General features: G+C 45.9%; 6 protein-coding genes across 6 annotated transcripts; 1 reads left to right on the top strand and 5 right to left on the bottom strand.

Annotated features, from left to right (window-relative positions):
• Positions 1-70,005: 70,005 nt before the first annotated feature.
• LOC134944042 (cyclin-dependent kinase 5 activator 1-like) lies at positions 70,006-71,120 on the bottom strand. The gene has a single exon (XM_063932581.1). It carries the CDS (start codon positions 71,118-71,120, stop codon positions 70,323-70,325), a length of 798 nt encoding a protein of 265 aa, XP_063788651.1. The 3' UTR covers positions 70,006-70,322.
• Positions 71,121-100,053: 28,933 nt separating this feature from the next.
• Positions 100,054-100,864, bottom strand: LOC134944041 (cyclin-dependent kinase 5 activator 1-like). The gene has a single exon (XM_063932580.1). The coding sequence runs from the start codon at positions 100,862-100,864 to the stop codon at positions 100,208-100,210; it is 657 nt and encodes a 218-aa protein (XP_063788650.1). The 3' UTR covers positions 100,054-100,207.
• Positions 100,865-100,883: 19 nt separating this feature from the next.
• LOC134944040 (zinc finger MYM-type protein 1-like) lies at positions 100,884-111,558 on the top strand. The gene is made up of 3 exons (XM_063932579.1): positions 100,884-101,049; positions 104,269-104,280; positions 108,875-111,558. Exons 1-3 carry the CDS (start codon positions 100,884-100,886, stop codon positions 111,556-111,558), a joined length of 2,862 nt encoding a protein of 953 aa, XP_063788649.1.
• Positions 111,559-116,622: 5,064 nt separating this feature from the next.
• Positions 116,623-117,420, bottom strand: LOC134944039 (cyclin-dependent kinase 5 activator 1-like). The gene has a single exon (XM_063932578.1). The coding sequence runs from the start codon at positions 117,418-117,420 to the stop codon at positions 116,623-116,625; it is 798 nt and encodes a 265-aa protein (XP_063788648.1).
• A 5,802-nt stretch (positions 117,421-123,222) lies between these two features.
• LOC134944038 (cyclin-dependent kinase 5 activator 1-like) lies at positions 123,223-124,020 on the bottom strand. Its single transcript, XM_063932577.1, has one exon. It carries the CDS (start codon positions 124,018-124,020, stop codon positions 123,223-123,225), a length of 798 nt encoding a protein of 265 aa, XP_063788647.1.
• Positions 124,021-129,995: 5,975 nt separating this feature from the next.
• LOC134944037 (cyclin-dependent kinase 5 activator 1-like) lies at positions 129,996-131,110 on the bottom strand. Its single transcript, XM_063932576.1, has one exon. It carries the CDS (start codon positions 131,108-131,110, stop codon positions 130,313-130,315), a length of 798 nt encoding a protein of 265 aa, XP_063788646.1. The 3' UTR covers positions 129,996-130,312.
• Positions 131,111-144,179: the final 13,069 nt, after the last annotated feature.

Below are 144,179 nucleotides of genomic sequence, written 5' to 3'. Positions count from 1 at the left end.
CGCAGGATGGCCCTTCCAAAAAACTCTCCCCAAACAGCACATGACGCAAAGAAGAAAAAAAAGAGGCGCAATGAGGTAGCCGTGTGAGTAAGCTAAGCGACCCTAGTGGCCGACACAAACACCTGGCCCATCTAGGAGTGGCACTGCAGTGTCACGCAGGATGGCCCTTCCAAAAAACACTCCCCAAACAGCACATGACGCAAGGAAGAAAAACAAGAGGCGCAATAAGGTAGCTGTGTGAGTAAGCTAAGCGACCCTAGTGGCCGACACAAACACCTGGCCCATCTAGGAGTGGCACTGCAGTGTCACGCAGGATGGCCCTTCCAAAAAACACTCCGCAAACAGCACATGACGCAAAGAAGAAAAAAAAGAGGCGCAATGAGGTAGCCGTGTGAGTAAGCTAAGCGACCCTAGTGGCCAACACAAACACCTGGCCCATCTAGGAGTGGCACTGCAGTGTCACGCAGGATGGCCCTTCCAAAAAACACTCCCCAAACAGCACATGACGCAAAGAAGAAAAAAAAGAGGCGCAATGAGGTAGCTGTGTGAGTAAGCTAAGCGACCCTAGTGGCCGACACAAACACCTGGCCCATCTAGGAGTGGCACTGCAGTGTCACGCAGGCTGGCCCTTTAAAAAACTACTCCCCAAACAGCACATGACGCAAAGAAGAAAAAAAAGAGGCACAATTAGGTAGCTGTGTGAGTAAGCTAAGCGACCCTAGTGGCCGACACAAACACCTGGCCCATCTAGGAGTGGCACTGCAGTGTCACGCAGGATGGCCCTTCCAAAAAACTCTCCCCAAACAGCACATGACGCAAAGAAGAAAAAAAGAGGCGCAATGAGGTAGCCGTGTGAGTAAGCTAAGCGACCCTAGTGGCCGACACAAACACCTGGCCCATCTAGGAGTGGCACTGCAGTGTCACGCAGGATGGCCCTTTCAAAAAACACTCCCCAAACAGCACATGACGCAAAGAAGAAAAAAAAGAGGCGCAATGAGGTAGCTGTGTGAGTAAGCTAAGCGACCCTAGTGGCCGACACAAACACCTGGCCCATCTAGGAGTGGCACTGCAGTGTCACGCAGGCTGGCCCTTCAAAAAACTACTCCCCAAACAGCACATGACGCAAAGAAAAAAAGAGGCGCAATGAGGTAGCTGTGTGAGTAAGCTAAGCGACCCTAGTGGCCGACACAAACACCTGGCCCATCTAGGAGTGGCACTGCAGTGTCACGCAGGATGGCCCTTCCAAAAAACACTCCCCAAACAGCACATGACGCAAAGAAGAAATAAAAGAGGCGCAATGAGGTAGCTGTGTGAACAAGCTAAGCGACCCTAGTGGCCGACACAAACACCTGGCCCATCTAGGAGTGGCACTGCAGTGTCACGCAGGATGGCCCTTCCAAAAAACACTCCCCAAACAGCACATGACGCAAAGAAGAAATAAAAGAGGCGCAATGAGGTAGCTGTGTGAGTAAGCTAAGCGACCCTAGTGGCCGACACAAACACCTGGCCCATCTAGGAGTGGCACTGCAGTGTCACGCAGGCTGGCCCTTTAAAAAACTACTCCCCAAACAGCACATGACGCAAAGAAAAAAAGAGGCGCAATGAGGTAGCTGTGTGAGTAAGCTAAGCGACCCTAGTGGCCGACACAAACACCTGGCCCATCTAGGAGTGGCACTGCAATGTCACGCAGGATGGCCCTTCCAAAAAACACTCCCCAAACAGCACATGACGCAAAGAAGAAAAAAAAGAGGCGCAATGAGGTAGCCGTGTGAGTAAGCTAAGCGACCCTAGTGGCCGACACAAACACCTGGCCCATCTAGGAGTGGCACTGCAGTGTCACGCAGGATGGCCCTTCCAAAAAACTCTCCCCAAACAGCACATGACGCAAAGAAGAAAAAAAGAGGCGCAATGAGGTAGCTGTGTGAGTAAGCTAAGCGACCCTAGTGGCCGACACAAACACCTGGCCCATCTAGGAGTGGCACTGCGGTGTTACGCAGGCTGGCCCTTCAAAAAACTACTCCCCAAACAGCACATGACGCAAAGAAAAAAAGAGGCGCAATGAGGTAGCTGTGTGAGTAAGCTAAGCGACCCTAGTGGCCGACACAAACACCTGGCCCATCTAGGAGTGGCACTGCAGTGTCACGCAGGATGGCCCTTCCAAAAAACACTCCCCAAACAGCACATGACGCAAAGAAGAAAAAAAAGAGGCGCAATGAGGTAGCCGTGTGAGTAAGCTAAGCGACCCTAGTGGCCGACACAAACACCTGGCCCATCTAGGAGTGGCACTGCAGTGTCACGCAGGATGGCCCTTCCAAAAAACTCTCCCCAAACAGCACATGACGCAAAGAAGAAAAAAAAGAGGCGCAATGAGGTAGCCGTGTGAGTAAGCTAAGCGACCCTAGTGGCCGACACAAACACCTGGCCCATCTAGGAGTGGCACTGCAGTGTCACGCAGGATGGCCCTTCCAAAAAACACTCCCCAAACAGCACATGACGCAAAGAAGAAAAACAAGAGGCGCAATAAGGTAGCTGTGTGAGTAAGCTAAGCGACCCTAGTGGCCGACACAAACACCTGGCCCATCTAGGAGTGGCACTGCAGTGTCACGCAGGATGGCCCTTCCAAAAAACACTCCCCAAACAGCACATGACGCAAAGAAGAAAAAAAAGAGGCTCAATGAGGTAGCCGTGTGAGTAAGCTAAGCGACCCTAGTGGCCGACACAAACACCTGGCCCATCTAGGAGTGGCACTGCAGTGTCACGCAGGATGGCCCTTCCAAAAAACTCCCCAAACAGCACATGACGCAAAGAAGAAAAAAAAGAGGCGCAATGAGGTAGCCGTGTGAGTAAGCTAAGCGACCCTAGTGGCCGACACAAACACCTGGCCCATCTAGGAGTGGCACTGCAGTGTCACGCAGGATGGCCCTTCCAAAAAACACTCCCCAAACAGCACATGACGCAAAGAAGAAAAACAAGAGGCGCAATAAGGTAGCTGTGTGAGTAAGCTAAGCGACCCTAGTGGCCGACACAAACACCTGGCCCATCTAGGAGTGGCACTGCAGTGTCACGCAGGATGGCCCTTCCAAAAAACACTCCCCAAACAGCACATGACGCAAAGAAGAAAAAAAAGAGGCGCAATGAGGTAGCCGTGTGAGTAAGCTAAGCGACCCTAGTGGCCAACACAAACACCTGGCCCATCTAGGAGTGGCACTGCAGTGTCACGCAGGATGGCCCTTCCAAAAAACACTCCCCAAACAGCACATGACGCAAAGAAGAAAAAAAAGAGGCGCAATGAGGTAGCTGTGTGAGTAAGCTAAGCGACCCTAGTGGCCGACACAAACACCTGGCCCATCTAGGAGTGTCACGCAGGCTGGCCCTTTAAAAAACGACTCCCCAAACAGCACATGACGCAAAGAAGAAAAAAAAGAGGCACAATTAGGTAGCCGTGTGAGTAAGCTAAGCGACCCTAGTGGCCGACACAAACACCTGGCCCATCTAGGAGTGGCACTGCAGTGTCACGCAGGATGGCCCTTCCAAAAAACTCTCCCCAAACAGCACATGACGCAAAGAAGAAAAAAAGAGGCGCAATGAGGTAGCCGTGTGAGTAAGCTAAGCGACCCTAGTGGCCGACACAAACACCTGGCCCATCTAGGAGTGGCACTGCAGTGTCACGCAGGATGGCCCTTTCAAAAAACACTCCCCAAACAGCACATGACGCAAAGAAGAAAAAAAAGAGGCGCAATGAGGTAGCTGTGTGAGTAAGCTAAGCGACCCTAGTGGCCGACACAAACACCTGGCCCATCTAGGAGTGGCACTGCAGTGTCACGCAGGCTGGCCCTTCAAAAAACTACTCCCCAAACAGCACATGACGCAAAGAAAAAAAGAGGCGCAATGAGGTAGCTGTGTGAGTAAGCTAAGCGACCCTAGTGGCCGACACAAACACCTGGCCCATCTAGGAGTGGCACTGCAGTGTCACGCAGGATGGCCCTTCCAAAAAACACTCCCCAAACAGCACATGACGCAAAGAAGAAATAAAAGAGGCGCAATGAGGTAGCTGTGTGAACAAGCTAAGCGACCCTAGTGGCCGACACAAACACCTGGCCCATCTAGGAGTGGCACTGCAGTGTCACACAGGATGGCCCTTCCAAAAAACACTCCCCAAACAGCACATGACGCAAAGAAGAAATAAAAGAGGCGCAATGAGGTAGCTGTGTGAGTAAGCTAAGCGACCCTAGTGGCCGACACAAACACCTGGCCCATCTAGGAGTGGCACTGCAGTGTCACGCAGGATGGCCCTTCCAAAAAACACTCCCCAAACAGCACATGATGCAAAGAAGAAAAAAAAGAGGCGCAATGAGGTAGCTGTGTGAGTAAGCTAAGCGACCCTAGTGGCCGACACAAACACCTGGCCCATCTAGGAGTGGCACTGCAGTGTCACGCAGGCTGGCCCTTTAAAAAACTACTCCCCAAACAGCACATGACGCAAAGAAAAAAAGAGGCGCAATGAGGTAGCTGTGTGAGTAAGCTAAGCGACCCTAGTGGCCGACACAAACACCTGGCCCATCTAGGAGTGGCACTGCAGTGTCACGCAGGATGGCCCTTCCAAAAAACACTCCCCAAACAGCACATGACGCAAAGAAGAAAAAAAAGAGGCGCAATGAGGTAGCCGTGTGAGTAAGCTAAGCGACCCTAGTGGCCGACACAAACACCTGGCCCATCTAGGAGTGTCACTGCAGTGTCACGCAGGATGGCCCTTCCAAAAAACTCTCCCCAAACAGCACATGACGCAAAGAAGAAAAAAAGAGGCGCAATGAGGTAGCCGTGTGAGTAAGCTAAGCGACCCTAGTGGCCGACACAAACACCTGGCCCATCTAGGAGTGGCACTGCAGTGTCACGCAGGATGGCCCTTCCAAAAAACACTCCCCAAACAGCACATGACGCAAAGAAGAAAAAAAAGAGGCGCAATGAGGTAGCTGTGTGAGTAAGCTAAGCGACCCTAGTGGCCGACACAAACACCTGGCCCATCTAGGAGTGGCACTGCAGTGTCACGCAGGATGGCCCTTCCAAAAAACACTCCCCAAACAGCACATGACGCAAAGAAGAAAAACAGGAGGCGCAATAAGGTAGCTGTGTGAGTAAGCTAAGCGACCCTAGTGGCCGACACAAACACCTGGCCCATCTAGGAGTGGCACTGCAGTGTCACGCAGGATGGCCCTTCCAAAAAACACTCCCCAAACAGCACATGACGCAAAGAAGAAAAAAAAGAGGCGCAATGAGGTAGCCGTGTGAGTAAGCTAAGCGACCCTAGTGGCCGACACAAACACCTGGCCCATCTAGGAGTGGCACTGCAGTGTTACGCAGGATGGCCCTTCCAAAAAACACTCCCCAAACAGCACATGACGCAAAGAAGAAAAAAAAGAGGCGCAATGAGGTAGCTGTGTGAGTAAGCTAAGTGACCCTAGTGGCCGACACAAACACCTGGCCCATCTAGGAGTGGCACTGCAGTGTCACGCAGGCTGGCCCTTTAAAAAACTACTCCCCAAACAGCACATGACGCAAAGAAAAAAAGAGGCGCAATGAGGTAGCTGTGTGAGTAAGCTAAGCGACCCTAGTGGCCGACACAAACACCTGGCCCATCTAGGAGTGGCACTGCAGTGTCACGCAGGATGGCCCTTCCAAAAAACACTCCCCAAACAGCACATGACGCAAAGAAGAAAAAAAAGAGGCACAATGAGGTAGCCGTGTGAGTAAGCTAAGCGACCCTAGTGGCCGACACAAACACCTGGCCCATCTAGGAGTGGCACTGCAGTGTCACGCAGGATGGCCCTTCCAAAAAACTCTCCCCAAACAGCACATGACGCAAAGAAGAAAAAAAGAGGCGCAATGAGGTAGCCGTGTGAGTAAGCTAAGCGACCCTAGTGGCCGACACAAACACCTGGCCCATCTAGGAGTGGCACTGCAGTGTCACGCAGGATGGCCCTTTCAAAAAACACTCCCCAAACAGCACATGACGCAAAGAAGAAAAAAAAGAGGCGCAATGAGGTAGCTGTGTGAGTAAGCTAAGCGACCCTAGTGGCCGACACAAACACCTGGCCCATCTAGGAGTGGCACTGCAGTGTCACGCAGGCTGGCCCTTCAAAAAACTACTCCCCAAACAGCACATGACGCAAAGAAAAAAAGAGGCGCAATGAGGTAGCTGTGTGAGTAAGCTAAGCGACCCTAGTGGCCGACACAAACACCTGGCCCATCTAGGAGTGGCACTGCAGTGTCACGCAGGATGGCCCTTCCAAAAAAACACTCCCCAAACAGCACATGACGCAAAGAAGAAATAAAAGAGGCGCAATGAGGTAGCTGTGTGAGTAAGCTAAGCGACCCTAGTGGCCGACACAAACACCTGGCCCATCTAGGAGTGGCACTGCAGTGTCACGCAGGATGGCCCTTCCAAAAAACACTCCCCAAACAGCACATGACGCAAAGAAGAAATAAAAGAGGCGCAATGAGGTAGCTGTGTGAGTAAGCTAAGCGACCCTAGTGGCCGACACAAACACCTGGCCCATCTAGGAGTGGCACTGCAGTGTCACGCAGGATGGCCCTTCCAAAAAACACTCCCCAAACAGCACATGACACAAAGAAGAAATAAAAGAGGCGCAATGAGGTAGCTGTGTGAGTAAGCTAAGCGACCCTAGTGGCCGACACAAACACCTGGCCCATCTAGGAGTGGCACTGCAGTGTCACGCAGGATGGCCCTTCCAAAAAACTCTCCCCAAACAGCACATGACGCAAAGAAGAAAAAAAGAGGCGCAATGAGGTAGCCGTGTGAGTAAGCTAAGCGACCCTAGTGGCCGACACAAACACCTGGCCCATCTAGGAGTGTCACTGCAGTGTCACGCAGGATGACCCTTCCAAAAAACACTCCCCAAACAGCACATGACGCAAAGAAGAAAAAAAAGGCGCAATGAGGTAGCTGTGTGAGTAAGCTAAGCGACCCTAGTGGCCGACACAAACACCTGGCCCATCTAGGAGTGGCACTGCAGTGTTACGCAGGCTGGCCCTTTAAAAAACTACTCCCCAAACAGCACATGACGCAAAGAAAAAAAGAGGCGCAATGAGGTAGCTGTGTGAGTAAGCTAAGCGACCCTAGTGGCCGACACAAACACCTGGCCCATCTAGGAGTGGCACTGCAGTGTCACGCAGGATGGCCCTTCCAAAAAACACTCCCCAAACAGCACATGACGCAAAGAAGAAAAAAAAGAGGCGCAATGAGGTAGCCGTGTGAGTAAGCTAAGCGACCCTAGTGGCCGACACAAACACCTGGCCCATCTAGGAGTGTCACTGCAGTGTCACGCAGGATGGCCCTTCCAAAAAACACTCCCCAAACAGCACATGACGCAAAGAAGAAAAAAAAGAGGCGCAATGAGGTAGGCTCTGTGGGGCTGGTCTCTTCCAAGTGCTGCTGGGATTTCTAAGTGAGAGTTGGAAACAGTAAAAAGGTGAACTCTTATTAATCTCTGTCTATCCATATAAAGATAGTAATTTTGTGAGAGAAAGTAATCTGATTCTGATTGATTGTTTGTATCTATACTGTTTCTTTTTGTTTTAATATATCTGTACTGGGTTTTTTTTTTGTTGTTGTTTTTTTTCCTTTTGGAGGGAAAAAAATAAAAAAAGCAAATAAAGTGTGAGGTGATAGCCAGAGGGGTTAACTCAGGTGTGAGTAATCAGGACTAATCAGGAGGGGGAGGGGCTGATTGAAGCAGCTGGGTGAGCCTATATAAGCAGTGACTAGACTCTTTGAGCCTGCTCTGTGGGGCTGGTCTCTTCCAAGTGCTGCTGGGATTTCTAAGTGAGAGTTGGAAACAGTAAAAAGGTGAACTCTTATTAATCTCTGTCTATCCATATAAAGATAGTAATTTTGTGAGAGAAAGTAATCTGATTCTGATTGATTGTTTGTATCTATACTGTTTCTTTTTGTTTTAATATATCTGTACTGGGTTTTTTTTTTTGTTGTTGTTTTTTTTCCTTTTGGAGGGAAAAAAATAAAAAAAGCAAATAAAGTGTGAGGTGATAGCCAGAGGGGTTAACTCAGGTGTGAGTAATCAGGACTAATCAGGAGGGGGAGGGGCTGATTGAAGCAGCTGGGTGAGCCTATATAAGCAGTGACTAGACTCTTTGAGCCTGCTCTGTGGGGCTGGTCTCTTCCAAGTGCTGCTGGGATTTCTAAGTGAGAGTTGGAAACAGTAAAAAGGTGAACTCTTATTAATCTCTGTCTATCCATATAAAGATAGTAATTTTGTGAGAGAAAGTAATCTGATTCTGATTGATTGTTTGTATCTATACTGTTTCTTTTTGTTTTAATATATCTGTACTGGGTTTTTTTTTTTGTTGTTGTTTTTTTTCCTTTTGGAGGGAAAAAAATAAAAAAAGCAAATAAAGTGTGAGGTGATAGCCAGAGGGGTTAACTCAGGTGTGAGTAATCAGGACTAATCAGGAGGGGGAGGGGCTGATTGAAGCAGCTGGGTGAGCCTATATAAGCAGTGACTAGACTCTTCGAGCCTGCTCTGTGGGGCTGGTCTCTTCCAAGTGCTGCTGGGATTTCTAAGTGAGAGTTGGAAACAGTAAAAAGGTGAGTTAGAATACAGAAAAAGGTGAGTTTTATAATACACAATCAGGAACACACATTTGCAGTGCCAGTAAACTTCTGGTGAGGCTGCAAGGGGCTGACCTTGTGAGTGAGTGAGAGGGTCTCTTACTTGGAGTAGCAGAGGGGCTGTGATTGTGCGGGTGTGAGGGGCTTTTTTTTTTCTTCCTTAGCAGGAGCTTGAAGCTGAGTGAAAAGGAGGAGCAGTGAGCTGGAACAACTGCAACTGCTAAGTGGAGTATAGGTGCCACAGGAGAGAGTACTACGGCTGCATAAAAGTGAAGGACCAAGAACCGCACAAAGATAGATAAGTATAAGCCAGCTTAATTATTGTATAAGTGATATTGCTTGTCTTCTATTTTTTATTTTTGCTGCTTTTTCTTTGAGTGTAACAGGGAGTTAGACCTTGCAAACAATATGGGAGGGGTTGTGATTGAGGACCTCACTCAGTGCATGTCGTGCAAGATGTATGCACACCTGGAGCTACCGGCCCAGTGTGAATACATCTGCACGAGGTGTGTGCGAACGGTTGCCCTGGAAGCCCAGGTAACTGATCTAGAGCAAACCGTTACGCGACTGAGGGAGATTCACAATCTCGAGCGTAGTTTAGACAGAACGGTGGAGGAGTTGCGGGAGGGGTCACTGGTAGAAGAGGATGATGATCAGGTAGCCAGTTGGGTCACAGTTAGAAGGAAGAAAAAGAGGGGGAGGCACGACATCTCCGAACTATCAAACCCGAACAAATTTGCCCGATTGGACGAGGAATCGGAGGATGATAGTGAAGAAATGACGGTGCCGGAGGAGACTGCTCCCTCTAGCATCCAGAGGTGCGGTCCCTCTGGCGCGGTTGGGATAAAAGATAGAGAGGTACCTAGTCAAATGGTGGTGGTAGGGGATTCTATCATCAGGAAGGCAGATAGGGCAATCTGCTACCGGGACCGTGATCGCCGTACAGTCTGTTGTCTCCCGGGTGCTCGGGTACGGCACATCGCGGACCGGGTAGATAGATTGTTGGGAGGGGCTGGCAAAGACCCGGCGGTCTTGGTGCACGTTGGCACCAATGACAAAGTTAGCGGAAGGTGGGATGTCCTTAAGAAAGACTATAGGGACTTAGGAAAGAAACTGAAGGCAAGGACATCTAAGGTAATATTCTCGGAATTATTACCAGTGCCACGCGCTAGTCCAGGGAGGCAGAGGGAGATTAGGGAGGTAAATGTGTGGCTTAGGGATTGGTGCAGGAAAGAGGGGTTTGTGTTCCTGGAACACTGGGCGGACTTCTCAGTCAGGCGCCATCTCTTTTGTCGTGACGGATTGCACCTGACTGAGGAGGGGGCAGCGGTGCTGGGGGGAAGGATGGTTAGAAGGTTGGAGGAGATTTTAAACTAGGAGCCTGGGGGGAGGGTTTAGCTAGAAACTACGGGTCATGCAGTGAGAATAGTGGGGACGGCAGTAGTAAACGAAATGGGGGAGAAGTTGGGGGGAGGGTAAGAGCAGGCGGTAAGGTTACTAACATGGGTACTAAAAGGGATTTTACCAAAGCACTAACCAATGACGATTACAGGTCATCCTTGCCACATAAGGTGAAAGATGTCCCTAACGCAAGGGAAAATACTTATCTTAGTTGTATGTATGTAAACGCTAGAAGCATTACTGGTAAAAAGGGTGAACTAGAAATACTTGCAGCAAGCAAACAGTATGATATTATAGGCATTACTGAAACTTGGTGGGATGAATCTCATGATTGGACAGTCAATCTAGAGGGCTATACACTGTTTAGGAGAGACAGACTAAATAAAAAGGGTGGAGGGGTGTGTCTGTACGTAAAGCCGTTTTTAAAACCTAATATATGGGAAGATCGTCAGGAGGGGACTGTAGACACTGTTGAGACATTATGGGTAGAAATTGCATGCGGGCAAAAAGGAACAAAAAAGTTAGTATTGGGTGTATGCTATAGGCCGCCTGGTATCAACGCATCTGATGATGAATTGTTACTAAAGCAAATTGAAAAAGCAGCAGGAGTAGGAGACATAGTAGTGATGGGAGATTTTAACTATCCAGAGATAAACTGGAAAAACGATTCATGTGATACTGCTAGGGGCAGTATGTTTTTAAACACACTAAATGATAACTACCTAGTCCAACTAATTGAGGAACCAACTAGGTACAATGCAATCTTAGACCTGGTATTAACAAACAATCAGGATTTGGTATCGGGTATTATAGTAGGGGAACCCATAGGAAACAGCGACCACAATATGGTCACATTCAATATCAGTTTCTACAAACAGCCCTATACTGGCTCAACTAGGACTTTAAACTTTAGCAAAGCCAACTTTGAAATGATGAGGGTATTTTTCAGGGATATTGAATGGGAAGGTTTGTTTTTAGGAAAAAATACTACGGAGAAATGGGAGGTACTAAAATTCCTGCTAGCTAAAAATAAACTCAAATATATTCCTATGAGTAGCAAAAAAGGGAATAAAAATCATAAACCGATGTGGCTTAACAAAAAGATTAAGGAACTTATGGGCAAGAAAAGGCGAGCATTTAAAAAATACAAATCTGACGGGGATGCAGAGTCATTTCAGCAATATAAGGAATGTAACAAAAATTGCAAAAAGGAAATAAGAGCGGCTAAAGTAGAAACTGAAAAACTAGTAGCAAAGGAAAGCAAAGCGAATCCCAAAAAATTCTTTAAATACATTAATAGCAAGAGATTAAAAAAGGAGAGTATAGGCCCTTTGAAAGACAAGTTGGGAGTCTTAAGCAAAAATGATAATGACATAGCGGACACACTAAATGAGTTTTTTTCAACAGTATTCACTAGAGAGGACCCAATTCAGGGACTGACACACAATCTCAATAATGACAATATCACACTGATAGGTACTTATTTAAGCGAGGAAGTAGTCTGTGACCGATTAAAACATTGAAAGATTAATAAATCACCAGGGCCCGATGGTATTCATCCAAGGGTTCTAATGGAGCTTCACTCTGAACTGGCAAAACCACTATCTTTGATCTTTGAGGATTCAGTTATATCAGGTATGGTTCCCAAAGACTGGCGTATAGCGGAAGTAGTGCCTATATTCAAAAAGGGAAGTAAAGCTGAACCAGGTAATTATAGACCAGTTAGTCTTACATCTATAGTGGGGAAAGTATTGGAAGGTATTCTAAGAGATAGTATTCAGAAGTTCCTTGAAACCAATAAGGTCATTAAAAGGAATCAACATGGGTTTATGAAGGACAGATCCTGTCAAACCAACTTACTTGGCTTTTATGAAACAGTAAGCGCAAACCTAGATCAGGGTAAAGACGTGGATGTAATCTTTTTAGACTTTGCCAAAGCGTTCGATACTGTAACACACATGAGACTTATATACAAGCTACATGAATCAGGGCTAGGAAGCACAATATGCACTTGGGTCAAAAACTGGTTAGATAATAGGAAGCAGCGCGTTGTGGTTAATGGATCTTTTTCAACTTGGACTGAAGTGCTAAGTGGTGTGCCGCAAGGCTCAGTATTAGGACCGCTATTGTTCAATATTTTCATTAACGACCTAACAGAAGGTCTAGAGAGCATAGTGTCAATTTTTGCAGATGATACCAAATTGTGTAAGGCTATAAATACAGAGGAGGATGCCGAGTCTCTTCAGAACGACTTAGTTAAATTAGAAGCATGGGCAGCCAAATGGAGAATGCGCTTCAACACAGACAAGTGTAAGGTAATGCACTGTGGTAACAAGAACAAAAATTACACCTACCTACTAAATGGGGTAAAATTAGGGGATTCTGTACTGGAAAAGGACTTAGGTGTCCTCATAGATAGCAAGCTAAGAAGTAGTATCCAAAGTAGGACTGCAGCAAAGAAGGCTAATAAGATATTAGCATGCATAAAACGGGGTATTGATGCTAGGGACGAGAGTATTATACTCCCGTTATATAAATCACTAGTGAGGCCACACCTTGAATACTGTGTACAGTTCTGGGCACCGTACTACAAAAAGGATATCCTGGAGCTTGAAAAGGTACAGAGGAGGGCGACCAAACTAATTAAGGGCATGGAGACGATGGAATACAAGGAAAGGCTTGAAAGACTAAGCATGTTTACATTGGAAAAGCGGAGACTAAGAGGGGATATGATCAACATCTACAAATATATAAGGGGACAATACACAGAGCTTGCGCGGGACCTGTTTTTGGTTAGATCAACACAGAGGACTCGTGGACACTCGCTCAGGTTAGAGGAGAGGAGATTCCGCACAATACGGCGTAAAGGCTTTTTCACGGTAAGGACAATACGTGTTTGGAATTCCCTGCCTGAGGGAGTTGTAATGGCGGAATCTGTCAACACCTTTAAGAATGGGTTAGATAAATTCCTATTGGAAAAGGATATCCAGGGGTATGGTGCATAGTCATGCATTATAGTTACTATAAATAGGGATAAAATGCAATGGCTGACAGCAGCATCAGTCAGAAATTTTAGTCAAATCATCATGCATAGGACACCACAAATAGGTTGAACTCGATGGACAATTGTCTTTTTTCAACCTCAGATACTATGTTACTATGTTACTGTGTGAGTAAGCTAAGCGACCCTAGTGGCCGACACAAACACCTGGCCCATCTAGGAGTGGCACTGCAGTGTCACGCTGGATGGCCCTTCCAAAAAACACTCCCCAAACAGCACATGACGCAAAGAAGAAAAAAAAGAGGCGCAATGAGGTAGCTGTGTGAGTAAGCTAAGCGACCCTAGTGGCCGACACAAACACCTGGCCCATCTAGGAGTGGCACTGCAGTGTCACGCAGGCTGGCCCTTTAAAAAACTACTCCCCAAACAGCACATGATGCAAAGAAAAAAAGAGGCGCAATGAGGTAGCTGTGTGAGTAAGCTAAGCGACCCTAGTGGCCGACACAAACACCTGGCCCATCTAGGAGTGGCACTGCAGTGTCACGCAGGATGGCCCTTCCAAAAAACACTCCCCAAACAGCACATGACGCAAAGAAGAAAAAAAAGAGGCACAATGAGGTAGCCGTGTGAGTAAGCTAAGCGACCCTAGTGGCCGACACAAACACCTGGCCCATCTAGGAGTGGCACTGCAGTGTCACGCAGGATGGCCCTTCCAAAAAACTCTCCCCAAACAGCACATGACGCAAAGAAGAAAAAAAGAGGCGCAATGAGGTAGCCGTGTGAGTAAGCTAAGCGACCCTAGTGGCCGACACAAACACCTGGCCCATCTAGGAGTGGCACTGCAGTGTCACGCAGGATGGCCCTTTCAAAAAACACTCCCCAAACAGCACATGACGCAAAGAAGAAGAAAAAAGAGGCGCAATGAGGTAGCTGTGTGAGTAAGCTAAGCGACCCTAGTGGCCGACACAAACACCTGGCCCATCTAGGAGTGGCACTGCAGTGTCACGCAGGCTGGCCCTTCAAAAAACTACTCCCCAAACAGCACATGACGCAAAGAAAAAAAGAGGCGCAATGAGGTAGCTGTGTGAGTAAGCTAAGCGACCCTAGTGGCCGACACAAACACCTGGCCCATCTAGGAGTGGCATTGCAGTGTCACGCAGGATGGCCCTTCCAAAAAACACTCCCCAAACAGCACATGACGCAAAGAAGAAATAAAAGAGGCGCAATGAGGTAGCTGTGTGAGTAAGCTAAGCGACCCTAGTGGCCGACACAAACACCTGGCCCATCTAGGAGTGGCACTACAGTGTCACGCAGGATGGCCCTTCCAAAAAACACTCCCCAAACAGCACATGACGCAAAGAAGAAATAAAAGAGGCGCAATGAGGTAGCTGTGTGAGTAAGCTAAGCGACCCTAGTGGCCGACACAAACACCTGGCCCATCTAGGAGTGGCACTGCAGTGTCACGCAGGATGGCCCTTCCAAAAAACACTCCCCAAACAGCACATGACGCAAAGAAATAAAAGAGGCGCAATGAGGTAGCTGTGTGAGTAAGCTAAGCGACCCTAGTGGCCGACACAAACACCTGGCCCATCTAGGAGTGGCACTGCAGTGTCACGCAGGATGGCCCTTCCAAAAAACACTCCCCAAACAGCACATGACGCAAAGAAGAAATAAAAGAGGCGCAATGAGGTAGCTGTGTGAGTAAGCTAAGCGACCCTAGTGGCCGACACAAACACCTGGCCCATCTAGGAGTGGCACTGCAGTGTCACGCAGGATGGCCCTTCCAAAAAACACTCCCCAAACAGCACATGACGCAAAGAAGAAAAAAAAGAGGCGCAATGAGGTAGCTGTGTGAGTAAGCTAAGCGACCCTAGTGGCCGACACAAACACCTGGCCCATCTAGGAGTGGCACTGCAGTGTCACGCAGGCTGGCCCTTTAAAAAACTACTCCCCAAATAGCACATGACGCAAAGAAAAAAAGAGGCGCAATGAGGTAGCTGTGTGAGTAAGCTAAGCGACCCTAGTGGCCGACACAAACACCTGGCCCATCTAGGAGTGGCACTGCAGTGTCACGCAGGATGGCCCTTCCAAAAAACACTCCCCAAACAGCACATGACGCAAAGAAGAAAAAAAGGCGCAATGAGGTAGCCGCGTGAGTAAGCTAAGCGACCCTAGTGGCCGACACAAACACCTGGCCCATCTAGGAGTGGCACTGCAGTGTCACGCAGGATGGCCCTTCCAAAAAACACTCCCCAAACAGCACATGACGCAAAGAAGAAAAAAAAGAGGCGCAATGAGGTAGCTGTGTGAGTAAGCTAAGCGACCCTAGTGGCCGACACAAACACCTGGCCCATCTAGGAGTGGCACTGCAGTGTTACTCAGGCTGGCCCTTCAAAAAACTACTCCCCAAACAGCACATGACGCAAAGAAAAAAAGAGGCGCAATGAGGTAGCTGTGTGAGTAAGCTAAGCGACCCTAGTGGCCGACACAAACACCTGGCCCATCTAGGAGTGTCACTGCAGTGTCACGCAGGATGGCCCTTCCAAAAAACACTCCCCAAACAGCACATGACGCAAAGAAGAAAAAAAAGAGGCGCAATGAGGTAGCCGTGTGAGTAAGCTAAGCGACCCTAGTGGCCGACACAAACACCTGGCCCATCTAGGAGTGGCACTGCAGTGTCACGCAGGATGGCCCTTCCAAAAAACTCTCCCCAAACAGCACATGACGCAAAGAAGAAAAAAAAGAGGCGCAATGAGGTAGCCGTGTGAGTAAGCTAAGCGACCCTAGTGGCCGACACAAACACCTGGCCCTTCTAGGAGTGGCACTGCAGTGTCACGCAGGATGGCCCTTCCAAAAAACACTCCCCAAACAGCACATGACGCAAAGAAGAAAAACAAGAGGCGCAAAAAGGTAGCTGTGTGAGTAAGCTAAGCGACCCTAGTGGCCGACACAAACACCTGGCCCATCTAGGAGTGGCACTGCAGTGTCACGCAGGATGGCCCTTCCAAAAAACACTCCCCAAACAGCACATGACGCAAAGAAGAAAAAAAAGAGGCGCAATGAGGTAGCCGTGTGAGTAAGCTAAGCGACCCTAGTGGCCGACACAAACACCTGGCCCATCTAGGAGTGGCACTGCAGTGTCACGCAGGATGGCCCTTTAAAAAACTACTCCCCAAACAGCAAATGGCGCAAAGAAAAAAAGAGGCGCAATGAGGTAGCTGTGTGAGTAAGCTAAGCGACCCTAGTGGCCGACACAAACACCTGGCCCATCTAGGAGTGGCACTGCAGTGTCACGCAGGATGGCCCTTCCAAAAAACACTCCCCAAACAGCACATGACGCAAAGAAGAAAAAAAAGAGGCGCAATGAGGTAGCCGTGTGAGTAAGCTAAGCGACCCTAGTGGCCGACACAAACACCTGGCCCATCTAGGAGTGGCACTGCAGTGTCACGCAGGCTGGCCCTTTAAAAAACTACTCCCCAAACAGCACATGGCGCAAAGAAAAAAAGAGGCGCAATGAGGTAGCTGTGTGAGTAAGCTAAGCGACCCTAGTGGCCGACACAAACACCTGGCCCATCTAGGAGTGGCACTGCAGTGTCACACAGGATGGCCCTTCCAAAAACACTCCCCAAACAGCACATGACGCAAAGAAGAAAAAAAAGAGGCACAATGAGGTAGCCGTGTGAGTAAGCTAAGCGACCCTAGTGGCCGACACAAACACCTGGCCCTTCTAGGAGTGGCACTGCAGTGTCACGCAGGATGGCCCTTCCAAAAAACACTCCCCAAACAGCACATGACGCAAAGAAGAAAAACAAGAGGCGCAATAAGGTAGCTGTGTGAGTAAGCTAAGCGACCCTAGTGGCCGACACAAACACCTGGCCCATCTAGGAGTGGCACTGCAGTGTCACGCAGGATGGCCCTTCCAAAAAACACTCCCCAAACAGCACATGACGCAAAGAAGAAAAAAAAGAGGCGCAATGAGGTAGCCGTGTGAGTAAGCTAAGCGACCCTAGTGGCCGACACAAACACCTGGCCCATCTAGGAGTGGCACTGCAGTGTCACGCAGGATGGCCCTTTAAAAAACTACTCCCCAAACAGCAAATGGCGCAAAGAAAAAAAGAGGCGCAATGAGGTAGCTGTGTGAGTAAGCTAAGCGACCCTAGTGGCCGACACAAACACCTGGCCCATCTAGGAGTGGCACTGCAGTGTCACGTAGGATGGCCCTTCCAAAAAACACTCCCCAAACAGCACATGACGCAAAGAAGAAAAAAAAGAGGCGCAATGAGGTAGCCGTGTGAGTAAGCTAAGCGACCCTAGTGGCCGACACAAACACCTGGCCCATCTAGGAGTGGCACTGCAGTGTCACGCAGGCTGGCCCTTTAAAAAACTACTCCCCAAACAGCACATGGCGCAAAGAAAAAAAGAGGCGCAATGAGGTAGCTGTGTGAGTAAGCTAAGCGACCCTAGTGGCCGACACAAACACCTGGCCCATCTAGGAGTGGCACTGCAGTGTCACACAGGATGGCCCTTCCAAAAACACTCCCCAAACAGCACATGACGCAAAGAAGAAAAAAAAGAGGCACAATGAGGTAGCCGTGTGAGTAAGCTAAGCGACCCTAGTGGCCGACACAAACACCTGGCCCTTCTAGGAGTGGCACTGCAGTGTCACGCAGGATGGCCCTTCCAAAAAACACTCCCCAAACAGCACATGACGCAAAGAAGAAAAACAAGAGGCGCAATAAGGTAGCTGTGTGAGTAAGCTAAGCGACCCTAGTGGCCGACACAAACACCTGGCCCATCTAGGAGTGGCACTGCAGTGTCACGCAGGATGGCCCTTCCAAAAAACACTCCCCAAACAGCACATGACGCAAAGAAGAAAAAAAAGAGGCGCAATGAGGTAGCCGTGTGAGTAAGCTAAGCGACCCTAGTGGCCGACACAAACACCTGGCCCATCTAGGAGTGGCACTGCAGTGTCACGCAGGATGGCCCTTCCAAAAAACACTCCCCAAACAGCACATGACGCAAAGAAGAAAAAAAAGAGGCGCAATGAGGTAGCTGTGTGAGTAAGCTAAGCGACCCTAGTGGCCGACACAAACACCTGGCCCATCTAGGAGTGGCACTGCAGTGTCACGCAAGCTGGCCCTTTAAAAAACTACTCCCCAAACAGCACATGGCGCAAAGAAAAAAAGAGGCGCAATGAGGTAGCTGTGTGAGTAAGCTAAGCGACCCTAGTGGCCGACACAAACACCTGGCCCATCTAGGAGTGGCACTGCAGTGTCACGCAGGCTGGCCCTTTAAAAAACTACTCCCCAAACAGCACATGATGCAAAGAAAAAAAGAGGCGCAATCCGGTAGCTGTGTGAGTAAGCTAAGCGACCCTAGTGGCCGACAGAAACACCTGGCCCATCTAGGAGTGGCACTGCAGTGTCACGCAGGATGGCCCTTCCAAAAAACACTCCCCAAACAGCACATGACGCAAAGAAGAAAAAAAAGAGGCACAATGAGGTAGCCGTGTGAGTAAGCTAAGCGACCCTAGTGGCCGACACAAACACCTGGCCCATCTAGGAGTGGCACTGCAGTGTCACGCAGGATGGCCCTTCCAAAAAACTCTCCCCAAACAGCACATGACGCAAAGAAGAAAAAAAGAGGCGCAATGAGGTAGCCGTGTGAGTAAGCTAAGCGACCCTAGTGGCCGACACAAACACCTGGCCCATCTAGGAGTGGCACTGCAGTGTCACGCAGGATGGCCCTTTCAAAAAACACTCCCCAAACAGCACATGACGCAAAGAAGAAAAAAAAGAGGCGCAATGAGGTAGCTGTGTGAGTAAGCTAAGCGACCCTAGTGGCCGACACAAACACCTGGCCCATCTAGGAGTGGCACTGCAGTGTCACGCAGGCTGGCCCTTCAAAAAACTACTCCCCAAACAGCACATGACGCAAAGAAAAAAAGAGGCGCAATGAGGTAGCTGTGTGAGTAAGCTAAGCGACCCTAGTGGCCGACACAAACACCTGGCCCATCTAGGAGTGGCATTGCAGTGTCACGCAGGATGGCCCTTCCAAAAAACACTCCCCAAACAGCACATGACGCAAAGAAGAAATAAAAGAGGCGCAATGAGGTAGCTGTGTGAGTAAGCTAAGCGACCCTAGTGGCCGACACAAACACCTGGCCCATCTAGGAGTGGCACTGCAGTGTCACGCAGGATGGCCCTTCCAAAAAACACTCCCCAAACAGCACATGACGCAAAGAAGAAATAAAAGAGGCGCAATGAGGTAGCTGTGTGAGTAAGCTAAGCGACCCTAGTGGCCGACACAAACACCTGGCCCATCTAGGAGTGGCACTGCAGTGTCACGCAGGATGGCCCTTCCAAAAAACGCTCCCCAAACAGCACATGACGCAAAGAAGAAATAAAAGAGGCGCAATGAGGTAGCTGTGTGAGTAAGCTAAGCGACCCTAGTGGCCGACACAAACACCTGGCCCATCTAGGAGTGGCACTGCAGTGTCACGCAGGATGGCCCTTCCAAAAAACACTCCCCAAACAGCACATGGCGCAAAGAAAAAAAGAGGCGCAATGAGGTAGCTGTGTGAGTAAGCTAAGCGACCCTAGTGGCCGACACAAACACCTGGCCCATCTAGGAGTGGCACTGCAGTGTCACGCAGGCTGGCCCTTTAAAAAAACTACTCCCCAAACAGCACATGATGCAAAGAAAAAAAGAGGCGCAATGCGGTAGCTGTGTGAGTAAGCTAAGCGACCCTAGTGGCCGACAGAAACACCTGGCCCATCTAGGAGTGGCACTGCAGTGTCACGCAGGATGGCCCTTCCAAAAAACACTCCCCAAACAGCACATGACGCAAAGAAGAAAAAAAAGAAGCACAATGAGGTAGCCGTGTGAGTAAGCTAAGCGACCCTAGTGGCCGACACAAACACCTGGCCCATCTAGGAGTGGCACTGCAGTGTCACGCAGGATGGCCCTTCCAAAAAACTCTCCCCAAACAGCACATGACGCAAAGAAGAAAAAAAGAGGCGCAATGAGGTAGCCGTGTGAGTAAGCTAAGCGACCCTAGTGGCCGACACAAACACCTGGCCCATCTAGGAGTGGCACTGCAGTGTCACGCAGGATGGCCCTTTCAAAAAACACTCCCCAAACAGCACATGACGCAAAGAAGAAAAAAAAGAGGCGCAATGAGGTAGCTGTGTGAGTAAGCTAAGCGACCCTAGTGGCCGACACAAACACCTGGCCCATCTAGGAGTGGCACTGCAGTGTCACGCAGGCTGGCCCTTCAAAAAACTACTCCCCAAACAGCACATGACGCAAAGAAAAAAAGAGGCGCAATGAGGTAGCTGTGTGAGTAAGCTAAGCGACCCTAGTGGCCGACACAAACACCTGGCCCATCTAGGAGTGGCATTGCAGTGTCACGCAGGATGGCCCTTCCAAAAAACACTCCCCAAACAGCACATGACGCAAAGAAGAAATAAAAGAGGCGCAATGAGGTAGCTGTGTGAGTAAGCTAAGCGACCCTAGTGGCCGACACAAACACCTGGCCCATCTAGGAGTGGCACTGCAGTGTCACGCAGGATGGCCCTTCCCAAAAACACTCCCCAAACAGCACATGACGCAAAGAAGAAATAAAAGAGGCGCAATGAGGTAGCTGTGTGAGTAAGCTAAGCGACCCTAGTGGCCGACACAAACACCTGGCCCATCTAGGAGTGGCACTGCAGTGTCACGCAGGATGGCCCTTCCAAAAAACGCTCCCCAAACAGCACATGACGCAAAGAAGAAATAAAAGAGGCGCAATGAGGTAGCTGTGTGAGTAAGCTAAGCGACCCTAGTGGCCGACACAAACACCTGGCCCATCTAGGAGTGGCACTGCAGTGTCACGCAGGATGGCCCTTCCAAAAAACACTCCCCAAACAGCACATGACGCAAAGAAGAAATAAAAGAGGCGCAATGAGGTAGCTGTGTGAGTAAGCTAAGCGACCCTAGTGGCCGACACAAACACCTGGCCCATCTAGGAGTGGCACTGCAGTGTCACGCAGGATGGCCCTTCCAAAAAACTCCCCAAACAGCACATGACGCAAAGAAGCAAAAAAAGAGGCGCAATGAGGTAGCTGTGTGAGTAAGCTAAGCGACCCTAGTGGCCGACACAAACACCTGGCCCATCTAGGAGTGGCGCTGCAGTGTCACGCAGGCTGGCCCTTTAAAAAACTACTCCCCAAACAGCACATGACGCAAAGAAAAAAAGAGGCGCAATGAGGTAGCTGTGTGAGTAAGCTAAGCGACCCTAGTGGCCGACACAAACACCTGGCCCATCTAGGAGTGGCACTGCAGTGTCACGCAGGATGGCCCTTCCAAAAAACACTCCCCAAACAGCACATGACGCAAAGAAGAAAAAAAAGAGGCGCAATGAGGTAGCCGCGTGAGTAAGCTAAGCGACCCTAGTGGCCGACACAAACACCTGGCCCATCTAGGAGTGGCACTGCAGTGTCACGCAGGATGGCCCTTCCAAAAAACTCTCCCCAAACAGCACATGACGCAAAGAAGAAAAAAAGAGGCGCAATGAGGTAGCCGTGTGAGTAAGCTAAGCGACCCCAGTGGCCGACACAAACACATGGCCCATCTAGGAGTGGCACTGCAGTGTCACGCAGGATGGCCCTTCCAAAAAACACTCCCCAAACAGCACATGACGCAAAGAAGAAAAAAAGGCGCAATGAGGTAGCTGTGTGAGTAAGCTAAGCGACCCTAGTGGCCGACACAAACACCTGGCCCATCTAGGAGTGGCACTGCAGTGTTACGCAGGCTGGCCCTTCAAAAAACTACTCCCCAAACAGCACATGACGCAAAGAAAAAAAGAGGCGCAATGAGGTAGCTGTGTGAGTAAGCTAAGCGACCCTAGTGGCCGACACAAACACCTGGCCCATCTAGGAGTGTCACTGCAGTGTCACGCAGGATGGCCCTTCCAAAAAACACTCCCCAAACAGCACATGACGCAAAGAAGAAAAAAAAGAGGCGCAATGAGGTAGCCGTGTGAGTAAGCTAAGCGACCCTAGTGGCCGACACAAACACCTGGCCCATCTAGGAGTGGCACTGCAGTGTCACGCAGGATGGCCCTTCCAAAAAACTCTCCCCAAACAGCACATGACGCAAAGAAGAAAAAAAAGAGGCGCAATGAGGTAGCCGTGTGAGTAAGCTAAGCGACCCTAGTGGCCGACACAAACACCTGGCCCTTCTAGGAGTGGCACTGCAGTGTCACGCAGGATGGCCCTTCCAAAAAACACTCCCCAAACAGCACATGACGCAAAGAAGAAAAACAAGAGGCGCAATAAGGTAGCTGTGTGAGTAAGCTAAGCGACCCCAGTGGCCGACACAAACACCTGGCCCATCTAGGAGTGGCACTGCAGTGTCACACAGGATGGCCCTTCCAAAAACACTCCCCAAACAGCACATGACGCAAAGAAGAAAAAAAAGAGGCACAATGAGGTAGCCGTGTGAGTAAGCTAAGCGACCCTAGTGGCCGACACAAACACCTGGCCCAACTAGGAGTGGCACTGCAGTGTCACGCAGGATGGCCCTTCCAAAAAACTCTCCCCAAACAGCACATGACGCAAAGAAGAAAAAAAGAGGCGCAATGAGGTAGCCGTGTGAGTAAGCTAAGCGACCCTAGTGGCCGACACAAACACCTGGCCCATCTAGGAGTGGCACTGCAGTGTCACGCAGGCTGGCCCTTTAAAAAACTACTCCCCAAACAGCACATGGCGCAAAGAAAAAAAGAGGCGCAATGAGGTAGCTGTGTGAGTAAGCTAAGCGACCCTAGTGGCCGACACAAACACCTGGCCCATCTAGGAGTGGCACTGCAGTGTCACGCAGGCTGGCCCTTTAAAAAACTACTCCCCAAGCAGCACATGGCGCAAAGAAAAAAAGAGGCGCAATGAGGTAGCTGTGTGAGTAAGCTAAGCGACCCTAGTGGCCGACACAAACACCTGGCCCATCTAGGAGTGGCACTGCAGTGTCACGCAGGATGGCCCTTCCAAAAAACACTCCCCAAACAGCACATGACGCAAAGAAGAAAAAAAAGAGGCACAATGAGGTAGCCGTGTGAGTAAGCTAAGCGACCCTAGTGGCCGACACAAACACCTGGCCCATCTAGGAGTGGCACTGCAGTGTCACGCAGGATGGCCCTTCCAAAAAACACTCCCCAAACAGCACATGACGCAAAGAAGAAAAAAAAGAGGCGCAATGAGGTAGCTGTGTGAGTAAGCTAAGCGACCCTAGTGGCCGACACAAACACCTGGCCCATCTAAGAGTGGCACTGCAGTGTCACGCAAGCTGGCCCTTTAAAAAACTACTCCCCAAACAGCACATGGCGCAAAGAAAAAAAGAGGCGCAATGAGGTAGCTGTGTGAGTAAGCTAAGCGACCCTAGTGGCCGACACAAACACCTGGCCCATCTAGGAGTGTCACTGCAGTGTCACGCAGGATGGCCCTTCCAAAAAACACTCCCCAAACAGCACATGAAGCAAAGAAGAAAAAAAGAGGCACAATGAGATAGCCGTGTGAGTAAGCTAAGCGACCCTAGTGGCCGACACAAACACCTGGCCCATCTAGGAGTGGCACTGCAGTGTCACGCAGGATGGCCCTTCCAAAAAACTCTCCCCAAACAGCACATGACGCAAAGAAGAAAAAAAGAGGCGCAATGAGGTAGCCGTGTGAGTAAGCTAAGCGACCCTAGTGGCCGACACAAACACCTGGCCCATCTAGGAGTGGCACTGCAGTGTCACGCAGGATGGCCCTTCCAAAAAACACTCCCCAAACAGCACATGACGCAAAGAAGAAAAAAAAGAGGCGCAATGAGGTAGCTGTGTGAGTAAGCTAAGCGACCCTAGTGGCCGACACAAACACCTGGCCCATCTAGAAGTGGCACTGCAGTATCACGCAGGCTGGCCCTTCAAAAAACTACTCCCCAAACAGCACATGACGCAAAGAAAAAAAGAGGCGCAATGAGGTAGCTGTGTGAGTAAGCTAAGCGACCCTAGTGGCCGACACAAACACCTGGCCCATCTAGGAGTGGCACTGCAGTGTCACGCAGGATGGCCCTTCCAAAAAACACTCCCCAAACAGCACATGACGCAAAGAAGAAATAAAAGAGGCGCAATGAGGTAGCTGTGTGAGTAAGCTAAGCGACCCTAGTGGCCGACACAAACATCTGGCCCATCTAGGAGTGGCACTGCAGTGTCACGCAGGATGGCCCTTCCAAAAAACACTCCCCAAACAGCACATGACGCAAAAAAGAAATAAAAGAGGCGCAATGAGGTAGCTGTGTGAGTAAGCTAAGCGACCCTAGTGGCCGACACAAACACCTTGCCCATCTAGGAGTGGCACTGCAGTGTCACGCAGGATGGCCCTTTCAAAAAACACTCCCCAAACAGCACATGGCGCAAAGAAAAAAAGAGGCTCAATGAGGTAGCTGTGTGAGTAAGCTAAGCGACCCTAGTGGCCGACACAAACACCTGGCCCATCTAGGAGTGGCACTGCAGTGTCACGCAGGATGGCCCTTCCAAAAAACACTCCCCAAACAGCACATGACGCAAAGAAGAAAAAAAAGAGGCACAATGAGGTAGCCGTGTGAGTAAGCTAAGCGACCCTAGTGGCCGACACAAACACCTGGCCCATCTAGGAGTGGCACTGCAGTGTCACGCAGGATGGCCCTTCCAAAAAACACTCCCCAAACAGCACATGACGCAAAGAAGAAAAAAAAGAGGCGCAATGAGGTAGCTGTGTGAGTAAGCTAAGCGACCCTAGTGGCCGACACAAACACCTGGCCCATCTAGGAGTGGCACTGCAGTGTCACGCAAGCTGGCCCTTTAAAAAAACTACTCCCCAAACAGCACATGGCGCAAAGAAAAAAAGAGGCGCAATGAGGTAGATGTGTGAGTAAGCTAAGCGACCCTAGTGGCCGACACAAACACCTGGCCCATCTAGGAGTGGCACTGCAGTGTCACGCAGGATGGCCCTTCCAAAAAACACTCCCCAAACAGCACATGGCGCAAAGAAGAAAAAAAAGAGGCACAATGAGATAGCCGTGTGAGTAAGCTAAGCTACCCTAGTGGCCGACACAAACACCTGGCCCATCTAGGAGTGGCACTGCAGTGTCACGCAGGATGGCCCTTCCAAAAAACTCTCCCCAAACAGCACATGACGCAAAGAAGAAAGAAAGAGGCGAAATGAGGTAGCCGTGTGAGTAAGCTAAGCGACCCTAGTGGCCGACACAAACACCTGGCCCATCTAGGAGTGGCACTACAGTGTCACGCAGGATGGCCCTTTCAAAAAACACTCCCCAAACAGCACATGACGCAAAGAAGAAAAAAAAGAGGCGCAATGAGGTAGCTGTGTGAGTAAGCTAAGCGACCCTAGTGGCCGACACAAACACCTGGCCCATCTAGGAGTGGCACTGCAGTATCACGCAGGCTGACCCTTCAAAAAACTACTCCCCAAACAGCACATGACGCAAAGAAAAAAAGAGGCGCAATGAGGTAGCTGTGTGAGTAAGCTAAGCGACCCTAGTGGCCGACACAAACACCTGGCCCATCTAGGAGTGGCACTGCAGTGTCACGCAGGATGGCCCTTCCAAAAAACACTCCCCAAACAGCACATGACGCAAAGAAGAAATAAAAGAGGCGCAATGAGGTAGCTGTGTGAGTAAGCTAAGCGACCCTAGTGGCCGACACAAACATCTGGCCCATCTAGGAGTGGCACTGCAGTGTCACGCAGGATGGCCCTTCCAAAAAACACTCCCCAAACAGCACATGATGCAAAAAAGTAATAAAAGAGGCGCAATGAGGTAGCTGTGTGAGTAAGCTAAGCGACCCTAGTGGCCGACACAAACACCTGGCCCATCTAGGAGTGGCACTGCAGTGTCACGCAGGATGGCCCTTCCAAAAAACACTCCCCAAACAGCACACGACGCAAAGAAGAAATAAAAGAGGCGCAATGAGGTAGCTGTGTGAGTAAGCTAAGCGACCCTAGTGGCCGACACAAACACCTGGCCCATCTAGGAGTGGCACTGCAGTGTCATGCAGGATGGCCCTTCCAAAAAACACTCCCCAAACAGCACATGACGCAAAGAAGAAATAAAAGAGGCGCAATGAGGTAGCTGTGTGAGTAAGCTAAGCGACCCTAGTGGCCGACACAAACACCTGGCCCATCTAGGAGTGGCACTGCAGTGTCACGCAGGCTGGCCCTTTAAAAAACTTCTCCCCAAACAGCACATGACGCAAAGAAAAAAAGAGGCGCAATGAGGTAGCTGTGTGAGTAAGCTAAGCGACCCTAGTGGCCGACACAAACACCTGGCCCATCTAGGAGTGGCACTGCAGTGTCACGCAGGATGGCCCTTCCAAAAAACACTCCCCAAACAGCACATGACGCAAAGAAGAAAAAAAAGAGGCGCAATGAGGTAGCCGTGTGAGTAAGCTAAGCGACCCTAGTGGCCGACACAAACACCTGGCCCATCTAGGAGTGGCACTGCAGTGTCACGCAGGATGGCCCTTCCAAAAACTCTCCCCAAACAGCACATGACGCAAAGAAGAAAAAAAGAGGCGCAATGAGGTAGCCGTGTGAGTAAGCTAAGCGACCCTAGTGGCCGACACAAACACCTGGCCCATCTAGAAGTGGCACTGCAGTGTCACGCAGGATGGCCCTTCCAAAAAACACTCCCCAAACAGCACATGACGCAAAGAAGAAAAAAAAGAGGCGCAATGAGGTAGCTGTGTGAGTAAGCTAAGCGACCCTAGTGGCCGACACAAACACCTGGCCCATCTAGGAGTGGCACTGCAGTGTTACGCAGGCTGGCCCTTCAAAAAACTACTCCCCAAACAGCACATGATGCAAAGAAAAAAAGAGGCGCAATGAGGTAGCTGTGTGAGTAAGCTAAGCGACCCTAGTGGCCGACACAAACACCTGGCCCATCTAGGAGTGGCACTGCAGTGTCACGCAGGATGGCCCTTCCAAAAAACACTCCCCAAACAGCACATGACGCAAAGAAGAAAAAAAAGAGGCGCAATGAGGTAGCCGTGTGAGTAAGCTAAGCGACCCTAGTGGCCGACACAAACACCTGGCCCATCTAGGAGTGGCATTGCAGTGTCACGCAGGATGGCCCTTCCAAAAAACACTCCCCAAACAGCACATGACGCAAAGAAGAAATAAAAGAGGCGCAATGAGGTAGCTGTGTGAGTAAGCTAAGCGACCCTAGTGGCCGACACAAACACCTGGCCCATCTAGGAGTGGCACTGCAGTGTCACGCAGGATGGCCCTTCCAAAATACTCTCCCCAAACAGCACATGACGCAAAGAAGAAAAAAAGAGGCGCAATGAGGTAGCCGTGTGAGTAAGCTAAGCGACCCTAGTGGCCGACACAAACACCTGGCCCATCTAGGAGTGGCACTGCAGTGTCACGCAGGATGGCCCTTCCAAAAAACACTCCCCAAACAGCACATGACGCAAAGAAGAAATAAAAGAGGCGCAATGAGGTAGCTGTGTGAGTAAGCTAAGCGACCCTAGTGGCCGACACAAACACCAGGTCCATCTAGGAGTGGCACTGCAGTGTCACGCAGGATGGCCCTTCCAAAAAACACTCCCCAAACAGCACATGACGCAAAGAAGAAATAAAAGAGGCGCAATGAGGTAGCTGTGTGAGTAAGCTAAGCGACCCTAGTGGCCGACACAAACACCTGGCCCATCTAGGAGTGGCACTGCAGTGTCACGCAGGATGGCCCTTCCAAAAAACACTCCCCAAACAGCACATGACGCAAAGAAGAAATAAAAGAGGCGCAATGAGGTAGCTGTGTGAGTAAGCTAAGCAACCCTAGTGGCCGACACAAACACCTGGCCCATCTAGGAGTAGCACTGCAGTGTCACGCAGGATGGCCCTTCCAAAAAACACTCCCCAAACAGCACATGACGCAAAGAAGAAAAAAAAGAGGCGCAATGAGGTAGCTGTGTGAGTAAGCTAAGCGACCCTAGTGGCCGACACAAACACCTGGCCCATCTAGGAGTGGCACTGCAGTGTCACGCAGGCTGGCCCTTTAAAAAACTACTCCCCAAACAGCACATGACGCAAAGAAAAAAAGAGGCGCAATGAGGTAGCTGTGTGAGTAAGCTAAGCGACCCTAGTGGCCGACACAAACACCTGGCCCATCTAGGAGTGGCACTGCAGTGTCACGCAGGATGGCCCTTCCAAAAAACACTCCCCAAACAGCACATGACGCAAAGAAGAAAAAAAAGAGGCGCAATGAGGTAGCTGTGTGAGTAAGCTAAGCGACCCTAGTGGCCGACACAAACACCTGGCCCATCTAGGAGTGGCACTGCAGTGTTACGCAGGCTGGCCCTTCAAAAAACTACTCCCCAAACAGCACATGATGCAAAGAAAAAAAGAGGCGCAATGAGGTAGCTGTGTGAGTAAGCTAAGCGACCCTAGTGGCCGACACAAACACCTGGCCCATCTAAGAGTGGCACTGCAGTGTCACGCAGGATGGCCCTTCCAAAAAACACTCCCCAAACAGCACATGACGCAAAGAAGAAAAAAAAGAGGCGCAATGAGGTAGCCGTGTGAGTAAGCTAAGCGACCCTAGTGGCCGACACAAACACCTGGCCCATCTAGGAGTGGCATTGCAGTGTCACGCAGGATGGCCCTTCCAAAAAACACTCCCCAAACAGCACATGACGCAAAGAAGAAATAAAAGAGGCGCAATGAGGTAGCTGTGTGAGTAAGCTAAGCGACCCTAGTGGCCGACACAAACACCTGGCCCATCTAGGAGTGGCACTGCAGTGTCACGCAGGATGGCCCTTCCAAAATACTCTCCCCAAACAGCACATGACGCAAAGAAGAAAAAAAGAGGCGCAATGAGGTAGCCGTGTGAGTAAGCTAAGCGACCCTAGTGGCCGACACAAACACCTGGCCCATCTAGGAGTGGCACTGCAGTGTCACGCAGGATGGCCCTTCCAAAAAACACTCCCCAAACAGCACATGACGCAAAGAAGAAATAAAAGAGGCGCAATGAGGTAGCTGTGTGAGTAAGCTAAGCGACCCTAGTGGCCGACACAAACACCAGGCCCATCTAGGAGTGGCACTGCAGTGTCACGCAGGATGGCCCTTCCAAAAAACACTCCCCAAACAGCACATGACGCAAAGAAGAAATAAAAGAGGCGCAATGAGGTAGCTGTGTGAGTAAGCTAAGCGACCCTAGTGGCCGACACAAACACCTGGCCCATCTAGGAGTGGCACTGCAGTGTCACGCAGGATGGCCCTTCCAAAAAACACTCCCCAAACAGCACATGACGCAAAGAAGAAATAAAAGAGGCGCAATGAGGTAGCTGTGTGAGTAAGCTAAGCAACCCTAGTGGCCGACACAAACACCTGGCCCATCTAGGAGTGGCACTGCAGTGTCACGCAGGATGGCCCTTCCAAAAAACACTCCCCAAACAGCACATGACGCAAAGAAGAAAAAAAAGAGGCGCAATGAGGTAGCTGTGTGAGTAAGCTAAGCGACCCTAGTGGCCGACACAAACACCTGGCCCATCTAGGAGTGGCACTGCAGTGTCACGCAGGCTGGCCCTTTAAAAAACTACTCCCCAAACAGCACATGACGCAAAGAAAAAAAGAGGCGCAATGAGGTAGCTGTGTGAGTAAGCTAAGCGACCCTAGTGGCCGACACAAACACCTGGCCCATCTTGGAGTGGCACTGCAGTGTCACGCAGGATGGCCCTTCCAAAAAACACTCCCCAAACAGCACATGATGCAAAGAAAAAAAGAGGCGCAATGAGGTAGCTGTGTGAGTAAGCTAAGCGACCCTAGTGGCCGACACAAACACCTGGCCCATCTAGGAGTGGCACTGCAGTGTCACGCAGGATGGCCCTTCCAAAAAACACTCCCCAAACAGCACATGACGCAAAGAAGAAATAAAAGAGGCGCAATGAGGTAGCTGTGTGAGTAAGCTAAGCAACCCTAGTGGCCGACACAAACACCTGGCCCATCTAGGAGTGGCACTGCAGTGTCACGCAGGATGGCCCTTCCAAAAAACACTCCCCAAACAGCACATGACGCAAAGAAGAAAAAAAAGAGGCGCAATGAGGTAGCTGTGTGAGTAAGCTAAGCGACCCTAGTGGCCGACACAAACACCTGGCCCATCTAGGAGTGGCACTGCAGTGTCACGCAGGCTGGCCCTTTAAAAAACTACTCCCCAAACAGCACATGACGCAAAGAAAAAAAGAGGCGCAATGAGGTAGCTGTGTGAGTAAGCTAAGCGACCCTAGTGGCCGACACAAACACCTGGCCCATCTTGGAGTGGCACTGCAGTGTCACGCAGGATGGCCCTTCCAAAAAACACTCCCCAAACAGCACATGATGCAAAGAAAAAAAGAGGCGCAATGAGGTAGCTGTGTGAGTAAGCTAAGCGACCCTAGTGGCCGACACAAACACCTGGCCCATCTAGGAGTGGCACTGCAGTGTCACGCAGGATGGCCCTTCCAAAAAACACTCCCCAAACAGCACATGACGCAAAGAAGAAAAAAAAGAGGCGCAATGAGGTAGCCGTGTGAGTAAGCTAAGCGACCCTAGTGGCCGACACAAACACCTGGCCCATCTAGGAGTGGCATTGCAGTGTCACGCAGGATGGCCCTTCCAAAAAACACTCCCCAAACAGCACATGACGCAAAGAAGAAATAAAAGAGGCGCAATGAGGTAGCTGTGTGAGTAAGCTAAGCGACCCTAGTGGCCGACACAAACACCTGGCCCATCTAGGAGTGGCACTGCAGTGTCACGCAGGATGGCCCTTCCAAAATACTCTCCCCAAACAGCACATGACGCAAAGAAGAAAAAAAGAGGCGCAATGAGGTAGCCGTGTGAGTAAGCTTAGCGACCCTAGTGGCCGACACAAACACCTGGCCCATCTAGGAGTGGCACTGCAGTGTCACGCAGGATGGCCCTTCCAAAAAACTCTCCCCAAACAGCACATGACGCAAAGAAGAAAAAAAGAGGCGCAATGAGGTAGCCGTGTGAGTAAGCTAAGCGACCCTAGTGGCCGACACAAACACCTGGCCCATCTAGAAGTGGCACTGCAGTGTCACGCAGGATGGCCCTTCCAAAAAACACTCCCCAAACAGCACATGACGCAAAGAAGAAAAAAAAGAGGCGCAATGAGGTAGCTGTGTGAGTAAGCTAAGCGACCCTAGTAGCCGACACAAACACCTGGCCCATCTAGGAGTGGCACTGCAGTGTTACGCAGGCTGGCCCTTCAAAAAACTACTCCCCAAACAGCACATGATGCAAAGAAAAAAAGAGGCGCAATGAGGTAGCTGTGTGAGTAAGCTAAGCGACCCTAGTGGCCGACACAAACACCTGGCCCATCTAGGAGTGGCACTGCAGTGTCACGCAGGATGGCCCTTCCAAAAAACACTCCCCAAACAGCACATGACGCAAAGAAGAAAAAAAAGAGGCGCAATGAGGTAGCCGTGTGAGTAAGCTAAGCGACCCTAGTGGCCGACACAAACACCTGGCCCATCTAGGAGTGGCATTGCAGTGTCACGCAGGATGGCCCTTCCAAAAAACACTCCCCAAACAGCACATGACGCAAAGAAGAAATAAAAGAGGCGCAATGAGGTAGCTGTGTGAGTAAGCTAAGCGACCCTAGTGGCCGACACAAACACCTGGCCCATCTAGGAGTGGCACTGCAGTGTCACGCAGGATGGCCCTTCCAAAATACTCTCCCCAAACAGCACATGACGCAATGAAGAAAAAAAGAGGCGCAATGAGGTAGCCGTGTGAGTAAGCTAAGCGACCCTAGTGGCCGACACAAACACCTGGCCCATCTAGGAGTGGCACTGCAGTGTCACGCAGGATGGCCCTTCCAAAAAACACTCCCCAAACAGCACATGACGCAAAGAAGAAATAAAAGAGGCGCAATGAGGTAGCTGTGTGAGTAAGCTAAGCGACCCTAGTGGCCGACACAAACACCAGGCCCATCTAGGAGTGGCACTGCAGTGTCACGCAGGATGGCCCTTCCAAAAAACACTCCCCAAACAGCACATGACGCAAAGAAGAAATAAAAGAGGCGCAATGAGGTAGCTGTGTGAGTAAGCTAAGCAACCCTAGTGGCCGACACAAACACCTGGCCCATCTAGGAGTGGCACTGCAGTGTCACGCAGGATGGCCCTTCCAAAAAACACTCCCCAAACAGCACATGACGCAAAGAAGAAAAAAAAGAGGCGCAATGAGGTAGCTGTGTGAGTAAGCTAAGCGACCCTAGTGGCCGACACAAACACCTGGCCCATCTAGGAGTGGCACTGCAGTGTCACGCAGGATGGCCCTTCCAAAAAACACTCCCCAAACAGCACATGACGCAAAGAAGAAATAAAAGAGGCGCAATGAGGTAGCTGTGTGAGTAAGCTAAGCGACCCTAGTGGCCGACACAAACACCTGGCCCATCTAGGAGTGGCACTGCAGTGTCACGCAGGATGGCCCTTCCAAAAAACACTCCCCAAACAGCACATGACGCAAAGAAGAAATAAAAGAGGCGCAATGAGGTAGCTGTGTGAGTAAGCTAAGCGACCCTAGTGGCCGACACAAACACCTGGCCCATCTAGGAGTGGCACTGCAGTGTCACGCAGGATGGCCCTTCCAAAAAACACTCCCCAAACAGCACATGACGCAAAGAAGAAATAAAAGAGGCGCAATGAGGTAGCTGTGTGAGTAAGCTAAGCAACCCTAGTGGCCGACACAAACACCTGGCCCATCTAGGAGTGGCACTGCAGTGTCACGCAGGATGGCCCTTCCAAAAAACACTCCCCAAACAGCACATGACGCAAAGAAGAAAAAAAAGAGGCGCAATGAGGTAGCTGTGTGAGTAAGCTAAGCGACCCTAGTGGCCGACACAAACACCTGGCCCATCTAGGAGTGGCACTGCAGTGTCACGCAGGCTGGCCCTTTAAAAAACTACTCCCCAAACAGCACATGACGCAAAGAAAAAAAGAGGCGCAATGAGGTAGCTGTGTGAGTAAGCTAAGCGACCCTAGTGGCCGACACAAACACCTGGCCCATCTAGGAGTGGCACTGCAGTGTCACGCAGGATGGCCCTTCCAAAAAACACTCCCCAAACAGCACATGACGCAAAGAAGAAAAAAAAGAGGCGCAATGAGGTAGCCGTGTGAGTAAGCTAAGCGACCCTAGTGGCCGACACAAACACCAGGCCCATCTAGGAGTGGCACTGCAGTGTCACGCAGGATGGCCCTTCCAAAAAACACTCCCCAAACAGCACATGACGCAAAGAAGAAATAAAAGAGGCGCAATGAGGTAGCTGTGTGAGTAAGCTAAGCGACCCTAGTGGCCGACACAAACACCTGGCCCATCTAGGAGTGGCACTGCAGTGTCACGCAGGATAGCCCTTCCAAAAAACACTCCCCAAACAGCACATGACGCAAAGAAGAAATAAAAGAGGCGCAATGAGGTAGCTGTGTGAGTAAGCTAAGCAACCCTAGTGGCCGACACAAACACCTGGCCCATCTAGGAGTGGCACTGCAGTGTCACGCAGGATGGCCCTTCCAAAAAACACTCCCCAAACAGCACATGACGCAAAGAAGAAAAAAAAGAGGCGCAATGAGGTAGCTGTGTGAGTAAGCTAAGCGACCCTAGTGGCCGACACAAACACCTGGCCCATCTAGGAGTGGCACTGCAGTGTCACGCAGGCTGGCCCTTTAAAAAACTACTCCCCAAACAGCACATGACGCAAAGAAAAAAAGAGGCGCAATGAGGTAGCTGTGTGAGTAAGCTAAGCGACCCTAGTGGCCGACACAAACACCTGGCCCATCTAGGAGTGGCACTGCAGTGTCACGCAGGATGGCCCTTCCAAAAAACACTCCCCAAACAGCACATGACGCAAAGAAGAAATAAAAGAGGCGCAATGAGGTAGCTGTGTGAGTAAGCTAAGCAACCCTAGTGGCCGACACAAACACCTGGCCCAACTAGGAGTGGCACTGCAGTGTCACGCAGGATGGCCCTTCCAAAAAACACTCCCCAAACAGCACATGACGCAAAGAAGAAAAAAAAGAGGCGCAATGAGGTAGCTGTGTGAGTAAGCTAAGCGACCCTAGTGGCCGACACAAACACCTGGCCCATCTAGGAGTGGCACTGCAGTGTCACGCAGGCTGGCCCTTTAAAAAACTACTCCCCAAACAGCACATGACGCAAAGAAAAAAAGAGGCGCAATGAGGTAGCTGTGTGAGTAAGCTAAGCGACCCTAGTGGCCGACACAAACACCTGGCCCATCTAGGAGTGGCACTGCAGTGTCACGCAGGATGGCCCTTCCAAAAAACACTCCCCAAACAGCACACGACGCAAAGAAGAAATAAAAGAGGCGCAATGAGGTAGCTGTGTGAGTAAGCTAAGCGACCCTAGTGGCCGACACAAACACCTGGCCCATCTAGGAGTGGCACTGCAGTGTCATGCAGGATGGCCCTTCCAAAAAACACTCCCCAAACAGCACATGACGCAAAGAAGAAATAAAAGAGGCGCAATGAGGTAGCTGTGTGAGTAAGCTAAGCGACCCTAGTGGCCGACACAAACACCTGGCCCATCTAGGAGTGGCACTGCAGTGTCACGCAGGATGGCCCTTCCAAAAAACACTCCCCAAACAGCACATGACGCAAAGAAGAAATAAAAGAGGCGCAATGAGGTAGCTGTGTGAGTAAGCTAAGCAACCCTAGTGGCCGACACAAACACCTGGCCCATCTAGGAGTGGCACTGCAGTGTCACGCAGGATGGCCCTTCCAAAAAACACTCCCCAAACAGCACATGACGCAAAGAAGAAAAAAAAGAGGCGCAATGAGGTAGCTGTGTGAGTAAGCTAAGCGACCCTAGTGGCCGACACAAACACCTGGCCCATCTAGGAGTGGCACTGCAGTGTCACGCAGGCTGGCCCTTTAAAAAACTACTCCCCAAACAGCACATGACGCAAAGAAAAAAAGAGGCGCAATGAGGTAGCTGTGTGAGTAAGCTAAGCGACCCTAGTGGCCGACACAAACACCTGGCCCATCTAGGAGTGGCACTGCAGTGTCACGCAGGATGGCCCTTCCAAAAAACACTCCCCAAACAGCACATGACGCAAAGAAGAAATAAAAGAGGCGCAATGAGGTAGCTGTGTGAGTAAGCTAAGCGACCCTAGTGGCCGACACAAACACCTGGCCCATCTAGGAGTGGCACTGCAGTGTTACGCAGGCTGGCCCTTCCAAAAAACTCTCCCCAAACAGCACATGACGCAAAGAAGAAAGAAAGGCGCAATGAGGTAGCCGTGTGAGTAAGCTAAGCGACCCCAGTGGCCGACACAAACACCTGGCCCATCTAGGAGTGGCACTGCAGTGTCACGCAGGATGGCCCTTCCAAAAAACACTCCCCAAACAGCACATGACGCAAAGAAGAAAAAAAAGAGGCGCAATGAGGTAGCTGTGTGAGTAAGCTAAGCGACCCTAGTGGCCGACACAAACACCTGGCCCATCTAGGAGTGGCACTGCAGTGTTACGCAGGCTGGCCCTTCAAAAAACTACTCTCCAAACAGCACATGACGCAAAGAAAAAAAGAGGCGCAATGAGGTAGCTGTGTGAGTAAGCTAAGCGACCCTAGTGGCCGACACAAACACCTGGCCCATCTAGAAGTGGCACTGCAGTGTCACGCAGGATGGCCCTTCCAAAAAACACTCCCCAAACAGCACATGACGCAAAGAAGAAAAAAAAGAGGCGCAATGAGGTAGCCGTGTGAGTAAGCTAAGCGACCCTAGTGGCCGACACAAACACCTGGCCCATCTAGGAGTGGCACTGCAGTGTCACGCAGGATGGCCCTTCCAAAAAACTCTCCCCAAACAGCACATGACGCAAAGAAGAAAAAAAAGAGGCGCAATGAGGTAGCCGTGTGAGTAAGCTAAGCGACCCTAGTGGCCGACACAAACACCTGGCCCATCTAGGAGTGGCACTGCAGTGTCACGCAGGATGGCCCTTCCAAAAAACACTCCCCAAACAGCACATGACGCAAAGAAGAAAAACAAGAGGCGCAATAAGGTAGCTGTGTGAGTAAGCTAAGCGACCCTAGTGGCCGACACAAACACCTGGCCCATCTAGGAGTGGCACTGCAGTGTCACGCAGGATGGCCCTTCCAAAAAACACTCCCCAAACAGCACATGACGCAAAGAAGAAAAAAAAGAGGCGCAATGAGGTAGCTGTGTGAGTAAGCTAAGCGACCCTAGTGGCCGACACAAACACCTGGCCCATCTAGGAGTGGCACTGCAGTGTCACGCAGGATGGCCCTTCCAAAAAACTCTCCCCAAACAGCACATGACGCAAAGAAGAAAAAAAGAGGCGCAATGAGGTAGCCGTGTGAGTAAGCTAAGCGACCCCAGTGGCCGACACAAACACCTGGCCCATCTAGGAGTGGCACTGCAGTGTCACGCAGGATGGCCCTTCCAAAAAACACTCCCCAAACAGCACATGACGCAAAGAAGAAAAAAAAGAGGCGCAATGAGGTAGCTGTGTGAGTAAGCTAAGTGTTATGATTCCCGTACTCCAGACCAGAGGAGATCTTATGGCAGAGGTCTGAGTACTGGAAAGATATACTGGTTGTGGGAGCAGGAGAGCCTAGTAAACCCTGGCGCCCTAACTCCGTTGTCTCGCCCGTGTTATCAGAAATCCCCTGCGAGACTATGGTTGCTTGAGCCCATGGCAGCCGCGTTCGAAGGGCGGATTATGTCTGCCCAACCCCGATGCCCCCTCAGGTCTTAATGGGAGACAAAGGGAAATCCGAGACAGGGTGATAACAAGGGGCCCTCTGACTAAGCAACCAGGCCAGGGGTTACAAGCTAACTAACTAAACCAAAAAGTATGTGCGGACTAGCCGCCAGGGAAAAGGACAACCAAAGATCCACTGATCCGTAACTCCTATCCAGCACCGCTGGATACCAGAGTGGATCAGGGGGAGCGGAATCCTCCGCAAAAGCTCCAGAACACAAAGATACAAAATAATAAACAGTAAGCGGTCAAGCCGCAACACACGGCTACGCCGCGACTCACGAACACCACAGGATGTTAAAGGTGCTCGGTCAGACTCCAGGAACAGATGACAACTTCCGAGTACAGGATCACTGAGGACAGGAACAACCGGATTGAGCAGGACTGGAACTCTCTGTAACCGACACAGGCAAACAGGAAGCTATCACCGGCGTCTGTGAGAAGTCCAAAGGGTGCTTATAACTGTGAGCTCCCCAATCAGGAGCCAGACTGGGTAATCACAAGTAATGCCGTGCAGCTTGCATGCTGCACGGCCAGCACACCATTATACAATTAGAAAAGACCCAGCAACGGGGAACGCGGCCCGAACGTGGCGTCCCCGTTGCTAGGGTCTGAGCGGCTCCGTGCGCCCGGCGTCTAGCGTTGCCAGGGAGCCGGCGGCTGTACGCGCACGGCGTCCCTGGTTGCTAGGCGCCGGGCCGCACCGACGAGCGGACCCCGGTGCCTAACAGTACCCCCCCCCTTGAGGAGGGGTCAAGGAACCCCTAAAGCCAGGTTTCCGAGGAAATTCTCGAAAAAATGCCCTCTTGAGCCTCGGGGCATGGAGATCCTTATCCAGGACCCAAGACCTTTCTTCTGGACCATAACCTCTCCAATGCACCAAAAAATAAAGCCGACCCCGGGACAACTTGGAATCGAGAACCTTCTCCACCAAGAACTCCTGCTGACCCTGTACAACTATTGGTGATCTCTCCTGAGATATCTTACGAGGAAATCTACTGGACGAAACATATGGTTTCAGCAATGAGCAATGGAAGGTATTTCCGATCCGTAAAGTTTTTGGTAAACGTAACCGGAAGGCAACTGGATTGACTTTTTTGATAATGTGAAATGGTCCAATAAATTTATGACCCAATCTGGCTGAGGTTTGTCGAAGTTTAATGTTGCGAGTCGACAACCACACCCTATCTCCTACTTTAAAAGTGCACGGCCGCCGGAGCCTGTCAGAAAATCTCTTTTCCTGAAATGCCGCTTTTCTGAGAGCCAGGTGCACTTTTCTCCAAATGAGCCTAAGATGAGAGGTCAAGGTCAGTGAGGAGACAGAGGAATGTTGAAGAAAGGAATTAGCTCTGGGGTGAAAACCAAAAACTGCAAAAAATGGAGACACATTGGTGGAGGAATGACAGGCATTATTGTAAGCGAACTCCGCCAATGGAAGAAACTCAGACCAGTCATTTTGGAGTTTGGCCGAGTACAACCGCAAATATTGTTTTAGTGATTGGTTAACTCGCTCAGTCTGCCCGTTGGATTGGGGATGGTAGCCTGACGTTAAAGATAATTTCATCTTCAATGAGACACAAAAAGATTTCCAAAACTGTGCAATGAATTGTGGACCCCGATCGGAAACAATATCAGTGGGTAACCCATGGAGTCTGAAAACATGGCGGAGGAACAAGACTGCCAATCCCTGGGCAGATGGCAATCGGGGAAGAGCAATGAAATGGGCCATTTTACTAAAACGGTCCACTACCACCCATATGACTCGGCATCCGGCTGACAGAGGGAGGTCCACCACAAAATCCATGGAGATATGAGACCATGGCCTAAGAGGAACATTCAAGGGCATAAGCTGACCGATAGGCAAAGAACGGGGAACTTTATGCTGTGCACAGACCTGACATGAAAAAACAAACTCCTTAATGTCTTTGGAAAGACCAGGCCACCATACTGAGCGGGAGACTAATTCCAAAGTCTTAGCGATTCCCGGATGCCCGGCAACTTTGCTATCATGAAACTCCGTCAAAACAGTTGCTCTCAAAAACTCAGGGACAAAAAGACGACCAGCAGGAGTATTTCCAGGAGCCTGATGTTGAAGCAGCTTTAACTGGGTAAATAAATCCTGTGTGAGGCCTGCCCGAATGACTGAAGACGGAAGTATGGGAGTAACAGGACTGTTGTCTTGAACTGGAAGAAAACTGCGTGACAGGGCATCTGCCTTGGTATTCTTGGAACCTGGCCTGAAGGTGATAATGAATTTGAAACGAGTAAAAAATATAGCCCAACGAGCCTGCCGGGCATTCAGTCGTTTAGCTGATTCAATGTATTGAAGATTTTTGTGATCAGTCAAAACTGAAATGATATGAGTCGCTCCCTCAAGCCAATGCCTCCACTCCTCGAAAGCCCATTTAATAGCCAGCAATTCCCGGTTACCAACATCGTAGTTGGATTCAGCAGAAGAGAATTTCCTGGACATAAAGGCACAAGGGTGTAATTCAAGGGAATCCGGATCCTTCTGAGATAGGATAGGAAAAACTGTTTTCTATCCCCAGAAAAACGGTCAGGCAGATGCATTTTTGGTTCAGGAATGACCCTCGGGGAAGTCCGTAACAGATCTTCCTGTGACCTCACCCGAAGGGACAGATCCTGAACCATCTGAGTAAGTTCTTGAATCTGGCTAACTAGAAGCTGGCCAGGATTTGGCCCGACACCGGTGGGATTCATGAGGCCGACAAATCTCCCAACTGAACAAGGGAAAAATAAACTCCTGTTTAATTTTAAATTTTAGTCTGGCCGGTGATAATGTTATGATTCCCGTACTCCAGACCAGAGGAGATCTTATGGCAGAGGTCTGAGTACTGGAAAGATATACTGGTTGTGGGAGCAGGAGAGCCTAGTAACCCCTGGCGCCCTAACTCCGTTGTCTCGCCCGTGTTATCAGAAATCCCCTGCGAGACTATGGTTGCTTGAGCCCATGGCAGCCGCGTTCGAAGGGCGGATTATGTCTGCCCAACCCCGATGCCCCCTCAGGTCTTAATGGGAGACAAAGGGAAATCCGAGACAGGGTGATAACAAGGGGCCCTCTGACTAAGCAACCAGGCCAGGGGTTACAAGCTAACTAACTAAACCAAAAAGTATGTGCGGACTAGCCGCCAGGGAAAAGGACAACCAAAGATCCACTGATCCGTAACTCCTATCCAGCACCGCTGGATACCAGAGTGGATCAGGGGGAGCGGAATCCTCCGCAAAAGCTCCAGAACACAAAGATACAAAATAATAAACAGTAAGCGGTCAAGCCGCAACACACGGCTACGCCGCGACTCACGAACACCACAGGATGTTAAAGGTGCTCGGTCAGACTCCAGGAACAGATGACAACTTCCGAGTACAGGATCACTGAGGACAGGAACAACCGGATTGAGCAGGACTGGAACTCTCTGTAACCGACACAGGCAAACAGGAAGCTATCACCGGCGTCTGTGAGAAGTCCAAAGGGTGCTTATAACTGTGAGCTCCCCAATCAGGAGCCAGACTGGGTAATCACAAGTAATGCCGTGCAGCTTGCATGCTGCACGGCCAGCACACCATTATACAATTAGAAAAGACCCAGCAACGGGGAACGCGGCCCGAACGTGGCGTCCCCGTTGCTAGGGTCTGAGCGGCTCCGTGCGCCCGGCGTCTAGCGTTGCCAGGGAGCCGGCGGCTGTACGCGCACGGCGTCCCTGGTTGCTAGGCGCCGGGCCGCACCGACGAGCGGACCCCGGCGCCTAACACTAAGCGACCCTAGTGGCCGACACAAACACCTGGCCCATCTAGGAGTGGCACTGCAGTGTTACGCAGGCTGGCCCTTCAAAAAACTACTCCCCAAACAGCACATGACGCAAAGAAAAAAAGAGGCGCAATGAGGTAGCTGTGTGAGTAAGCTAAGCGACCCTAGTGGCCGACACAAACACCTGGCCCATCTAGGAGTGGCACTGCAGTGTCACGCAGGATGGCCCTTCCAAAAAACACTCCCCAAACAGCACATGACGCAAAGAAGAAAAAAAAGAGGCGCAATGAGGTAGCCGTGTGAGTAAGCTAAGCGACCCTAGTGGCCGACACAAACACCTGGCCCATCTAGGAGTGGCACTGCAGTGTCACGCAGGATGGCCCTTCCAAAAAACACTCCCCAAACAGCACATGACGCAAAGAAGAAAAACAAGAGGCGCAATAAGGTAGCTGTGTGAGTAAGCTAAGCGACCCTAGTGGCTGACACAAACACCTGGCCCATCTAGGAGTGGCACTGCAGTGTCACGCAGGATGGCCCTTCCAAAAAACACTCCCCAAACAGCACATGACGCAAAGAAGAAAAAAAAGAGGCGCAATGAGGTAGCCGTGTGAGTAAGCTAAGCGACCCTAGTGGCCGACACAAACACCTGGCCCATCTAGGAGTGGCACTGCAGTGTCACGCAGGATGGCCCTTCCAAAAAACACCCCCCAAACAGCACATGACACAAAGAAGAAAAAAAAGAGGCGCAATGAGGTAGCTGTGTGAGTAAGCTAAGCGACCCTAGTGGCCGACACAAACACCTGGCCCATCTAGGAGTGGCACTGCAGTGTCACGCAGGCTGGCCCTTTAAAAAACTACTCCCCAAACAGCACATGACGCAAAGAAAAAAAGAGGCGCAATGAGGTAGCTGTGTGAGTAAGCTAAGCGACCCTAGTGGCCGACACAAACACCTGGCCCATCTAGGAGTGGCACTGCAGTGTCACGCAGGATGGCCCTTCCAAAATACTCTCCCCAAACAGCACATGACGCAAAGAAGAAAAAAAGAGGCGCAATGAGGTAGCCGTGTGAGTAAGCTAAGCGACCCTAGTGGCCGACACAAACACCTGGCCCATCTAGGAGTGGCACTGCAGTGTCACGCAGGATGGCCCTTTCAAAAAACACTCCCCAAACAGCACATGACGCAAAGAAGAAAAAAAAGAGGCGCAATGAGGTAGCTGTGTGAGTAAGCTAAGCGACCCTAGTGGCCGACACAAACACCTGGCCCATCTAGGAGTGGCACTGCAGTGTCACGCAGGCTGGCCCTTCAAAAAACTACTCCCCAAACAGCACATGACGCAAAGAAAAAAAGAGGCGCAATGAGGTAGCTGTGTGAGTAAGCTAAGCGACCCTAGTGGCCGACACAAACACCTGGCCCATCTAGGAGTGGCACTGCAGTGTCACGCAGGCTGGCCCTTTAAAAAACTACTCCCCAAACAGCACATGACGCAAAGAAAAAAAGAGGCGCAATGAGGTAGCTGTGTAAGTAAGCTAAGCGACCCTAGTGGCCGACACAAACACCTGGCCCATCTAGGAGTGGCACTGCAGTGTCACGCAGGATGGCCCTTCCAAAATACTCTCCCCAAACAGCACATGACGCAAAGAAGAAAAAAAGAGGCGCAATGAGGTAGCCGTGTGAGTAAGCTAAGCGACCCTAGTGGCCGACACAAACACCTGGCCCATCTAGGAGTGGCACTGCAGTGTCACGCAGGATGGCCCTTTCAAAAAACACTCCCCAAACAGCACATGACGCAAAGAAGAAAAAAAAGAGGCGCAATGAGGTAGCTGTGTGAGTAAGCTAAGCGACCCTAGTGGCCGACACAAACACCTGGCCCATCTAGGAGTGGCACTGCAGTGTCACGCAGGCTGGCCCTTCAAAAAACTACTCCCCAAACAGCACATGACGCAAAGAAAAAAAGAGGCGCAATGAGGTAGCTGTGTGAGTAAGCTAAGCGACCCTAGTGGCCGACACAAACACCTGGCCCATCTAGGAGTGGCACTGCAGTGTCACGCAGGATGGCCCTTCCAAAAAACTCTCCCCAAACAGCACATGACGCAAAGAAGAAAAAAAAGAGGCGCAATGAGGTAGCCGTGTGAGTAAGCTAAGCGACCCTAGTGGCCGACACAAACACCTGGCCCATCTAGGAGTGGCACTGCAGTGTCACGCAGGATGGCCCTTCCAAAAAACACTCCCCAAACAGCACATGACGCAAAGAAGAAAAACAAGAGGCGCAATAATGTAGCTGTGTGAGTAAGCTAAGCGACCCTAGTGGCCGACACAAACACCTGGCCCATCTAGGAGTGGCACTGCAGTGTCACGCAGGATGGCCCTTCCAAAAAACACTCCCCAAACAGCACATGACGCAAAGAAGAAAAAAAAGAGGCGCAATGAGGTAGCCGTGTGAGTAAGCTAAGCGACCCTAGTGGCCGACACAAACACCTGGCCCATCTAGGAGTGGCACTGCAGTGTCACGCAGGATGGCCCTTCCAAAAAACTCTCCCCAAACAGCACATGACGCAAAGAAGAAAAAAAGAGGCGCAATGAGGTAGCCGTGTGAGTAAGCTAAGCGACCCCAGTGGCCGACACAAACACCTGGCCCATCTAGGAGTGGCACTGCAGTGTCACGCAGGATGGCCCTTCCAAAAAACACTCCCCAAACAGCACATGACGCAAAGAAGAAAAAAAAGAGGCGCAATGAGGTAGCTGTGTGAGTAAGCTAAGTGTTATGATTCCCGTACTCCAGACCAGAGGAGATCTTATGGCAGAGGTCTGAGTACTGGAAAGATATACTGGTTGTGGGAGCAGGAGAGCCTAGTAAACCCTGGCGCCCTAACTCCGTTGTCTCGCCCGTGTTATCAGAAATCCCCTGCGAGACTATGGTTGCTTGAGCCCATGGCAGCCGCGTTCGAAGGGCGGATTATGTCTGCCCAACCCCGATGCCCCCTCAGGTCTTAATGGGAGACAAAGGGAAATCCGAGACAGGGTGATAACAAGGGGCCCTCTGACTAAGCAACCAGGCCAGGGGTTACAAGCTAACTAACTAAACCAAAAAGTATGTGCGGACTAGCCGCCAGGGAAAAGGACAACCAAAGATCCACTGATCCGTAACTCCTATCCAGCACCGCTGGATACCAGAGTGGATCAGGGGGAGCGGAATCCTCCGCAAAAGCTCCAGAACACAAAGATACAAAATAATAAACAGTAAGCGGTCAAGCCGCAACACACGGCTACGCCGCGACTCACGAACACCACAGGATGTTAAAGGTGCTCGGTCAGACTCCAGGAACAGATGACAACTTCCGAGTACAGGATCACTGAGGACAGGAACAACCGGATTGAGCAGGACTGGAACTCTCTGTAACCGACACAGGCAAACAGGAAGCTATCACCGGCGTCTGTGAGAAGTCCAAAGGGTGCTTATAACTGTGAGCTCCCCAATCAGGAGCCAGACTGGGTAATCACAAGTAATGCCGTGCAGCTTGCATGCTGCACGGCCAGCACACCATTATACAATTAGAAAAGACCCAGCAACGGGGAACGCGGCCCGAACGTGGCGTCCCCGTTGCTAGGGTCTGAGCGGCTCCGTGCGCCCGGCGTCTAGCGTTGCCAGGGAGCCGGCGGCTGTACGCGCACGGCGTCCCTGGTTGCTAGGCGCCGGGCCGCACCGACGAGCGGACCCCGGTGCCTAACAGTACCCCCCCCCCTTGAGGAGGGGTCAAGGAACCCCTAAAGCCAGGTTTCCGAGGAAATTCTCGAAAAAATGCCCTCTTGAGCCTCGGGGCATGGAGATCCTTATCCAGGACCCAAGACCTTTCTTCTGGACCATAACCTCTCCAATGCACCAAAAAATAAAGCCGACCCCGGGACAACTTGGAATCGAGAACCTTCTCCACCAAGAACTCCTGCTGACCCTGTACAACTATTGGTGATCTCTCCTGAGATATCTTACGAGGAAATCTACTGGACGAAACATATGGTTTCAGCAATGAGCAATGGAAGGTATTTCCGATCCGTAAAGTTTTTGGTAAACGTAACCGGAAGGCAACTGGATTGACTTTTTTGATAATGTGAAATGGTCCAATAAATTTATGACCCAATCTGGCTGAGGTTTGTCGAAGTTTAATGTTGCGAGTCGACAACCACACCCTATCTCCTACTTTAAAAGTGCACGGCCGCCGGAGCCTGTCAGAAAATCTCTTTTCCTGAAATGCCGCTTTTCTGAGAGCCAGGTGCACTTTTCTCCAAATGAGCCTAAGATGAGAGGTCAAGGTCAGTGAGGAGACAGAGGAATGTTGAAGAAAGGAATTAGCTCTGGGGTGAAAACCAAAAACTGCAAAAAATGGAGACACATTGGTGGAGGAATGACAGGCATTATTGTAAGCGAACTCCGCCAATGGAAGAAACTCAGACCAGTCATTTTGGAGTTTGGCCGAGTACAACCGCAAATATTGTTTTAGTGATTGGTTAACTCGCTCAGTCTGCCCGTTGGATTGGGGATGGTAGCCTGACGTTAAAGATAATTTCATCTTCAATGAGACACAAAAAGATTTCCAAAACTGTGCAATGAATTGTGGACCCCGATCGGAAACAATATCAGTGGGTAACCCATGGAGTCTGAAAACATGGCGGAGGAACAAGACTGCCAATCCCTGGGCAGATGGCAATCGGGGAAGAGCAATGAAATGGGCCATTTTACTAAAACGGTCCACTACCACCCATATGACTCGGCATCCGGCTGACAGAGGGAGGTCCACCACAAAATCCATGGAGATATGAGACCATGGCCTAAGAGGAACATTCAAGGGCATAAGCTGACCGATAGGCAAAGAACGGGGAACTTTATGCTGTGCACAGACCTGACATGAAAAAACAAACTCCTTAATGTCTTTGGAAAGACCAGGCCACCATACTGAGCGGGAGACTAATTCCAAAGTCTTAGCGATTCCCGGATGCCCGGCAACTTTGCTATCATGAAACTCCGTCAAAACAGTTGCTCTCAAAAACTCAGGGACAAAAAGACGACCAGCAGGAGTATTTCCAGGAGCCTGATGTTGAAGCAGCTTTAACTGGGTAAATAAATCCTGTGTGAGGCCTGCCCGAATGACTGAAGACGGAAGTATGGGAGTAACAGGACTGTTGTCTTGAACTGGAAGAAAACTGCGTGACAGGGCATCTGCCTTGGTATTCTTGGAACCTGGCCTGAAGGTGATAATGAATTTGAAACGAGTAAAAAATATAGCCCAACGAGCCTGCCGGGCATTCAGTCGTTTAGCTGATTCAATGTATTGAAGATTTTTGTGATCAGTCAAAACTGAAATGATATGAGTCGCTCCCTCAAGCCAATGCCTCCACTCCTCGAAAGCCCATTTAATAGCCAGCAATTCCCGGTTACCAACATCGTAGTTGGATTCAGCAGAAGAGAATTTCCTGGACATAAAGGCACAAGGGTGTAATTCAAGGGAATCCGGATCCTTCTGAGATAGGATAGGAAAAACTGTTTTCTATCCCCAGAAAAACGGTCAGGCAGATGCATTTTTGGTTCAGGAATGACCCTCGGGGAAGTCCGTAACAGATCTTCCTGTGACCTCACCCGAAGGGACAGATCCTGAACCATCTGAGTAAGTTCTTGAATCTGGCTAACTAGAAGCTGGCCAGGATTTGGCCCGACACCGGTGGGATTCATGAGGCCGACAAATCTCCCAACTGAACAAGGGAAAAATAAACTCCTGTTTAATTTTAAATTTTAGTCTGGCCGGTGATAATGTTATGATTCCCGTACTCCAGACCAGAGGAGATCTTATGGCAGAGGTCTGAGTACTGGAAAGATATACTGGTTGTGGGAGCAGGAGAGCCTAGTAACCCCTGGCGCCCTAACTCCGTTGTCTCGCCCGTGTTATCAGAAATCCCCTGCGAGACTATGGTTGCTTGAGCCCATGGCAGCCGCGTTCGAAGGGCGGATTATGTCTGCCCAACCCCGATGCCCCCTCAGGTCTTAATGGGAGACAAAGGGAAATCCGAGACAGGGTGATAACAAGGGGCCCTCTGACTAAGCAACCAGGCCAGGGGTTACAAGCTAACTAACTAAACCAAAAAGTATGTGCGGACTAGCCGCCAGGGAAAAGGACAACCAAAGATCCACTGATCCGTAACTCCTATCCAGCACCGCTGGATACCAGAGTGGATCAGGGGGAGCGGAATCCTCCGCAAAAGCTCCAGAACACAAAGATACAAAATAATAAACAGTAAGCGGTCAAGCCGCAACACACGGCTACGCCGCGACTCACGAACACCACAGGATGTTAAAGGTGCTCGGTCAGACTCCAGGAACAGATGACAACTTCCGAGTACAGGATCACTGAGGACAGGAACAACCGGATTGAGCAGGACTGGAACTCTCTGTAACCGACACAGGCAAACAGGAAGCTATCACCGGCGTCTGTGAGAAGTCCAAAGGGTGCTTATAACTGTGAGCTCCCCAATCAGGAGCCAGACTGGGTAATCACAAGTAATGCCGTGCAGCTTGCATGCTGCACGGCCAGCACACCATTATACAATTAGAAAAGACCCAGCAACGGGGAACGCGGCCCGAACGTGGCGTCCCCGTTGCTAGGGTCTGAGCGGCTCCGTGCGCCCGGCGTCTAGCGTTGCCAGGGAGCCGGCGGCTGTACGCGCACGGCGTCCCTGGTTGCTAGGCGCCGGGCCGCACCGACGAGCGGACCCCGGCGCCTAACACTAAGCGACCCTAGTGGCCGACACAAACACCTGGCCCATCTAGGAGTGGCACTGCAGTGTTACGCAGGCTGGCCCTTCAAAAAACTACTCCCCAAACAGCACATGACGCAAAGAAAAAAAGAGGCGCAATGAGGTAGCTGTGTGAGTAAGCTAAGCGACCCTAGTGGCCGACACAAACACCTGGCCCATCTAGGAGTGGCACTGCAGTGTCACGCAGGATGGCCCTTCCAAAAAACACTCCCCAAACAGCACATGACGCAAAGAAGAAAAAAAAGAGGCGCAATGAGGTAGCCGTGTGAGTAAGCTAAGCGACCCTAGTGGCCGACACAAACACCTGGCCCATCTAGGAGTGGCACTGCAGTGTCACGCAGGATGGCCCTTCCAAAAAACACTCCCCAAACAGCACATGACGCAAAGAAGAAAAACAAGAGGCGCAATAAGGTAGCTGTGTGAGTAAGCTAAGCGACCCTAGTGGCTGACACAAACACCTGGCCCATCTAGGAGTGGCACTGCAGTGTCACGCAGGATGGCCCTTCCAAAAAACACTCCCCAAACAGCACATGACGCAAAGAAGAAAAAAAAGAGGCGCAATGAGGTAGCCGTGTGAGTAAGCTAAGCGACCCTAGTGGCCGACACAAACACCTGGCCCATCTAGGAGTGGCACTGCAGTGTCACGCAGGATGGCCCTTCCAAAAAACACCCCCCAAACAGCACATGACACAAAGAAGAAAAAAAAGAGGCGCAATGAGGTAGCTGTGTGAGTAAGCTAAGCGACCCTAGTGGCCGACACAAACACCTGGCCCATCTAGGAGTGGCACTGCAGTGTCACGCAGGCTGGCCCTTTAAAAAACTACTCCCCAAACAGCACATGACGCAAAGAAAAAAAGAGGCGCAATGAGGTAGCTGTGTGAGTAAGCTAAGCGACCCTAGTGGCCGACACAAACACCTGGCCCATCTAGGAGTGGCACTGCAGTGTCACGCAGGATGGCCCTTCCAAAATACTCTCCCCAAACAGCACATGACGCAAAGAAGAAAAAAAGAGGCGCAATGAGGTAGCCGTGTGAGTAAGCTAAGCGACCCTAGTGGCCGACACAAACACCTGGCCCATCTAGGAGTGGCACTGCAGTGTCACGCAGGCTGGCCCTTCAAAAAACTACTCCCCAAACAGCACATGACGCAAAGAAAAAAAGAGGCGCAATGAGGTAGCTGTGTGAGTAAGCTAAGCGACCCTAGTGGCCGACACAAACACCTGGCCCATCTAGGAGTGGCACTGCAGTGTCACGCAGGCTGGCCCTTTAAAAAACTACTCCCCAAACAGCACATGACGCAAAGAAAAAAAGAGGCGCAATGAGGTAGCTGTGTAAGTAAGCTAAGCGACCCTAGTGGCCGACACAAACACCTGGCCCATCTAGGAGTGGCACTGCAGTGTCACGCAGGATGGCCCTTCCAAAATACTCTCCCCAAACAGCACATGACGCAAAGAAGAAAAAAAGAGGCGCAATGAGGTAGCCGTGTGAGTAAGCTAAGCGACCCTAGTGGCCGACACAAACACCTGGCCCATCTAGGAGTGGCACTGCAGTGTCACGCAGGATGGCCCTTTCAAAAAACACTCCCCAAACAGCACATGACGCAAAGAAGAAAAAAAAGAGGCGCAATGAGGTAGCTGTGTGAGTAAGCTAAGCGACCCTAGTGGCCGACACAAACACCTGGCCCATCTAGGAGTGGCACTGCAGTGTCACGCAGGCTGGCCCTTCAAAAAACTACTCCCCAAACAGCACATGACGCAAAGAAAAAAAGAGGCGCAATGAGGTAGCTGTGTGAGTAAGCTAAGCGACCCTAGTGGCCGACACAAACACCTGGCCCATCTAGGAGTGGCACTGCAGTGTCACGCAGGATGGCCCTTCCAAAAAACACTCCCCAAACAGCACATGACGCAAAGAAGAAATAAAAGAGGCGCAATGAGGTAGCTGTGTGAGTAAGCTAAGCGACCCTAGTGGCCGACACAAACATCTGGCCCATCTAGGAGTGTCACTGCAGTGTCACGCAGGATGGCCCTTCCAAAAAACACTCCCCAAACAGCACATGACGCAAAAAAGAAATAAAAGAGGCGCAATGAGGTAGCTGTGTGAGTAAGCTAAGCGACCCTAGTGGCCGACACAAACACCTGGCCCATCTAGGAGTGGCACTGCAGTGTCACGCAGGATGGCCCTTCCAAAAAACACTCCCCAAACAGCACACGACGCAAAGAAGAAATAAAAGAGGCGCAATGAGGTAGCTGTGTGAGTAAGCTAAGCGACCCTAGTGGCCGACACAAACACCTGGCTCATCTAGGAGTGGCATTGCAGTGTCATGCAGGATGGCCCTTCCAAAAAACTCTCCCCAAACAGCACATGACGCAAAGAAGAAAAAAAAGAGGCGCAATGAGGTAGCTGTGTGAGTAAGCTAAGCGACCCTAGTGGCCGACACAAACACCTGGCCCATCTAGGAGTGGCACTGCAGTGTCACGCAGGCTGGCCCTTTAAAAAACTACTCCCCAAACAGCACATGACGCAAAGAAAAAAAGAGGCGCAATGAGGTAGCTGTGTGAGTAAGCTAAGCGACCCTAGTGGCCGACACAAACACCTGGCCCATCTAGGAGTGGCACTGCAGTGTCACGCAGGATGGCCCTTCCAAAAAACACTCCCCAAACAGCACATGACGCAAAGAAGAAAAAAAAGAGGCGCAATGAGGTTGCTTTGTGAGTAAGCTAAGCGACCCTAGTGGCCGACACAAACACCTGGCCCATCTAGGAGTGGCACTGCAGTGTCACGCAGGATGGCCCTTCCAAAAAACTCTCCCCAAACAGCACATGACGCAAAGAAGAAAAAAAGAGGCGCAATGAGGTAGCCGTGTGAGTAAGCTAAGCGACCCTAGTGGCCGACACAAACACCTGGCCCATCTAGAAGTGGCACTGCAGTGTCACGCAGGATGGCCCTTCCAAAAAACACTCCCCAAACAGCACATGACGCAAAGAAGAAAAAAAAGAGGCGCAATGAGGTAGCTGTGTGAGTAAGCTAAGCGACCCTAGTGGCCGACACAAACACCTGGCCCATCTAGGAGTGGCACTGCAGTGTTACGCAGGCTGGCCCTTCAAAAAACTACTCCCCAAACAGCACATGACGCAAAGAAAAAAAGAGGCGCAATGAGGTAGCTGTGTGAGTAAGCTAAGCGACCCTAGTGGCCGACACAAACACCTGGCCCATCTAGGAGTGGCACTGCAGTGTCACGCAGGATGGCCCTTCCAAAAAACTCTCCCCAAACAGCACATGACGCAAAGAAGAAAAAAAAGAGGCGCAATGAGGTAGCCGTGTGAGTAAGCTAAGCGACCCTAGTGGCCGACACAAACACCTGGCCCATCTAGGAGTGTCACTGCAGTGTCACGCAGGATGGCCCTTCCAAAAAACACTCCCCAAACAGCACATGACGCAAAGAAGAAAAAAAAGAGGCGCAATGAGGTAGCTGTGTGAGTAAGCTAAGCGACCCTAGTGGCCGACACAAACACCTGGCCCATCTAGGAGTGGCACTGCAGTGTCACGCAGGATGGCCCTTCCAAAAAACTCTCCCCAAACAGCACATGACGCAAAGAAGAAAAAAAGAGGCGCAATGAGGTAGCCGTGTGAGTAAGCTAAGCGACCCTAGTGGCCGACACAAACACCTGGCCCATCTAGAAGTGGCACTGCAGTGTCACGCAGGATGGCCCTTCCAAAAAACACTCCCCAAACAGCACATGACGCAAAGAAGAAAAAAAAGAGGCGCAATGAGGTAGCTGTGTGAGTAAGCTAAGCGACCCTAGTGGCCGACACAAACACCTGGCCCATCTAGGAGTGGCACTGCAGTGTTACGCAGGCTGGCCCTTCAAAAAACTACTCCCCAAACAGCACATGACGCAAAGAAAAAAAGAGGCGCAATGAGGTAGCTGTGTGAGTAAGCTAAGCGACCCTAGTGGCCGACACAAACACCTGGCCCATCTAGGAGTGGCACTGCAGTGTCACGCAGGATGGCCCTTCCAAAAAACTCTCCCCAAACAGCACATGACGCAAAGAAGAAAAAAAAGAGGCGCAATGAGGTAGCTGTGTGAGTAAGCTAAGCGACCCTAGTGGCCGACACAAACACCTGGCCCATCTAGGAGTGTCACTGCAGTGTCACGCAGGATGGCCCTTCCAAAAAACACTCCCCAAACAGCACATGACGCAAAGAAGAAAAAAAAGAGGCGCAATGAGGTAGCTGTGTGAGTAAGCTAAGCGACCCTAGTGGCCGACACAAACACCTGGCCCATCTAGGAGTGGCACTGCAGTGTCACGCAGGATGGCCCTTCCAAAAAACACTCCCCAAACAGCACATGACGCAAAGAAAAATTAAAGAAAAAAGAGGTGTGAGATGGAATTGTCCTTGGGCCCTTCCAGCCACCCTTATGTTGTATAAACAGGACATGCACACTTTAACCAACCCATCATTTCAGTGACAGGGTCTGCCACACGACTGTGACTGAAATGACGGGTTGGTTTGGACCCCCACCAAAAAAGAAGCAATTAATCTCTCCTTGCACAAGCTGGCTCTACAGAGGCAAGATGTCCACCTCATCATCATCCTCCGATTCATCACCATGTACATCCCCCTCATCACAGATTATCAATTCGTCCCCACTGGAATCCACCATCTCAGCTCCCTGTGTACTTTGTGGAGGCAATTGCTGCTGGTGAATGTCTCCACGGAGGAATTGATTATAATTCATTTTAATGAACATCATCTTCTCCACATTTTCTGGAAGTAACCTCGTACGCCGATTGCTGACAAGGTGAGCGGCGGCACTAAACACTCTTTCGCTTTCAGAGTACACACTTGTGGGAGGGCAACTTAGGTAGAATAAAGCCAGTTTGTGCAAGGGCCTCCAAATTGCCTCTTTTTCCTGCCAGTATACGTACGGACTGTCTGACGTGCCTACTTGGATGCGGTCACTTATATAATCCTCCACCATTCTTTCAATGGTGAGAGAATCATATGCAGTGACAGTAGACGACATGTCCGTAATCGTTGGCAGGTCCTTCAGTCCGGACCAGATGTCAGCATCAGCAGTCGCTCCAGACTGCCCTGCATCACCGCCAGCGGGTGGGCTCGGAATTCTGAGCCTTTTCCTCGCACCGCCAATTGCGGGAGAATGTGAAGGAGGAGCTGTTGACCGATCAAGTTCCACTTGACTTGATAATTTTCTCACCAGCAGGTCTTTCAACCCCTGCAGATTTGTGTCTACCGGAAAGAGAGATACAACGTAGGTTTTAAATCTAGGATCGAGCACGGTGGCCAAAATGTAGTGCTCTGATTTCAACAGATTGACCACCCGTGAATCCTGGTTAAGCGAATGAAGGGCTCCATCCACAAGTCCCACATGCCTAGCGGAATCGCTCTGTCTTAGCTCCTTCTTCAATGTCTCCAGCTTCTTCTGCAAAAGCCTGATGAGGGGAATGACCTGACTCAGGCTGGCACTGACTTCACGTGTGGCAAGTTCAAAAGGTTGCAGAACCTTGCACAACGTTGAAATCATTCTCCACTGCGCTTGAGACAGGTGCATTCCACCTCCTATATCGTGGTCAGATGTATAGGCTTGAATGGCCTTTTGCTGCTCCTCCAACCTCTGAAGCATATAGAGGGTTGAATTCCACCTCGTTACCACTTCTTGCTTCAGATGATGGCAGGGCAGGTTCAGGCGTTTTTGGTGTTACTCCAGTTTTCTGTACGTGGTGCCTGTACGCCGAAAGTGTCCCGCAATTCTTCTGGCCACCGACAGCATCTCTTGCACGCCCCTGTCGTTTTTTAAATAATTCTGCACCACCAAATTCAAGGTATGTGCAAAACATGGGACGTGCTGGAATTTGCCCAGATATAATGCACGCACAATATTGCTGGCGTTGTCCGATGCCACAAATCCACAGAGAGTCCAATTGGGGTAAGCCATTCTGCGATGATCTTCCTCAGTTGCCGTAAGAGGTTTTCAGCTGTGTGCGTATTCTGGAAAGCGGTGATACAAAGCGTAGCCTGCCTAGGAAAGAGTTGGCGTTTGCGAGATGCTGCTAATGGTGCCGCCGCTGCTGTTCTTGCGGCGGGAGTCAATACATCTACCCAGTGGGCTGTCACAGTCATATAGTCCTGAGTCTGCCCTGCTCCACTTGTCCACATGTCCGTGGTTAAGTGGACATTGGGTACAACTGCATTTTTTAGGACACTGGTGAGTCTTTTTCTGAGGTCTGTGTACATTTTCGGTATCGCCTGCCTAGAGAAATGGAACCTAGATGGTATTTGGTACCGGGGACACAGTACCTCAAACAAGTCTATAGTTGGCTCTGCAGTAATGATGGATACCGGAACCACGTTTCTCACCGCCCAGGATGCCAAGGCCTCAGTTATCCGCTTTGCAGCAGGATGACTGCTGTGATATTTCATCTTCCTCGCAAAGGACTGTTGGACAGTCAATTGCTTGGCGGAAGTAGTAAAAGTGGTCTTACGACTTCCCCTCTGGGATGACCATCGACTCCCAGCAGCAACAACAGCAGCGCCAGCAGCAGTAGGCGTTACACTCAAGGATGCATCGGAGGAATCCCAGGCAGGAGAGGACTCGTCAGAATTGCCAGTGACATGGCCTGCAGGACTATTGGCATTCCTGGGGAAGGAGGAAATTGACACTGAGGGAGTTGGTGGGATGGTTTGCGTGAGCTTGGTTACAAGAGGAAGGGATTTACTGGTCAGTGGACTGCTTCCGCTGTCGCCCAAATTTTTTGAACTTGTCACTGACTTATGATGAATGCGCTGCAGGTGACGTATAAGGGAGGATGTTCCGAGGTGGTTACCGTCCTTACCCCTACTTATTACAGCTTGACAAAGGCAACACACGGCTTGACACCTGTTGTCCGCATTTCTGTTGAAATACTTCCACACTGAAGAGCTGATTTTTTTGGTATTTTCACCAGGCATGTCAATGGCCATATTCCTCCCACGGACAACAGGTGTCTCCCCGGGTGCCTGACTTAAACAAACCACCTCACCATCAGAATCCTCCTGGTCAGTTTCCTCCCCAGCGCCAGCAACACCCATATCCTCCTCATCCTGGTGTACTTCAACACTGACATCTTCAATCTGACTATCAGGAACTGGACTGCGGGTGCTCCTTCCAGCACTTGCAGGGGGCGTGCAAATGGTGGAAGGCGCATGCTCTTCACGTCCAGTGTTGGGAAGGTCAGGCATCGCAACCGACACAATTGGACTCTCCTTGTGGATTTGTGATTTCGAAGAACGCACAGTTCTTTGCTGTGCTTTTGCCAGCTTAAGTCTTTTCATTTTTCTAGCGAGAGGCTGAGTGCTTCCATCCTCATGTGAAGCTGAACCACTAGCCATGAACATAGGCCAGGGCCTCAGCCGTTCCTTGCCACTCCGTGTGGTAAATGGCATATTGGCAAGTTTACGCTTCTCCTCCGACGATTTTAATTTAGATTTTTGAGTCCTTTTTTTACTGATCTTTTGTGTTTTGGATTTTACATGCTCTGTACTATGACATTGGGCATCGGCCTTGGCAGACGACGTTGATGGAATTTCATCGTCTCGGCCATGACTAGTGGCAGCAGCTTTAGCACGAGGTGGAAGTGGATCTTGATCTTTCCCTATTTTTGGAACCTCAACATTTTTGTTCTCCATATTTTAATAGGCACAACTAAAAGGCACCTCAGGTAAACAATGGAGATGGATGGATACTAGTATACTTATGGATGACGAGTGACTGACGACACAGAGGTAGCTACAGCCGTGGACTACCGTACTGTGTCTGCTAGTATAGAGATGATAATGATATAAAAAATATATATATATCACTACTGCAGGTATATATAATATATAATGACGGACCTGGTGGACACTGTCAGCAGACTGCTGAACTACTAGTATGAAGAAGATAGAAAAAAAAACCCCACCACAGGTAGGTATACAATTATGGACGAGCACTGACGACACAGAGGTAGCTACAGCCGTGGACTACCGTGCTGTGTCTGCTAGTACAGAGATGATAAAGATATAAAAAATATATATATATCACTACTGCAGGTATATATAATATATAATGACGGACCTGCTGGACACTGTCAGCAGACTGCTGAACTACTAGTATGAAGAAGATAGAAAAAAAAAAAACCACCACAGGTAGGTATACAATTATGGACGAGCACTGACGACACAGAGGTAGCTACAGCCGTGGACTACCATACTGTGTCTGCTAGTATAGAGATGATAATGATATAAAAAATATATATATATCACTACTGCAGGTATATATAATATATAATGACGGACCTGCTGGACACTGTCAGCAGACTGCTGAACTACTAGTATGAAGAAGATAGAAAAAAAAAACCCCACCACAGGTAGGTATACAATTATGGACGAGCACTGACGACACAGAGGTAGCTACAGCCGTGGACTACCGTACTGTGTCTGCTAGTATAGAGATGATAATGATATAAAAAATATATATATATCACTACTGCAGGTATATATAATATATAATGACGGACCTGCTGGACACTGTCAGCAGATTGCTGAACTACTAGTATGAAGAAGATAGAAAAAAAAAACCCACCACAGGTAGGTATACAATTATGGATGAGCACTGACGACACAGAGGTAGCTACAGCCGTGGACTACCGTACTGTGTCTGCTAGTATAGAGATGATAATGATATAAAAAATATATATATATCACTACTGCAGGTATATATAATATAATGACGGACCTGCTGGACACTGTCAGCAGACTGCTGAACTACTAGTATGAAGAAGATAGAAAAAAAAACCCCACCACAGGTAGGTATACAATTATGGACGAGCACTGACGACACAGAGGTAGCTACAGCCGTGGACTACCGTACTGTGTCTGCTAGTATAGAGATGATAATGATATAAAATATATATATATATATCACTACTGCAGGTATATATAATATAATGACGGACCTGCTGGACACTGTCAGCAGACTGCTGAACTACTAGTATGCAGAAGATAGAAAAAAAAAAAACCACCACAGGTAGGTATACAATTATGGATGAGCACTGACGACACAGAGGTAGCTACAGCCGTGGACTACCGTACTGTGTCTGCTAGTATAGAGATGATAATGATATAAAATATATATATATATCACTACTGCAGGTATATATAATATAATGACGGACCTGCTGGACACTGTCAGCAGACTCCTAAACTACTAGTATGAAGAAGATAGAAAAAAAAACCCCACCACAGGTAGGTAGGTAGGTAGGTATACAATTATGGACGAGCACTGACGACACAGAGGTAGCTACAGCCGTGGACTACCGTACTGTGTCTGCTAGTATAGAGATGATAATGATATAAAAAAATATATATATATCACTACTGCAGGTATATATAATATAATGACGGACCTGCTGGACACTGTCAGCAGACTCCTAAACTACTAGTATGAAGAAGATAGAAAAAAAAAACCCACCACAGGTAGGTATACAATTATGGACGAGCACTGACGACACAGAGATAGCCACAGCCGTGGACTACCGTACTGCGTCTGCTAATATAGAGATGATAAAGATGATAGAGATGAACAAAAAAAATATAACACTACTGCAGGTAAATATTTATATAATATAATGAATGACGGACCTGCTGGACACTGTCAGCAGAATGCGTTTATAGAATAAATAAAAAAAACACCACAGGAGTGTTTGTTTAACTTTTTCAGGCAGACAATATACTGGTGGTCAGTGGTCACACTGGCAGCAAAAGTGTGCACTGTACTCCTGCTATAACTGCTCCCCAGTCTCCCCCACAATTCAGCTGTGTGAGCACTAGCAGTGAGCACTCAGCACAGTCAGACATACATACATAGATGATATATCATATTATCATGCAGCACACTGAGGCTGAGCACAGATATGGTATGTGACTGTGTATCATTTTTTTTCAGGCAGAGAACGGATTAAAATTAAACTGGTGGTCACACTATCAGCAAAACTCTGCTGCACTGTACTGAGTACTCCTCCTAATGCTCCCCAAAATTAGTAAATCAACTCAAGTGTCTCTAATCTAATCTAAACGGAGAGGACGCCAGCCACGTCCTCTCCCTATCAATCTCAATGCACGTGTGAAAATGGCGGCGACGCGCGGCTCCTTATATAGAATCCGAGTCTCGCAAGAATCCGACAGCGGGATGATGACGTTCGGGCGCGCTCGGGTTAACCGAGCAAGGCGGGAGGATCCGAGCCTGCTCGAACCCGTGGAAAAAAAGCTGAAGTTCGGGCGGGTTCGGATTCCGAGGAACCGAACCCGCTCATCTCTACATTAAACCTATCGCTATCTGTGCCTCTTTCTGCAGTATGCACAGCTTAGCCATCTGTAATTCTACCTTTACCTAGTATACGTAGCATCTTCCGCTCTGCACCTGGATCCTCTTTCTGTTCCTCTTATTGCACCTATTACATGCACAGCAATTTTTTTTTAAATCAAATTTTAACGTTACGAACACATTTAAAACTGAGAATACTCTCGGCTTCCCTTCCCCTCACACTCTCGGCTTCCCTTCCCCTCGATCCCCAGACACAACTCTCTGCACCGGTATTCCATCAGAGTGCATACTGCTGCTGATCTCACTTCCACCACAGGGGAGATCAGTGAATGAGCCCGAAGCACACAGGACCTAGGATCAGTGTCTCTATACTAGTGGTGCAGCGGGAGCCTCTCTGCCTACGCCATGCCCACTGTCTGGAGATACTGACCAGTGACTGCTCATCAGGCTCCACAGGTGCCATGCCCCCTGTGAGGCCTGTTGTACCTGGGTGCTGGCAGAGCCGGATTAAGGCTATGGGGGGCTCGGGGCACTTCAGAGTGTGGGGCCCTTACTAAAGAGGAAGTAGATTAAATATTTATATATAGATAGATAGGTAATCTATCTATCTATCTATATACTATATATATAATAAATATATAGATAGATAGATATAGATATATATAACCCAGAGCCTACATTTTTTCATTTTCAGCAGCAGGGAAAAATCCAATGAAAGATAGTAGAGATGAGCGCCTGAAATTTTTCGGGTTTTGTGTTTTGGTTTTGGGTTCGGTTCCGCGGCCGTGTTTTGGGTTCGAACGCGTTTTGGCAAAACCTCACCGAATTATTTTTGTCGGATTCGGGTGTGTTTTGGATTCGGGTGTTTTTTTCAAAAAACCCTAAAAAACAGCTTAAATCATAGAATTTGGGGGTAATTTTGATCCCAAAGTATTATTAACCTCAAAAAACATAATTTACACTCATTTTCAGCCTATTCTGAACACATCACACCTCACAATATTATTTTTAGTCCTAAAATTTGCACCGAGGTCGCTGTGTGAGTAAGATAAGCGACCCTAGTGGCCGACACAAACACCGGGCCCATCTAGGAGTGGCACTGCAGTGTCACGCAGGATGTCCCTTCCAAAAAACCCTCCCCAAACAGCACATGACGCAAAGAAAAAAAGAGGCGCAATGAGGTAGCTGTGTGAGTAAGATTAGCGACCCTAGTGGCCGACACAAACACCGGGCCCATCTAGGAGTGGCACTGCAGTGTCACGCAGGATGGCCCTTCCAAAAAACCCTCCCCAAACAGCACATGACGCAAAGAAAAAAAGAGGCGCAATGAGGTAGCTGTGTGAGTAAGATTAGCGACCCTAGTGGCCGACACAAACACCGGGCCCATCTAGGAGTGGCACTGCAGTGTCACGCAGGATGGCCCTTCCAAAAAACCCTCCCCAAACAGCACATGACGCAAAGAAAAAAAGAGGCGCAATGAGGTAGCTGACTGTGTGAGTAAGATTAGCGACCCTAGTGGCCGACACAAACACCGGGCACATCTAGGAGTGGCACTGCAGTGTCACGCAGGATGTCCCTTCCAAAAAACCCTCCCCAAACAGCACATGACGCAAAGAAAAAAAGAGGCGCAATGAGGTAGCTGTGTGAGTAAGATTAGCGACCCTAGTGGCCGACACAAACACCGGGCCCATCTAGGAGTGGCACTGCAGTGTCACGCAGGATGTCCCTTCCAAAAAACCCTCCCCAATCAGCACATGATGCAAAGAAAAAGAAAAGAAAAAAGAGGTGCAAGATGGAATTATCCTTGGGCCCTCCCACCCACCCTTATGTTGTATAAACAAAACAGGACATGCACACTTTAACCAACCCATCATTTCAGTGACAGGGTCTGCCACACGACTGTGACTGATATGACGGGTTGGTTTGGACCCCCCCCAAAAAAGAAGCAATTAATCTCTCCTTGCACAAACTGGCTCTACAGAGGCAAGATGTCCACCTCATCTTCACCCTCCGATATATCACCGTGTACATCCCCCTCCTCACAGATTATCAATTCGTCCCCACTGGAATCCACCATCTCAGCTCCCTGTGTACTTTGTGGAGGCAATTGCTGCTGGTCAATGTCTCCGCGGAGGAATTGATTATAATTCATTTTAATGAACATCATCTTCTCCACATTTTCTGGATGTAACCTCGTACGCCGATTGCTGACAAGGTGAGCGGCGGCACTAAACACTCTTTCGGAGTACACACTTGTGGGAGGGCAACTTAGGTAGAATAAAGCCAGTTTGTGCAAGGGCCTCCAAATTGCCTCTTTTTCCTGCCAGTATAAGTACGGACTGTGTGACGTGCCTACTTGGATGCGGTCACTCATATAATCCTCCACCATTCTATCAATGTTGAGAGAATCATATGCAGTGACAGTAGACGACATGTCCGTAATCGTTGTCAGGTCCTTCAGTCCGGACCAGATGTCAGCATCAGCAGTCGCTCCAGACTGCCCTGCATCACCGCCAGCGGGTGGGCTCGGAATTCTGAGCCTTTTCCTCGCACCCCCAGTTGCAGGAGAATGTGAAGGAGGAGATGTTGACAGGTCGCGTTCCGCTTGACTTGACAATTTTGTCACCAGCAGGTCTTTCAACCCCAGCAGACCTGTGTCTGCCGGAAAGAGAGATCCAAGGTAGGCTTTAAATCTAGGATCGAGCACGGTGGCCAAAATGTAGTGCTCTGATTTCAACAGATTGACCACCCGTGAATCCTTGTTAAGCGAATTAAGGGCTGCATCCACAAGTCCCACATGCCTAGCGGAATCGCTCCGTGTTAGCTCCTTCTTCAATGCCTCCAGCTTCTTCTGCAAAAGCCTGATGAGGGGAATGACCTGACTCAGGCTGGCAGTGTCTGAACTGACTTCACGTGTGGCAAGTTCAAAGGGCATCAGAACCTTGCACAACGTTGAAATCATTCTCCACTGCACTTGAGACAGGTGCATTCCATCTCCTATATCGTGCTCAATTGTATAGGCTTGAATGGCCTTTTGCTGCTCCTCCAACCTCTGAAGCATATAGAGGGTTGAATTCCACCTCGTTACCACTTCTTGCTTCAGATGATGGCAGGGCAGGTTCAGTAGTTTTTGGTGGTGCTCCAGTCTTCTGTACGTGGTGCCTGTACGCCGAAAGTGTCCCGCAATTTTTCTGGCCACCGACAGCATCTCTTGCACGCCCCTGTCGTTTTTTAAAAAATTCTGCACCACCAAATTCAAGGTATGTGCAAAACATGGGACGTGCTGGAATTTGCCCATATTTAATGCACACACAATATTGCTGGCGTTGTCCGATGCCACAAATCCACAGGAGAGTCCAATTGGGGTAAGCCATTCCGCGATGATCTTCCTCAGTTGCCGTAAGAGGTTTTCAGCTGTGTGCGTATTCTGGAAAGCGGTGATACAAAGCGTAGCCTGCCTAGGAAAGAGTTGGCGTTTGCGAGATGCTGCTACTGGTGCCGCCGCTGCTGTTCTTGCGGCGGGAGTCCATACATCTACCCAGTGGGCTGTCACAGTCATATAGTCCTGACCCTGCCCTGCTCCACTTGTCCACATGTCCGTGGTTAAGTGGACATTGGGTACAACTGCATTTTTTAGGACACTGGTGAGTCTTTTTCTGACGTCCGTGTACATTCTCGGTATCGCCTGCCTAGAGAAGTGGAACCTAGATGGTATTTGGTAACGGGGGCACACTGCCTCAATAAATTGTCTAGTTCCCTGTGAACTAACGGCGGATACCGGACGCACGTCTAACACCAACATAGTTGTCAAGGACTCAGTTATCCGCTTTGCAGTAGGATGACTGCTGTGATATTTCATCTTCCTCGCAAAGGACTGTTGAACAGTCAATTGCTTACTGGAAGTAGTACAAGTGGGCTTACGACTTCCCCTCTGGGATGACCATCGACTCCCAGCGGCAACAACAGCAGCGCCAGCAGCAGTAGGCGTTACACGCAAGGATGCATCGGAGGAATCCCAGGCAGGAAAGGACTCGTCAGACTTGCCAGTGACATGGCCTGCAGGACTATTGGCATTCCTGGGGAAGGAGGAAATTGACACTGAGGGAGTTGGTGGGGTGGTTTGCGTGAGCTTGGTTACAAGAGGAAGGGATTTACTGGTCAGTGGACTGCTTCCGCTGTCACCCAAAGTTTTTGAACTTGTCACTGACTTATTATGAATGCGCTGCAGGTGACGTATAAGGGAGGATGTTCCGAGGTGGTTAACGTCCTTACCCCTACTTATTACAGCTTGACAAAGGGAACACACGGCTTGACACCTGTTGTCCGCATTTCTGGTGAAATACCTCCACACCGAAGAGCTGATTTTTTTGGTATTTTCACCTGGCATGTCAACGGCCATATTCCTCCCACGGACAACAGGTGTCTCCCCGGGTGCCTGACTTAAACAAACCACCTCACCATCAGAATCCTCCTGGTCAATTTCCTCCCCAGCGCCAGCAACACCCATATCCTCCTCATCCTGGTGTACTTCAACACTGACATCTTCAATCTGACTATCAGGAACTGGACTGCGGGTGCTCCTTCCAGCACTTGCAGGGGGCATGCAAATAGTGGAAGGCGCATGCTCTTCACGTCCAGTGTTGGGAAGGTCAGGCATCGCAAACGACACAATTGGACTCTCCTTGTGGATTTGGGATTTCAAAGAACGCACAGTTCTTTGCGGTGCTTTTGCCAGCTTGAGTCTTTTCAGTTTTCTAGCGAGAGGCTGAGTGCTTCCATCCTCATGTGAAGCTGAACCACTAGCCATGAACATAGGCCAGGGCCTCAGCCGTTCCTTGCCACTCCGTGTGGTAAATGGCATATTGGCAAGTTTACGCTTCTCCTCCGACAATTTTATTTTAGGTTTTGGAGTCCTTTTTTTTCTGATATTTGGTGTTTTGGATTTGACATGCTCTGTACTATGACATTGGGCATCGGCCTTGGCAGACGACGTTGCTGGCATTTCATCGTCTCGGCCATGACTAGTGGCAGCAGCTTCAGCACGAGGTGGAAGTGGATCTTGATCTTTCCCTAATTTTGGAACCTCAACTTTTTTGTTCTCCATATTTTATAGGCAGAACTAAAAGGCACCTCAGGTAAACAATGGAGATGGATGGATTGGATAGTTTACTAGTATACAATTATGGACGGACTGCCACGGTTAGGTGGTATAAAAAAACCACGGTTAGGTGGTATATATTATAATAATAATACAATTATGGATGGACGGACTGCCTGCCGACTGCCGACACAGAGGTAGCCACAGCCGTGAACTACCGCACTGTACACTGGTTGATAAAGAGATAGTAGTATACTCGTAACAACTAGTATGACACTATGACGACGGTATAAAGAATGGAAAAAAAACCACGGTTAGGTGGTATATATTATAATAATAATACAATTATGGATGGACGGACTGCCTGCCGACTGCCGACACAGAGGTAGCCACAGCCGTGAACTACCGCACTGTACACTGGTTGATAAAGAGATAGTAGTATACTCGTAACAACTAGTATGACACTATGACGACGGTATAAAGAATGCAAAAAAAACCACGGTTAGGTGGTATATATTATAATAATAATACAATTATGGATGGACGGACTGCCTGCCGACTGCCGACACAGAGGTAGCCACAGCCGTGAACTACCGCACTGTACACTGGTTGATAAAGAGATAGTAGTATACTCGTAACAACTAGTATGACACTATGACGACGGTATAAAGAATGGAAAAAAAACCACGGTTAGGTGGTATATATTATAATAATAATACAATTATGGATGGACGGACTGCCTGCCGACTGCCGACACAGAGGTAGCCACAGCCGTGAACTACCGCACTGTACACTGGTTGATAAAGAGATAGTAGTATACTCGTAACAACTAGTATGACACTATGACGACGGTATAAAGAATGCAAAAAAAACCACGGTTAGGTGGTATATATTATAATAATAATACAATTATGGATGGACGGACTGCCTGCCGACTGCCGACACAGAGGTAGCCACAGCCGTGAACTACCGCACTGTACACTGGTTGATAAAGAGATAGTAGTATACTCGTAACAACTAGTATGACACTATGACGACGGTATAAAGAATGAAAAAAAAACCACGGTTAGGTGGTATATATTATAATAATAATACAATTATGGATGGACGGACTGCCTGCCGACTGCCGACACAGAGGTAGCCACAGCCGTGAACTACCGCACTGTACACTGGTTGATAAAGAGATAGTAGTATACTCGTAACAATTAGGATGACACTATGACGGTATAAAGAATGAAAAAAAAACCACGGTTAGGTGGTAGGTATATAATAATAAATAATACAATTCTGGTCGGACGGACTGCCTGCCGTGTGCCGACACAGAGGTAGCCACAGCCGTGAACTACCGCACTGTACACTGGTTGATAAAGAGATAGTAGTATACTCGTAACAATTAGGATGACACTATGACGGTATAAAGAATGAAAAAAAAACCACGGTTAGGTGGTAGGTATATAATAATAAATAATACAATTCTGGTCGGACGGACTGCCTGCCGTGTGCCGACACAGAGGTAGCCACAGCCGTGAACTACCGCACTGTACACTGGTTGATAAAGAGATAGTAGTATACTCGTAACAATTAGGATGACACTATGACGGTATAAAGAATGAAAAAAAAACCACGGTTAGGTGGTAGGTATATAATAATAAATAATACAATTCTGGTCGGACGGACTGCCTGCCGTGTGCCGACACAGAGGTAGCCACAGCCGTGAACTACCGCACTGTACACTGGTTGATAAAGAGATAGTAGTATACTCGTAACAATTAGGATGACACTATGACGGTATAAAGAATGAAAAAAAAACCACGGTTAGGTGGTAGGTATATAATAATAAATAATACAATTCTGGTCGGACGGACTGCCTGCCGTGTGCCGACACAGAGGTAGCCACAGCCGTGAACTACCGCACTGTACACTGGTTGATAAAGAGATAGTAGTATACTCGTAACAATTAGGATGACACTATGACGGTATAAAGAATGAAAAAAAAACCACGGTTAGGTGGTAGGTATATAATAATAAATAATACAATTCTGGTCGGACGGACTGCCTGCCGTGTGCCGACACAGAGGTAGCCACAGCCGTGAACTACCGCACTGTACACTGGTTGATAAAGAGATAGTAGTATACTCGTAACAATTAGGATGACACTATGACGGTATAAAGAATGAAAAAAAAACCACGGTTAGGTGGTAGGTATATAATAATAAATAATACAATTCTGGTCGGACGGACTGCCTGCCGTGTGCCGACACAGAGGTAGCCACAGCCGTGAACTACCGCACTGTACACTGGTTGATAAAGAGATAGTAGTATACTCGTAACAATTAGGATGACACTATGACGGTATAAAGAATGAAAAAAAAACCACGGTTAGGTGGTAGGTATATAATAATAAATAATACAATTCTGGTCGGACGGACTGCCTGCCGTGTGCCGACACAGAGGTAGCCACAGCCGTGAACTACCGCACTGTACTGTGTCTGCTGCTAATATAGACTGGTTGATATTTAAAGAGATATTAGTAGTATACAACAATACTATACTGGTGGTCAGGCACTGGTCACCACTCCTGCAGCAAAAGTGTGCACTGTTAATTAATATAATTGTACTCCTGGCTCCTGCTAACAACCTGCAGTGCTCCCCAGTCTCCCCCACAATTAATTATAAGCTTTTAATTTATACATTGATGACTGTGCAGCACACTGGGCTGAGCTGAGTGCACACAGACTGAGTCACACTGTGTGACTGACTGTGCTGTGTATCGTTTTTTTTTTCAGGCAGAGAACGGATATAGCAGAGAGAACTGAACGGATATATTATATTAAATAAAAGTTAACTAGCAACTGCACTGGTCACTGACTGTGGTAAACTAACTCTGTCTGCGACTCTGCACAATCTCTCTCTATCTAATCTATCTATCTCTATTCTAATGGAGAGGACGCCAGACACGTCCTCTCCCTATCAATCTCAATGCACGAGTGAAAATGGCGGCGACGCGCGGCTCCTTATATAGAATCCGAGTCTCGCGATAGAATCCGAGCCTCGCGAGAATCCGACAGCGTCATGATGACGTTCGGGCGCGCTCGGGTTAACCGAGCAAGGCGGGAAGATCCGAGTCGCTCGGACCCGTGGAAAAAAAAGTGAAGTTCGTGCGGGTTCGGATTCAAAGAAACCGAACCCGCTCATCTCTAAAAGATAGTCAGCCTTACTTGCTCAGGGTGCTGTCAGTGTCTGCTGAGACAGAGGAGTCCGTGAGCTAGATTCTCTCTGCCTCTAGTCTCCATTAAGGACTCCAGGCTTCCTGTGCTGGGCTGGCTCCACATGTTGCCAGGGTTCGGGTTCGTCTTCCTTTCTCCCCTCTGCAGCCTGCGCGCCCAGCCAATGACTGAGTCGCAGGCTGTTGCTTAGACCGCTATTGGACAGCTGAGCCGTCGCTCAGCTGTCCTCTACTCTGTTCTATGCAGCGCCGCTGCGGGGAGCCGGGAGCGCAGCAGCACCACAGAGCGGATCGGTAAAAGCGATCCGTTCTGTGGAAGGGGGCCCCTTTTAGAAAGGGGGGTCCGGGGTACGTATCCCCGGGACCCCCTCCTTAATCCGGCTCTTTGTGCTGGACTCCATGGTAGGTGGAGGCAGACCTCTAACACAGTGGTCCTCTGCATAAACCATTTCCCAACAGGACATGTCTTGTAGATTTCTGTCTATGGAGGAATAATTACTGACCCACCAATATAGATGAATTCATCTGTGCAGGGGCAAAAATAGACAAGCCCTACCTGTTGGAGGGGCTGGAGTTTGGAATTCCTGCTCTATGGGAAAGTAGATAATTGGTGGCCCCAGAACTTAACACCCATGTAAAATGGTTGAATGAGGGAAATCATCTCAAGATGTTATATTATATTTATAGATAATGGGTTCATGGTGATTCTTTTCACCAAGTCTGCCCAGGGTATGGGATTGCAAACATAATATGCAGGGGCGGATTGGGAACAAAAAGCGACCCATGAAAAAGTTGTACTAGTGGCCACACATGGGCAGCACCAGAGGTGTAAGGTCTAGCCATGGCAGCAACAACCCCCCCCCCCCACCCCCAAGACTTTCCAGATTGTGGGCATGTCCAGCATCAAGGGGGAAGTTAAAGTTAAAAGGCAATAAAATTAAATATAATGAGCACATTATATGATACACCTTTAGAATTTAGGAAACTATATAATTATTTAGAAAGATATATTTTCTTGCTTATTACAGCAACCGTATCCCAATCACTATTCACTCAATCTTATATGTCAGCCAAGCAGGCAGACAGAGCATACACTAGATCATCTGCAATCACAGGCTAAGTGGCAAAGTCATTTTCATATATGCAAATTATTTTGCATCTTATTCATTATGTCTATAAATAGGACCACATGTCCTCAAACTAAACAGGCCCCACGGGTGCGTCGGCCCACCGGGAATCTTCCCTGTAAGGCCTATGGACAATCCGCCTCTGGTCCCTGCAGACACCTGGGAAGTGCACAGGGATAAGGGACACAGGATAACAGGGTCCCCCTCCCCAATGTGCACAAGCAGTATCGGTGATGTCAGGTTTCTGTGAAGCAGTCTTCCAAAATACACATGTGTTATCATAAGAAGCCATCCAGTAATAATAACCTTATATAGTCAGTGAAAATGTCACAGGTCCAGGAATTGCATTTACTGGGCTTCTGCTGTCTGTCTGAGGTCTCACAAGTCAGGGGCATTCAAGCATGTCGGAGGAAGTTTAAGGCACAGTGTGCATATTTTTTTACAAATGTAAACAGCAGTGTATACAAGTACTGATTGAATAAATTTGGAAAGTAACAGTTAGTTTGCGGACTGTCCCTCCCAGCATGAGATACTGCAGGGACATGCTTGGATGCCCCTAGACATGCGTGGATGCCCTAGGCAAATGCCTAGCCTGCCTATAGCTAAGGCCGGCTCTGGTCATATCTATCTCATATCTATCTCCCTACTTTATATCTATATGGGTCATATCTATCTCATAGCTATCTCCCTACCTTATATCTATATAGGTCATATCTATCTCATATCTATCTCCCTACCTTATATTTGTATAGGTCATATCTATCTCCCTACCTTATAGCTGTATAGGTCATATCTATCTCATATCTATCTCCCTACCTTATATCTATATAGGTCATATCTATCTCATATCTATCTCCCTACCGTGTATCTATATATGCCATGTCTATCTACGGGTTGTGTATGAAATACCGGCTGTCAGCATGCCAACAGTTACAACACCGACTGCGGCATCCCGACACTGTACACGGGTAAGTATTTTACCCCTCTCCTGCCCCCTACCATAACCCTTGGGAGGTGCCATCTAGGGCTAACCTGTGGGGAGGTGGCGGCTACGGCTAACAACCCCCCCTAGTGCATATACCCTGATACTCACCTTCGACATTCCGGCAGTCTGTGTTCCGGTGTCTGTCACACAACTGCCAGAATACAGGCCGCCGGAACGCCGACCACATCCCCTATCTCCTATTTATTATTCTTTTAGTAACAGTTTCTTCGATAGCGCAGCAAATTCTGTTGCGCTTTATATTTGGAAACAACAGAGATAAAACAAAACTGGGTAATAACAGTCATAGAGGCAGGAAGGCCCTGCTCGCAAGCAGGGGTGTAGCAAGGGTGGCTCCAGTGGAGCGCGAGCTCTGGGCACGGAATAGTTAGACGGCACGCTGCCACCCACCCACACACCATTCCCACAGGCCACTGTACTGGCAGCCACAGAACAGGAGAAGCAGGGGGCACACACTGACTCGGAGACTAGGTAGGGAACAGGGCAGGCCAGAGGCGACAGCAGGAGACACTGACAGCCGGCACATGCCGGAGCTCTGCCCACCCTCTTTATATGTCTCACTGTCTGCTTGTAGCTGTGCAGCAGGGTTACTTCTGTCCTGCCCAGGCTGCTGTGCCATCTCTCTGCCCCGGCTGCTGCAGCACTTCTCTCTACATTGATGTTGCAGCACCTCTCTCTGCCTCTCAGGAAATTCTGGGACATTATTTTCATTGAAGCATAGTGGGATTATCAGGTTTGGATATCAGTTCTAGGGTTAAGGCATTGGGGACTATGGAATAGTGTATGGGGGGGTGGGGGTGGGGCAATATTGATGCAGTATTTTCATTGAGAGTTTAGGGAGGGTTTGGGTATGTGGGGGGTCACATTTGGGGCATTATTTTAATTGAGATATTTGGAGATTATCAGATTACCATGAGCTCCACAAGGTCTACAACCACCCTTGTCACCAATTTAGGATTTTTAAATAGTGTTTCTTTTCAAATGTAACATTCCACCACGTGTTGGCTAGGCCTCCAATTCAGTATAGGGGAGGGTGGCACCAAAACATGCCCTTGCTCCGGGCACCTTGGTGCCTAGCTACACCTCTGCTATCTCACATACAGTATTTCTGATATTTATGTATTTATCTCTTTATTTCATATCTATCTAAAGGCAGATTAGATGGGCCAAGATCTTCTTATCTGCCAATAATTTATATGTATCTAAGATGGTGCTACTCCCTAAACTTTTGTACACTTTCCATAAGTCACCCGTACTTCTCCCCTCTGCTATTTACAGACAGAAAAACTATCTAATTTCTTCCCTTGCTGTGGGACAACGTGTTCCCTCCCTCACACGCAGGTTCTTGACTGTCATTTCCCTGATGGTTTGTTGTAACAGTTTCACTGGGTTACTGCTAATCCTTACCGTACTCTTTTAAAAGAAGTGCTAGTATTGTGGGGTTGAAGGGGGAGGAGCTTAGAATTAAAATGACAGTAGTTTGAGTGCCAAACTCCAGCCCATCTTGCAATCCCATGGTCCAGCGTCCCACAGCCTGCTTTAGAGAAAAGGATTCAAAGGTAAGTGACCAAAAATCCTCTTTTTGCAATTTAAGCTGAAAGATGTCAAAAAAGTCTGTCATGGCAAGTTTGACTGCGCATTTAACTTAACTTAACAAAAAATTTATATTGCGTTGGTCCATGGTGGCTGTGCCACTACCAATTCTTAAAGAACTGGTAACCCCATCGCCAAGGGGCCACGCCCGATAGCCATGCAATAACAGCCACGGGTGGGTTTCTTTGCCTTAGGTTCCCAAGCCTGAAATTGGGTTTCTTTGCCTTAGGTTCCCAAGCCTGAAATTGGGTTTCTTTTGCCTTAGGTTCCCAAGCCTGAAATGGGGTTTCTTTTGCCTTAGGTTCCCAAGCCTGAATTTGAGCTACTTTATGATTCTCAAGCCAGAGCTGTTGCTTTAATTCATGGCAACAGAATTTTCATCAACGCTCACCACAGTTACTGTTTACTGTTAGCCTCTACCACCTCTGATGGGAGGCTGATCCACTTTTGAGGCCGCACCGCCGGTTTTGGTAACGGGGCCTGTCCAGTATGATTTTAAGCTGATGTAATATCCTGCTGTCCACCCTCAGCTTTAAGATCCTCAAAGACCTGGGCAAAATACTGGGGGTCAGCATGGAAGCGGAGCATCTTTGCACTCATTAGGTTGATAACATAGAGGCAACGATTCCAAAAGGCTTCCTTCGAGCATTCAACAGGGAACGGCATCAGTGGGTAGGAGAGCTCACTGCCCACGTATGCATAGGATACATACAGACATGTTGATAGACTTGCTATTAGCTCCCACTCGCTGAGCAGCTCGGATGACATGACCTCTCGGCAGAGCATGTAGAGAAACGCTAGATTGGTCGGAGTGATGAAACTGACATTCCGCCAGTATTGATAGAGGAAGCTGTCTACAGCGGTTATCCATAGAGCAATATATGTTGGTGATAACTCCACGAATTCTTTACACCTGCGGCAGAGGAACTCCATTAGACAGCTGAACAGGTCGCTGGTCGATGCCTGCACCGTATTGGATTTTTCAGGTGAGCGCACTTCCTGGTCTCTACCAGGTTCCTTGTCAGGAGAATCATGTGAGGCCTGTATTAAGGCTGGCAGATCCACACAGGATAGCATGGAATCCTTCCTGCTCTCAGTGATGAGGTGGGTAATGTTGGTTCCACCCATTTTGCCTTGCCTCCTCTTAGACATGAATCTCCTGAAGCGCGCGATGAGCGAACGTCTCTCGGCAGGTCTTGCAGTCTCGCTGTTCTCAGTGCGATGGTTCCCACTTGAGTCCTCATCAGGCCGCCTCGCCTTGCGGCTGCACGGAAATGGCATACAGTTCCACATTCTTATTCAAGGAATGCCAGCAAATCCGGTGTCTGTAATCTGTGGTGAGTCTTATTGTAGAAAGTTATCCAATAGCTACGGTCTGTTTCCAGCACGTGACTGATGCTGCCCGGTTCAACACTAGGCAGCAATTGAGTCCAGCAGGTCGTAATCAGAGGTTTTCCCTGCTTACTGTGGCATTGTGACATCACTGTGATGCAACTGAGCTGGTGATTGTGATGCGTTGTTTATGCAAATGAGCTGGTGACTTTTGTGCCTTTATATGAAAATGAGCTACATGTAGGCAATTCAAGAAGTGCTGAAAATTGGTGAAAATGTAGAAGGTATTATCCCCTCATTACAGCCCTGTAAGGGAGGGAATATATGTAAAATAAATAAATAATAAGATATTTTGAATAATCTGAGAGATAATTAGTTGAAAATAAAACAAATACAAAATTATTTCCCTTCAGCAATGGATCCATAACGCTTCTCCTACTCTTTCTGTGTTTTAAGAAAAATGATTCTATCTTTTGTCAAAGTCAGAAAAATATCTCTATGCACACTACCATATTTGCACCTCACACAGGTCCGTGCTGCGCATGCGTACGCTCTCTCGTGCGTGCGCATACTCACAGTCGCGGGCACCCGCAGGCGCACGGTATGCATATTTACGGTAGAGTTTATGTGATCGTAGCGTGCGACTCAATCGTTACATATTTTCAGTAATAATGTATTTTGTAGATCATGGTCCCTTTGATAGATTCTGAAAGTTTAGTTAACATAGCATGTTCCTGAACAGAGAGATCCCTCTTTGTATTGTACGAAGGGTCTAACAGGGGTCATACAGTGGTGTTTGGTACCCATCGGAAGAGTATTTAAATAGCAATATTCCGGTGTTGGTTTGGAGCGGATTAATCGCTCGTGCGAATAGTTATGGACATAAGAAGTTTATGTCCATTTACTATTATTTGTTCTTATTTAGTCATGCGGCGGGAAACTCAGTATCCCACCCACCTGAACAGTTGGAAACAGTCACAACCCACCTGTATGAATCAACCTATGACCTTTTGTTATAATGCGAAGCCGAATTCCTGTGTCCAATGAACAATGAGATTGTAGGGACCATTGAATTGTATTGTGTGTGGGGCATAAATAGGCAGGCCGACCATATCCAGTTCACTCTCTTCAACGGTTCTCATTGCTGATAATCGGGAGCTGGATATCGAGGCGCATGCGATCGTTTCCCCTTGTGCGTAAGTGTTTCTCCGCAACTATATTGATCTTCTTGTTATTGTGGGCCAATCTCTCTCAATTTCTCTCTCTCTCTCCTTCTCTTTCTCACTCATTTTCCCTTAAATTGTATTGTATTTCCTGTGTAGTTATCTGGTTAGGTAGTCTATGTTATATTGTAGTGTATGACTTGTATTGTGTTTAACTCTTTTGCAAGTATAGCATTCATAATATATATATAAGGCGTTGGACCCTGAGCACGGTATCTGTGTGTTTCTTATAGTATTAAGTATTCTCAGAGCGTCGGTGACGCTCAAACAGCTTTTAAGGTAATAAGGTTATACTGTGTTGCATTTACACTCTAACATTACACTAAGGTTTTACTGCACAATACACTGTTTATGGTTTAGATACGAAGGTTTAATATAGTGAGCGTCAGCGCCGCTGGTGATCTCCTCGTGGTCCCGAGCGTCCGCTACGCTATAGCGAATCATTACGTTAGTTAACAGCCAATAACGTGCCTGCCTGTGATCTCTTGGCCGTGAGTGAACGTGACGCTTGAGCGTCTCGATCACGGCAAAGCGATTGTTACGCAACTAGCGTACCCTTACGGTACTTCATACGTAGATAGCGTACAGTGTTCTTAGACCTCATAAAGGGTATTATATACGATAAATATTTAGCTTTATCAATTGGCAGCTCGCCCGTCCTTCACATATCTACACTAGGTAATTTCAGCAGACATTATCCAGCAGCAAAGGGCGGGAGATCATATTCCTCGTAGTGCTGTTTGGATAAGTGTCTGCTTCTCTTAGTAAAGGGTGCTGAAGGAATCCGGGAACCGGAGGTAAGAACAAAACAATAGTGTCTTTTTAAAACTGTTTATTTTTCTGTCTTGCGTACACACGCACGCACACATATATATCTGCATTTCCTTTTCATTGGTGTATTTTCGTATGTCACTCTCCTGTTTGCCAGTTCTATAGTTGATAAACGTATAAATTGTGTTACGGTGGATCTTTGCTTTGCGTACACGTGTCTCTAACAAAAGACTGAGACTTGCGTACGCAATCCAAGGGCCGACGCACGCAGCGTATATTACGCAACGGAGCGTACGGGTACGCCCACGTAACTCAAATCACAAGTTTTTTTTTTTCTCTCCTCTCAACGCGATAAGTAGCGCCACGCGGTAAATAACGCCAGGCGATAAATCGCACAATTTTTTTTTAATTCCAAATTTAAATTAATAGATCCTTCTCCTAATTTGTAAACACATCTGGTCTAAAGAGAAATTTCTGCGCAGAAATAGAAATAGAAACAAAAGTGTACAGGTGGTGAGTGAGTGTGTTGTATACAATTTTACAGGTTGAACCACAAGAAAAGTCGAGTTCTCGTGAGGTACATGCGTGTAAGTGACGTACATGGTGGCTAGGGAGGCATCCCTGGTTAAATATACAATTTGAGCATTAGAGTGTAGCAGACCAGGAGGTCATACTGTAACAGACCAGGAGGTCATAGCAGACCAACAGGTTCAGGTACAGCAGACAAGGAAGTCCGCTATACAGTCCACAGGCACAACACCAAGAAAGGGTTGGTGCAACACCCATATAGGCCATATAAGCTCTGGCTGAAGGAATTCGCAGCCGAAATTTTCGATTCCACTGGTCGCTCAGTACATAAGATTAGTTGCTTGTGTACTAAACGATTGTACCGCACGTAATTGTGTGCATTAGTAAACCTGACCGGTACTATTTGTGTACGAAGGTCATAAACGCTATTTGTACATTCTAACGTGATTTGTGTAACTTTTTTTATTTTAAGGGAAGTTCGCTGCTCACTCAGGAACTATCCAGCAACCAATAGTTACTGGAAAGAGTAAGTGTTCTTCGGAGCACCCTCACAGGTTCCAGTAAATAGAGGTTCAGGTCGCAGGGGCCCTAGGTCGAGTACGCCAGCACCATATCGGTGTGATCAGGTCGTATTGGTCGGCGTGGGCGAGTGAGTGGGGTACTCGGTAAACCGCCACCGTCAGCCTATTTTGGACATTTGGTTTGCGTAAGGGTTAGTTGAATAAAGCAACACCTTCGAACTATGGGGGCCACTTGTTCAGGTAGGGGGCGATCAACCTCGGTTCGGGTTGATTCAGTGAACCGACCAATTGGGTCGGCAAGGTATGTAATGTGTGAGAAATACGGAAGTCACACAGAAGCTTTATGTGATGAATGGGAGAGAATGACAGTACATGACGGGGAGAAATTCCCAAGAGTAGGTAGCTTCAGCACAGAAGTGTTAACGAATTTAAGGAGAAGGATATGTCTCATTAAATCAACAAAGAGACGAATCAAACATTACGATTATTTGCAGTTGTGGCAACAGGAAGGTGACATACAGAGAGGATTGGCTCAGGCGGCGGGATCTGGCTCAATCAGAAAACTGATAGCCACGGCCCCACCGCCACCATACATATCAGGAGAGAAATTGGTTGCGGAGAATGACGCACTAAGGTGTAACACACAAACACTTAGCAACTGTATAAATGTTAAAGATAATGTTAACCAATTAACCAATGCAAGTATTAACCCGTGCAAGTTGTACCCTGTTTTGAACTTTCCTCAGGAGTGTGATCAAGAAGACGAATCGGCAACAATTTCAGCGCTCTCTCTAGCAGCCACCATAGCAGAGACCACAGTAGGCACAGCTCCACCCACGAGATTAGTGACAAAGGCCCCTAGCGGAGGGATAGGTGAGGTCGTATCTACAGGTAAGTACGGCACCATACACTATGCTGAAGCCATTTCACCACAGGCTGTAGAACCCACACAGAGTGATGTTGTTAGAGTTACTCCTGTTAGGGTAATAGCTGTTCCAAATGGGAAAACTGACACATCAGGGGTCACCCCTGTGAGGAACATTGCCATGTATAGCCCATTTTCCAGAATGGAATTAAGGACCATAGTGTCTGAATTCCCTGACCCTAGAAAAGATTTAGTTGCCAGTCAAAAATACATCAGAGACTTAGGTAACACTGTAGAGCCCAACAATAAAGACTGGCAGATATTGCTGAGAGCATGTTTACCCTCCAATGTTGACGCAACTCAATTTTTAGCTGATTGCGGATTAGATCAGGATGTACCTCTTACAGATGTGTACAACAAAGACAATGTAAAAAGAATAAACTTACAGTTAAAAGAGTATTTCCCAGCGGTAGTCAGATGGAACAAGATATTCTCCATTAAACAGAAGGAGTCAGAGACAGCTGCAGAGTATTTTCACAGAGCATTATTAGAAATGGCAAAATACACAGGCATAGAGGACATTAAAACAAACATAAACCATCGAGAAGTAGCAGTATCGGTACTGATGGATGGTTTAAAAGAATCATTAAAGACTAGGGTACAGACCACACAACCATGTTGGTGAGGTCTGTCTGTGGCTACTTTGAGAGAGGCTGCTATTGATCACGATAGGAACATCACCAGACACAGGGAACAACAAAGTGATAAGTTAATGGCCGTAAGTATACAGGCCCTGACCACAAGGCAGCCTTTGTATGTATCACCAAACCCTGTGGGTAAGTCAAGTGTGGTTACTTGTTATTCTTGTCATAAACAGGGACACATGGCACGAGATTGTAGAGTAAAGAATGTACGAAACTCATACCAACCCCCTAGACAACGACACGACACACGACATTGGGAGCAAGGTCCGCAGAAACGGAGTTATGAGCCACATGCAGGGGAAACAAAAAGATACCCCCCAAACAGAGATTGGCAAACCTCTGGTAGTTCCCAGCTAACTCCCTCACAAGTAGTTGCTGCCAGCGGGATTCAGGGAGGTCACCATACCCAATAGGGGTGTGGCCATACCTGTAATCTGCAGCCAGTAAAATTGATTGCAAGTCTTGGAAGTGAACCAGAAATTGCAATCAATGTAGCTGGTAAATCATTAAACTTTCTTGTAGACACAGGGGCGGCCAAATCAGTGATAAATTCGACAGTGGGCATGAGGACCACTGGTAGGACAATTCCAGCCGTGGGAGTAACAGGAGTAGTCCAGCATTACCCTGTTAGCAAACCAGCAGAGATTACAATAGGGCCTTTACATACCAAGCATTCCTTTTTGCTGGCTGCATCGGCACCGACCAATCTCCTGGGAAGAGACTTACTGTGTAAAATGGGATGCGTCATTTATTGTACTCCTGAAGGTGTATTCTTGGACATACCTGAGAATCACGCTCAGGAAGTACGAGACATGTTAGACTCCCCGTCAAAATTAATGTCGCATACCACTATGACAAATAGGACTCCCTCCCAAGTAGAAGAAATGACATCTCAGATACCAGAGTCACTTTGGACTAAAGATGGACAGGACACTGGATTAATGGCAAACGTAGCTCCGGTAGTTGTACAAGTAAAAGATGGTAGGATAGCTCCAAAAATCCCACAGTACCCTCTGAAGCCAGAGGTGGAGTTAGGAGTTTACCCAGTAATAGAGCGCTTGCTACAACAGGGCATTCTGGTAAGAACGTCCAGCACTGCTAATAGTCCCATCTTCCCTGTGAAAAAGAGTGGGGGGAGGGGTTACCGGCTAGTGCAGGATCTAAGGGGGATTAACAAAATAGTTGAGAGTCAGTTCCCCGTAGTGCCAAATCCAGCTGTCATCCTAATGCAAATCCCTCCCACTGCGAAATTTTTCACTGTTATTGACCTCTGCTCCGCTTTCTTTTCGGTACCTCTGCACCCTGACAGTCAATATTTGTTTGCATTTACATACAGAGGAGTCCAATACACATGGACTCGATTACCACAAGGATTCATAGATAGCCCAAGTATATTTTCTCAGGCTTTGCATGATTGTTTACAGTCTTTCCAACCAGTGAGTGGATCAGTATTAATACAGTACGTGGATGATCTACTACTGTGTTCTGATTCATTGGAGGCATCCCTGAAGGATACGAAACAGCTCCTGTTTCATCTTTCAGACACAGGACACAAGGTTTCCAAAGACAAGTTGCAATTATGCCAAACTAAGGTAAAATATTTGGGACACTGTTTAACACAAGGACTGAGACACCTGACCGCTGATAGAATTCAAGCAATTAGAGACATGACTCTGCCACAAACCCAGCAACAGATCAGAACATTTTTAGGAATGTGTGGGTATTGCCGTAATTGGATCCCAGGGTTTTCCATTTTAGCGTTACCTTTGCAGGAAATGGTCTCCTCAAACAAACCTGATCGGATTTCGCATACAGACGAGTCTGAGGCAGCATTTGAGAGACTTAAACAGTGCCTAACGCAGGCACCAGCATTAGGTATGCCGGACTATGGGAAACCCTTTGAACTATACGGAACAGAAAGTGCTGGTTGCGCGGCAGGCATACTAACCCAAAAGCACGGTGATGCCAGCAGGCCAGTAGCATATTACAGCGCTCAGCTAGACACGGTAGCGCGATCCCTCCCCACATGCTTGCGAAGCGTTGCTGCAATAGCATTGCTAGTAACGAAAAGCGAAGACGTCGTGCTAGGTCACAACCTCACAATTCATACACCACATGCAGTGTCAGCCTTGTTAAATTCTGCCCAAACCAGGCACGTCTCATCAGTGCGGTTTACAAGATGGGAATTGGCACTAATGGCCCCCGTAAACATCACCATAAGGAGATGCAGTACATTAAATCCTGCAACATATCTCCCAAGTGTGTCTGGACAGACCCAAAAGGTGGAGGATGAGAGTACTGGGGAAAGAGGATTTAATACAAAGGAAGACACTCATGATTGTATGGAATATTTGACCCAAAATTTTACCGCAAGGCCTGACATCAGTGACAACCCACTGGAAGATGCAGAACTTACGTTCTACACGGACGGTAGTTGTCATAGACAGTCAGACTCGGGAGACTTGTGTACTGGATACGCAGTCGTAGATGACCAAGGCACCATAGAAGCGGAACCGCTAGGCCCACCTCACTCAGCCCAGGTTGCTGAGCTGGTCGCCCTAACCAGAGCATGTGAATTGGCTAAGGGCAAATCAGCCAATATCTACACCAATTCTAGATACGCATTCGGGGTAGTCCATGATTTCGGAGCCCTATGGCGCCTCAGAAATTTCATGACGGCAGCTGGTACACCGGTAGCGCATGCAGCTCACATAAAAAGGCTTCTAACAGCGATACAGGAACCCGACAGAGTGGCTGTTATCAAATGTAAAGCACATACATATAGCCAAGACCCAGTATCGCTTGGTAACAGCCGAGCAGACGAAGCAGCTAAGTTAGCAGCTGCTACCCCCAGACAGACAGACACCACACAACTGACGGTATTTAATACCATCAACACACAGAAGTTGTGTGAGATGCAAAATTTGTGTTCCACACAGGAAAAGGCAGTCTGGAGGGCAAAGGGATATGGCCAGGAGTCCTCAGGACTCTGGACGGATGGACAAGGTAAACCGGTGGCCCCCAGAGCATACCTTCCATGTTTGGCTGAGGCAGCTCACGGGCTGACTCATCTTGGCAAGGAAGGGGTGTGCAAGTTGGTAAGAGCATATTGGTGCGCCCCAGGATTCTCCTCTCATGCGAGTAAAAGAGCCATGTCATGCCTTACCTGTTTGAGAAAGAATATTGGAAAGGCAATACCTACAGAACCATCCCATATCCCACCTGCCGGCGGCCCTTTCCAGGTAATACAGATTGACTTCATTCAATTACCCCCTTGTCGAAATTTGAAATATGTACTTGTTTGTATAGATGTTTTCTCAAATTGGGTCGAAGCATTTCCGGCGGCCACAAATACCGCTATGTTTACTGCTAAGAAAATTGTGCAGGAATTTGTATGTAGATATGGTATCCCTAGAATTATCGAAAGTGATAGGGGTACCCATTTTACAGGTGATGTCTTTCAAGGAATGTGTAAATTGATGGGAATTGATAGCAAGCTGCATACTCCATACCGTCCATAGGCGAGTGCGAAAGTGGAAAGAGTGAACAGCACTATTAAAAATAAACTGAGTAAAGTGATGGCAGAGACAGGATTGACATGGCCAGAAGCTTTACCCATTGTACTGTACAGCATCAGAACCACTCCCAGGTCCCCTCTTAATCTGTCTCCCTTTGAAATCTTGTTTGGTCGACAACCGCATGTTATGATTAACCCTCAGGATGATTTGAAGTGTAACAATGAAGTGACTGTAAAATACTTGATTAACATGAGTAAACAGTTAAGGAATCAAAATGATAATCTGAAGTTAGTGATTCCTGATTTACCAGATAGTAATTGTCATGACATTGAACCTGGGGATTATGTAATGATACGGAATTTTCTACGCTCAGGTTGCCTTATTGACAGATGGGAAGGACCATACCAGGTCTTATTGACTAGCACTACAGCATTGAAGGTTGCTGAGAGAGAGACTTGGGTTCATTCGTCCCACTGTAAGAAGGTTGCTGATCCAGAGAGGTCCCGCGATAAGGAACAGACGGTAGAGGTTGTATCACTGGAGTGTCTGTTCCAGGAAGATTGAGGCGGCACCTGAGCATCGAGAACCACAAGATCAAAAGCAGTTGTCGATCCCCTGTTCCCTTTTATTGTTTTTCTCCAACTTCCCATCCCATCTCCCTCAATTATTTTTTTTCCCCCTCTCATTCTTCTTCGTCTCCTCCTATAAGATGGACTTGCCCCAAGAGACTGTGATCCGGATTTTCCTGTTGACCATGATGTTGACCAGAGCAGTCTGTTCCGGCGAGAGTACCATGGAGGTCGAGAGAGGTTCTGGAATGGGTTCTGATGATAAAGATGGAGGCGTAGTTTTCCAAGAACAACTTAACCAACAAGTAAAGGCGAGTATCAGAAAACGATCCGATAGCATTGACCATAGAAGGAATTGTGAAGGATTGTTAGCTGAAGAAAACTGTATCTGTAGGCTCTGTAACAATGTCATTGAGGATGGGTGCATTAAGAAATGCCAATCCAGTTTTAATATCCACATGGACCGGCATCCATTGAGTGACTATCACTCCTTAGTGGGTAATGTGTTAAACAAAACAGATTGTTGGGTATGCTCTCAAGTACCTCAGGGTCATAGCAAATCAGGGCTAGTACCATTTCCTTTAACGATAGAGGAGGTACTTGAGTTAAATGGTGGGAGACCGGTGGACCGGAGGTTTAATATCTCCAGTCCTCCTAGTTTGAAGCTCCACCAATACCATGTGGATAGGTCCCTATTATGTTTCAACATCTCCAATCCCCGAAAGCCGGGAAATTGGGAAGTGTCATGGAGTAACCAAACCATGACCTTTTCGCATAGAGCAGATAGAATGCCTACAGATACAGAGCTTGTACGCCACATAGCCAGTAGAGGAAAATCTTTCCGGTATAGGTATACCTTAGGAAATAGGATTACTAAAGTTGGAGAGGTATCACCAGGATACTGTGCACATATCGTACAACCTGATACGTGTACTAAGCAGATGGAAGAATTAGGGTTAGGAGATTTCACATGGAAGGTGTGTAATATGGTTATGTCCTACTCCGTCCCATATGTTCTCCCCGATGATGCATATTTCATATGCGGGAGAAAGGCGTACAAGTGGCTTGCCCCAAACTCTGAAGGATTGTGTTATATTGGAAAAGTACTGCCTGAAGTAATGACTGTATCACATGACAAAATGAAAGACATACACCGTGGTGCCCAAGCTCCTTATACTCACACCCATTACGAGCACGTTGTTAAAAGGCACCTGATAGAGAAGACAGAGCATCCGGCCTCTGATCTGATAAGTGAATCCACCGGGATTCAATTCTTAATCGCGTTAGATTTCACCCGCACCGCTAGAGGAGTGCTGAATTATAAATACATTTCTGCGCTCGCCAATTTGTTAGATAATATCACTGAAATGTATGATGACACGTTTAGGTATACTGGAAGAGAACTTCAGGCTTACAAAACAGAACTGGTACAGCATAGAATGGTTCTCAATTACCTCACAGCAGTGACAGGCGGATATTGTGTCACACTGGCAACACAATACGGCGTGAAATGTTGCACATATATTACGAATAGCACCGAGGATCCGGTCGAGGTCATAGACCAAAAGATGGACGATATTCTCCAATTGAAGTGGGAATTTCGCAGGAGACACAATCTCACTCTTGCTGCTGTAGGTAATGAGCTGACTGGTTGGGTGTCATGGTTGAACCCGCGAAATTGGTTTTCTGGTTTAGGAGACTGGGCTCAAGGAGTCATAATGGATGTTGGGAAGTTTCTCCTATGTATCTTAGGTGTTGTCATATCGATTGGATTGATATTTAGATGCGGTCAGGCTTTAATGAAGTGCAATCATCGTACTAGGGTAATGAGTTTAAGGAGTGAGGAAACTGTAATTAACCTGGACTTGATTTATGACCCAAATGTAGAAACAATGATGTGATGAAAATGCGATTTCTACGGTCCGTTTCTTTCACCTGTTTTTCCGTTTCCTCCAAGGTAACAAGACCCACTTGGACGAGGAATTTGATGAGCCGATATACAGACAACAGAGCGATTAAAGAAGAAGTTTGACAACCTGATACACAGATTTTTGATGAACTATGCCATGGATCCCCAGTTTCCCTAGAAATTTTAAAATTACGCTAGCCCAACACTTTTGTAAATCTATGGACATTGACAGCTTTTGCTCGCACCTTATGGGCAAAAGCACAAAGAAGACTGCATTCAACAGACACCAAACAAGACCTCAATCGACGACTGTACATTTACCTGACATAGAATACCACCGCATTTACCGTAATTATGTCTTTTCTTCATTTCTACAACCCTCAGGTAATGACACACATAGTCGATAGGGAATACAGGCACAGATATCAGCAATCACATATCTCCCCCATTCATGTATCATCAACTAAAATGTGCTCCCCCATTTTGTTACAACCAAAACCGAAAAGAGCTCGGAAAAGTTTGACAGCCCATCCACAGACCCGTACCACGGGATAAGAAGGAATTCACATGTATACTTCGCAATACCTCGAAGCTTGATTTAAAACACGTACGGCACGATGATACATGACCCCCAAGCACGGATTCATACACACATGCTTCTGCTATCTCACTAGGTCATACCCTTTTCCTACCATCTCCTCTCCTCCCTTACCCAACCATGTAAATGTATTAACCCCTAACATATATTTTTCTCTTTTTGAAATGTTTTCAGGAAGTGGCAGTTATTGTTGACTGCCAAAGGGTGGACTGTCAAAGTCAGAAAAATATCTCTATGCACACTACCATATTTGCACCTCACACAGGTCCGTGCTGCGCATGCGTACGCTCTCCCGTGCGTGCGCATACTCACAGTCGCGGGCACCCGCAGGCGCACGGTACGCGTATTTACGGTAGAGTTTATGTGATCGTAGCGTGCGACTCAATCGTTACATATTTTCAGTAATAATGTATTTTGTAGATCATGGTCCCTTTGATAGATTCTGAAAGTTTAGTTAACATAGCATGTTCCTGAACAGAGAGATCCCTCTTTGTATTGTACGAAGGGTCTAACAGGGGTCATACAGTGGTGTTTGGTACCCATCGGAAGAGTATTTAAATAGCAATATTCCGGTGTTGGTTTGGAGCGGATTAATCGCTCGTGCGAATCGTTATGGACATAAGAAGTTTATGTCCATTTACTATTATTTGTTCTTATTTAGTCATGCGGTGGGAAACTCAGTATCCCACCCACCTGAACAGTTGGAAACAGTCACAACCCACCTGTATGAATCAACCTATGACCTTTTGTTATAATGCGAAGCCGAATTCCTGTGTCCAATGAACAATGAGATTGTAGGGACCATTGAATTGTATTGTGTGTGGGGCATAAATAGGCAGGCCGACCATATCCAGTTCACTCTCTTCAACGGTTCTCATTGCTGATAATCGGGAGCTGGATATCGAGGCGCATGCGATCGTTTCCCCTTGTGCGTAAGTGTTTCTCCGCAACTATATTGATCTTCTTGTTATTGTGGGCCAATCTCTCTCAATTTCTCTCTCTCTCTCCTTCTCTTTCTCACTCATTTTCCCTTAAATTGTATTGTATTTCCTGTGTAGTTATCTGGTTAGGTAGTCTATGTTATATTGTAGTGTATGACTTGTATTGTGTTTAACTCTTTTGCAAGTATAGCATTCATAATATATATATAAGGCGTTGGACCCTGAGCACGGTATCTGTGTGTTTCTTATAGTATTAAGTATTCTCAGAGCGTCGGTGACGCTCAAACAGCTTTTAAGGTAATAAGGTTATACTGTGTTGCATTTACACTCTAACATTACACTAAGGTTTTACTGCACAATACACTGTTTATGGTTTAGATACAAAGGTTTAATATAGTGAGCGTCAGCGCCGCTGGTGATCTCCTCGTGGTCCCGAGCGTCCGCTACGCTATAGCGAATCATTACGTTAGTTAACAGCCAATAACGTGCCTGCCTGTGATCTCTTGGCCGTGAGTGAACGTGACGCTTGAGCGTCTCGATCACGGCAAAGCGATTGTTACGCAACTAGCGTACCCTTACGGTACTTCATACGTAGATAGCGTACAGTGTTCTTAGACCTCATAAAGGGTATTATATACGATAAATATTTAGCTTTATCACTTTTTAATATGAGATAACGTCAGATGCTTTCATGTCTGTGAATGTAACGCTGAGATAATAGCGGGTCACTGGCTATGTCAGCTGGCACTGAAGTAATAATGTAACAGAAACTGAGGGTGTATGGCTGAATATTGGACATTTGGTGGATACATGCGATGGATGCTTAGAATCAGCACCTAATGTATTTTCTTAATAATCTTGTGCCTATCCTTGTTATGTAGTTTATTTTCTTATATAATGTAGTATTGGTAAAACTGACCCTGTAGGTAAGTGCACAGTGGATGACACGCTTGTATCCTTCTAATGAGACACCATACCTCCCAACTGTCCCGATTTTTGCGGGACAGTACCATTTTTTGGATAGATAGATATGACCTATATAGATATAAGGTAAGGAGATAGATATGACCTATATAGATATAAGGTAGAGTGATAGATATGAGATAGATATGACCTATATAGATATAAGGTAAGAAGATAGATATAACCTATACAGATATAAGGTAGAGACATAGATATGAGATAGATATATGATATATATAGATATATGAGATAGGAGGGGCACAGAGGGAGGAGCCAGTGAATACCCATACTAAAAGTTCTTTATAGTGCCCATGTCTCCTGTGGAGCCCATCTATACCCCCTGGTCCTTACGGAGTCCCCAGCATCCTCTATGGACTAGGAGAAAAAGATTTACCGGAAGGTCTAAAATCTTATTATCTATCTCATATCTATCTCCTTACCTTATATCTATATAGGTCATATCTATCTCATATCTATCTCTCTACCTTATATCTGTGTAGGTTATATCTATCTTCTTGCCTTATATCTATTCTATATAGGTTATATCTATCTCATATCTATCTCCCTACCTTATATCTATTCTATATAGGTCATATATATCTCATATCTATCTCTCTACCTTATATCTGTATAGGTCATATGTATCTCATATCTATCTCTCTAACTTATATCTGTATAGGTCATATCTATCTCATATCTATCGACCTACCTTATATCTATATAGGTCATATCTATCTCCCTACCTTATATCTATATAGGTCAAATCTATCTCTCTACCTTATATCTGTATAGGTTATATCTATCTTCTAACCTTATATCTATATAGGTCATATCTATCTCATATCTATCTCCCTAACTTATATCTATATAAGTCATATCTATCTCCTTACCTTATATCGATATAGGTCATATCTATCTCATATCTATCTCCCTACCTTATATCTGTATAGGTCATATCTATCTCCCTACATTATATCTTTATAGGTCACATCTATCTCACATCTATCTCCCTACCTTATATCCATATAGGTCATATCTATCTCATATCTATCTCCCTACCTTATATCTATATAGGTCATATCTATCTCATATCTATCTCCCTACCTTATATATGTATAGGTCATATTTATCTCATATCTATCTCGCTACCTTATATCTGTATAGGTCATATTTATCTCCCTACCTTATATCTGTATAGGACATATCTATCTCATATCTATCTCCCTACCTTATATCTGTATAGGTCATATCTATCTCATATCTATCTCCCTACCTTATATTTGTATATGTAATACCTATCTCATATCTATCTCCCTACATTATATCTGTATAGGTCATATCTATCTCATATCTATCTCCTTACCTTATATCTATATAGGTCATATCTATCTCTCTACCTTATATCTATATAGGTCATATGTATCTTCCAACCTTATATCTATGTAGGTCATATCTATCTCTCTACCTGATATCTGTATAGGTTATATCTATCTTCTTACCTTATATCTATATAGGTCATATCTATCTCATATCTATCTCCCTACCTTATGTCTATATAGGTCATATCTATCTCCTTACCTTATACCTATATAGGTCATATCTATCTCATATCTATCTCTCTACCTTATATTTGTATATGTCATATCTATCTCCCTACCTTATATCTGTATAGGTCATATCTGTCTAATGTCTGTCTCCCTACCTTATATGTGTATAGGTCATATCTATCTCATATCTATCTCCCTTCCTTATATCTATATATAGGTCATATCTATCTCATATCTATCTTTCTACCTTATATCTATATAGGTCATATCTTTCTCCCTACTTTATATCTATATAGGTCATATCTATTTCATATCTATCTCTCTACCTTATATCTATATAGGTCATACCTATCTCATATCTATCTCCCTACCTTATATCTATATAGGTCATATCCATCTCCTTACCTTATATCTATATAGGTCATATCTATCTCATATCTATCTCTCTACCTTATATCTGTATAGGTTATATCTATCTTCTTACCTTATATCTACATAGGTCATATCTATCTCATATCTATCTCTCTACCTTATATCTATATAGGTCATATCTATCTTCTTACCTTATATCTATATAGGTCATATCTATCTCATATCTATCTCCCTACCTTATATCTATATAGGTAATATCTATCTCATATCTATCTCTCTACCTTATATCTGTATAGGTTATAGCTATCTTCTTACCTTATATCTATAATAGTCATATCTATCTCATATCTATCTCCCTACCTTATATCAATATAGGTCATATCTATCTCATAATTATCTCCCTATGTTATATCTGAATAGGTCATATCTATCTCATATCTATATCCCTACCTTATATATATATATAGGTCATATCTATCTCATATCTATGTCCCTACGTTATATCTGTATAGGTCATATCTATCTCATATCTATCTCCTTACCTTATATCTATATAGGTCATATCTATCTCATATCTATCTCCCTACCTTATATCTATATAGGTCATATCTATCTCATATCTATCTCCCTACATTATCTTGATATACAGTAGGTCATATCTATCTCATATATATCTCCCTATCTTATCTCAACAGTATATAGGTCATATGTATTTCATATCTATCTCCCTACATTATATCTATATACAGTAGGTCATATCTATCTCATATATATATATCCCTACCTTATATCTATATAGGTCATATATATCTAATTTCTATCTACCTACCTTACATCTATATACAGATGTAGCCAACTTTATCTTGACTGTTTCTCCGCCGAGACGGGCGTTTAGCCACGCTAAGGCGATAGCTGAGTTTAATCACAGGCAGGCGCGTTGAGACGATCTAGATACTCATCATGCATTACACATCTCCACCACTGTGTGGCTAATGCTCCACTAATCCAGTACTTTCGATCGTACAGTATAGCGGCGGATTGATCTACAGCTCTGGCAATACTGTAGGCGTAACGGGAAGCGGTGGAAAAAGTATGGAGTACAGTACTGTATGTGTATGGAGACGCAACTACAGTAATTGTGTAAAAGGAATAATGTACAGTACAATGTATAAACACCGTGCTTTTTAAAATATAAAATATATGAGCGTCTGAGTTCGCTAATGCATAATGGGAATGGAGGACTAGCAGGAGGCGGAGGAAAACACCGTGCTTTACAAATGCGAGCGTCCGAGTCCTCTAAGGCATAAACCAACAGCAATGGGGCGAGGGCCGGGCGCTGTTTGCAGTACTTTCACACATGAAATTAGAAATCTCTCATGAGGCGTCGTGGGCTAGGGGTGAAGGCTCCCACCTCCCTCACTGGGGGTCCAGGGTTCGAGACATGATGTGCTTTCTTTCTTTTTTTTTTTTCTGTAATAATGCACTGTATTATTTTATTTACATTGTAAGACAGTCAATGGAAGGATGCACACAGGTTTCACATAAATCAAAGTACATCTGCAGGAGCGATTCTTTACGCTAAATGCACCCAAACAGCGTGAATGAAATGAGTGTATTCTGGCGCTACCAACTAAGCAAAACAGTACTGTAGATCTTCAGCGTTTGTGCATTGCACAGGACCTGAATTTCCTCCCTGTGCAGGCCCCCAGGGGGGAAGGGCGATGGGGGTAGGGGGGAGACGATGAAAAATACTGTGCCTTTGAAATGCAATTACATGAGCGTCCGAGTACACTACGGCATACTGTAAACCAACACCAATGGGAAGGAAGTGCCAACCTTATTTTTAATGTGTTCCCGTGACATTCACTTTAACATTTTTTTTTTCTCTCCAATACAGTACATCCAATGGAAGGATGCACACAGGTTTCACATAAATCAAAGTACATCTGCAGGAGCGATTCTTTACGCTAAATGCAACCTACAGTACGGTACTGTAAGTGAGCAAAATAGTACTACAGTGGGCGTTTGTGTATTGCACATGACCTGCATTCCCTCCCTGTCTACTGCATGATCTGTGCAGGCTCCCATGGGGGAAGGGCAACAGGCTAGCAGGAGGCGGAGGAAAACACCGTGCTTTACAAATGCGAGCGTCCGAGTCCTCTAAGGCATAAACCAACAGCAATGGGGCGAGGGCCGGGCGCTGTTTGCAGTACTTTCACACATGAAATTAGAAATCTCTCATGAGGCGTCGTGGGCTAGGGGTGAAGGCTCCCACCTCCCTCACTGGGGGTCAAGGGTTCGAGACATGATGTGCTTTCTTTCTTTTTTTTTTTTTTTTTTTCTGTAATAATGCACTGTATTATTTTATTTACATTGTAAGACAGTCAATGGAAGGATGCACACAGGTTTCACATAAATCAAAGTACATCTGCAGGAGCGATTCTTTACGCTAAATGCACCCAAACAGCGTGAATGAAATGAGTGTATTCTGGCGCTACCAACTAAGCAAAACAGTACTGTAGATCTTCAGCGTTTGTGCATTGCACAGGACCTGAATTTCCTCCCTGTGCAGGCCCCCAGGGGGGAAGGGCGATGGGGGTAGGGGGGAGACGATGGAAAATACTGTGCCTTTGAAATGCAATTACATGAGCGTCCGAGTACACTACGGCATACTGTAAACCAACACCAATGGGAAGGAAGTGCCAACCTTATTTTTAATGTGTTCCCGTGACATTCACTTTAACATTTTTTTTTTTCTCTCCAATACAGTACATCCAATGGAAGGATGCACACAGGTTTCACATAAATCAAAGTACATCTGCAGGAGCGATTCTTTACGCTAAATGCAACCTACAGTACGGTACTGTAAGTGAGCAAAATAGTACTACAGTGGGCGTTTGTGTATTGCACATGACCTGCATTCCCTCCCTGTCTACTGCATGATCTGTGCAGGCTCCCATGGGGGAAGGGCAACAGGCTAGCAGGAGGCGGAGGAAAACACCGTGCTTTACAAAGCTTTACTGTAATGTGCATAGACCTCGCTTACAGTATCTCTGTGTATTTTGGCTAGGGGATTGTGACGCTCCTTCAGCATCGCCCCGTAGCCTGCACAGCTTATGCCATTTCTCATTCCATACCCAACTGCTGCCTGCCACGAGGTGGGGGTTCAGGAGGTGGGGGTTCATGGGTAGTGGTCGTTTTGACAGTGTGCTATGCGATTGAGTCCGGTGTACCGTAATACTGTATGCAATCCTACAGTAGCTTATCCCTCCCCTGTGTATTTTGGCTAGGGGATTGTGACGCTCCTTCAGCATTGCCCCATAACCTGCACAAGGGTTCAGGGGCGGCGGCCATTTTGCCAGTGTGCTACAGTATGTCATCGAGTCCGGTGTACCATAATATGCATACTGTGTATTTTAGCTAGGGGATTGTGACGCTCATTCAGCATTGCCCCATAGTCTGTACAATCTGGACTATTACTTGCTCCGTAGCCTAGGGCCTCTGTGGGGCAAGGAGTCATAGGTGGTAGCCATTTCTATTCAGTCTGCCCAGCTACAGAATTGTATGTGTACTGTGTACGGAGCATAGTACCTTAACCTGTATAGAACCTGCACATTATGGTACACCGGACTCGATCGCATAGAACCGCTCATGCAGCTACTGTATGCCCTGGTTTGCAGTATGTGAATAAAAAAAATAATAAAGTGTCTGAAAAAAACTACAGTAACATGCATTCGTACAGTACTTAAGGAATCGAACCCTGGACTCTGAGTATAGGAAGCGAAACACTTCACCACTTCGCCGCAGACAAATGTATAAATCCGTTGGTTTTGATTATGCTGTAATGGCTACGGGATTAGGACGATAACACTGTAGAAAATTCCTAATCTTGAGAGGCAATAGTGAACTTGTAACACACATCCATTTGCGACAGTGTACACTACTGGTTTTACAGTACTGTGTTTTGTCTGCGGGACTTGCACGCTCACATACAGTATTCATAAAGTATTGTAGATGGATCATATACTGTATGCTGTACTACTGTATTTGCGTCGGTGTCGTACTGTATATACTGTACAGTACTGTATTAAATAATGCAGCGTAATGAGTACAGTATTTGCTGTATGCAGCGTAATGAGACGCCTTAGTAAAGTAGTCCTTATTATGTATGTCAGTATTGTATTTTACGGGAGACCACACGCATGCGCAGTGGTGATTGTAAAAAGCGACATCTGGTGGCTGATCGCAGGTATTACACGTAAAGGTAACGCCAAACGTCAAATGTCTGTCTCCGTGCGATTAGATAGCCTCTCTGTGGCTAGGCGCGCCTCGCTACGCCACAGTACGCTGCGTATGGTCGAACGGGACAACCGCCGCGGCCACTCAAGATAAAGGTGGCTACATCTGTAGGTCATATCTATCTCATATCTATCTCCCTACAGATGTAGCCACCTTTATCTTGAGTGGCCGCGGCGGTTGTCCCGTTCGACCATACGCAGCGTACTGTGGCGTAGCGAGGCGCGCCTAGCCACAGAGAGGCTATCTAATCGCACGGAGACAGACATTTGACGTTTGGCGTTACCTTTACGTGTAATACCTGCGATCAGCCACCAGATGTCGCTTTTTACAATCACCACTGCGCATGCGTGTGGTCTCCCGTAAAATACAATACTGACATACATAATAAGGACTACTTTACTAAGGCGTCTCATTACGCTGCATACAGCAAATACTGTACTCATTACGCTGCATTATTTAATACAGTACTGTACAGTATATACAGTACGACACCGACGCAAATACAGTAGTACAGCATACAGTATATGATCCATCTACAATACTTTATGAATACTGTATGTGAGCGTGCAAGTCCCGCAGACAAAACACAGTACTGTAAAACCAGTAGTGTACACTGTCGCAAATGGATGTGTGTTACAAGTTCACTATTGCCTCTCAAGATTAGGAATTTTCTACAGTGTTATCGTCCTAATCCCGTAGCCATTACAGCATAATCAAAACCAACGGATTTATACATTTGTCTGCGGCGAAGTGGTGAAGTGTTTCGCTTCCTATACTCAGAGTCCAGGGTTCGATTCCTTAAGTACTGTACGAATGCATGTTACTGTAGTTTTTTTCAGACACTTTATTATTTTTTTTATTCACATACTGCAAACCAGGGCATACAGTAGCTGCATGAGCGGTTCTATGCGATCGAGTCCGGTGTACCATAATGTGCAGGTTCTATGCAGGTTAAGGTACTATGCTCCGTACACAGTACACATACAATTCTGTAGCTGGGCAGACTGAATAGAAATGGCTACCACCTATGACTCCTTGCCCCACAGAGGCCCTAGGCTACGGAGCAAGTAATAGTCCAGATTGTACAGACTATGGGGCAATGCTGAATGAGCGTCACAATCCCCTAGCTAAAATACACAGTATGCATATTATGGTACACCGGACTCGATGACATACTGTAGCACACTGGCAAAATGGCCGCCGCCCCTGAACCCTTGTGCAGGTTATGGGGCAATGCTGAAGGAGCGTCACAATCCCCTAGCCAAAATACACAGGGGAGGGATAAGCTACTGTAGGATTGCATACAGTATTACGGTACACCGGACTCAATCGCATAGCACACTGTCAAAACGACCACTACCCATGAACCCCCACCTCCTGAACCCCCACCTCGTGGCAGGCAGCAGTTGGGTATGGAATGAGAAATGGCATAAGCTGTGCAGGCTACGGGGCGATGCTGAAGGAGCGTCACAATCCCCTAGCCAAAATACACAGAGATACTGTAAGCGAGGTCTATGCACATTACAGTAAAGCTTTGTAAAGCACGGTGTTTTCCTCCGCCTCCTGCTAGCCTGTTGCCCTTCCCCCATGGGAGCCTGCACAGATCATGCAGTAGACAGGGAGGGAATGCAGGTCATGTGCAATACACAAACGCCCACTGTAGTACTATTTTGCTCACTTACAGTACCGTACTGTAGGTTGCATTTAGCGTAAAGAATCGCTCCTGCAGATGTACTTTGATTTATGTGAAACCTGTGTGCATCCTTCCATTGGATGTACTGTATTGGAGAGAAAAAAAAAATGTTAAAGTGAATGTCACGGGAACACATTAAAAATAAGGTTGGCACTTCCTTCCCATTGGTGTTGGTTTACAGTATGCCGTAGTGTACTCGGACGCTCATGTAATTGCATTTCAAAGGCACAGTATTTTCCATCGTCTCCCCCCTACCCCCATCGCCCTTCCCCCCTGGGGGCCTGCACAGGGAGGAAATTCAGGTCCTGTGCAATGCACAAACGCTGAAGATCTACAGTACTGTTTTGCTTAGTTGGTAGCGCCAGAATACACTCATTTCATTCACGCTGTTTGGGTGCATTTAGCGTAAAGAATCGCTCCTGCAGATGTACTTTGATTTATGTGAAACCTGTGTGCATCCTTCCATTGACTGTCTTACAATGTAAATAAAATAATACAGTGCATTATTACAGAAAAAAAAAAAAAAAAAAAGAAAGAAAGCACATCATGTCTCGAACCCTGGACCCCCAGTGAGGGAGGTGGGAGCCTTCACCCCTAGCCCACGACGCCTCATGAGAGATTTCTAATTTCATGTGTGAAAGTACTGCAAACAGCGCCCGGCCCTCGCCCCATTGCTGTTGGTTTATGCCTTAGAGGACTCGGACGCTCGCATTTGTAAAGCACGGTGTTTTCCTCCGCCTCCTGCTAGCCTGTTGCCCTTCCCCCATGGGAGCCTGCACAGATCATGCAGTAGACAGGGAGGGAATGCAGGTCATGTGCAATACACAAACGCCCACTGTAGTACTATTTTGCTCACTTACAGTACCGTACTGTAGGTTGCATTTAGCGTAAAGAATCGCTCCTGCAGATGTACTTTGATTTATGTGAAACCTGTGTGCATCCTTCCATTGGATGTACTGTATTGGAGAGAAAAAAAAAAATGTTAAAGTGAATGTCACGGGAACACATTAAAAATAAGGTTGGCACTTCCTTCCCATTGGTGTTGGTTTACAGTATGCCGTAGTGTACTCGGACGCTCATGTAATTGCATTTCAAAGGCACAGTATTTTCCATCGTCTCCCCCCTACCCCCATCGCCCTTCCCCCCTGGGGGCCTGCACAGGGAGGAAATTCAGGTCCTGTGCAATGCACAAACGCTGAAGATCTACAGTACTGTTTTGCTTAGTTGGTAGCGCCAGAATACACTCATTTCATTCACGCTGTTTGGGTGCATTTAGCGTAAAGAATCGCTCCTGCAGATGTACTTTGATTTATGTGAAACCTGTGTGCATCCTTCCATTGACTGTCTTACAATGTAAATAAAATAATACAGTGCATTATTACAGAAAAAAAAAAAAAAAAAAAGAAAGAAAGCACATCATGTCTCGAACCCTGGACCCCCAGTGAGGGAGGTGGGAGCCTTCACCCCTAGCCCACGACGCCTCATGAGAGATTTCTAATTTCATGTGTGAAAGTACTGCAAACAGCGCCCGGCCCTCGCCCCATTGCTGTTGGTTTATGCCTTAGAGGACTCGGACGCTCGCATTTGTAAAGCACGGTGTTTTCCTCCGCCTCCTGCTAGCCTGTTGCCCTTCCCCCATGGGAGCCTGCACAGATCATGCAGTAGACAGGGAGGGAATGCAGGTCATGTGCAATACACAAACGCCCACTGTAGTACTATTTTGCTCACTTACAGTACCGTACTGTAGGTTGCATTTAGCGTAAAGAATCGCTCCTGCAGATGTACTTTGATTTATGTGAAACCTGTGTGCATCCTTCCATTGGATGTACTGTATTGGAGAGAAAAAAAAAAATGTTAAAGTGAATGTCACGGGAACACATTAAAAATAAGGTTGGCACTTCCTTCCCATTGGTGTTGGTTTACAGTATGCCGTAGTGTACTCGGACGCTCATGTAATTGCATTTCAAAGGCACAGTATTTTCCATCGTCTCCCCCCTACCCCCATCGCCCTTCCCCCCTGGGGGCCTGCACAGGGAGGAAATTCAGGTCCTGTGCAATGCACAAACGCTGAAGATCTACAGTACTGTTTTGCTTAGTTGGTAGCGCCAGAATACACTCATTTCATTCACGCTGTTTGGGTGCATTTAGCGTAAAGAATCGCTCCTGCAGATGTACTTTGATTTATGTGAAACCTGTGTGCATCCTTCCATTGACTGTCTTACAATGTAAATAAAATAATACAGTGCATTATTACAGAAAAAAAAAAAAAAAAAAGAAAGAAAGCACATCATGTCTCGAACCCTGGACCCCCAGTGAGGGAGGTGGGAGCCTTCACCCCTAGCCCACGACGCCTCATGAGAGATTTCTAATTTCATGTGTGAAAGTACTGCAAACAGCGCCCGGCCCTCGCCCCATTGCTGTTGGTTTATGCCTTAGAGGACTCGGACGCTCGCATTTGTAAAGCACGGTGTTTTCCTCCGCCTCCTGCTAGCCTGTTGCCCTTCCCCCATGGGAGCCTGCACAGATCATGCAGTAGACAGGGAGGGAATGCAGGTCATGTGCAATACACAAACGCCCACTGTAGTACTATTTTGCTCACTTACAGTACCGTACTGTAGGTTGCATTTAGCGTAAAGAATCGCTCCTGCAGATGTACTTTGATTTATGTGAAACCTGTGTGCATCCTTCCATTGGATGTACTGTATTGGAGAGAAAAAAAAAATGTTAAAGTGAATGTCACGGGAACACATTAAAAATAAGGTTGGCACTTCCTTCCCATTGGTGTTGGTTTACAGTATGCCGTAGTGTACTCGGACGCTCATGTAATTGCATTTCAAAGGCACAGTATTTTCCATCGTCTCCCCCCTACCCCCATCGCCCTTCCCCCCTGGGGGCCTGCACAGGGAGGAAATTCAGGTCCTGTGCAATGCACAAACGCTGAAGATCTACAGTACTGTTTTGCTTAGTTGGTAGCGCCAGAATACACTCATTTCATTCACGCTGTTTGGGTGCATTTAGCGTAAAGAATCGCTCCTGCAGATGTACTTTGATTTATGTGAAACCTGTGTGCATCCTTCCATTGACTGTCTTACAATGTAAATAAAATAATACAGTGCATTATTACAGAAAAAAAAAAAAAAAAAAAGAAAGAAAGCACATCATGTCTCGAACCCTGGACCCCTAGTGAGGGAGGTGGGAGCCTTCACCCCTAGCCCACGACGCCTCATGAGAGATTTCTAATTTCATGTGTGAAAGTACTGCAAACAGCGCCCGGCCCTCGCCCCATTGCTGTTGGTTTATGCCTTAGAGGACTCGGACGCTCGCATTTGTAAAGCACGGTGTTTTCCTCCGCCTCCTGCTAGCCTGTTGCCCTTCCCCCATGGGAGCCTGCACAGATCATGCAGTAGACAGGGAGGGAATGCAGGTCATGTGCAATACACAAACGCCCACTGTAGTACTATTTTGCTCACTTACAGTACCGTACTGTAGGTTGCATTTAGCGTAAAGAATCGCTCCTGCAGATGTACTTTGATTTATGTGAAACCTGTGTGCATCCTTCCATTGGATGTACTGTATTGGAGAGAAAAAAAAAATGTTAAAGTGAATGTCACGGGAACACATTAAAAATAAGGTTGGCACTTCCTTCCCATTGGTGTTGGTTTACAGTATGCCGTAGTGTACTCGGACGCTCATGTAATTGCATTTCAAAGGCACAGTATTTTCCATCGTCTCCCCCCTACCCCCATCGCCCTTCCCCCCTGGGGGCCTGCACAGGGAGGAAATTCAGGTCCTGTGCAATGCACAAACGCTGAAGATCTACAGTACTGTTTTGCTTAGTTGGTAGCGCCAGAATACACTCATTTCATTCACGCTGTTTGGGTGCATTTAGCGTAAAGAATCGCTCCTGCAGATGTACTTTGATTTATGTGAAACCTGTGTGCATCCTTCCATTGACTGTCTTACAATGTAAATAAAATAATACAGTGCATTATTACAGAAAAAAAAAAAAAAAAAAAGAAAGAAAGCACATCATGTCTCGAACCCTGGACCCCCAGTGAGGGAGGTGGGAGCCTTCACCCCTAGCCCACGACGCCTCATGAGAGATTTCTAATTTCATGTGTGAAAGTACTGCAAACAGCGCCCGGCCCTCGCCCCATTGCTGTTGGTTTATGCCTTAGAGGACTCGGACGCTCGCATTTGTAAAGCACGGTGTTTTCCTCCGCCTCCTGCTAGCCTGTTGCCCTTCCCCCATGGGAGCCTGCACAGATCATGCAGTAGACAGGGAGGGAATGCAGGTCATGTGCAATACACAAACGCCCACTGTAGTACTATTTTGCTCACTTACAGTACCGTACTGTAGGTTGCATTTAGCGTAAAGAATCGCTCCTGCAGATGTACTTTGATTTATGTGAAACCTGTGTGCATCCTTCCATTGGATGTACTGTATTGGAGAGAAAAAAAAAATGTTAAAGTGAATGTCACGGGAACACATTAAAAATAAGGTTGGCACTTCCTTCCCATTGGTGTTGGTTTACAGTATGCCGTAGTGTACTCGGACGCTCATGTAATTGCATTTCAAAGGCACAGTATTTTCCATCGTCTCCCCCCTACCCCCATCGCCCTTCCCCCCTGGGGGCCTGCACAGGGAGGAAATTCAGGTCCTGTGCAATGCACAAACGCTGAAGATCTACAGTACTGTTTTGCTTAGTTGGTAGCGCCAGAATACACTCATTTCATTCACGCTGTTTGGGTGCATTTAGCGTAAAGAATCGCTCCTGCAGATGTACTTTGATTTATGTGAAACCTGTGTGCATCCTTCCATTGACTGTCTTACAATGTAAATAAAATAATACAGTGCATTATTACAGAAAAAAAAAAAAAAAAAAAGAAAGAAAGCACATCATGTCTCGAACCCTGGACCCCCAGTGAGGGAGGTGGGAGCCTTCACCCCTAGCCCACGACGCCTCATGAGAGATTTCTAATTTCATGTGTGAAAGTACTGCAAACAGCGCCCGGCCCTCGCCCCATTGCTGTTGGTTTATGCCTTAGAGGACTCGGACGCTCGCATTTGTAAAGCACGGTGTTTTCCTCCGCCTCCTGCTAGTCCTCCATTCCCATTATGCATTAGCGAACTCAGACGCTCATATATTTTATATTTTAAAAAGCACGGTGTTTATACATTGTACTGTACATTATTCCTTTTACACAATTACTGTAGTTGCGTCTCCATACACATACAGTACTGTACTCCATACTTTTTCCACCGCTTCCCGTTACGCCTACAGTATTGCCAGAGCTGTAGATCAATCCGCCGCTATACTGTACGATCGAAAGTACTGGATTAGTGGAGCATTAGCCACACAGTGGTGGAGATGTGTAATGCATGATGAGTATCTAGATCGTCTCAACGCGCCTGCCTGTGATTAAACTCAGCTATCGCCTTAGCGTGGCTAAACGCCCGTCTCGGCGGAGAAACAGTCAAGATAAAGTTGGCTACATCTGTACCTTATGTCTGTATAGGTCATATCTATCTCATATCTATCTCCTTACCTTATATCTATATAGGTAATATCTATCTCATATCTATCTTTCTAGTTACCTTATATTTGTATAGGTCATATCTATCTCCCTACCTTATATCTGTATAGGTCATATCTATCTCATATCTATCTCCCTACCTTATATCTATATAGGTCATATCTATCTCATATCTATCTCCCTACCTTATATCTGTATAGGTCATATCTATCTCATATCTATCTCCCTACCTTATATCTATATAGGTCATATCTATCTCATATCTATCTCCCTACCGTGTATCTTTATATGTCATGTCTATCTACGGGTTGGGTATGAAATACCGGCTGTCAGCATGCCAACAGTTACAACACCGACTGCGGCATCCCGACACTGTTTACGGGTAAGTATTTTACCCCTCTCCTGCCCCCTGCCATAACCCTTGGGGGGTGCCATCTAGGGCTAACCTGTGGGGAGGTGGCGGCTACGGCTAACAACCCCCCCTAGTGCATATACCCTGATACTCACCTTCGACTTTCCGGCAGTCTGTGTTCCGGTGTCTGTCTCACAACCGACAGAATACAGGCCGCTGGGACGCCGACCACATCCCCAGTCTCCTATTTATTATTCTTTTATTAACAGTTTCTTCGATAGCGCAGCAAATTCTGTTGCGCTTTATATTTGGAAACAACAGAGATAAAACAAAACTGGGTAATAACAGTCATAGAGGCAGGAAGGCCCTGCTCGCAAGCAGGGGTGTAGCGAGGGTGGCTCCAGTAGAGCGCGGAATAGTTAGAGGGTGCGCTGTCACCCACCCACACACCCTTCCCACGGGCCACTGTACTGGCAGCCACAGAACAGGAGAAGCAGGGGGCACACACTGACTCGGAGACTAGGTAGGGAACAGGGCAGGCCAGAGGCGACAGCAGGAGACACTGACAGCCGGTACATGCCGGAGCTCTGCCCACCCTCTTTATATGTCTCACTGTCTGCTTGTAGCTGTGCAGCAGGGTTACTTCTGTCCTGCCCAGGCTGCTGTGCCATCTCTCTGCCCCGGCTGCTGCAGCACTTCTCTCTACATTGATGTTGCAGCACCTCTCTCTGCCTCTGGAAATTCTGGGACATTATTTTCATTGAAGCATAGTGGGATTATCAAGTCTGGATATCAGTTATAGGGTTAAGGCATTGGGGACTATGAAAGAGTATATGTGGGGGTGGGGGTGGGGCAATTTTGATGCAGTATTTTCATTGAGAGTTTAGGGAGGGTTTGGGTATGTTGGGGGGTCACATTTGGGGCATTATTTTAATTGAGATATTTGGAGATTATCAGATTACCATGAGCTCCACAAGGTCTACAACCACCCTTGTCACGAATTTAGGATTTTTAAATAGTGTTTCTTTTCAAATGTAACATTCCACCACGTGTTGGCTAGGCCTCCAATTCAGTATAGGGGAGGGTGGCACCAAAACATGCCCTTGCTCCGGGCACCTTGGTGCCTAGCTACACCTCTGCTATCTCACATACAGTATTTCTGATATTTATGTATTTATTTCTTTATTTCATATCTATCTAAGGGCAGATTAGATGGGCCAAGATCTTCTTATCTGCCAATAATTCATATGTATCTAAGATGGTGCTACTCCCTAAACTTTTGTACACTTTCCATAAGTCACCCGTACTTCTCCCCTCTGCTATTTACAGACAGAAAAACTATCTAATTTCTTCCCTTGCTGTGTGTTCCCTCCCTCACACGCAGGTTCTTGACTGTCATTTCCCTGATGGTTTGTTGTAACAGCTTCACTGGGTTACTGCTAATCCTTACCGTACTCTTTTAAAAGAAGTGCTAGTATTGTGGGGTTGAAGGGGGAGGAGCTTAGAATTAAAATGACAGTAGTTTGAGTGCCAAACTCCAGCCCATCTTGCAATCCCATGGTCCAGCGTCCCACAGCCTGCTTCAGAGAAAAGGATTCAAAGGTAAGTGACCAAAAATCCTCTTTTTGCAATTTAAGCTGAAAGTTGTCAAAAAAGTCTGTCATGGCAAGTTTGACTGCGCATTTAGACTGTTCTAACTTAACAAAAAATTAATATTGCGTTGGTCCATGGTGGCTGTGCCACTACCAATTCTTAAAGAACTGGTAACGCCATCGCCAAGGGGCCACGCCCGATAGCCATGCAATAACAGCCACGGGTGGGTTTCTTTGCCTTAGGTTCCCAAGCCTGAAATTGGGTTTCTTTTGCCTTAGGTTCCCAAGCCTGAAATTGGGTTTCTTTTGCCTTAGGTTCCCAAGCCTGAAATGGGGTTTCTTTTGCTTTAGGTTCCCAAGCCTGAATTTGAGCTACTTTATGATTCTCAAGCCAGAGCTGTTGCTTTAATTCATGGCAACAGAATTTTCATCAACGCTCACCACAGTTACTGTTTACTGTTAGCCTCTACCACCTCTGATGGGAGGCTGATCCACTTTTGAGGCCGCACCGCCGGTTTTGGTAACGGGGCCTGTCCAGTATGATTTTAAGCTGATGTAATATCCTGCTGTCCACCCTCAGCTTTAAGATCCTCAAAGACCTGGGCAAAATACTGGGGGTCAGCATGGAAGCGGAGCATCTTTGCACTCATTAGGTTGATAACATAGAGGCAACGATTCCAAAAGGCTTCCTTCGAGCATTCAACAGGGAACGGCATCAGTGGGTAGGAGAGCTCACTGCCCACGTATGCATAGGATACATACAGACATGTTGATAGACTTGCTATTAGCTCCCACTCGCTGAGCAGCTCGGATGACATGACCTCTCGGCAGAGCATGTAGAGAAACGCTAGATTGGTCGGAGTGATGAAACTGACATTCCGCCAGTATTGATAGAGGAAGCTGTCTACAGTGGTTATCCATAGAGCAATATATGTTGGTGATAACTCCACAAATTCTTTACACCTGCGGCAGAGGAACTCCATTAGACAGCTGAACAGGTCGCTGGTCGATGCCTGCACCGTATTGGATTTTGCAGGTGAGCGCACTTCCTGGTCTCTACCAGGTTCCTTGTCAGGAGCATCATGTGAGGCCTGTATTAAGGCTGGCAGATCCACACAGGATAGCATGGAATCCTTCCTGCTCTCAGTGATGAGGTGGGTAATGTTGGTTCCACCCATTTGGCCTTGCCTCCTCTTAGACATGAATCTCCTAAAGCGCGCGATGAGCGAACGTCTCTCGGCAGGTCTTGCAGTCTCGCTGTTCTCAGTGCGATGGTTCCCACTTGAGTCCTCATCAGGCCGCCTCGCCTTGCGGCTGCACGGAAATGGCATACAGTTCCACATTCTTATTCAAGGAATGCCAGCAAATCCGGTGTCTGTAATCTGTGGTGAGTCTGATTGTAGAAAGTTATCCAATAGCTACGGTCTGTTTCCAGCACGTGACTGATGCTGCCCGGTTCAACACTAGGCAGCAATTGAGTCCAGCAGGTCGTAATCAGAGGTTTTCCATGCTTACTGTGGCATTGTGACATCACTGTGATGCAACTGAGCTGGTGATTGTGATGCGTTGTTTATGCAAATGAGCTGGTGACTTTTGTGCCTTTATATGCAAATGAGCTACATGTAGGCAATTCAACAAGTGCTGAAAATTGGTGAAAATGTAGAAGGTATTATCCCCTCATTACAGCCCTGTAAGGGAGGGAATATGTGTAAAATAAATAAATAATAAGATATTTTGAATAATCTGAGAGATAATTAGTTGAAAATAAAACAAATACAAAATTATTTCCCTTCAGCAATGGATCCATAACGCTTCTCCTACTCTTTCTGTGTTTTAAGAAAAATGATTCTTCCTTTTTAATATGAGATAACGTCAGATGCTTTCATGTCTGTGAATGTAACGCTGAGATAATAGCGGGTCACTGGCTATGTCAGCTGGCACTGAAGTAATAATGTAACAGAAACTGAGGGTGTATGGCTGAATATTGGACATTTGGTGGATACATGCGATGGATGCTTAGAATCAGCACCTGATGTATTTTCTTAATAATCTTGTGCCTATCCTTGATATGTAGTTTATTTTCTTATATAATGTAGTATTGGTAAAACTGACCCTGTAGGTAAGTGCACAGTGGATGACACGCTTGTATCCTTCTAATGAGACACCATACCTCCCAACTGTCCCGATTTTTGAGGGACAGTCCCGTTTTTTGGATAGATAGATATGACCTATATAGATATAAGGTAAGGAGATAGATATGACCTATATAGATATAAGGTAGAGTGATAGATATGAGATAGATATGACCTAGGACTGGACTCCCCTAGGACTGGACTCTGGTGTGGAGAGGAGTGTAATGGCCGCTGAAGAGGAGCCAGTCTACGCAGACAGGAGGAGCAGGAAACGCTGAAGAGTGAAGACAGAAGAAGCAGTTACAGAAAAAAAGGTAAGTGTTTTATTTTTATTATAAATGTTTAAAATAATTATTTAATAGTGTTTATTTATTTTAACTTTACTGGGGTTTAGATAATGGTAGGGGGTGGGGCGGGGTATGTGTATGGGGATTTAGTTGTGTGACCGACGGAGTACCGACGGCTATATCCCGCCCCCTCTAAATTTGACAGTCGGCATGCCGACTAGCAGGGACTATTCCCACTTGTGGATGTCCACGACACCCATAGAGTCACCAACCACCCCGAAGCACGGCGAGCGCAGCAAGGCCGCAAGTGGCTTGTTGCGCTGGCCCCCCCGCCGGCATTTCTACGCCAGGATCCCACGGTCAGTATGCTGACCGACTGGATCCCCAGCGGCGGTAACGCACACCCAACCATGTATATGTAGGTGTGTGACTCTGTATCAGGTAGCGGGGGGTATGCAATTATCTAAAAAAAAATTCACCTAGACGAAAAAATTTAGGTGGTCATTCCGAGTTGATCGCTCTTTATTTTTTTTTCGCAACGGAGCGGTCAGTCGCTAACGCGCATGCACAATGTCCGCACTGCGACTGCGCCAAGTAAATTTGCTATGCAGTTAGGTATTTTACTCACGGCATTACGAGGTTTTTTCTTCGTTCTGGCGATTGTAATGTGATTGACAGGAAGTGGGTGCTTCTGGGCGGAAACTGACCGTTTTATGGGTGTGTGTGAAAAAACGCTGACGTATTTTTGAAAAACGCGGGAGTGGCTGGAGAAACGGGGGAGTGCCTGGGTGAACGCTGGGCGTGTGTGTGACGTCAATCCAGGAACGAAACTGACTGAACTGATCGCAATGGCAGAGTAAGTCTCGAGCTACTCAGAAACTGCTAAGAAGTGTGCTAATCGCAATATTGCGATTCTGTCGTTCGCAATTTTGAGAAGCTAAGATTCACTCCCAGTAGGCGGCGGCTTAGCGTGTGCAATGCTGCTAAAAGCAGCTTGCGAGCGAACAACTCGGAAGGAGGGCCTTAGCTTTGTGCTGTTTTTAGTCCGAATGGTGATTCGCCCTATGCAATAGCAGGGCCATTTTTTTGCCTAGGTGAAAAATGCGGCACGGGCGGAAAACACGTGGATCGGGAAATCCATGTGTTTTCCGTCGAACCGCAGACCATTTTCGCCGATTTTGAGGCATTTTTCACCAATGCCTTTTCACTTACATAAAGAGGGGAAAAGATATCGGCAAAAATGGCTCTAAAATGGACGAACACGGTTCGTAATTGAATATTTAGGGGGGTGAATTCATTAACTCCAAAACGATCAAAGCTAATTGTATATTTGGCCCGCACTATTGTATTATAGCTGCTGCCTGCTCTCTCTCTCTCTCTCTCTCTCTCTATATGTATTTTTTTAGATTAAATTCTAAACATATATTTTGTACATTGCAGGTATTGGCACCTGGTGAGGACCTTCTGTCGCTGTCCGATTGGACCAATTGGAGTAAAGTAATAGTGAGTTATTTTTTTTTTGTTTAATGCATTTTCCCACTGTCTGTCACCAACACTCTCTCCCCAGGACAACCCCCTGCCTATCTCCCGCTGCTGTTCCCCAGCATCACCCTCAGCCATCACCCACTATCAGTCCCCAGCGTCACCCTGTAAATCTACCAGTGTCACCCCTGCCCATCTCCCACTGCCTCTCCCAAGCGTGGTTACCCTCTACCTCACCCCAGTGTCACCCACTGCCCATCTCCCACTACCTCTCCCAAGCACGGTTACGCTCTACCTCACCCCAGTGTCACCCACTGCCCTTTCCCAACATCACCGTCTCCCTCTCCTCAGTGTCACCTTATACCACTGCCTCTCCCCAGCGCCACCCTCTATCCATCCCCAGTGTCACCCACTGCCTCTCCCCAGCGCAGTTATCCTCTACCTCACCCCAGTGTTACCGACTGCCCATCTCCCACTGCCCTTTCCCAACATCACCGTCTCCCTCCCCTCAGTGTCACCCTCTACCACTGCCTCTCCACGGCCGTTATGCTTTATGTCTCCCCAGTGTCACCCTCTGCCCGTTTTTTGTTGCCTTTCCCTACCGCCCTTTAAAATATGAATTATATTATTTATTATATTATAATTTATTATTATGTAGAATTCCTACATTAATTATAATATGAACATATATTTTGTACTTTGTAGGTATTGGCGAAGGTGAGGACCTACTTTCAATTTCCGATTGGATAAATTGGAATCAAGTAATAGTGAGGTAAGCTTACTTTTTTATGTTTTTTTTTTTGTTTAATGCGGTTTCGCACTGCCTTTCACCCACATTCTCTCCCCAGTGTGACCACCAGTCCATCTTACGCTGCCTTTCCCTAGCATCATACTCAGCATCACCCACAGCCAATGGAGTGTCTTTTCTTATTTCCCATGTGCTTAACAAGGGAAATAAAAAAGGGCATCCCCAACTGAACTGCAGTTTCCACTGTAACCGCAGGTCAATTGGTTATGCCCTTTATGGTTACCCTCGTTAAATGCTTAGGGTAATGGAAAAAAGACGCTCCATTAATACCTATGGAGCTACGCATAGCCAATCACAGAGACGTTGCCATCTTTAACCCTGGATGCCTACATGGAACGAAGAGGACCATTCAGCTCTGGATTTGGTTGAGTATATATATATATATATTTTTTTTTCATTATTATTATTTTTACAGGTAACGCATTTGGATTCTACTTGACAAGGGGACCGATGCGACGTGAGAAGGTAGGTAAGTATGTGTGTGTATGTACTGTATGCTTTAATAAAATTGTACTGTCACGGTGTGTGTGTACTGTGTTTATTTTAATATTTCTTTGACTCTTGGAACTGCAGGTACAAGCGAGCCCTTTAATGTCCCACATGCTGGTACTTGTGGTTCTTCAAGTACCAGCATGCGGGGGAGGCTTGCTAGGACCTGTAGTTCCTCAAGTCAAAGACAATATTATCTTTTTTTTAACACAACTATCAGCCCAGCACCCACAGCCCAGGGGTGCTGGGGACAGCCCCGGGCTTCATCCCTGGCCCTTGGGTGCCTGGAGGGGGGGGACCCCTTTATTTAGGGGGTCGCCACTCTTCCATTGCTCCCCGGCCAGGGATGACTAGTTGGGGGAGCTAAATGCTTTGGCCCTGTGGACCGATATAAACGTGTCCCCGGGCTGTGGCATTACCCCCCTGGCTAGTGGAGCCCGGTGCTGGTTTCAAAAATATGGGGACCCCCTACATCTTTTGTTCCTCGTATTTTTTAAACCAGGACCGGTCCAAGAGCCCAGTGCTGGTTGTTAAAATACGGGGGACCCCTACGCAATTTTCCCCCCGTATTTAAGCAACCAGGACCAGCTCACAGGAGCCCGGGGCTGGTTATACTTAGGAGGGGGGATCCCACGTCATTTTTTTTTTTAACTATGCCTTTTTTTGACACTGAAATCCACACGGACCTCACTGATCCGTTCAGGGCTTCTACCAACTCAACTATAAAAAACAGGTGTATTTAAAAAGAGTTCATGTGTAAAATTTAGAGGGACACTCTCTGTGAAAACCCTACTACAGGGATTTATTGATTCCTCTTTACCCCAGACTAACCCAGATTGACTTACCTAGGAAATCTGGGACAGTATTTTCAGGGCCGGCAACAGAAATCTTGGTGCCCGGTACAGTGATATCCCTGGGGTACTCTCAGATTATTTTATATATATATATATATATATATACACACAAACACACACACATACATATACAGTATGTATGTATGTATATATGTATGTATATATATATATATATGTATATGTATGTATGTGTGTATATATATATATATATATATATATATGTGTGTGTGTGTGTCATGATCCGGGTAACTGGACGCCATTACTTACAATTCAGAAGTCTCCTGAAGCTGGCTCAGCGGTTCAGGGCCGTATCTCATCTGTGTTGCTGATGTCCACACTCTACATTTCTCTCCTGCCATCTTGCAGCACTGTCACAGCGGCCTCATTTTAAATCTCAGAATGGCATCTCCAGCCTTCTGTGGCCTTCGCCGCCGTTCCAATTTTCCTAGTATAAAGATTTCTCAGTGTAACGTCTCATGCCTGCCGCGGGCTCCGCTGTCATCCATGTGGTTCCAGTATGCAAGTTGCCAGTGTGGTGCCTCCTGCCCTCCGCGGTCTCCGCTGCCATTGCCGCTGAATCTCCATGTGGTTTCCCAGGCTGGCTTTCCCTCCAAGTGCTAACACGGGCGCAGCCATGTTGGTTTCAGTCACATGCTTCAGTTCCCAACAATCCGCTGCTCTACTGAATCTGCATAATTGCTCAGCCAATGCCTGCCTTGCTGCAGGTATAAGTATCCTGTGCCTGAACCAGGAAATTGTCAGTGCTTTGGTTGTCAAACCCTGTGTACCGGACTCTCCTCCTTGTGGTTGTTTCTGCTCAGGTTTTCCAGCTCCTGCTTCCAAACTCCACTAGAGACCCGCACCAGCCTACCACCTTGCGGTGCAGCCTGACTCCTGGCTATTGCTAACACCAGCTTCCAGCATTCAGCTTCCAGCGGTGCCCAGTCAGCCATTGCATTCTACTCCAGGCTATTACTAACACCGGCATCCTGCATTCAGCTTCCAGCGGTGTCCAGCTTCCAAGAATCATCGTTGCTCCGCCATCGATTATCAACTAACCATCGATCTTCAGAATAATCGAACTCTAGCTTAATTTGTGCATAATAATTCACAGTTCATCATCTGTCCCGGTTCCACCCGGCATACTCGGCAGTCTACTCTCATTCAACAATAGTACCAGCTTCCAGTGAAACACCTGCTGTCCAGTTCCTATTATTATTTCACTATTCTGCAGACAGGTCTTGGTTGAGGACATTCCATCTCCAGGTCTATTAGAACTGTACCTGATATTACCACACCCACAGGCATCCTCTATTCTGCAGCACTTCAAGGAACTGTGTCTTGTTTCCATTTGCTCATTCCATACTGAATAGTACTGCTGATGTATTTTTAGAACTGTGCTTAATAAAAACCCATTGACTTTTACTGATGTTGTCGTGGTCACGCCTTCGGGCACTGGTACTGCAAGTCCACCTGCATGTCTAAGGGTCTGATACAGCCCTCTAAGTTTAAGTACATCTCAGCCCCTACAACTGAGGCTTCCTCTCGTCAGCCCTAGCCCTCAGTTGTGACTATATATATATATATATATATATATATACATATATATATATTGAAGTGCAACGGATTTTCTGCGAAATATGTATTCTTACTCACTCACACAAACCACAGCCTTTATCTTCCTCCAACACACCCCACAATCTGTCTGTCCCCAATGACTCCATGCTGTATTCCCAGCTCCCAGACCTCATCCCAAAACCATTTGTCCCCTCACCAAGCCACTCTTACCCTGGGGAGAGACTCACCTGTCCTGCACTCCCCAGTACCCAGATCCGAACACCACACAACACTAGAAGAGGTCAGCGCAGGGCACGGGATTCCCGGCTAGCGGATCTGCTGCCATGTCACTGCCTGCAACAGAGCTGGACCTGATAGAGTGGGTGCACAGTCACTGTGTGTGAGAGTCTCCTGTCACTCTGAGACTGCGGCCACACTGCCTACAGCTCACTGCCCTATTTAGACAAGACATTCAAATCCCTGCCAGGCACTAAGCGGCATATCCTTGGGGACCCTCTGATCCTTGGGGCCCGGTACAGGTGTCCCCTTTAACCACACCTGTTGCTGGTACTGGTTGTATTTTACAACAATTTCACCTCGGTTATTGCTATACCATACTAATGGATACCTACTATAAATTGTATGTTTTACCTTAATAAAATCTTTTTTTATCCTCTATATTAAATGGTACTAATAAAAAGTAGTTTCAACTACTACAATCATATCTAATTGAAGCATGCCCCAAGTAGGAGTTTTCTTGTGTTACTCAAAATCATTGATACCTATTGGATCTTCTGCCCATCTCCCACTTCCTCTCCTCAATGTCACCCTCTGCCTGTCTCACAGTGCCTGTCCCCAGCGTCATACTCTACCTTTCCCAGCATCACCCTCTGCCCATCTCCTACTGCCTTTCTTTGGTGTCACCATCTATCCGTCCAACACTTCTTCTCCCCCTCACCCACTGCCTCTCCCTAATTTCACCATTGCCCATCTCCCACTGCCTTTCCCCGGTCATTATCCTCTCCCTGTCACCCACTGACTCTCACCCTCTCTGTCACTCACCCTTCTTTCTTTTTTATTTAAGTTCTTATAGTTGTATTGCTTTACCCTGTCACAGGAGTTGCCCTGGTAACCAGCAGTGCTATACATACTGGCAGCAGTGGCTTCACCCACCACTCACACCAATGTTGCTGTGTGCCCTGTGCACAGACTATTTTGTAGCCTATCCTATTCAAGTGGATGCGAGTCTAAAGGACCTCTCCCCCCACCCAAGACCAGCCATGCGCATTTTTTGTTGCTCAGCTTTAACTTGACCGATTGAAGATGACACAAAGTGCTGGATGTAATGCTGTAAGAGATGATTGGAGCTGTGAGACCCCGGCTGATTTTGCACGTTTTTTTTAAAGCGGCAATCATTTGCAAGGCATAACCATGACGCAGGTAATATACAGCTGTTAAAATCTACATATCTCCTAAAATTTCTGGTATGTGTGTTCCGTCTTTGATGTATATTTCTAAATCTCATAATTCATCTTTTATTTGGTTGAAGTGAGTTGAGATCATTCATATCCATGTGTAAACAATACTTGTATATTTTTCCTAGATCTACCAATACCTAAATGGTGTTACGTTTCCATTGTTACAATGGAAGGGAAAAAAAAATTATCAGGCTGGCAAAACAAGAAAAGAAAGGCAGCAAAAGAGGAGGCCCTCAAAAAACAAGCTGGTGCACTTTATAATTATATAAAAAAAGCAAAAAGTACTATTGACAACACACAAACTGAAGACATTGAATCTGGTACTTCTACAAGTGAGAACGTCCAGTTGGATGAAGACCAAGAAAGTACCTCTACAATTGAATTATCACGAAAAGAAGAAAGTCTACCAATTACTTCAACAAGTCAGTACCCACAACTGGAAGAAAATGTAGCTAGCACTTCTGAAACTAGCCAAGATCTGTATGGCATAACAGAAGAAGATATAGCGACAGGAGACGAAACAAACCAAACAGGGGAAGAAACAAATTTACCATTATCATCATCGCATTCTCTTCAGTTAGAGAATCCAGCTAAATGGCCCAAAATCACAGACAAAATAAGAATGATTCTTATAGAAGCAGGCCCTATTCAGAAAAAAAACATTGTTTACCCTATGGATGCCAATAGACGGAAGTTCAGCAACACGTACTATAATCGTAAAATGGAAAATGGTGAATTACTGCCAAGGCCTTGGCTAGTTTATTCAGCAGATAAAGATTGTGTTTTTTGCTTCTGCTGCAAATTATTTTCACCATCAGATACAAGTGGCTCTTCCAGCTTTGTATCTATGGGCTATAATCGATGGCAGAGTTTATCCAAAGCTCTTCATGCACACGAAACAAGTCTGAGTCACATACAACATTTGAAGACATGGTATGACTTACAAAAAAATCTGAAGAATAAGTCCACACTAGATTCCCAAAATCAACGATTGTTCGAACTAGAAAAGAAACATTGGATCGATGTAATAACAAGACTTATTGAAATGATTAAATATCTTGGTTCTCAGTGTCTTGCACTAATAGGTTCATCTGATAAAATCTACCAGAAGAACAATGGACATTTTCTGAAACTAGTGGAACTATTTGGAAAATTTGATCCTGTTATCGCTACTCATATAGAGAGAACAATCCGGACAGAATCGAAAGTTCATTATTTAAGCAAGGATATTCAAAATGAAATGATTGAATTACTGGGCAATGCCATCACAGAAAAGATTGTTTCTTCTATCAAGGAGGCCAGATATTTTTCAATCATTCTGGACTGTACACCAGACATTAGCCACACTGAGCAAATGACTGTTGTCATACGTTTTGTTTCGTGCAAGGAAAACAATGTTCTAATTGAAGAACACTTTTTGGGTTTCCTTGAAGTGGATAATTCAAGTGGTGAAGGCTTGTGTGAGATCATTCTGACTAAAATGTCTTCCTGGAATCTTAATATAGAGAATATTAGAGGACAAGGCTACGACAATGGTGCCAATATGCGAGGAAAAAAGATTGGCTTGCAAAAATTAATTTTAAACAAGAACCCACGTGCCTTCTATGAGCCCTGTGCTGCTCACAGCCTTAATTTGGTTGTAAATGATGCCGCCAAAGTCAATTGTGAAACAGTCAGCTTTTTTGGAACTGTTCAAGAGATATTTAAGTTTTTCTCAGCATCTGTGAAGCGTTGGGGAGTTCTCAAGAAACATATTTCGTCCTTGACACTTAAGCCTGTATATGAAACAAGGTGGGAAAGTCACATTGATGCTCTACGGCCACTCAGATATCAAACTGGAGAAATTTATGACTCGTTATACGAAATCTTTTGTGATGAAAAATTTGATAGAGATTCAAGAAATCAAGCCAAGAATTTCTGCTCCAGTTTAAAGGATTTCCAATTCTTGTGCTCCCTTGTACTATGGCATGACCTGCTAAATCATATTAATCCTGTGAGCAAGATGCTTCAAAATGCTGGGGAAAATATTTCCATTGCTTTGACTGCAATTGATAATTTAAGAGTTTTTGTTTCTGACTACCGCACAGATGCAAGTTACGAGTCTTTGCTTGAAACTTCCAGACAGCTATGCCAAGATCTTGATGGGGAGCCTCAATTTAAACCTGCTTCAAAAATATGTCAAAGAAGAAAGGCTACACAATTTGATTATGAGCACGCAGATGAATACCCTCAAGCTCCTGCAGATGTATTCCGAGTTAATTTTTTCTACACTGTTTTAGATGTAGTGATGTCATCCCTCAAGGAAAGATTTGAACAGTTGCAGCAACATACCAATAGATTCAAGTTTTTATATGACCTAAAGAACATTGCTGAACAAGACAAAGAAAATTTGAGACAGCAGTGCATTAACTTGGAAAACCACTTATCAGATGGTGGTAACAGAGACATCAATGGAAACAAATTATTCGATGAACTGTGTGCCTTCAGGGATCTGTTTTCAACAGAATTGGAAAATTTAGAAAATCCATATGAAGCAATTAAGTTTATACATTCCAATGAACTGTCATTCCCAAATTTAAAAATTGCATTCAGAATATTACTAACTCTTCCGGTTAGTGTGGCAAGTGGAGAAAGATCTTTTTCCAGGTTAAAATTAATAAAAAACTATTTGCGATCAAGCATTTCACAGGAGAGGCTTGTCAGTCTCTCAATGGTTGCTATTGAGTGTGATGTTTGTGACCAGCTGAAAATTGAAGAATTGGTATCAAAGTTTGCAAGTATGAAAGCACGCAGGGCTAAATGGCTGTAACCTGTTCCCATAAACCCTGAGAATGCCATGATCACTTCAGCTAAAGTATCTGGACATAAAGCTTCTTCACTGGTTGAATACCCAAAGTACAGTATAAGCCTAGACTATATAAATAAATGTTGTTTAGTTATTTTGGTACTGTACTTTATTTGCACTAAACAAATTATGATAAGGCCACTATCTCTCACTGTTATAGGATATACTGGAAATAATGTACCTCAGTATTAGTCTTTATCTTCTGAACTCCCCACTAAAGTTTGTCATTTTAAGTTAATACTTATTTAAAAATAATTTATTATTCAATAAATGTTTGCTGTTTGCAATGTTTTACCTCTCTTTGTTGTAGTTTATTATATGAGTTGAATACATACATAGTGTTAAAAATGGAAAACTTAAAACAGGAAGGTGTAATTTTTTTTAACATCTCTTTATTGGAACATTAAACAAAGTCAGCATAGACACGAGTTCAATCACTTATTTTCCAACATATTGCACATTACATTTGAAACTATGAAATATTGTAGTTAGACATGTCAATAGGACATATTTGGGGATATGTTTAGCATCCTGGCTGTCGGGGTGCCAGCAGTCATGGGACCAATGCCGGAATCACGACCCCAATCAGTAACACAAAATGCCGCCATCACGAAGCTAAGTATGGGGGGTTAGCCCTAGCCACCACCAAGCAAGGGTTATCCATAGCCAACACCCAAGGGGGGTAGCCCTAGCCACAACCCCCAAGGGTTAGGGTGGGCGGGATAAATATACGTAACCCTCCGCTGTCAGGATGCCGCTGTTGGTCATGTGATTGCCAGCATCCTGACAGCTAGCAAATCATGTATTCCATTTGTAGAAGGGCGCTAAATTTATTGTTTGCAGGAGGGCGCCGAACACCCTAGCACCGGCCCTGGTCATATCCATCTCATATCTATCTCCCTACCTTTTATCTTTATAGGTCATATTTATCTCCCTACCTTATATCTGTATAGGACATATCTATCTCATATCTATCTCCCTACCTTACATCTGTATAGGTCATATCTATCTCCCTACCTTATATTTGTATATGTAATACCTATCTCATATCTATCTCCCTACATTATATCTGTATAGGTCATATCTATCTCATATCTATCTCCTTACCTTATATCTATATAGGTCATATCTATCTCTCTACCTTATATCTATATAGGTCATATGTATCTCCCTACCTTATATCTCTATAGGTCATATCTATCTCTCTACCTGATATCTGTATAGGTTATATCTATCTTCTTACCTTATATCTATATAGGTCATATCTATCTCATATCTATCTCTCTACCTTATATCTGTATATGTCATATCTATCTCCCTACCTTATATCTGTATAGGTCATATCTGTCTAATATCTGTCTCCCTACCTTATATGTGTATAGGTCATATCTATCTCATATCTATCTCCCTTCCTTATATCTATATAGGTCATATCTATCTCATATCTATCTTTCTACCTTATATCTATATAGGTCATATCTTTCTCCCTACTTTATATCTATATAGGTCTTATCTATCTCATATCTATCTCTCTACCTTATATCTATATAGGTCATACCTATCTCATATCTATCTCCCTACCTTATATCTATATAGGTCATATCCATCTCCTTACCTTATATCTATATAGGTCATATCTATCTCATATCTATCTCTCTACCTTATATCTGTATAGGTTATATCTATCTTCTTACCTTATATCTACATAGGTCATATCTATCTCATATCTATCTCTCTACCTTATATCTATATAGGTCATATCTATCTCCTTACCTTATATCTATTTAGGTCATATCTATCTCATATCTATCTCCCTACCTTATATCTATATAGGTAATATCTATCTCATATCTATCTCTCTACCTTATATCTGTATAGGTTATAGCTATCTTCTTACCTTATATCTATAATGGTCATATCTATCTCATATCTATCTCCCTACCTTATATCAATATAGGTCATATCTATCTCATAATTATCTCCGTACGTTATATCTGTATAGGTCATATCTATCTCATATCTATCTCCCTACCTTATATATATATATATAGGTCATATCTATCTCATATCTATGTCCCTACGTTATATCTGTATAGGTCATATCTATCTCATATCTATCTCCTTACCTTATATCTATATAGGTCATATCTATCTCATATCTATCTCCCTACCTTATATCTATATAGGTCATATCTATCTCATATCTATCTCCCTACATTATATCGATATACAGTAGGTCATATCTATCTCATATATATCTCCCTATCTTATCTCAACAGTATATAGGTCATATCTATTTCATATCTATCTCCCTACCTTATATATATATAGGTCATATCTATCTCATATCTATCTCCCTACATTATATCTATATACAGTAGGTCATATCTATCTCATATATATCTCCCTACCTTATATCAACAGTATATTGGTCATATCTATCACATATCTATCTCCCTACCTTATATCTATATAGGTCATATATATCTCATATCTATCTACTTACCTTACATCTATATAGGTCATATCTATCTCATATCTATCTCCCTACCTTATATCTTTAAAGGACATATCTATCTCCCTACCTTATGTCTGTATAGGTCATATCTATCTCATATCTATCTCCTTACCTTATATCTATATAGGTAATATCTATCTCATATCTATCTTTCTACCTTATATTTGTATAGGTCATATCTATCTCCCTACCTTATATCTGTATAGGTCATATCTATCTCATATCTATCTCCCTACCTTATATCTATATAGGTCATATCTATCTCATATCTATCTCCCTACCGTGTATCTATATATGTCATGTCTATCTACGGGTTGTGTATGAAATACCGGCTGTCAGCATGCCAACAGTTACAACACCGACTTCGGCATCTAGACACTGTACACGGGTAAGTATTTTACCCCTCTCCTGCCCCCTACCATAACCCTTGGGGGGTGCCATCTAGGGCTAACCTGTGGGGAGGTGGCGGCTACGGCTAACAGCCCCCCCTAGTGCATATACCCTGATACTCACCTTCGACTTTCCGGCAGTCTGTGTTCCGGTGTCTGTCTCACAACCGACAGAATACAGGCCGCTGGGACGCCGACCAGATCCCCAATCTCCTATTTATTATTCTTTTACTAACAGTTTCTTCGATAGCGCAGCAAATTCTGTTGCGCTTTATATTTGGAAACAACAGAGATAAAACAAAACTGGGTAATAACAGTCATAGAGGCAGGAAGGCCCTGCTCGCAAGCAGGGGTGTAGCGAGGGTGGCTCCAGTGGAGCGCGGAATAGTTAGAGGGCGCGCTGTCACCCACCCACACACCCTTCCCACGGGCCACTGTACTGGCAGCCACAGAACAGGAGAAGCAGGGGGCACACACTGACTCGGAGACTAGGTAGGGAACAGGGCAGGCCAGAGGCGACAGCAGGAGACACTGACAGCCGGCACATGCCGGAGCTCTGCCCACCCTCTTTATATGTCTCACTGTCTGCTTGTAGCTGTGCAGCAGGGTTACTTCTGTCCTGCCCAGGCTACTGTGCCATCTCTCTGCCCCGGCTGCTGCAGCACTTCTCTCTACATTGATGTTGCAGCACCTCTCTCTGCCTCTCAGGAAATTCTGGGACATTATTTTCATTGAAGCATAGTGGGATTATCAAGTCTGGATATCAGTTATAGGGTTAAGGCATTGGGGACTATGAAAGAGTATATGTGGGGGTGGGTGTGGGGCAATTTTGATGCAGTATTTTTATTGAGAGTTTAGGGAGGGTTTGGGTATGTGGGGGGGGGGGTGTCAAATTTGGGGCATTATTTTAATTGAGATATTTGGAGATTATCAGATTACCATGAGCTCCACAAGGTCTACAACCACCCTTGTCACCAATTTAGGATTTTTAAATAGTGTTTTTTTTCAAATGTAACATTCCACCACGTGTTGGCTAGGCCTCCAATTCAGTATAGGGGAGGGTGGCACCAAAACATGCCCTTGCTCCGGGCACCTTGGTGCCTAGCTACACCTCTGCTATCTCACATACAGTATTTCTGATATTTATGTATTTATTTCTTTATTTCATATCTATCTAAGGGCAGATTAGATGGGCCAAGATCTTCTTATCTGTCAATAATTTATATGTATCTAAGATGGTGCTACTCCCTAAACTTTTGTACACTTTCCATAATTCACCCGTACTTCTCCCCTCTGCTATTTACAGACAGAAAAACTATCTAATTTCTTCCCTTGCTGTGGGACAATGTGTTCCCTCCATCACACACAGGTTCTTGTCTGTCATTTCCCTGATGGTTTGTTGTAACAGTTTCACTGGGTTACTGCTAATCCTTACCGTACTCTTTTAAAAGAAGTGCTAGTATTGTGGGGTTGAAGGGGGAGGAGTTTAGAATTAAAATGACAGTAGTTTGAGTGCCAAACTCCAGCCCATCTTGCAATCCCATGGTCCAGCGTCCCACAGCCTGCTTCAGAGAAAAGGATTCAATGGTAAGTGACCAAAAATCCTCTTTTTGCAATTTAAGCTGAAAGTTGTCAAAAAAGTCTGTCATGTCATGTTTGACTGCGCATTTAGACTGTTCTAACTTAACTAAAAATTAATATTGCGTTGGTCCATGGTGGCTGTGCCACTACCAATTCTTAAAGAACTGGTAACCCCATCGCCAAGGGGCCACGCCCGATAGCCATGCAATAACAGCCACGGGTGGGTTTCTTTGCCTTAGGTTCCCAAGCCTGAAATTGGGTTTCTTTGCCTTAGGTTCCCAAGCCTGAAATTGGGTTTCTTTTGCCTTAGGTTCCCAAGCCTGAAATGGGGTTTCTTTTGCCTTAGGTTCCCAAGCCTGAATTTGAGCTACTTTATGGTTCTCAAGCCAGAGCTGTTGCTTTAATTCATGGCAACAGAATTTTCATCAACGCTCACCACAGTTACTGTTTACTGTTAGCCTCTACCACCTCTGATGGGAGGCTGATCCACTTTTGAGGCCGCACCGCCGGTTTTGGTAACGGGGCCTGTCCAGTATGATTTTAAGCTGATGTAATATCCTGCTGTCCACCCTCAGCTTTAAGATCCTCAAAGACCTGGGCAAAATACTGGGGGTCAGCATGGAAGCGGAGCATCTTTACACTCATTAGGTTGATAACATAGAGGCAACGATTCCAAAAGGCTTCCTTCGAGCATTCAACAGGGAACGGCATCAGTGGGTAGGAGAGCTCACTGCCCACGTATGCATAGGATACATACAGACATGTTGATAGACTTGCTATTAGCTCCCACTCGCTGAGCAGCTCGGATGACATGACCTCTCGGCAGAGCATGTAGAGAAACGCTAGATTGGTCGGAGTGATGAAACTGACATTCCGCCAGTATTGATAGAGGAAGCTGTCTACAGCGGTTATCCATAGAGCAATATATGTTGGTGATAACTCCACGAATTCTTTACACCTGCGGCAGAGGAACTCCATTAGACAGCTGAACAGGTCGCTGGTCGATGCCTGCACCGTATTGGATTTTGCAGGTGAGCGCACTTCCTGGTCTCTACCAGGTTCCTTGTCAGGAGCATCATGTGAGGCCTGTATTAAGGCTGGCAGATCCACACAGGATAGCATGGAATCCTTCCTGCTCTCAGTGATGAGGTGGGTAATGTTGGTTCCACCCATTTGGCCTTGCCTCCTCTTAGACATGAATCTCCTAAAGCGCGCGATGAGCGAACGTCTCTCGGCAGGTCTTGCAGTCTCGCTGTTCTCAGTGCGATGGTTCCCACTTGAGTCCTCATCAGGCCGCCTCGCCTTGCGGCTGCACGGAAATGGCATACAGTTCCACATTCTTATTCAAGGAATGCCAGCAAATCCGGTGTCTGTAATCTGTGGTGAGTCTATTGTAGAAAGTTATCCAATAGCTACGGTCTGTTTCCAGCACGTGACTGATGCTGCCCGGTTCAACACTAGGCAGCAATTGAGTCCAGCAGGTCGTAATCAGAGGTTTTCCCTGCTTACTGTGGCATTGTGACATCACTGTGATGCAACTGAGCTGGTGATTGTGATGCGTTGTTTATGCAAATGAGCTGGTGACTTTTGTGCCTTTATATGCAAATGAGCTACATGTGCTGAAAATTGGTGAAAATGTAGAAGGTATTATCCCCTCATTACAGCCCTGTAAGGGAGGGAATATATGTAAAATAAATAAATAATAAGATATTTTGAATAATCTGAGAGATAATTAGTTGAAAATAAAACAAATACAAAATTATTTCCCTTCAGCAATGGATCCATAACGCTTCTCCTACTCTTTCTGTGTTTTAAGAAAAATGATTCTTCCTTTTTAATATGAGATAACGTCAGATGCTTTCATGTCTGTGAATGTAACGCTGAGATAATAGCGGGTCACTGGCTATGTCAGCTGGCACTGAAGTAATAATGTAACAGAAACTGAGGGTGTATGGCTGAATATTGGACATTTGGTGGATACATGCGATGGATGCTTAGAATTAGCACCTGATGTATTTTCTTAATAATCTTGTGCCTATCCTTGTTATGTAGTTTCTTTTCTTATATAATGTAGTATTGGTAAAACTGACCCTGTAGGTAAGTGCACAGTGGATCACACGCTTGTATCCTTCTAATGCGACACCATACCTCCCAACTGTCCCGATTTTTGCGGGACAGTCCCGTTTTTTGGGGACTGTCCCGCTGTCCCACCCGCGGGCCGCAGTGTCCCGCGGTGGGGGCAGTTGGGAGGATCTGTCTCTTTCTGCCCTGCTTAGCAGAACAGCAGTGAATAGATGCTGTGTGCATGCGCACAGCGTCTATTCACTGGAGTCAGAGGGAGAAGGGGCATGCCAGTGGCTCACAGAGCGCTGGGCATGCCCCCTCAGTGATGAAAACGAGGGCGTGGCTCACGATCACGGGTCTTCCACAAAGCCACGCCCCCTTTCATATGCCACTCCCCTTTTCGGGAGCGCGCTCGACTAAGCCGCGCGTGTGTCCCTCTTCACAGAAACAAAATGTTGGGAGGTATGGCGACACACAGTACAGTGGATATAAGGTAAGAAGATAGATATAACCTATACAGATATAAGGTAGAGAGATAGATATAAGATAGATATGACCTATATAAATATAAGGTAAGGAGATAGATATGACCTATATAGATATAAGGTAGAGAGATAGATATGAGATATATATGACCTATATAGATATGGTAGGGAGATAGATATGAGATAGATATGACCTATACAGATATAAGGTAGAGAGATAGATATGAGATAGATATGACCTATATAGATATAAGGTAGGGAGATAGATATGACCTATACAGATATAAGGTAGAGAGATAGATATAAGATAGATATGACCTATATAAATATAAGGTAAGGAGATAGATATGACCTATATAGATATAAGGTAGAGAGATAGATATGAGATAGATATGACCTATACAGATATAAGGTAGGGAGATAGATATGAGATAGAGATGACCTATACAGATATAAGGTAGAGAGATAGATATGAGCGGATATCCCCTATACAGATATAAGGTAGAGAGATAGATATGAGATAGATATGACCTATACAGATATAACGTAGGGAGATAGATATGAGATAGATATGACCTATATAGATATAAGGTAGGGAGATAGATATGAGATAGATATGACCTATATAGATATAACGTAGGGAGATAGATATGAGATAGATATGACCTATATAGATATAAGGTAGGGAGATAGATATGACCTATATAGATATAAGGTAGAGAGATAGATATTAGATAGATATGAGATAGATATGACCTATATAGATATAAGGTAGAGAGATAGATATGAGATAGATATGACCTATATAAATATAAGGTAGAGAGATAGATATGAGATAGATATGACCTATATAGATATAAGGTAAGGAGATAGAAATGACCTATATAGATATAAGGTAGGGAGATAGATATGAGATAGATATGACCTATATAGATATAAGGTAGGGAGATAGATGTGAGATAGATATGACCTATACAAATAAAAGGTAGGGAGACAGATATGACCTATACAGCTATAAGGTAGAGAGATAGATATGAGATAGATATGACCTATATAGATATAAGGTAAGGAGATAGATATGACCTATATAGATATAAGGTAGGGAGATAGATATGAGATAGATATGACCTATATAGATATAAGGTAGGGAGATAGATGTGAGATAGATATGACCTATACAGATAAAAGGTAGGGAGATAGATATGACCTATACAGTTATAAGGTAGAGAGATAGATATGAGATAGATATGACCTATATAGATATAAGGTAAGAAGTTAGCTATAACCTATACATATATAAGGTAGAGAGATAGATATGACCTATATAGATATAAGGTAAGAAGATAGATATAACCTATACAGATATAAGGTAGAGACATAGATATGAGATAGATATATGATATATATAGATATATGAGATAGGAGGGGCACAGAGGGAGGAGCCAGTGAACACCCATACTAAAAGTTCTTTATAGTGCCCATGTATAATGCATAGCCCATCTATACCCCCTGGTCTTTACGGAGTCCCCAGCATTCTCTATGGACTAGGAGAAAAAGATTTACCGGAAGGTCTAAAATCTTATTATCTATCTCATACAGTATCTATCTCCTTACCTTAAATCTATATAGGTCATATCTATCTCATATCTATCTCTCTACCTTATATCAATATAGGTCATATCTATCTCATAATTATCTCCCTACGTTATATCTGTATAGGTCATATCTATCTCATATCTATCTCCCTACCTTATATATATATATAGGTCATATCTATCTCATATTTATGTCCCTACGTTATATCTGTATAGGTCATATCTATCTCATATGTATCTCCTTACCTTATATCTATATAGGTCATATCTATCTCATATCTATCTCCCTACCTTATATCTATATAGGTCATATCTATCTCATATCTATCTCCCTACATTATATCTATATACAGTAGGTCATATCTATCTCATATATATCTCCCTACCTTATATCAACAGTATATTGGTCATATCTATCACATATCTATCTCCCTACCTTATATCTATATAGGTCATATATATCTCATATCTATCTACCTACCTTACATCTATATAGGTCATATCTATCTCATATCTATCTCCCTACCTTATATCTTTAAAGGACATATCTATCTCCCTACCTTATGTCTGTATAGGTCATATCTATCTCATATCTATCTCCTTACCTTATATCTATATAGGTCATATCTATCTCATATCTATCTTTCTACCTTATATTTGTATAGGTCATATCTATCTCCCTACCTTATAGCTGTATAGGTCATATCTATCTCATATCTATCTCCCTACCTTATATCTATATAGGTCATATCTATCTCATATCTATCTCCCTACCGTGTATCTATATATGTCATGTCTATCTACGGGTTGTGTATGAAATACCGGCTGTCAGCATGCCAACAGTTACAACACCGACTGCGGCATCCCGACACTGTACACGGGTAAGTATTTTACCCCTCTCCTGCCCCCTACCATAACCCTTGGGGGGTGCCATCTAGGGCTAACCTGTGGGGAGGTGGCGGCTACGGCTAACAACCCCCCCTAGTGCATATACCCTGATACTCACCTTCGACTTTCCGGCAGTCTGTGTTCCGGTGTCTGTCTCACAACCGACAGAATACAGGCCGCTGGGACACCGACCAGATCCCCAATCTCCTATTTATTATTCTTTTATTAACAGTTTCTTCGATAGCGCAGCAAATTCTGTTGCGCTTTATATTTGGAAACAACAGAGATAAAACAAAACTGGGTAATAACAGTCATAGAGGCAGGAAGGCCCTGCTCGCAAGCAGGGGTGTAGCGAGGGTGGCTCCAGTGGAGCGCGGAATAGTTAGAGGGCGCGCTGTCACCCACCCACACACCCTTCCCACAGGCCACTATACTGGCAGCCACAGAACAGGAGAAGCAGGGGGCACACACTGACTCGGAGACTAGGTAGGGAACAGGGCAGGCCAGAGGCGACAGCAGGAGACACTGACAGCCGGCACATGCCGGAGCTCTGCCCACCCACTTTATATGTCTCACTGTCTGCTTGTAGCTGTGCAGCAGGGTTACTTCTGTCCTGCCCAGGCTGCTGTGCCATCTCTCTGCCCCGGCTGCTGCAGCACTTCTCTCTACGTTGATGTTGCAGCACCTCTCTCTGCCTCTCAGGAAATTCTGGGACATTATTTTCATTGAAGCATAGTGGGATTATTAAGTCTGGATATCAGTTATAGGGTTAAGGCATTGGGGACTATGAAAGAGTATATGTGGGGGTGGTGGTGGGGCAATTTTGATGCAGTATTTCCATTGAGAGTTTAGGGAGGGTTTGGGTATGTGGGGGGTCACATTTGGGGCATTATTTTAATTGAGATATTTGGAGATTATCATATTACCATGAGCTCCACAAGGTCTACAACCACCCTTGTCACCAATTTAGGATTTTTAAATAGTGTTTCTTTTCAAATGTAACATTCCACCACGTGTTGGCTAGGCCTCCAATTCAGTATAGGGGAGGGTGGCACCAAAACATGCCCTTGCTCCGGGCACCTTGGTGCCTAGCTACACCTCTGCTATCTCACATACAGTATTTCTGATATTTATGTATTTATTTCTTTATTTCATATCTATCTAAGGTCAGATTAGATGGGCCAAGATCTTCTTATCTGTCAATAATTTATATGTATCTAAGATGGTGCTACTCCCTAAACTTTTGTACACTTTTCATAAGTCACCCGTACTTCTCCCCTCTGCTATTTACAGACAGAAAAACTATCTAATTTCTTCCCTTGCTGTGGGACACTGTGTTCCCTCCCTCACGCGCAGGTTCTTGACTGTCATTTCCCTGATGGTTTGTTGTAACAGTTTCACTGGGTTACTGCTAATCCTTACCGTACTCTTTTAAAAGAAGTGCTAGTATTGTGGGGTTGCAGGGGGAGGAGCTTAGAATTAAAATGACAGTAGTTTGAGTGCCAAACTCCAGCCCATCTTGCAATCCCATGGTCCAGCGTCCCACAGCCTGCTTCAGAGAAAAGGATTCAAAGGTAAGTGACCAAAAATCCTCTTTTTGCAATTTAAGCTGAAAGTTGTCAAAAAAGTCTGTCATGGCAAGTTTGACTGCGCATTTAGACTGTTCTAACTTAACAAAAAATGAATATTGCGTTGGTCCATGGTGGCTGTGCCACTACCAATTCTTAAAGAACTGGTAACCCCATCGCCAAGGGGCCACGCCCGATAGCCATGCAATAACAGCCACGGGTGGGTTTCTTTGCCTTAGGTTCCCAAGCCTGAAATTGGGTTTCTTTGCCTTAGGTTCCCAAGCCTGAAATTGGGTTTCTTTTGCCTTAGGTTCCCAAGCCTGAAATGGGGTTTCTTTTGCCTTAGGTTCCCAAGCCTGAATTTGAGCTACTTTATGGTTCTCAAGCCAGAGCTGTTGCTTTAATTCATGGCAACAGAATTTTCATCAACGCTCACCACAGTTACTGTTTACTGTTAGCCTCTACCACCTCTGATGGGAGGCTGATCCACTTTTGAGGCCGCACCGCCGGTTTTGGTAACGGGGCCTGTCCAGTATGATTTTAAGCTGATGTAATATCCTGCTGTCCACCCTCAGCTTTAAGATCCTCAAAGACCTGGGCAAAATACTGGGGGTCAGCATGGAAGCGGAGCATCTTTACACTCATTAGGTTGATAACATAGAGGCAACGATTCCAAAAGGCTTCCTTCGAGCATTCAACAGGGAACGGCATCAGTGGGTAGGAGAGCTCACTGCCCACGTATGCATAGGATACATACAGACATGTTGATAGACTTGCTATTAGCTCCCACTCGCTGAGCAGCTCGGATGACATGACCTCTCGGCAGAGCATGTAGAGAAACGCTAGATTGGTCGGAGTGATGAAACTGACATTCCGCCAGTATTGATAGAGGAAGCTGTCTACAGCGGTTATCCATAGAGCAATATATGTTGGTGATAACTCCACGAATTCTTTACACCTGCGGCAGAGGAACTCCATTAGACAGCTGAACAGGTCGCTGGTCGATGCCTGCACCGTATTGGATTTTGCAGGTGAGCGCACTTCCTGGTCTCTACCAGGTTCCTTGTCAGGAGCATCATGTGAGGCCTGTATTAAGGCTGGCAGATCCACACAGGATAGCATGGAATCCTTCCTGCTCTCAGTGATGAGGTGGGTAATGTTGGTTCCACCCATTTGGCCTTGCCTCCTCTTAGACATGAATCTCCTAAAGCGCGCGATGAGCGAACGTCTCTCGGCAGGTCTTGCAGTCTCGCTGTTCTCAGTGCGATGGTTCCCACTTGAGTCCTCATCAGGCCGCCTCGCCTTGCGGCTGCACGGAAATGGCATACAGTTCCACATTCTTATTCAAGGAATGCCAGCAAATCCGGTGTCTGTAATCTGTGGTGAGTCTATTGTAGAAAGTTATCCAATAGCTACGGTCTGTTTCCAGCACGTGACTGATGCTGCCCGGTTCAACACTAGGCAGCAATTGAGTCCAGCAGGTCGTAATCAGAGGTTTTCCCTGCTTACTGTGGCATTGTGACATCACTGTGATGCAACTGAGCTGGTGATTGTGATGCGTTGTTTATGCAAATGAGCTGGTGACTTTTGTGCCTTTATATGAAAATGAGCTACATGTAGGTAATTCAACAAGTGCTGAAAATTGGTGAAAATGTAGAAGGTATTATCCCCTCATTACAGCCCTGTAAGGGAGGGAATATATGTAAAATAAATAAATAATAAGATATTTTGAATAATCTGAGAGATAAATAATTAGTTGAAAATAAAACAAATACAAAATTATTTCCCTTCAGCAATGGATCCATAACGCTTCTCCTACTCTTTCTGTGTTTTAAGAAAAATTATTCTTCCTTTTTAATATGAGATAACGTCAGATGCTTTCATGTCTGTGAATGTAACGCTGAGATAATAGCGGGTCACTGGCTATGTCAGCTGGCACTGAAGTAATAATGTAACAGAAACTGAGGGTGTATGGCTGAATATTGGACATTTGGTGGATACATGCGATGGATGCTTAGAATCAGCACCTGATGTATTTTCTTAATAATCTTGTGCCTATCCTTGTTATGTAGTTTCTTTTCTTATATAATGTAGTATTGGTAAAACTGACCCTGTAGGTAAGTGCACAGTGGATCACACGCTTGTATCCTTCTAATGCGACACCATACCTCCCAACTGTCCCGATTTTTGCGGGACAGTCCCGTTTTTTGGGGACTGTCCCGCTGTCCCACCCGCGGGCCGCAGTGTCCCGCGGTGGGGGCAGTTGGGAGGATCTGTCTCTTGCTGCCCTGCTTAGCAGAACAGCAGTGAATAGATGCTGTGTGCATGCGCACAGCGTCTATTCACTGGAGTCAGAGGGAGAAGGGGCATGCCAGTGGCTCACAGAGCGCTGGGCATGCCCCCTCAGTGATGAAAACGAGGGCGTGGCTCACGATCGCGGGTACTCCACGAAGCCACGCCCCCTTTCATATGCCACTCCCCTTTTTGGGAGCGCGCTCGACTAAGCCGCGCGTGTGTCCCTCTTCACAGAAACAAAATGTTGGGAGGTATGGCGACACACAGTACAGTGGATATAAGGTAAGAAGATAGATATAACCTATACAGATATAAGGTAGAGAGATAGATATAAGATAGATATGACCTATATAAATATAAGGTAAGGAGATAGATATGACCTATATAGATATAAGGTAGAGAGATAGATATGAGATATATATGACCTATATAGATATATGGTAGGGAGATAGATATGAGATAGATATGACCTATACAGATATAAGGTAGAGAGATAGATATGAGATAGATATGACCTATATAGATATAAGGTAGGGAGATAGATATGACCTATACAGATATAAGGTAGAGAGATAGATATAAGATAGATATGACCTATATAAATATAAGGTAAGGAGATAGATATGACCTATATAGATATAAGGTAGAGAGATAGATATGAGATAGATATGACCTATACAGATATAAGGTAGGGAGATAGATATGAGATAGAGATGACCTATACAGATATAAGGTAGAGAGATAGATATGAGCGGATATCCCCTATACAGATATAAGGTAGAGAGATAGATATGAGATAGATATGACCTATACAGATATAACGTAGGGAGATAGATATGAGATAGATATGACCTATATAGATATAAGGTAGGGAGATAGATATGAGATAGATATGACCTATATAGATATAACGTAGGGAGATAGATATGAGATAGATATGACCTATATAGATATAAGGTAGGGAGATAGATATGACCTATATAGATATAAGGTAGAGAGATAGATATTAGATAGATATGAGATAGATATGACCTATATAGATATAAGGTAGAGAGATAGATATGAGATAGATATGACCTATATAAATATAAGGTAGAGAGATAGATATGAGATAGATATGACCTATATAGATATAAGGTAAGGAGATAGAAATGACCTATATAGATATAAGGTAGGGAGATAGATATGAGATAGATATGACCTATATAGATATAAGGTAGGGAGATAGATGTGAGATAGATATGACCTATACAAATAAAAGGTAGGGAGACAGATATGACCTATACAGCTATAAGGTAGAGAGATAGATATGAGATAGATATGACCTATATAGATATAAGGTAAGGAGATAGATATGACCTATATAGATATAAGGTAGGGAGATAGATATGAGATAGATATGACCTATATAGATATAAGGTAGGGAGATAGATGTGAGATAGATATGACCTATACAGATAAAAGGTAGGGAGATAGATATGACCTATACAGTTATAAGGTAGAGAGATAGATATGAGATAGATATGACCTATATAGATATAAGGTAAGAAGTTAGCTATAACCTATACATATATAAGGTAGAGAGATAGATATGACCTATATAGATATAAGGTAAGAAGATAGATATAACCTATACAGATATAAGGTAGAGACATAGATATGAGATAGATATATGATATATATAGATATATGAGATAGGAGGGGCACAGAGGGAGGAGCCAGTGAACACCCATACTAAAAGTTCTTTATAGTGCCCATGTATAATGCATAGCCCATCTATACCCCCTGGTCTTTACGGAGTCCCCAGCATTCTCTATGGACTAGGAGAAAAAGATTTACCGGAAGGTCTAAAATCTTATTATCTATCTCATATCTATCTCCTTACCTTAAATCTATATAGGTCATATCTATCTCATATCTATCTCTCTACCTTATATCAATATAGGTCATATCTATCTCATAATTATCTCCCTACGTTATATCTGTATAGGTCATATCTATCTCATATCTATCTCCCTACCTTATATATATATATAGGTCATATCTATCTCATATTTATGTCCCTACGTTATATCTGTATAGGTCATATCTATCTCATATGTATCTCCTTACCTTATATCTATATAGGTCATATCTATCTCATATCTATCTCCCTACCTTATATCTATATAGGTCATATCTATCTCATATCTATCTCCCTACATTATATCTATATACAGTAGGTCATATCTATCTCATATATATCTCCCTACCTTATATCAACAGTATATTGGTCATATCTATCACATATCTATCTCCCTACCTTATATCTATATAGGTCATATATATCTCATATCTATCTACCTACCTTACATCTATATAGGTCATATCTATCTCATATCTATCTCCCTACCTTATATCTTTAAAGGACATATCTATCTCCCTACCTTATGTCTGTATAGGTCATATCTATCTCATATCTATCTCCTTACCTTATATCTATATAGGTCATATCTATCTCATATCTATCTTTCTACCTTATATTTGTATAGGTCATATCTATCTCCCTACCTTATAGCTGTATAGGTCATATCTATCTCATATCTATCTCCCTACCTTATATCTATATAGGTCATATATATCTCATATCTATCTACCTACCTTACATCTATATAGGTCATATCTATCTCATATCTATCTCCCTACCTTATATCTTTAAAGGACATATCTATCTCCCTACCTTATGTCTGTATAGGTCATATCTATCTCATATCTATCTCCTTACCTTATATCTATATAGGTCATATCTATCTCATATCTATCTTTCTACCTTATATTTGTATAGGTCATATCTATCTCCCTACCTTATAGCTGTATAGGTCATATCTATCTCATATCTATCTCCCTACCTTATATCTATATAGGTCATATATATCTCATATCTATCTACTTACCTTACATCTATATAGGTCATATCTATCTCATATCTATCTCCCTACCTTATATTTATATAGGTCATATCTATCTCATATCTATCTCCCTACCTTATAGCTGTATAGGTCATATCTATCTCATATCTATCTCCCTACCTTATATCTATATAGGTCATATCTATCTCATATCTATCTCCCTACCGTGTATCTATATATGTCATGTCTATCTACGGGTTGTGTATGAAATACCGGCTGTCAGCATGCCAACAGTTACAACACCGACTGCGGCATCCCGACACTGTACACGGGTAAGTATTTTACCCCTCTCCTGCCCCCTACCATAACCCTTGGGGGGTGCCATCTAGGGCTAACCTGTGGGGAGGTGGCGGCTACGGCTAACAACCCCCCCTAGTGCATATACCCTGATACTCACCTTCGACTTTCCGGCAGTCTGTGTTCCGGTGTCTGTCTCACAACCGACAGAATACAGGCCGCTGGGACACCGACCAGATCCCCAATCTCCTATTTATTATTCTTTTATTAACAGTTTCTTCGATAGCGCAGCAAATTCTGTTGCGCTTTATATTTGGAAACAACAGAGATAAAACAAAACTGGGTAATAACAGTCATAGAGGCAGGAAGGCCCTGCTCGCAAGCAGGGGTGTAGCGAGGGTGGCTCCAGTGGAGCGCGGAATAGTTAGAGGGCGCGCTGTCACCCACCCACACACCCTTCCCACAGGCCACTATACTGGCAGCCACAGAACAGGAGAAGCAGGGGGCACACACTGACTCGGAGACTAGGTAGGGAACAGGGCAGGCCAGAGGCGACAGCAGGAGACACTGACAGCCGGCACATGCCGGAGCTCTGCCCACCCACTTTATATGTCTCACTGTCTGCTTGTAGCTGTGCAGCAGGGTTACTTCTGTCCTGCCCAGGCTGCTGTGCCATCTCTCTGCCCCGGCTGCTGCAGCACTTCTCTCTACGTTGATGTTGCAGCACCTCTCTCTGCCTCTCAGGAAATTCTGGGACATTATTTTCATTGAAGCATAGTGGGATTATTAAGTCTGGATATCAGTTATAGGGTTAAGGCATTGGGGACTATGAAAGAGTATATGTGGGGGTGGTGGTGGGGCAATTTTGATGCAGTATTTCCATTGAGAGTTTAGGGAGGGTTTGGGTATGTGGGGGGTCACATTTGGGGCATTATTTTAATTGAGATATTTGGAGATTATCAGATTACCATGAGCTCCACAAGGTCTACAACCACCCTTGTCACCAATTTTGGATTTTTAAATAGTGTTTCTTTTCAAATGAAACATTCCACCACGTGTTGGCTAGGCCTCCAATTCAGTATAGGGGAGGGTGGCACCAAAACATGCCCTTGTTCCGGGCACCTTGGTGCCTAGCTACACCTCTGCTATCTCACATACAGTATTTCTGATATTTATGTATTTATTTCTTTATTTCATATCTATCTAAGGGCAGATTAAATGGGCCAAGATCTTCTTATCTGCCAATAATTTATATGTATCTAAGATGGTGCTACTCCCTAAACTTTTGTACACTTTCCATAATTCACCCGTACTTCTCCCCTCTGCTATTTACAGACAGAAAAACGATCTAATTTCTTCCCTTGCTGTGGGACAATGTGTTCCCTCCCTCACACGCAGGTTCTTGACTGTCATTTCCCTGATGGTTTGTTGTAACAGTTTCACTGGGTTACTGCTAATCCTTACCGTACTCTTTTAAAAGAAGTGCTAGTATTGTGGGGTTGCAGGGGGAGGAGCTTAGAATTAAAATGACAGTAGTTTGAGTGCCAAACTCCAGCCCATCTTGCAGTCCCATGGTCCAGCGTCCCACAGCCTGCTTCAGAGAAAAGGATTCAATGGTAAGTGACCAAAAATCCTCTTTTTGCAATTTAAGCTGAAAGTTGTCAAAAAAGTCTGTCATGGCAAGTTTGACTGCGCATTTAGACTGTTCTAACTTAACAAAAAACTAATATTGCATTGGTCCATGGTGGCTGTGCCACTACCAATTCTTAAAGAACTGGTAACCCCATCGCCAAGGGGCCACACCCGATAGCCATGCAATAACAGCCACGGGTGGGTTTCTTTGCCTTAGGTTCCCAAGCCTGAAATTGGGTTTCTTTGCCTTAGGTTCCCAAGCCTGAAATTGGGTTTCTTTTGCCTTAGGTTCCCAAGCCTGAAATGGGGTTTCTTTTGCCTTAGGTTCCCAAGCCTGAATTTGAGCTACTTTATGGTTCTCAAGCCAGAGCTGTTGCTTTAATTCATGGCAACAGAATTTTCATCAACGCTCACCACAGTTACTGTTTACTGTTAGCCTCTACCACCTCTGATGGGAGGCTGATCCACTTTTGAGGCCGCACCGCCGGTTTTGGTAACGGGGCCTGTCCAGTATGATTTTAAGCTGATGTAATATCCTGCTGTCCACCCTCAGCTTTAAGATCCTCAAAGACCTGGGCAAAATACTGGGGGTCAGCATGGAAGCGGAGCATCTTTGCACTCATTAGGTTGATAACATAGAGGCAACGATTCCAAAAGGCTTCCTTCGAGCATTCAACAGGGAACGGCATCAGTGGGTAGGAGAGCTCACTGCCCACGTATGCATAGGATACATACAGACATGTTGATAGACTTGCTATTAGCTCCCACTCGCTGAGCAGCTCGGATGACATGACCTCTCGGCAGAGCATGTAGAGAAACACTAGATTGGTCGGAGTGATGAAACTGACATTCCGCCAGTATTGATAGAGGAAGCTGTCTACAGCGGTTATCCATAGAGCAATATATGTTGGTGATAACTCCACGAATTCTTTACACCTGCGGCAGAGGAACTCCATTAGACAGCTGAACAGGTCGCTGGTCGATGCCTGCACCATATTGGATTTTGCAGGTGAGCGCACTTCCTGGTCTCTACCAGGTTCTTTGTCAGGAGCATCATGTGAGGCCTGTATTAAGGCTGGGAGATCCACACAGGATAGCATGGAATCCTTCCTGCTCTCAGTGATGAGGTGGGTAATGTTGGTTCCACCCATTTTGCCTTGCCTCCTCTTAGACATGAATCTCCTAAAGCGCGCGATGAGCGAACGTCTCTCAGCAGGTCTTGCAGTCTCGCTGTTCTCAGTGCGATGGTTCCCACTTGAGTCCTCATCAGGCCGCCTCGCCTTGCGGCTGCACGGAAATGGCATACAGTTCCACATTCTTATTCAAGGAATGCCAGCAAATCCGGTGTCTGTAATCTGTGGTGAGTCTGATTGTAGAAAGTTATCCAATAGCTACGGTCTGTTTCCAGCACGTGACTGATGCTGCCCGGTTCAACACTAGGCAGCAATTGAGTCCAGCAGGTCGTAATCAGAGGTTTTCCATGCTTACTGTGGCATTGTGACATCACTGTGATGCAACTGAGCTGGTGATTGTGATGCGTTGTTTATGCAAATGAGCTGGTGACTTTTGTGCCTCTATATGCAAATGAGCTACATGTAGGTAATTCAACAAGTGCTGAAAATTGGTGAAAATGTAGAAGGTATTATCCCCTCATTACAGCCCTGTAAGGGAGGGAATATATGTAAAATAAATAAATAATAAGATATTTTGAATAATCTGAGAGATAATTAGTTGAAAATAAAACAAATACAAAATTATTTCCCTTCAGCAATGGATCCATAACGCTTCTCCTACTCTTTCTGTGTTTTAAGAAAAATTGTTCATCCTCTTTAATATGAGATAACGTCAGATGCTTTCATGTCTGTGAATGTAACGCTGAGATAATAGCGGGTCACTGGCTATGTCAGCTGGCACTGAAGTAATAATGTAACAGAAACTGAGGGTGTATGGCTGAATATTGGACATTTGGTGGATACATGCGATGGATGCTTAGAATCAGCTCCTGATGTATTTTCTTAATAATCTTGTGCATATCCTTGTTATGTAGTTTCTTTTCTTATATAATGTAGTATTGGTAAAACTGACCCTGTAGGTAAGTTCACAGCAGATCACAGGCTTGTATCCTTCTAATGCGACACCATACCTCCCAACTGTCCCGAATTTCGCGGGACAGTCCCGTTTTTTGGGGACTGTCCCGCTGTCCCACCCGCGGGCCGCAGTGTCCCGCGGTGGGGGGTGGGGGTGGGGGGGCAGTTGGGAGGATCTGTCTCTTGCTGCCCTGCTTAGCAGAACAGCAGCGAATAGATCAGCGTCTATTCACTGGAGTCAGAGGGAGAAGGGGCATGCCAGTGGCTCACAGAGCACTGGGCATGCCCCCTCAGTGATGAAAACGAGGGCGTGGCTCGCGATCGCGGGTCCTCCGCGAAGCCACGCCCCCTTTCTTATGCCACTCCCCTTTTTGGGAGCGCGCTTGACTAAGCCGCGCGTGTGTCCCTCTTCACAGAAACAAAATGTTGGGAGGTATGGCGACACACAGTACAGTGGATATAAGGTAAGAAGATAGATATGACCTATACAGATATAAGGTAGAGAGATAGATATGAGATAGATATGACCTATATAAATATAAGGTAAGGAGATAGATATGACCTATATAGATATAAGGTAGGGAGATAGATATGAGATAGATATGACCTATATATATATAAGGTAGAGAGATAGATATGAGATAGACATGAGATAGATATGACCTTTATAGATATAAGGTAGAGAGATAGATATGAGATAGATATGACCTATACAGATATAAGGTAGAGAGATAGATATGAGATAGATATGACCTATACAGATATAAGGTAGGGAGATAGATATGAAATAGATATGACCTATACAGATATAAGGTAGGGAGATAGATATGACCTATACAGCTATAAGGTAGAGAGATAGATATGACCTATATAGATATAAGGTAGGGAGATAGATATGAGATAGATATGACCTGTATAGATATAAGGTAAGAAGATAGCTATAACATATACATATATGAGGTAGAGAGATAGATATGACCTGTATAGATATAAGGTAAGGAGATAGATATGACCTATATAGATATAAGGTAGAGAGATAGATATGAGATAGATATGACCTATATAGATATAAGGTAAGAAGATAGATATAACCTATACAGATATAAGGTAGAGACATAGATATGAGATAGATATATGATATATATATATAGATATATGAGATAGGAGGGGCACAGAGGGAGGAGCCAGTGAACACCCATACTAAAAGTTCTTTATAGTGCCCATGTCTCCTGCGGAGCCCATCTATACCCCCTGGTCCTTACGGAGTCCCCAGCATCCTCTATGGACTAGGAGAAAAAGATTTGCCGGAAGGTCTAAAATCTTATTATCTATCTCATATCTATCTCCTTTCCTTATATCTATATAGGTCATATCTATCTCCTTACCTTATATCTATATAGGTCATATCTATCTCATATCTATCTCTCTACCTTATATCTGTGTAGGTTATATCTATCTTCTTACCTTATATCTATATAGGTCATATCTATCTCATATCTATCTCCCTACCTTATATCTATTCTATATAGGTCATATCTATCTCTCTACCTTATATCTGTATAGGTCATATGTATCTCATATCTATCTCTCTACCTTATATCTGTATAGGTCATATCTATCACATATCTATCTCCCTACCTTATATCTATATAGGTTATATCTATCTCCCTACCTTATATCTATATAGGTCATATCTATCTCTCTACCTTATATCTGTATAGGTTATATCTATATTCTAACCTTATATCTATATAGGTCATATCTATCTCATATCTATCTCCCTAACTTATATCTATATAAGTCATATCTATCTCCTTACATTATATCGATATAGGTCATATCTATATCATATCTGTCTCCCTACCTTATATCTGTATAGGTCATATCTATCTCCCTACATTATATCTTTATAGGTCATATCTATCTCACATCTATCTCCCTAACTTATATCCATATAGGTCATATCTATCTCATATCTATCTCCCTACCTTATATCTATATAGGTCATATCTATCACATATCTATCTCACTACCTTATATATGTATAGGTCATATCTATCTCATATCTATCTCCCTACCTTATATCTGTATAGGTCATATCTATCTCATATCTATCTCCCTACCTTTTATCTTTATAGGTCATATTTATCTCCCTACCTTATATCTGTATAGGACATATCTATCTCATATCTATCTCCCTACCTTATATCTGTATAGGTCATATCTATCTCATATCTATCTCCCTACCTTATATTTGTATATGTAATACCTATCTCATATCTATCTCCCTACATTATATCTGTATTGGTCATATCTATCTCATATCTATTTCCTTACCTTATATCTATATAAGTCATATCTATCTCTCTACCTTATATCTATATAGGTCATATGTATCTCCCTACCTTATATCTATATAGGTCATATCTATCTCTCTACCTGAAATCTGTATAGGTTATATCTATCTTCTTACCTTATATCTATATAGGTCATATCTATATCATATCTATCTCCCTACCTTATATCTATATAGGTCATATCTATCTCCTTACCTTATATCTATATAGGTCATATCTATCTCATATCTATCTCTCTACCTTATATCTGTATATGTCATATCTATCTCCCTACCTTATATCTGTATAGGTCATATCTGTCTCATATCTGTCTCCCTACCTTATATGTGTATAGGTCATATCTATCTCATATCTTTCTCCCTTTCTTATATCTATATAGGTCATATCTATATCATATCCATCTTTCTACCTTATATCTATATAAGTCATATCTATCTCATATCTTTCTCCCTACTTTATATCTATATAGGTCATATCTATCTCATATCTATCTTTCTACCTTATATCTATATAGGTCATTCCTATCTCATATCTATCTCCCTACCTTATATCTATATAGGTCATATCCATCTCCTTACCTTATATCTATATAGGTCTTATCTATATCATATCTATCTCTCAACCTTATATCTGTATAGGTTATATCTATCTTCTTACCTTATATCTACATAGGTCATATCTATCTCATATCTATCTCTCTACCTTATATCTATATAGGTCATATCTATCTCCTTACCTTATATCTATATAGGTCATATCTATCTCATATCTATCTCCCTACCTTATATCTATATAGGTAATTTCTATCTCATATCTATCTCTCTACCTTATATCTGTATAGGTTATAGCTATTTTCTTACCTTATATCTATAATGGTCATATCTATCTCATATCTATCTCCCTACCTTATATCTATATAGGTCATATCTATCTCATAATTATCTCTCTACGTTATATCTGTATAGGTCATATCTATCTCATATCTATCTCCCTACCTTATATATATATATAGGTCATATCTTTCTCATATCTATCTACCTACGTTATATCTGTATAGGTCATATCTATCTCATATCTATCTCCCTACCTTATATCTATATAGGTCATATCTATCTCATATCTATCTCCCTACATTATATCTATATACAGTAGGTCATATCTATCTCATATATATCTCCCTATCTTATATCAACAGTATATAGGTCATAACTATCTCATATCTATCTCCCTACCTTATATCTATATAGGTCATATCTATCTCATATCTATCTCCCTACATTATATCTATATACAGTAGGTCATATCTTTCTCATATGTATCTCCCTACCTTATATCAACAGTATATAGGTCATATCTATCACATATCTATCTCCCTACCTTATATCTATATAGGTCATATATATCTCATATCTATCTACCTACCTTACATCTATATAGGTCATATCTATCTCATATCTTTCTCCCTACCTTATATCTTTAAACGACATATCTATCTCCCTACCTTATATCTGTATAGGTCATATCTATCTCATATCTATCTCCCTACCTTATATATGTATAGGTCATATCTATCTCATATCTATCTCCCTACCTTATATCTGTATAGGTCATATCTATCTCCCTACATTATATCTTTATATGTCATATCTATCTCATATCTATCTCCCTACATTATATATATATAGGTCATATCTATCTTATATCTATCTCCCTACCTTATATCTATATATGTCATATCTATCTCATATTTATCTCCCTACCTTATATCTGTATAGGTCATATCTATCTCATATCTATCTCCCTACGTTATATCTGTATAGGTCATATCTATCTCATATCTATCTCCCTACCTTATATCTATATAGGTCATATCTATCTCATATCTATCTCCCTACCTTATATCTATATAAATCATATCTATCTCATATCTATCTCCCTACATTATATCTATATACAGTAGGTCATATCTATCTCATATATATCTCCCTACCTTATATCAACAGTATATAGGTCATATCTATCTCATATCTATCTCCCTACCTTATATCTATATAGGTCATATCTATCTTATATCTATCTACCTACCTTACATCTATGTAGGTCATATCTATCTCATATCTATCTCCCTACCTTATATCTATATAGGACATATCTATCTCCCTACCTTATATCTGTATAGGTCATATCTATCTCATATCTATCTCCCTACCTTATATCTGTATAGGTCATATCTATCTCCCTACATTATATCTTTATATGTCATATCTATCTCCCTACATTATATCTGTATAGGTCATATCTATCTCCCTACCTTATATCTATATAGGTCATATCTATCTCATTTCTATCTCCTTACCTTTTATCTTTATAGGTCATATCTATCTCATATCTATCTCCTTACCTTATATCTATATATGTCATATGCAGTGCTTAAAGTGGTCCTAGAGAGGTGGTGGAACTCACCCCCCTCCCCACGGCGCCCAAGTAACAAAGGTACTGCGCGCGCAGCAAAAAGGGGGTGTGGTCTCAAAAAGGAAGGGGCGTGGTCACACAATAGTAGTAATGCCCACAGTAGTAGTACCCAAGTGTAAATTTTGAAGTGGGGGCATGGAAAAGTGAAGGGTGCAATTATGTGCGCGCCGAAGGCGCGCGCACTCCTGACAAGGGGGCGTGGCCACGCAAAAGGGGGCGTGCCCTTCAGTGTAGTTTACCACATCATATACCCCTTATACACATTATGCACCACAATAGTAAGACCCCTTTCACATTATAGCTCACAGTATGAGCCGAAATTCACATTTATACCACACAGTATGAGCCACATTCATATTACACCACACAGTATGAGCCAAATTCACATTACACCACACAGTATGAGCCAAATTCACATTACACCACACGGTATGAGCCGAAATTCACATTACACCACACAGTTTGAGCCGAAATTCACATTACACCACACAGTATGAGCGGAAATTCACATTATAGCACACGGTATGAGACGAAATTCACATTATAGCACACAGAATGAGCCAAAATTCACAGTATAGCACAGGGAATGAGCCGAAATTCACATTATAGAGTGACAGGGAGAGTGACAGCAGGGACATGGAAAGTGACAGCAGGGACATGGAAAGTGGCAGCAGGGGAATACAGTAGGGACTAGGGAGAGAGAAAGGCAGCAGGTTAGATTACCTGTTTAGCAGCGGCGGTGGTCTGCGGTGCTGTGGATGAGTAGGCTGTGGTAGGCGTGACGTGGAGGAGGCTGTGAGCCTCGGCGATAGTGCGGAGGAGGAGGCTGTGGGTGCGCAGAGGTCCGAGGGCGGGGCGGCAGAAGAGGCTGAGGGTAGCTGCAGTGGATCTGGAACCAGGCTGGCTTTATTATCCCTGCCGCCGCATCGAGCTCCTGTGACCACGGCGCTAATATTTCAAAACTGCTGCGGACCGGCAGCCAATCAGCGACTGATTTGAACTAGTAGTGCCGCGATCACAGAAGCTCGATGCAGCGGCAGGGATAATAAAGCCGACCTGGTCCCAGATCCGCTGCAGCTGGGAGTCTGGAACCTGGGCTTCCAGTGCGGCTGCGATGGTAGGGGCGGAGCGACGGAGGGCGGACCGGGAACGCAGCTTCTTTGTCGGCCCATACAGTAATGCCCACAGCAGTAGCACCCCTTATACAATGCCCAGAGTAGTAGTGCCCCTTATGCAATGCCCCCAACAGTAGTGCCCCTTATGAAGTGCCCCCTTTACAATGCCCTCATTAGCTGTGCACCCCATCAGTAATGCCCTTAGTGGTAATGCCCCTGTGTAGTATTGCCCCTAGTCGTTTAGCCCCTGTAGTTTAGCCCCAGTAGTCATGCCCATACTAGTAATGCCCCTGCAGTTATGACCCCAGCAATTTACTCCCCCCCCCCCTTTAGTTTAGCCTCTGAGTGGTAATGCCCCCAGTAGTTTTGCCCTCATGTAGTTTGCCCCATGTAGTTTAGCCCCCAGTGGTAATGCCCCCTGCAGTTGTGCCCCCAGTTGTTTAGCCCCTGTAATTTAGCCCCCATGTAGTTTGCCAAAGTTAGTAATGTCCCCAGTAGTTTGCCCCCTTGTAGTTATACCCCCAGTAGTTTAGCTCCTGTAATTATGCCCCCTTGTAGTTTAGCCCCCAGTAGTAATGCTGCCAGTAGCTTGCCCCCTTTGTAGCTTGCCCCCTTGTAGTAATGCCCCCAGTAGTTTGCCCCTTGTAGTTTGCCCCAGCAGTAAAGCCCCCCAGTAGTTTGCCCCCAGTACTAGAGCCCCCCAGTAGTTTGCCCCTCTGTAGTTTGCCCCAGTAGTAAAGGCCCCCAGTAGTTTGCCCCCAGTACTAGAGCCCCCCAGTAGTTTGCCCCTCTGTAGTTTGCCCCAGTAGTAAAGGCCCCCAGTAGTTTGCCCCCAGTACTAGAGCCCCCCAGTAGTTTGCCCCTTGTAGTTTGCCCCAGCAGTAAAGCCCCCCAGTACTAGAGCCCCCCAGTAGTTTGCCCCTCTGTAGTTTGCCCCAGTAGTAAAGGCCCCCAGTAGTTTGCCCCCAGTACTAGAGCCCCCCAGTAGTTTGCCCCTTGTAGTTTGCCCCAGCAGTAAAGCCCCCCAGTAGTTTGCCCCCAGTACTAGAGCCCCCCAGTAGTTTGCCCCTTGTAGTTTGCCCCAGCAGTAAAGCCCCCCAGTAGTTTGCCCCCAGTACTAGAGCCCCCCCCAGTAGTTTGCCCCAGTAGTAAAGGCCCCCAGTAGAAACGCCTGTGGTACACATATAGGAGGGAGGGAGGGGGGGGGAAGCACTATACTTACCAAGTCCCGCTCACGCCACAGTCCTCTCTCGCCGCCCGCTCCTCTGCACTATGAGAGAGACGTCATGACGTCTCTCCCATAGCGCGCACTGACAGAGCCGGAAGCCGGAGCTCAGTACTGAGCTCCTGCCTCCGGCTGCCACTGCGGAGAGGGAGACGGGCACCCGCTGGTAACGCAATCTGATCGGGCGCCCGGCATCTCCCTGCAGCGCCGCCCGGGACATCGGGTTAGGTGAGCCGGGGGAGGCGGAACTGCGTTCCGTCTCCTGGTGGAACTGACGGAACGCAGTTCCGGCCCGTTCCGGCTCACTTTAACCCCTGGTCATATGTATCTCAAATCTATCTCTCTACCTATCTGTATTAGTGATGAGCGGGTTCGGTTCCTCGGAATCCGAACCCGCCCGAACTTCACCTTTTTTTTACACGGGTCCGAGCGACTCGGATCCTCCCGCCTTGCTCGGTTAACCCGAGCGCGCCCGAACGTCATCATCCCGCTGTCGGATTCTCGTGAGACTCGGATTCTATATAAGGAGCCGCGCGTCGCCGCCATTTTCACACGTGCATTGAGATTGATAGGGAGAGGACGTGGCTGGCGTCCTCTCCGTTGTATTAGAAAAAAAAAACTGAGTGACTTAGTTTTAATTGTGGGGAGGATTGGGGACGGGAGCAGCTGTTAGGGAGTACAGTGCAGGGTTTTGAGTTTAATCCGTTGTTTCTCTGCCTGAAAAAAAAACGCTCCACCATATCTGTGCTCACTCAGTGTGCAGCACTGCTGCATGATATATCTGTGCTGAGTGCACTGCTCACACTGCCTAATTGTGGGGACTGGGGAGCAGTTATAGCAGGAGTACAGTGCACAGTTTTGCTGACAGTGACCACCAGTCCAGTATACGTTTGTCTGCCTGAAAAACACTGTGGTGTTTTTTTTTCTTTCTTCATGCTAGTTTGTTTAGCAGTCTGCTGACAGTGTCCACCAGGTCCGTTATACAGTATATTATATATATAATTAAGCACTAAGCAGCAGTACGGTAGACCACGGCTGTACGTACCTCTGTGTCGTCACTCGTCGTCCATAAGTATACGTAATACTATACTATCCATCCATCTACATTGTATAACTGTGGTGTTTTTTTTTTCTTTCTTCAGACTAGTTTAGCAGTCTGCTGACAGTGTCCACCAGGTCCGTTATACAGTATATTATATATATAAGCACTAAGCAGCAGTACGGTAGGCCACGGCTGTACCTACCTCTGTGTCGTCACTCGTCGTCCATAAGTATAAGTAATACTATACTATCCATCTACATTGTATACCTGTGGTGTTTTTTTTTTTCTTTCTTCATACTAGTTTAATCACAGGGAAAAGGGGAGGTGGGAAGTCCACTGCACTAGTATTGAAATTTATAACAATTGCATACAAAATGCCCCAAAATTATATCATGCCATCTATTATCTGGTCACAATTTGTGGGGGTGCTGCCACACCATATATTGTTGCCAATATATGAAACAAGTTTTAAAGGGAAGGAAAGAGATTGGGCTTTTGGGTGGGGCACAAAGAATGAATAATCATACAATAAAATATAACTTTTATTTCATTAAATTAAAAGAGCCAATAACTGTGAAATATTAAAATTGCTAAAGACAGGTGCAAGACACAGTGTAACATGTATTGTTAAAAAAACACACTCCCTTAGTCCACTGTGCTGTGCAATGTCCAATGTAATCATACTAGTTTAGCAGTCTGCTGACAGTGTCCACCAGGTCCGTTATACAGTATATTATATATATAAGCACTAAGCAGCAGTACGGTAGGCCACGGCTGTACCTACCTCTGTGTCGTCACTCGTCGTCCATAAGTATAAGTAATACTATACTATCCATCCATCTACATTGTATACCTGTGGTGTTTTTTTTCTCTTTCTTCATACTAGTTTAGCAGTCTGCTGACACTGTTCACCAGGTCCGTTATACAGTATATCATATATATAAGCACTAAGCAGCAGTACGGTAGGCCACAGCTGTACCTACCTCTGTGTCGTCAGTGCACTCGTCGTCCATAAGTATAAGTAATACTATACTATCCATCCATCTACATTGTATACCTGTGGTGTTTTTTTTTTCTTTCTTCATACTAGTTTAGCAGTCTGCTGACACTGTCCACCAGGTCCGTTATACAGTATATCATATATATATAAGCACTAAGCAGCAGTACGGTTGGCCACGGCTGTACCTACCTCTGTGTTGTCAGTGCACTCGTCGTCCATAAGTATAAGTAATACTATACTATCCATCCATCTACATTGTATACCTGTGGTGTTTTTTTTTTTCTTTCTTCATACTAGTTTAGCAGTCTGCTGAAACTGTCCACCAGGTCCGTTATACAGTATAACAGTATATCATATATATAAGCACTAAGCAGCAGTACGGTAGGCCACGGCTGTACCTACCTCTGTGTCGTCAGTGCACTCGTCGTCCATAAGTATAAGTAATACTATACTATCCATCCATCTACATTGTATACCTGTGGTGTTTTTTTTTCTTTCTTCATACTAGTTTAGCAGTCTGCTGACACTGTCCACCAGGTCCGTTATACAGTATATCATATATATAAGCACTAAGCAGCAGTACGGTAGGCCACGGCTGTACCTACCTCTGTGTCGTCAGTGCACTCGTCGTCCATAAGTATAAGTAATACTATACTATCCATCCATCTACATTGTATACCTGTGGTGTTTTGTTTTTCTTTCTTCATACTAGTTTAGCAGTCTGCTGACAGTGTCCACCAGGTCCGTTATACAGTATATTATATATATAAGCACTAAGCAGCAGTACGGTAGGCCACGGCTGTACCTACCTCTGTGTCGTCACTCGTCGTCCATAAGTATAAGTAATACTATACTATCCATCTTCATTGTATACCTGTGGTGTTTTTTTTTTCTTTCTTCATACTAGTTTAGCAGTCTGCTGACAGTGTCCACCAGGTCCATTATACAGTATATTATATATATAAGCACTAAGCAGCAGTATGGTAGGCCACGGCTGTACCTACCTCTGTGTCGTCACTCGTCGTCCATAAGTATAAGTAATACTATACTATCCATCCATCTACATTGTATACCTGTGGTGTTTTTTTTTCTTTCTTCATACTAGTTTAGCAGTCTGCTGACACTGTCCACCAGGTCCGTTATACAGTATATCATATATATAAGCACTAAGCAGCAGTACGGTAGGCCACGGCTGTACCTACCTCTGTGTCGTCAGTGCACTCGTCGTCCATAAGTATAAGTAATACTATACTATCCATCCATCTACATTGTATACCTGTGGTGTTTTTTTTTTCTTTCTTCATACTAGTTAGCAGTCTGCTGACACTGTCCACCAGGTCCGTTATACAGTATATCATATATATAAGCACTAAGCAGCAGTACGGTAGGCCACGGCTGTACCTACCTCTGTGTCGTCAGTGCACTCGTCGTCCATAAGTATAAGTAATACTATACTATCCATCCATCTACATTGTATACCTGTGGTGTTTTTTTTTTCTTTCTTCATACTAGTTTAGCAGTCTGCTGACACTGTCCACCAGGTCCGTTATACAGTATATCATATATATAAGCACTAAGCAGCAGTACGGTAGGCCACGGCTGTACCTACCTCTGTGTCGTCAGTGCACTCGTCGTCCATAAGTATAAGTAATACTATACTATCCATCCATCTACATTATATACCTGTGGTGTTTTTTTTTTCTTTCTTCATACTAGTTTAGCAGTCTGCTGACACTGTCCACCAGGTCCGTTATACAGTATATCATATATATAAGCACTAAGCAGCAGTACGGTAGGCCACGGCTGTACCTACCTCTGTGTCGTCAGTGCACTCATCGTCCATAAGTATAAGTAATACTATACTATCCATATATCTACATTGTATACCTGTGGTGTTTTTTTTTTCTTTCTTCATACTAGTTTAGAAAAAAGCCATTGGTTTCCCCAGCACTCTGAATGATAACAGTAACCAGATATAAATCCCACATGATAATAGAATTCAGAGATCTTCGTTACACATATTTGCGCAAATGTGTGGTTAAGCCCCAAAGCCGCATCAAGGCCTCTCTGTATATTTGGGGTCCCTAGCGCTATATCTAGGTGCAGGGTGTGGCACCCCAAAACACCAGAATGAGCCAGAAAGCCCAGCGTGGCATACCAGTGTAAAAAACTATAGTGTTAATAAATTAGTATTTAGGAAGCCGAAGCTATAGAGAGGGTGATACAAACATGAAATGTAATTAAAATAGAGAAATAGTGTTAGGAAATTAATAAGTGAAAAGTGTTAATAGAATATAAAGGTATGCCACACTAAAGCCATCCAGCCCAGCCAGTCCAGAGGCACCACACCTCACACCTCCATTACCCCAATCTGGGTCTAATATTAACCAGCAAGGAGCCACATGATAATGGCTACTTACTAAAATATGTCTAAGCTAAGAGCTACCTACCTTGGAGCAACCCCATAATGCTCCATGTGGCATGTCAGGGCCTGCACCTCCTCTTAATGCAGAACCCTCTCTGCCTCTCACAACAGACATATAGATTGGTAAATGCTCAATTAGCTTAGTGATATCATTCAGGTGCTCGAAAGGAAGGGGTATTTCTGAGCAAGAAAAAAAGCCATTGGTTTCCCCAGCACTCTGAATGATAACAGTAACCAGATATAAATCCCACATGATAATAGAATTCAGAGATCTTCGTTACACATATTTGCGCAAATGTGTGGTTAAGCCCCAAAGCCGCATCAAGGCCTCTCTGTATATTTGGGGTCCCTAGCGCTATATCTAGGTGCAGGGTGTGGCACCCCAAAACACCAGATGAGCCAGAAAGCCCAGCGTGGCATACCAGTGTAAAAAACTATAGTGTTAATAAATTAGTATTTAGGAAGCCGAAGCTATAGAGAGGGTGATATAAACATGAAATGTAATTAAAATAGAGAAATAGTGTTAGAAAATTAATAAGTGAAAAGTGTTAATAGAATGTAAAGGTATGCCACACTAAAGCCATCCAGCCCAGCCAGTCCAGAGGCACCACACCTCACACCTCCATTACCCCAATCTGGGTCTAATATTAACCAGCAAGGAG

This window comes from Pseudophryne corroboree, chromosome 7 (assembly GCF_028390025.1).
Source record: "Pseudophryne corroboree isolate aPseCor3 chromosome 7, aPseCor3.hap2, whole genome shotgun sequence".
Taxonomy (NCBI): domain Eukaryota; kingdom Metazoa; phylum Chordata; class Amphibia; order Anura; family Myobatrachidae; genus Pseudophryne; species Pseudophryne corroboree.
The sequence above is the reverse complement of the archived record's forward strand: the minus strand, read 5'-3'. Positions and strand labels throughout refer to the sequence as shown.

Excerpts from the sequence above, each read along its gene's own strand:
- LOC134944042 (XM_063932581.1), bottom strand. The coding sequence starts at position 71,120 with ATGTGGAACTGTATGCCATTTCCGTGCAGCCGCAAGGCGAGGCGGCCT.
- LOC134944041 (XM_063932580.1), bottom strand. The coding sequence starts at position 100,864 with ATGTCTAAGAGGAGGCAAGGCCAAATGGGTGGAACCAACATTACCCAC.
- LOC134944040 (XM_063932579.1), top strand. The coding sequence starts at position 100,884 with ATGAGCGAACGTCTCTCGGCAGGTCTTGCAGTCTCGCTGTTCTCAGTG.
- LOC134944039 (XM_063932578.1), bottom strand. The coding sequence starts at position 117,420 with ATGTGGAACTGTATGCCATTTCCGTGCAGCCGCAAGGCGAGGCGGCCT.
- LOC134944038 (XM_063932577.1), bottom strand. The coding sequence starts at position 124,020 with ATGTGGAACTGTATGCCATTTCCGTGCAGCCGCAAGGCGAGGCGGCCT.
- LOC134944037 (XM_063932576.1), bottom strand. The coding sequence starts at position 131,110 with ATGTGGAACTGTATGCCATTTCCGTGCAGCCGCAAGGCGAGGCGGCCT.